The 106,357-nt window shown below is 46.8% G+C and overlaps 3 protein-coding genes across 3 annotated transcripts; 1 reads left to right on the forward strand and 2 right to left on the reverse strand.

Moving 5' to 3' along the window:
- Positions 1 to 26,632: 26,632 nt before the first annotated feature.
- Positions 26,633 to 80,566, reverse strand: ZZEF1 (zinc finger ZZ-type and EF-hand domain containing 1; the record flags this gene model as incomplete). The annotated part of the gene is made up of 55 exons (XM_084272850.1): positions 26,633 to 27,820; positions 28,295 to 28,366; positions 28,891 to 29,041; positions 30,458 to 30,623; positions 31,404 to 31,502; positions 33,236 to 33,404; positions 34,262 to 34,405; positions 36,157 to 36,516; positions 37,563 to 37,698; positions 38,194 to 38,294; positions 38,666 to 38,854; positions 39,352 to 39,471; positions 39,986 to 40,182; positions 40,726 to 40,858; positions 41,375 to 41,549; positions 42,562 to 42,839; positions 43,241 to 43,377; positions 43,924 to 44,071; positions 44,630 to 44,802; positions 45,812 to 46,074; positions 46,534 to 46,699; positions 46,910 to 47,048; positions 47,309 to 47,438; positions 48,058 to 48,219; positions 49,038 to 49,157; positions 49,908 to 50,072; positions 50,733 to 51,249; positions 51,800 to 51,890; positions 53,097 to 53,176; positions 53,814 to 54,054; positions 54,430 to 54,578; positions 55,376 to 55,577; positions 56,194 to 56,275; positions 56,883 to 57,049; positions 57,639 to 57,749; positions 57,836 to 57,957; positions 58,859 to 59,018; positions 59,574 to 59,688; positions 60,132 to 60,202; positions 60,500 to 60,633; positions 61,417 to 61,586; positions 61,929 to 62,029; positions 62,928 to 63,143; positions 64,377 to 64,488; positions 65,359 to 65,507; positions 66,955 to 67,046; positions 67,707 to 67,805; positions 68,675 to 68,853; positions 69,079 to 69,195; positions 70,538 to 70,748; positions 71,776 to 71,975; positions 73,044 to 73,215; positions 74,073 to 74,267; positions 75,366 to 75,510; positions 80,201 to 80,566. 55 exons carry the CDS (start codon positions 80,564 to 80,566, stop codon positions 27,746 to 27,748), a joined length of 8,934 nt encoding a protein of 2,977 aa, XP_084128976.1. The 3' UTR covers positions 26,633 to 27,745.
- A 316-nt stretch (positions 80,567 to 80,882) lies between these two features.
- CYB5D2 (cytochrome b5 domain containing 2) lies at positions 80,883 to 83,926 on the forward strand. Its single transcript, XM_084272986.1, has 4 exons — positions 80,883 to 81,144; positions 81,380 to 81,520; positions 82,135 to 82,321; positions 83,682 to 83,926. The coding sequence occupies exons 1-4, from the start codon at positions 80,898 to 80,900 to the stop codon at positions 83,893 to 83,895; spliced, it is 789 nt and encodes a 262-aa protein (XP_084129112.1). The 5' UTR covers positions 80,883 to 80,897; the 3' UTR covers positions 83,896 to 83,926.
- A 1,882-nt stretch (positions 83,927 to 85,808) lies between these two features.
- Positions 85,809 to 89,925, reverse strand: TIMM22 (translocase of inner mitochondrial membrane 22). Its single transcript, XM_084272900.1, has 4 exons — positions 89,681 to 89,925; positions 89,106 to 89,302; positions 87,741 to 87,813; positions 85,809 to 86,386 (listed from the first exon to the last, which is right to left on the reverse strand). The coding sequence occupies exons 1-4, from the start codon at positions 89,901 to 89,903 to the stop codon at positions 86,310 to 86,312; spliced, it is 570 nt and encodes a 189-aa protein (XP_084129026.1). The 5' UTR covers positions 89,904 to 89,925; the 3' UTR covers positions 85,809 to 86,309.
- Between the last annotated feature and the right edge of the window lie 16,432 nt (positions 89,926 to 106,357).

The raw sequence follows: 106,357 nt of genomic DNA on the forward strand, positions 1-106,357 counted from the left end.
CCCTGGGCTCTTCCCAGGAGAGGAGCTGCCAGCCCCAAAAAGAACAAATTCAGGCTTAACCACCCCAAACAGAGAGGCTAATGCCACAGGAGGAGGTGCTGATCTCTTTTGTCAACAGCTCTCCCCTTCATACAGCAACTCTGCATTATGCACAGCTGCCCCTGCCCTGCTCCAGCACACCACCCTGGCTCTGGGGCCATGGCACAAAGTGCCATTAATTAATTAAAGATGACAATGCCACTGTATTTGCCATTCTGCTCCCAGGCTTTCTCCCACTCCATCCCCTCAGTTCACGTGGAATGAATCCCCATCGCAGGGGAGAGTTGGGAACAGCTTTTCCTCTCAGCAGCAGCTTTGATATTTGCTTTTCCTATGGAGGAAAAAAAATATATTACTCCTTGAAATAACAGTTTGAGGCTCTTCTAAATGTTATACACTGGCTGACCTTTCGGAGCCAGGCTTAGGGGGTTATGTTTAATCCCCTAGCCAGGAGTCCCAGCAGCAGAGGGCCAGTCCTGCCCCCCAGGGCTGGATCCAAAGAGCACTGAAGCATCAGCCCTCACCCCACGATGCTCAGGGCTGGAGCTCCAGTATTTCCACCCGTGCTGGAAATATATACCCTGGGCTGTGTGGTGTGGGAGTGTAGTTCCCATTGGGATTTGGCTTCTCAGAGCACAACAGCAGCTGTTGGAGGTGGCAGGGAAGCACCAGCCTTGCCACGCATCCCATCAGGATGCAGGAGATGATGCAGGGTTGCAGCACTGGGCTGCAGTGGTCCTGCCTCTGCAGAGCCCACCTGGGGCAAGAGATGCAGAGAGCCAGAGACCCTGGCAGCACCTGGGCAGCACAGGAGGTTACACCTAGGAATATCCATATGGACAAGGCTTTTCTGAGGCAATGGATGCACAGGGCAGTCACCCTATTTCCCAGCTCCACCCCCATGGCTATGAGGAACAGAATTCCCAGCATCACTATATGCTTTACAGCTGCATATACCTTGAGATTGCCTTTCCCTTTATGGCTCTGTAATTAAGGTGGAAACGGGGCTTTCCTAAGTGGAATGCCCCAGCTGGGGCATTTCTGGAGCGAGCACCAGAGCTCTGCAGTCCAGATCCCACAGCACTTCCAAACTCCCTTGCATTTCCCTGCAGCCAGCATCAGCCCACTTAGGAGCCTCTGTTTATGAATGTGAACTTATACTGGGCAATTATTATTTCAAAAACTGTATTCCAATCCTTTTCAAAAGATGGAAAATACATTAATATGCATCCAAGGGGGAACACTGGGACACTGGCTCTGATGCTCAAATGGTTTTTTTCCTCTCTTGGAAAAAAAACCCTGTCTTTGTGGTGTGTCGTTCCCAGGGTTTTTGCTGGAGTTTTGGAAACAGTGAAAGCAAATAACACAACAGGAGACTCCAAGGCAGCACCGAGCAAGGCAGGAGCCCTACACATACCTGGGGCTGGGCTGATGTTTGAGCTAGTTCATCCAACCCTCTCTCCATGGGCAAGATGTCACTCCTCATTTCCCTCCAGCAAACACACAAGCCAAAAAGGTCTAAGTAGGGAGGAGGGATGATCCTAGCTCTCCATGGAGATGTCACATTCACCTAGGAGAGGTAAGGGCTGGCCAGTGTGCTTGGTGCTGAACCAGCATCAGTGGGGTTTTGCCTCTTCCTTTCACATCTAGAGCACCTTTCCTCCTCCTGCCAAGAACAAACTGCACCATACCCCATCACCAGAGCCAGCCCACTCCAGTGACACATCTCCCTCCACAGCAAACGCATCACACCAGCTTCCAAGCCAAAAATGCCCACAGGACGTGGCCCCTCCAGCTGGAGGGATGCAAATCAGCCGTGGTGCTGCCCAAAGGGATGTGCTCAGCCCTGCTGCACCCTAGCCCATGGAAGGGTGGGTGCTGTGGGGCTGGGGAGGAGGGTGCCCATCCCAGCATCCAGCAGCCTTTTTGGAAGTGAGGGGGTGATTCAGTGAGGTAGCTTGAGAGACAATCAATTAATAGATCTTTAACATAAGGAGAATTTGCATGTCTTGACAATAGAAAGTAGTTGCCTGTTTGGGATCTGAGTGGCTTCAGTGGCCATCAGCACCTGACGTGCTGCATGGGAGGAGTTGCTGGATTTTTACCATGCAATCTCTTTCTTTTTAAGGCTGATTCTCAGGTCTGGAGGGTGGAAATGGGGGGCCCAGGGGGTTTTGTGACTGCACCAAGTCCTTCCTACAGTTTGCTAGGAGGTGGGCTGGCTGTGCTGAGTGATGCTTAAGACAGGACCAGAGCTGGGCCCCTGCCTTGCACTGTCTCCAAAGCAAGACACTGAGGCCAGGCTGCTGAGCCCTGGGGCTGCCCTGATCCCAGGCTGTAGCTGAGCTGCACAGGGAAAAATAAAATGTAAAATAAAATATTAAAATTAAAGCATTTTAAAAATGATTGAAATAAAAATAATAAATGACAAGCACTTGGGGAGGGGGCAGGTCCCACACAGTGCTCAGCAGGATGCCCCCCTTGCAGTATGGAAGGGAGCCAGGATATGTCAGCTTCATCCCTTCAGCAATGGAGATCCCACCACAGCCCCCCCATCGTGACCCTGACACAGTTCACTAGGATGGGAAATAAACCCAACACACAGCCCTGAGGCGTGTGCTCCAGGGCAGCAAGCATCCCTCCTCCCTCCGGGCTCTTCCCTGCCTCCAAACCCTCCGAAATGTGCCAAAGCAGGACATTTGGTGGCACATTTTCAGCAGCAAGGCTCGAGGAAGTGACCTTTAGTGAGGACGGGAACCCCAGCCCAGCCAACCCTGCTATTTTTAACCCAGCATCAGGCCGAGCGATGGCAGGTTTCCTTCCTCTTTCTCTTTCGTGAGCACTGAACAAAGGGAAACCAGATGAACCTCCACAAACCCTGCACTATGAGGCAAGGAAGCCTAGGAGGAAAAAAAAAAAAGAGGTAACCCAGCACATTTCTGTCCAGGGCCAGGATGGATGGTTCAGGCTGAGAATTCCCCTGTGAGTCAGGAAAACTCTGCAGTGACTCTACTGAGGCTTTTTGAGAGAGGGGAAAAAAAGTGCTGCCAGGGGTAAGAGGGACTGGTTTGACTGGGGGAGCTGGAAGGAACAAGGGAAAATTAAAAAGCAGCAGGATTATTTTTTCCAAGAGTCCCAGGATCTTGTTCCAACATTTCCTCAACAACAACAACAAAAGGGTGTGGGGCTTTTTCCCCTTCAAGGTGACACAGAGATAGTTCAATTCAAGGAGGAATAAAACCCAGCAAAAGGGAAAGCTTTCATTTGTTGCAGCTCCCTTTCCCAAAGGTTTTCATTTTTGTCTTAAAATTAGCAGCCAAAGCCATCACCACCCCAATTTGATGTAAAACACCTCCTGAAAGTTTGCCATGTATTGCCAACACACAGCCACAGCTCTGGGAGAACTTGTTCTTCTCGGTGCATTGATACCCCAAAATGTGTGGTGCTCATCCCTGCCTGCAGGCTCGGCAAGGACCAAACCCCTTGGGCTCTCCAAGCACCAAACCCCTTGGGCTCTCCAAGCACCAAACCCCTTGGGCTCTCCAAGCACCAAACCCCTTGGGCTCTCCAAGCACCAAACCCCTTGGGCTCTCCAAGCACCAAACCCCTTGGGCCCTCCAAGCACCAAACCCCTTGGGCCCTCCAAGCACCAAACCCCTTGGGCCCTCCAAGCACCAAACCCCTTGGGCCCTCCAAGCACCAAACCCCTTGGGCCCTCCAAGCACCAAACCCCTTGGGCCCTCCAAGCACCAAACCCCTTGGGCCCTCCAAGCACCAAACCCCTTGGGCCCTCCAAGCACCAAACCCCCTGGGCTCTCCAAGGACCAAACCCTTTGGGCTCTCCAAGGACCAAACCCCTTGGGCTCTCCAAGGACCAAACCCCTTGGGCTCTCCAAGGACCAAACCCCTTGGGGTCTCCAAGGACCAAACCCCTTGGGCTCTCCAAGGACCAACCCCTTTGGCTTTCCTGGGAAAACACCAGAAATATTTTGCATCAAAAAAGCTGTAGAGAATTGTCTGTCAGTCGGCAGTGTAATGACTGTATTTACAGCTCCTGGTAGTGTTTTTCAGGTAGTCTGCATAAAAAGAAAGTGGAAACATTCTGTGGGGTGAGCTATATATGCATTTGGCTATATATAGCTCACAAATACATCGAGCTCTACCTACGCGCAGCATAAAAGGAATTGTTTGCCAAATACTTAATGTGCAGCTATCAGCTCCTCTGATTCTCCTCCCTGAGAAGAAAAATAAACCCTACATTAATCAGAGAGCAAATATATAGCATGGCAGGAACAGCTTTTGGCTCTGCAGAGGCAGAACATGTGCAATTGCTCAGTTTGTTTCGGTTTGGATGCCGAGCCCAGAAACGCTGAGGGCTGCTGGTGCTGAGGGCAGTGGCCTTTGCAGGAGATGTAAAGCTTTTTTCAACCATGTTTTTTGCTTGGGTTTTGGTTTTGTGGGATTTTTCCTCAGCTTGAGGAATTGCTGATGGTTTCCTGGCTCAGACATCACGCATGAGCATCCCTCCAAATAAGTTGCTTTAGTTGTTCTTACCTTCTCATTGGGCTAAGGAGGCAAAAGTGAAGAAAACAGCCCCAAACAACCCAAGTCTCTGAGATGAGTCCTCTTTGTGTGGCTCCAGGGACTGGGGCTTTGGGAGCAAACACCTTCCCAAGACATACAGCAACGTGAACAATGTCTCTGGCGTTGCCTTCGTACCCAAAGCCTGGCTGGGATGACCCAGAAGAGCTGGAGAGAACTTGCCAGCTTCCCACAACACAACCCATGCCTTGACTTTGTGGGTCCAGCCTGGGCCATCACTCCAGCAGCAGCTCAGGCTGGTCCTCCCCATCTCGCAGCATTCCTGCAGATCCCAAACCTCATGCAAAGCTACTCTGGCTTCACTGAGGGGACGTGGCCACATCACATCCTTCTTAAACTATGGGCCAACTCTGCCTCCTTTTATTTCTGTAGTATCTTTTGCCCAAGGCATGGCTTGCTTTGCATTCCTGTTGCTCACCTGGGCAGAGGCTGGTGCAGCTCCTCCATCCTCACAGGCTGCTTCCATCCCCAACCCTTCCCAAAAAGCAGCTCCCATTTGCACACCATTCCCTGCCCTGGCAGGTGGCTCCTGGGGCTGTGCACAGCAAGTGGGGAGCTGGCATCTGGAAGGAAAAGGTGCCCACATTGCCCTGGGCGATCAAGGGTCTGCAAGGCAAATAGGCTGTTGAGATGTCAAGGGGTCAGAGGAGACACGAAGATGCTCAGAGGTGGAGCAGCTCCCCTATGGAGAGAGGCTGAGGAAGCTGGGCTGGGTCAGCCTGGAGAAGAGAAGGCTGTGGGGGGACCTCACTGCACCTTCCAGTACCTGAAGGGACTCCAGGAACAGGAGGGGAATCAGCTTGTTAAAGGGCAGAGACTGGCAGGACAAGGGGGATGGAGTGAAGCTGGAGGAGGGAAGGGTTAGATTAGGTATTATGGGGAAGTTTTTTACAGAGAGAGTGGTGAGGGGCTGGAACAGGCTGCCCAGAGAGGGGGTGGGTGCCCCATCCCTGGGGGTGTTCAGGGCCAGGTTGGATGGGGCCCTGGGCACCCTTGTGTAGCTCCAGGCCTGGAGGTTGGTGTCCCTGCCTGTGGCAGGGGGTTGGAGCTCTGTGATCCTTGGGGTCCCTTCCAACCCAGACCAGGCTGTGATTCTATGTCCCACCAAGGAGACATAGAGGAGAGGAGGGGCTGTGGGATGGTGGTGGGATGGATCCAGGCTTCTCTTGTCACGCCGGCACCGGCGCGGCGTCGCTGCGGTTGGGATGTCAGGAAGAGCCCTGCCACAAAACCTGAAGCTGGGAATCCGAAAATAAAAATATCACACATGATTTCAGGCTTGCTGAAAGCATGACTGACTGGTTAATTCCCCACACACACACTCTCCTTTCCTCCCAAGCCCTGTGACTCAACCCTGGCATGGCCATGGAGCCTTGTCCCGACTCCCGCCCTGGGAAACGTACCCTCTCCTAAACGCTGGCAGTAATCAAGCCCAGGGCTTGTGGGGCCAATCAACTCCTGCCAATTAAAACAGAGCCAGTGGTGTTCTCCCACGCTCAGTCCAGGCGGCAGAAGTACCCGCTGCAGGGAAAACTCTGTCACCCCACGATGCTGCTGGTCCCGCTCAGCTCCACACCACAAGCTCCCTGGGGGTGCCTGGAGCGATGGTGAGGGGCTGAGGATGCTGAGCAGCTGAGGATGCTGAGCAGCTCCACTGCTGGGCATGGGCACGTGAGACACCAGCAGGACATGGTGGGGTGGGGAAGCCACAACTGACAAATGCCACCTGGCCAGAGTGCTGCTGCTGTGGGATGGCCTCTGCCTCCAGGGCTCCCTGTCAGCCCAGGTCTGTGCTGGGCTCAGCACCCTGCAGGACCAGGCACGTGGAGGAAAATAAGACCTAAAGCTTGGGGGAAAAAGATGAGACCTGTGGGATAAGCCATCTCCTGGAGCTGGTTCTCCCATTCCTCAGCAAGGACAATGTGGAAAGCATCAGTCCTGCACAGAGGGACTGGAAACGTGCAGTGAAAGGGACAGAGGCTCCCTTGGGGCTGGCTCGATGCAGGGCTGCCTGCTCGTGGGGCCAGCAGAGCTGGGAGGCTTTGGGTTTGATCATTTTTAGTATTTTTAAGTCTCCATAACTGACTAAGCAGAAGTAGCCCCATAAAGGTGGGGAGATGGCCTCACTGCTACCAAGCACAACCCCAGCAATTCAACAGAGCCAGCCCCATCCTCATCCTGCTGCTATTTCACTCCCAGCTCTGGTTTTGCCCCTTATTTCTGCTCCCTTAGAATCATAGAATCATAGAATGGTCCCTTGCTCATGCCAGGCTGCAGGGCAGAGGGATGCCCCCTGCCCACAGCCCCCCCTGCATTGCTCACCTTGGCAGCTCCATGCATCTCCCCCCGTGCTGTGGCTGGTGCCCTGGGCTGCTCCCCAGTTCTCCAGCAGCTCACCCAGCATTTTGGGGCTGGGCTGTGCCCCCTGCATGGGGGATGAGTGGTTTGGTACCCGTGGTGGTGTGCTGCACACTCCTGGAAGTCTCCAACACCAACCTTGGCTTTTGTGCTGTCTTTGCACTCCAAGTGTCTGGCTGTAAGTGTGCAGTGAGCACTCCCCAAATGCAGAACCCAGAATCCATGCATTTAGATTCCAGGATTTATTAAAAAACACACATTCATTACTCCAAGGTCCACACCTGAAGCTCTAGAGGGAGGACCACATAGGGCACCTCCTCCTGCGGTGGGATCTGGCTGGAGGATGTGGGTTCCTTGATTCCCCTGAAACAGCAGTGCCCAGCAGGAGCTCAGCTGTGCTGGAAGTTGCTGTGTGGTGCCTGCAGGGAACCTGACCTTGATCTCAGCTTCTCACAGTGGCAGCACAAAGCTGGGCTGGCAGAGACCCCGTGGTACAGTGGGGTTTTCCCTGAGGAGGTTTAATGCAGCAGGGAGCCCTTTGCTTGGCCCTGGCCAGACTTGGTGCTCTCCACAGGCATCCGTGGGCACATGATCCTGCACAGCAAAACACCCTCCAAAACTCAAAGGCAAAGTCCATGGCATTTCCTCTCTGCTTGTCTAGTTTCAAGCCTCCCTGCGAGTCCAGAAGTTCTCTCCCTGCTCTCACCCTGATCACACAAGATCACTGGTCCCCAAGTGCACTTCAAGTAGAACACCAAGAGCCAAATTCACATTTGAAATGGAAGTATCCCAAGGCACCTAAAGTCTAAGAGGCTTTGCAAGCCACCCAGCCTGCATCTCTCTGAAGACAGAGCAGAGCTGAGCCCTCGTCTCCCACATCAGAAGCAGCCTGGGATAAAAAGAAAAAGAAAAAAAGGGGAAAAAAAGAAAATCACAAGAACATTTGCTGCTGGAAGCTGCTCATGGGAAGGGTGTGATGTCTGGAAGGAGCCTGTGCACACAAGCTGTGCCAAGGAAGGGAACGCTGATGCGGTGTCGCTGCGTCCGTGCTCATGCAGGGAGCGTTCCCTAGTTTGGGGACACGCTGGGCTCCTGGGCAGACACCACAGTGCCCACCACGAGCAGCCCCACACTGGCCCTGGAAAAGCACAAACCAAAGGATCCAGTAAATTTAATTTTAACACAGTGAGGAGGCGGCTCTCTGCAGATGGCATCAGTGCCAGCTCCACTGCCAGCTCCACGGTGTGTCATCGGTTCTGCTCAGCCTTAAGTGATGCAAATATAGAAAACAATGTCATTGTTGCTAGGATTTTCAGGCTCTGGCTGCTTGGCCAGGCTGAGGACGCACGGCAAGGCTGGGGAAGGATGGCCACAAGCAATGGTGGTGTTCCAGATGAAGAGGAAGATGAGTAATTCTTCCAAAGGCTGAGTCCTTCCAGCGCACACAGGCGGTTTTTAAATAGCTCAGCTCTCAGTTATCAATAACACTTGCAGCTCCTGTGGGCCTCAAGGACAACGTGTGGATTGGCTGCAGGCTTTGGGACGCTGGTGAGAGCCACCCCAAGGGACCCAGTGTCCTGGGTTTGCTCAGCTCCAGCCCCAAGCTCTGAACTCACAGAAACATCTCAACATCAACGAGCAAAGCAACCAGGAACCTGGGATTTATAAGCCACCAGATGCCCCTATTTACCCCTGAAGCTCTCCCCCTGTGCCAGCCCAACCATGGCCCAAGCCAAGCACTGTGGTGACCCATCTGTGCTGCTCAGCAGCAGGGACACAGGCAGTGGCTTGGCCATTGCCTGCCCACACAGATGCCCCAGCCTCACCTCTGAGCTAGCCCCAAGCCTCCCTGGGGTGTCTGTGCAGGCGGGAGGGGGGAGAGGGTGGGATGTGTGTCTCACCCCTGCAGGCTGCCCACAAGCAAACGCACCAGCAGAGAAGGATTTTAACTATTCTACTCAAAAAAAGCCACTGTTTCCTCTGTTTTTCCAATGCAGACAGGCACAGCTGGCTGAAGAGCTCTGCTCTCCCACAGTGGGTACCAGCAGGCACTGCCCTGCCGGCAGCGATGCGGCAGGCAGCGTGTACCACCCATCCCCTGCAGCCCAGCGTGATGACATCCCCCACCCTGCAAAGCTGTTGCACAGCCCTGGGCTCCAGGCACAGCAAGGACCAGAGTTCTGGGGCTATTTAAACACCCATGAGCCCACCGTGCTCACGGGACACGCCACCTTGAAGCATCTAAAGCACCCATGTGGGACCTGCAGGAGGGCTGGGATTTTTTGGGGGGCTGAAACGAGACTCTTGCAGTCCCTGTTTTGCAGGGGGAGTTTTGGGTAACACCATCACTCCCCTCAAAACCGGGACTGCTCTTGTAAGAGCTCTGTGCCCGATGACTACCAGCTCTTGAAGCTGTCTGGGGATGGGGAGGGGGTCACACATCTGGAGGGGTGATGCACCCTGCTCACACACCCCACGCTGCCCATGGCAGAGCCCCAGTACAGGGCGATGCCAGCAAATCTAATTTCCACCTAATGAACTGATAATCCCCCCCGTGCAGCCCGGGAATAGCGGTCGGGAGCTGGGAGAGCATCGCGCTCCGTCCGTCCCGCGGCAGCAGGACGCGGGGCGGCCCTGGCGCGGCGCCGGGGGCCGGGAAGCGCCAGGGGAGCCGCTGCGCACAGGAAAACCTGCGAGCTCCAAACAGCTGACATCCAGCTCAACCCGCTCCCTGTCCACGAAAATACACAACCCTGACCTACTTCCAGGGAACTCGAGCGCCCGTTTAAACAAACCCCTGATAAATGAAGGCAAGAAACCATTTCCTCCCTGTTTCCTTCCATTAGAAACGAAACACTGCCATTAATCAGCAGGAAAGAAATAAAACCCCTCTGCCGGTGACTGCCCGAGTCAGGTCCCTCCCCTCCAGCTCTCCCAGACCTGATCCCAGCCGTGCTGAGCCCGACCATTGCTCTCTGCTACCTTAACTGCATCCCTGTGCCGCGGCGAGCTGATGCTCAGCCCTGGGTGCATCCCCTGCTTTATTACTCCAATTAATTTAGTTTTTCACTCCAGGCAATTCTTTTTCATTTTTTTCCCCCCTCTTCCCTCCAGGAAAATTCATTTGCAAAAAGCCCTTTTGGAAAATCCCACCCCACATCAAACACGAAGGTGTTTTAAGGAGAGCTGGTGCTTTGCAAGCCCTCATGCTGCCCCCAGCCTGCTCCCCATGGAAAGGAAATCCAACCAGGGGGATGGGACTGAGCAAACATCCAGCTGTGGCTAACGGCCTGGGGACACAGATGATCCCTGGGACACCCTGTCCTGGCCAAGGGATGCCAGGAGCAGCTTGCTGGTAGCAACTATCTCCAGCAAGGAGGAGGGAAGATGCTGTTTTGCAGAAGGTGCAGGATTTTTTCCTGCATTTGCAGACTTGGCTTGCAGAGAGAACTTTGAGGCAGTTTGCCTTTTTTCTCTCTTTTTTTTTTAAAGCCAGATTAGGATCTTTCTTGTGCATCACGTGTGGGGCTGTTTACTAAATGCTGTTGGCAAAACACAGCCCACCACAAACCTCAGCGGTGGCTGCACCAGACGCATGCAGCTCCTGGTGCCGCCTGCAAGAGAGGGTGCAATGCTTTGCTGTGCCATCAGCACCAGAGCCAGCTGGGGCAGAGGGGTCTTCTGCACCAGAGAAAGCACCAGGCGTTGGGAAATCACTCCAGCCCTGTGCAGAGAGCACAAAGCACACCCTTTCCCCAGGCAGTTGGGCTGTAGCAGCGATGCTGGGGGTGCTGAGCACACAGAGGTGTCTGTTTCCGTGTCTGGTCAAAGTGATGCCTGTGTTCTGCCATAAAGCAGGGTGACTCGTGTCACTGGGTGAGCACAGCACACACCTTGGGTGCAGAGTCACAGCCAGGGTGGTTCTGCAACCGCAGGATGGGGTTGTTGGCAGGTGCTCCCTGCCTCCTCCTGCTGCCTGCTCCAGTCCCACCATACCCATGCTGGGACTGTCCCCAAGAGGGGACCTTGCAGGAGAGAAGGAGGCAAAGCCCAGGGACATCCCATCACCACGTCCCACTGGCAAGGAGCTCGGGTGCTGCCCTTCAGCTCGCAGCCCCAGCTCCCTCTGTGCTGGGGAGCCAAAACTCGCTCTAAACCCAGTGTGGAGGGAGCTGCTTCCTGCTCCAGCCCTTATCTCCATGGCCAGGCAGCCTCGAGGAAGCCCAACACCCTTGTGCTGCTGCTCCATGGCTGCCAGCCAAGGGTGCACTTGTGTTTCACACAAACACAGGGGGGAGGCCAGTCGCTCCTGCACGGCATGTGGGGTTCAGCCAGCAGCATCCCCAGGCAGCAGCACACCCCAGTGTGCAGCACAGAAGACAGATAGTTCTGACCTGATCTCACTCTTAATGACGCAAATCCACATGGACACATCCTCACCGTGCACCGGGTGATCCCTGTGGATCCCGATGCTCCCCTGGGAAGAGCCTTTGGGGGACACGTTGCTTCAGGGCACGGGGGGTCCTTGTGGTTCTAATACCCAACCTGGGCCCAGACAGCTGCCTGGAACGTCAGCTTGGCCTTGCTCGAGCCCACAGCAGCCCTTGGCCACGACACTAAACTCACTCTGAAAGGAGGACAGACCCCCCACTGAAAACAGGTGAATCCACAGGGACTGGGGCCTGTCCCACAGCACTGGGTGACCCTGATTCCTCCAGATGCCAGCTGACCCCAGCACACGCTGCTGAGGTCTTTCCTCAGAGACATCCTTGAGGACAAGGCACCAGAGCAGCCATCCCTGCCTTTGCACCCACTGTGGGGCATCTTTGCCTCACTTCAGCACCTATTTTCTGCAGACATGCCAAGAGGCAGAGTGGGAAAGTCAGGAAGAGGTAAACCCCATGTGTGAAATGTGACATTTGAGGTTCCCCAGGTGTCCCCTGGGCAGTGGAGCAACGCAGGGATGTGCCCCAAGCTTCTGCAAAGCCTTCAGCCACCAGCCACCAGCAAGAAAACGAGCAGGAGCCGCTGGGCAAACCTCAGCTGACCACTCCTGAGCACAGCCAGCAGGGAATCTGCTACAGAGGTTTTGCTGGGAGTCACTTATCTGCATCAGAAGCTCCTGCACAGGAGGGTGCACCCTGGGGCACTGTCAGCACCCCGGCCCCTCTACCCCGAGGCATTGTGGAGGGTGCAGCCGCCCTGGGGACAGGACAACGTGCCAAGAGGATGCACAGCCCTGATAAGGCCACGGGTAGGAAACACAGATGAAATCCTTGAGCTGTGTGAGGGGGCTGACAATAGCCAGGAGAGCTGCCAACTTTCCTGTCATGCACCCAGCCACAAGAGCACTTGGAAACGCCGGGCTCTCCGCAAAGAGAGGGAGGTGTGGAGAGAAGAAGTCTTGCTGGAGGAAGAGGCTTTGGCATGACTGTCTGAATTCCATCTGGCTTTGAGGTGAGGAACATCCCCTCCAGTGTCACCAAGCCAGGGGCTGTCCCTCTTTGTCCCCAGCCCAGGATGGAGCAAAGGACAGAAGTGCCCTGAGACTGACGGGCAGAGGGGAGACCCCCAGTCTCTGCAAAAACATTTAGGCTTTGCTCTCTGCTGCAACATCTCCCATGGCTGCAGGGCACCTTTGCATTTCAAAGCTGGGATTTTCAATGCAAATGCTACTGAGCAGCCAAAACTGGGCTCTGCTGTGGTCCAGGGGACTTGAGGAGTACGGGCACCCTCAGCTCCGTGGCTGCCAGCCACAGGTTTTGCTCATGGGGAAATCCTGGGTCCCACATGGGCACCAGATGGAAGCCAAAAGCCTCCAAGGAATTTGCTTGGGCAAAGCCAATTCTTGCCCCTAAGGGAGATGGGAGCTGAGGGTTTGAGAGGTGATTGCACCACCCTGCCTGGGAAAAGGCAGCTTTTCAGTCAAGGGGTTTATCCAGCACCAGCAAGAGAAGCCCACTGGGAAGCCAAGCTCTGCAGGAGATTTGTTCCCTAATAGAGACCCAGCCCCAGAGCTTCAGCAAAGCATTCAGTGCCCTGGGATGATGCACCAGTCCCCAAATCCTCCCCAGACACCCCCATTAGAAGCTGGGGACCTGGCACAAACAGGATTTCAGGCAGAGGAATGGCCACAGAACCACACTGCTCGTTCCCCCAGCAGGCACAGGGTGCCATCCCACCCCTTCCCAGGGCACCACCAGCATCCCCAGCCCTGGCAATTAACATCTGCACGGGCTGCTGGGCTTGCAAAGTGTTTGGGATTTGCATTTGATTAAAATTAAGTGCTAGGAAAATACAGGCAGGCCATTTCCTTATTGCAGTGGGGCTGGGATGAGGTCTGGCCACGCAAGGGGAAGAGCAGGGATGGGGAGGACAAGAACCCTGAATTTCTTGTGAGCAGGGGTGGAGGAAGGGGCTAGAGCAGGGACAGGGACCTGGGGAGGCTGAGTGTCATCAGAGCAAGCACACCCAGCACCCTGAGCAACTCCCAGAGCTCCCTGGGCTTTGTCCTCCCCGCTTTGGCACAGAATTTGTATATGGAAAAAACATGCCAGGCCCAGGACGACAGACCTGCTCCATCTGGATAAATAGTTAACCAAGTAGTCAAAATAGCCAGTGCTACAAACCAGCTGCTGAGATGAGAGGCAGAGGCAGAGGAGAAGCATCACTGGAAAAACAGAGCGGGAGGAAGGAAGCGCTGGAGAGTGGGCACGTGCCAGAGGAGAGGGGAACACGCAGCAGCAGGTATCCCTGCAGCAGCCAAAACACCCCCCCACACCCCTCAGTCACCCCTGCTCACCAGCCTCCCCTGGGACCTGCTGAGACTCTTCCCCAGAGCATCCCAGGAAGGGGTGCTAGAGCTCCTGCTGCAGGGACAGCACGTGGGGCATCCCACAGCAACACAGGGTCACAGCAGAACCCCCTCTCGGCTCCCTGCCCCCCAGGAGCTCTGCACCCACAACCCCTGAGCCCACACCTGGAGACCTCAGACTGCAGCAGCAGCATCCCAAAAAGCAACAGGAAAGGACCAGAGGCCCAGAAAAACTGCTTACTAGGAAGTCTGGAAGCAGCAACACAGGGTGAGGAGATGATGCTGGACCCACTGGAAGCAGAAGAAAAAGCTCAGGTGAGCCTGTGCTGCACATTCCACCCTGGGCAGGACCCCACCAGGGCTGTGAGCTGCTGCAAAGAGCTTTTAAAGGGAAGGGAACAGCCCTTTCCCACCCCTGCTGATTAGGTGGGGTTTAGCCCTAACCCAAACACCTGAGCCAGCTGCCTACACCCCCAGCCTTGGAGTAACTTTCCCCACCTGGAGCACAAAGGGCACAGTTTTAGCACAGGGTAGGTGTTCCAGCCTAAGCTCACAGGCAGTGAGCTGCCTCTCCCCAAATCCTCTCCCTGGCCTCCACACAACCCCCTGACCCCAGGCTGGGGGTGTGGCAGGACCTGCTGAGGCCCCTGGGGGATCCTTTCCCTGTGGCTGGGGCACGGGGTGGTCTCACTGGCTGGAGTGGACACCAAGGAGCTTCCTCAGGGATGTGGGGCCACCACAGCCGTGACACCCAGCAGGGTACCCCGATGGGACCAGCACCCCCACAGCCTTTCTGAAGCACGTTCCCAGTGCCAGGAGGGTCTGTGGTGCTGAGAAGGGGCCAGAGCCTTGGCATCCTTCCCTGGAGACATTCAAACCCGCCTGGATGCGTTCCTGTGGGATTTAATCTGGGTGATCCTGCTCTGGCAGGGAGGTGGGACCAGGTGATCTTCTGAGGTCCCTTCCAACTCCTGACCTTCTGTGATTCTGTGATCAGCTCCCCCTTCTCCAAGACCTCCTTTGGGAACAGTCCTGAGGGTTTCAGCTAGGCAGGATGAGAGGGCTGGAGCCCCTCCTCGCTCACCAGAGCCTCACAAGACGCTCTGGCTGCTGCAGGGACGGTGCTGGGATCAGGGGGGTTGGGGTGGGCAAGAGCCAGGAGAGGTTTTGGGAAGGAATGGCAGGACATGCAGCGTGACCCTGGAGCTGCTGCCCAGGGCACAGGGCTGGCACCACAGATTTTGGGATGCAAAGCACAGCCCTGCTGTGACCCACAGAAGGGTCACAGGGACAGTCACTGCAGTGGACCCCAAACCCACCACTGACTGAAAACCCCGTGCCAAGGCATCAAACCATGTGGATGACCAAGAGCTGTTCCTGAGCCCACAGCCCACACCTCTCCCATCCCTCCCCACACCTCTCCCATACCTCTCCCATCCCTCCCCACACCTCTCCCATCCCTCCCCTCTCATCTGTCGCTCCATGTGAAAGGGGAAGCGTATTCCCATGGTGGGCAGGGACACAGCCACACAGCCCTGCCTGGCCCTGCTAGCTGTCATCCTCCTAATTACCCAAATCACTCCTGCACTCTCCAGTGCAGGGAACTACAGAGGTTCACACACCCCAAAGGACGTTACAGCATCCGCCAAGGGGGGAAATGCAGCCAGAGCTGGGTTTATAATAGGGAAAGATTTTGCTTTTCAAATGCTGTTTGGAAGACCTGCAGGTGCTACCTGCAGCTCTCGTTTACTGATGATCTCTAATTGATTTACTAAACCAGAGCAATGCCACCGATGGGAGCAGCAGATGCTCTGGGTGGGTTGGAGCACGGCAGGAGGAAGCATCACAGATGGCTCTGGTCCCAGGAACCAGGCGATGCAAATGCCTGATGGACGCTGAGGATTCATTACAACATTATTGAAAGATTTATTAACCCTTCAGGAATTATTATTCTATGATCCAGTTGGACAGACAGGGATGAGATCTCGCTCTGAACTTTCCAAGCTGGAAAAAGGCTCCAAAATGTCAACATTCCCAGGGAAAATTAGGAGGAAAAATAAAAAAGGAGAGAAAAAAAGTATCTCTGCTTTGGCCAGAACTCTGCAAACCCACTTTGTTTTGCTTTGTGATTTTTTTTCTAAGCGTGGTAACAGGGTGCAATATAAAACAAATGATTCCCAAACAAGAGTAACTTGAAAATGAATAAAATGTAAATATTTGTCCCCACGGAGTGAAAAGGGCTGCTCCAACATTGTCAAGATCTTCCCTCACCCCTGGTCCCCAGCCCAGAGTGTTTTGCTTGAGGTTTTTTGTGGGTTTTTTTTATGAGAAATCAACAGTTGGAAGAAGCTTTTGGATTTTCCAGTGGAAAAGAGCTGGAGGGATGCTTTCTCGACAAGTTCCGCCAATTAGCGCCTGGCTGCCCAGCCCGCAGCTGCTGTGAATTTTCCATTGCTGGAAAGCTTAAATATCAAAAGTGGATGTTTTCCCTAAAAGATGAACCCCAGCGTGGGGCAGGGCGGCAGCCACACTCCCTGCAGCCCCCCCGCAGCAGCTGAGCCCGACTCACTGCTCCTGAAACGCTGCTTTGCCACCCAAAGGCAGCTTGGTGGGGTTTGGCTGGTGATGGGAGAGCCAGAGCAACGCTGAACAACCCCAGCTGGTCCCCCTGTCTCTCCTGCTTACACCCCCCCCAGCGTTGCTCCATCCCTCCTGGAGCAGCTGCCCAGATGTGCCTTGCTCCAGATGTGCTACAAGCCCTCGCACGGGCTGCACGGAGCTGGCATCGTGGGGGGTGGCTCGGTTGATGGCCAGGGAAGCTGCTCCAGGTGCAATCCAGTGCTGGGGGTCGGCAGACACCCTGGGCCAGGGTAGTGTGAGACCCCAACGGTGTCACTAAACCCAGCCTCCTTTTACAAAGATCATTTAGGGCTTTTCCCCCCCTTTTTTTTCCCTTTCCACCACATTAAAGAGCAGCAAATAGAACGTTCAGGTGAATTGTCATGTCATTGCCAGCGTGTGGCCAAAGTAAAATCACATCCTGCTTGTGCTCAGCGCATCCTTGTCACTGGGACCATCCCACCTTCACGTCCATTCGGGGCTGTGTGTGTCCCAGGCTTCTCCCCTCTCCTTTTCAGCATCACTATGGGTGGCAGCGGAATGGGCTGGAGCTCAGGCACTGCGGGATGAAACCTCGCAGCCAGGGGGTTGGGTTTCTCTGCCTGGCTCCGGAGGTTCCTTGTGGATCAGCGCAGCGGTGAGTCAGCCAGGAGAGCGTGACTCAGCCCCGCCGAAGTTCGGGGCTGGAGCAGGGACAGTAAATACCAGCAGCAGCAGGGCTGTGCCGACCCGGCGGGTCCCAGGGCCCCAGCGCCAGGGACAACCCCGAGCTGCAGCTGGCAGGGGGAAGAAAGGAAACAGGAGGAGAGAAAAGCAGGATCCTTGTGGTCAGAGTGCCCCAGTAAAGATCGAGATAAGGTCTTTGCGCATGGAAATGGCTGCGAGACCCAGCAGGAGTGGCCATCCTGAATGAGATGCCTCCTGCAGAGGGAGGTTGGGAAATGAAGGGAAATTCCCCCAGATCATCTCCACGGCTGGTGTTTTGCTCTGGGCACACAGCAGCCACAGCTCACGAAGCTGGCACACACGTTGGGGGTTTTTTCATGTCCCTAAAGGGTGACACAACCCCCTGTGAAGGCTCTGGGTGCTGGGGACAGCCCAGGGACAGGGTGTTTGAGAGGGGGGAACAAACCCTCGCTCCATACCATGCTGCAGCCAGGGCACGTGGGGCTGCCTGAGCAGGTGTCGAAGGCACCCAAAGCACCAGTTCTTCAGGAGTTCAGACACAGGGGATGGAAAGGCATCCAGCAAGAGAACCCCAGGCTCTAGCTGCACAATCCCCTCTGTCAGGCTGTGGGGACATCACCATCCCCGTCCTTCCCAAGGCATCAGCTTCACCAGGGACTGTGCTGCAAACCCCACTGCTCCCAGCCCGGGCTCAGCGAACGGGTAAAAGGCTGAAACACGAGGCCATGCCAGGGGCCCTGGGAGCAAAGAGTTTCCTTAACTGGGAAGGGCTTCGGGGCCGCAGGACAGGGGCAGGGCTGCGCTCAGTAGTTTTGTTTCGGTGGCAGAGAAATCTGATGGCAACAGAAAGGAGCTGGAAAAACAAACAGGTGTGTCCGGCAGCAAAGGGGCCGTAGCTATAGCAATGGGACAAGCCCTGTTGACAAAAGGCTGCACAAAGGACCTTCTTTAGAGATTAGAAGCGGTTTATGAGCTGGCAGGGCTCCCTGGGAAGGTGCTGGGGCTGCCGCCGCAGCCGCAGGAAACGGCGGCTGGAAAAGCAGGACAGGGAACGCGTGGAGCGCAGACCTGCTGCCTCCAGCATCCCCGGGGCCTGAGCCGGGGTGGGACTCCGGGTGGTGGCCCTCGGGGCCGCCCCCGGCCCTGCAGCAGGCAGCCCCCCTCCCCCAGGGAATGGTTTATTCGGGGATCCCCTGCTCTGCTCACGCTGCTCTTCCAGCATCACCATTCGCAGCCTGGGGCTGATGCTTGCCGGGACCCAAAGTCTGGGTGGGGATTTTCAGCGCCCTGCCTGTGCCTTTGAGCTTTGGCTGGACGCTGCCCTCCAGTCTCCCCAGCCCCTGTCCCAGGCACCTGCAGTAGGGGAGGCAAAACGCTCCTGCTGGGTCCTGCTGCTCAGAACACCCCTAGAGCAGCACCCAAAGCCAAGCCACAAGCAACAGCCAGACACAGCTGAGCCCCTGTGCCTCCAGCCCTTGCAGAAGCGGGGCCCCAGCTCAGGCTCCTGTGCTGTGTGGATGTGGCAGGAGGGCAGCTGTGCCACCAGCAGAGATCCAAGGGCTGAGCGGCACAGAGGAGAGGGCAGAGCAGGATTTGGGGAGCCAGCAGCTTGCTGCTGGGGTGCAGGGGAGGGGCAGGCAGGGGAACACAAACCCCGGCCTTTGCCCAGAGATTCACACTCAGGTTGGGCTTTGTAACAGCTGAGGGCTCCTGAATACTGACCTGAACTGCTCACGGGCTGGTGCAGAGCTGCCGCTGTCTATTTTGACTTACCCAAGACCTACCAAAGGACTAGTTTGTGATTAAAGCCACTGAGAACTGCCTGACTCTGCATAAGGCCACTCAGCACCCCAAGCATGTGCCTGCAGCTCGTGGCAGCCCAGGGTAAGAGGAGCCCAGACTTTGCTGGCAAGCAGATTTCCTGTTTCCAGGCTAGCTTGGAGAGAGACCTTCCCCTGGGATCCAGAGGACTTCCCGGAGCACAGTGGCTCTTTGCACCAGGAGAAGATGCTACTTGGGCAACCACAGGAACGTGGTGGGAACAGAAAGGGAAACCACAGCCAGCTTAATGGGTGCAGCAGGGATCTGCATCCTTCCCCTGGGCATAAAAATCAGAAGCCAGAAGGTGACTTCAGACAGTCACCCACAGCTTACACCTGTGTGAGCAGAGGGACCACCCCCTCTGGTCTCCCTTAGCTCCAGCTGGGCTGAAGTCTCACTGCACACAGCGGAGCTGTGCTGCTTTCTGAAATCCCCAAAGGAGGAAAAGTTTTAAAGGTCAAAAAGCCAAAGGCTGCCTCAGGCAGACGACAGTTTGCGGGCATCCTCAGCCTGCCCTGTCCCTGTCTGCACGCCCTGGGGCAATAAAGCAGGTGGGCAGGCACTGAGAGCCACGGCCGAGGACGGGAACAAGCCCAACACGAGCCCAGGTAAGGCCAGCGCTGCCACACAGGGTGCAGCACCCCAGGGCACGGAGAGGAGAAGCGGGCTGATTTCTGGGGTTAATCAAGAGCAGGTCTTTCCCGCAGGGAAAGCAAAGTCCTCCTGCTCCGGAATAGAAGGCACCCGGCACAGGCAGCGCTGTCCCAGCAGCAGCAGCAGCAGCAGCACCGGTGTGGGCTGCAGCCGGGCAAAGCTGCGGAGCTGCTTTCAGCCACAGCCACAGCCACAGCCACCGGCGCGGCTCCAGCTGAGGAGCCCCGCTCGGAGCCCCGCAGCCCCGGCAGGGCTCTGGCTGCCCCGCGCCGGCAGCGCCCGCCGCAGCCTGGCGGAGCCGGCAGCCCGCGGGCCGCGCCGGGGCAGCCGCTGCGGGGGCGGCCGCCCGCCGGGGCCCGTATGTGGCGCCTGTCGCCGCTCCGGGAACAGGCGCTTCCCGCTCCCCGCCACGGGACGTGCTGTTCCCAGCCGCTGAGCCCCAGCGCTCGGGTGCCGGGCTGGGGATGCGCTTGAGGCGAGGAGCCGGCGAGCAGCCGTGTGAGTTTCTGCAGCGGGAACCCCCCTCCCAGCCGCAGCCGCTCAGCCCGGAGCCGGCGGCAGCCCCCGCAGCCCCCCTGCCCGCCCAGGGGCACGAACAGGCACTGCAGGGAAAACAACCCCCCAGGCACTGGAGGGATCTTTCTCCTGCCTTTCGAAAACCCCCTTTGGCTGGGAAACGACCCCCGGAGCTGTGTCTCCCCATTCCTGTTGGGTGCTCAACAAGCACCAGCAGCACCTGCTGAGCATCAGCTCACCCTCCTCGCCCCCTGATCCCACCTCACCTCTGTGCAGACTTAATTAAAGGAAAGCCGTGACCACTCAGCAGGAGGCACTGCTGGCTTTAAGCATTATTAGTGCAAGAATCCAGGAGGGATTTGCTTTACTCTTGCAGAGCACCTGAGCTTCTGGGAAATACAGCAGCCCGTTTCCAGCTGCCCCAGGCCCTGCCTCTGCAGGAGGTTCGCCTCCCTCCCCCGAAGGCAAAGCCAGAAGCCACAGCACTGAGCTGGCATTGGGGAAGGCAGTGAGGAATAAAGCACACCCTCCCAGCTGCCATCAGCTTTGAAGAAGCTGAGACATCTTTCTGCAGAAAAATGAGGTGCCAGAAGATCAAACGTGTTGGGGTGGGTGTTCTCTGAGACTGCAGAAGGAGCGGAGGGAAATGTCATTTTCCAGAGCAACACAAGAAGGACAATTAGTGAAGGCAAAGCAATGGTGTTTCAAATCCAGCAGCGTGCTCAAAAATCGACCCCAGAGGATGAAACACCCTTTTCTCTTTAAATATGAACACCCAGGAGTATGAAGGAACAAAAACATTCCAAAAAATTTACAAAGATACAATTGGAGGGGAGTAAAAAGCTCAATAAACCCAAGGGGGGTGTGGGGGATACCTATGAAACCATTGATACTTTTGATTAATGAGTTTCCTGGGGGTGGTGTATGTATAGGAGAAGGGAATGGCAGGCAGACATGACTTACTCTCAAGGAAGCCCACGAGATGAAAGGTCTCCTGACTCAACACTTCTCAACTCAGTAATTCATCTTTTTATCTCCAGGAAAGCTGGTGCCCAGGGCAGGGAGGGCCAGGCCCAGGGGAACAGCCTTCAGCTGCAGGAGGGGGATGGAGAGGGGCTGGGGGGCAGAAATCCTTCCTGAGGAGGGGGGAGGCCCTGGCACAAGGTGCCCAGAGAAGCTGGGGCTGCCCTGGGATCCCTGGCAGGTGTCAAGGCCGGGTTGGATGGGGTTTGGGGCACCCTGGGCTGGTGGGGAGGTGTCCCTGTTGATGGCAGGTGGGACTGGGGGGGCTCTGGGGTCCCATCCAGACTGGGGTTCTGTGATTTTCTGCCTTTGCAGATTTTGCTGGGTGCAGGAGTTTGTCAGAGTTTGTGAACTTCATATCAATGGTGGGGTCTGTCCAGGCTCCAAGGCAACAAAACCATTTCAAAGCCAACCTCTAAAAGCGTAACTAGAGGTACTTAAGGTTCCACCTCAGTGCCACATTTAATTTAAGATAAGCATGGTGATGAACTGGAGCCACGATGAATGTTTAGCCACAGACCTGAGTTGAAGTGTGACACCATAGGAGACACCTTACTGCAGGGAAGAACCACCTGCACGGGATGCCCTTCCTGACTAGAAAGTCTAAAGTCGTGAGGGGAAGCTTTTCCTGTGATTTCCTGGGCATTAACGTGGGATCTGTCACCCAGAAACACAGACTGAGCTCCACCAACCCACGGCAGTAACCACGCTACAACCTGTACCCCTACAGCCCCGCCACAGACACACGCAGCAGCTGCCCCTCAGCACAGAGACAACTGTCCTGTAGGCTGAGGGACTTACTGGGTCTGGCTAGAGACACAGGGGGTATGTAATTAAATAAACTAATTACCAAACCAGGCTGTGCATCACCTCTGGTCCCATCGTCTGGTGTTTGGCCACGGTCCCCATGAGGCAGCAGCGGCACTGGACGAGCAGAGCAGCAGCTCCTCGGGGTCCAATAAGGAGCATTGTTGGTTCCTGGAAATTACAGGTGGTTGAGGCTTCCAGGTGCCTGGAAGGCAGTGAGGTGGGAGCTGAGCTCCCCAGCCCAGCTCTGCAGAGGCTGTTAAAGGGAAGTGACTCATTACAAGGAGATAAAGGAATTCTGCATGTCAGACACTTGGCATGAAGGAGTAATACACTGTGGTGTTCAGCACCGACTTTACCAACACCCCCAAAGGAAGCAAACACCATCCAAGAACCACAGATGGTTCATAAGATCAGTAGGAGAAAGTCCCCAGCCAGCAGCCCTGCACTGTGGTTGAAAGACCCTGTTTCCAAGACAGGCTGGTCATCCTTTCTCCACTTCTTTTCCTGTGTTCCCAAACTCCAGACACTCTCAGCCTCTGTCTATGAAAAGAACAAATTCTAAATGCTGAAGACTGCTACAACACTGCCTGACACTGCCAGCTCTTCATCAGGAATGCTTGCTGATGTTTCAGGGGTTTGGAGGTCTTTTTCAGTAGTCCTCCTCACATCACAAACCCATTTATGAGTCCCACCACCACGCTGCAGCCTGGCTTTGAGCTGGGTACCAGCTTTTTATTGTTTCTGCTTTCTGAGGTATAACTCAGGAAAGGTTGTTGCAGAACAGACCTGATTAAATTAGACCTGACGGTCATGGAAAGAATGAGCTTTAATCTCACTTCCTTCACCTCTTACTCAATTCCTTCCCTATTCACAGTGGATTTCTCTCTTATTCACTTGTCTGGGAATGGAGTTCTTTAAATCCAGAGGTGGGCCAGACTGCTGGTTCCCTGGACAAAGCCTAGCACAGTTCCTGTTTTCCTGGGCCACTTTACCAAGGCACATTCTTCGTTCCAGCTATTATCCACTCTGACCTCCCACAGCTGCCCTGGCCAAGTGTTGAAAAGCACCCTCTTTACAGATATTAATCTGTTTTCCAACAGCCTCTGGCTTTCCCTACAGACCAGGTCAAGCTTTAGACAGGCTCCTGTGGTTGTGAGGGTTGTCCCCCATGAAAACAGGGTATGGTGCTTCTGCTGGTGGCTTCCCCAGCAGATGCCCAGGGCCACTCACTCCTGGCTGCAAGAAGTCCCGTTCATCGTTAGAAAGGGAAAGTTCCAGATCAGATTACTGGGCCTTGTACTGCTTCAGCAGGCCCAGGTTTCCTAGCAGGGCACAGGCAGAGATTTGGAGATGGTCACTCAGGCTTCACAGTGGTAGAAGAGGGTAGAAAAAGGGTAGAAAAGGGCAAGTCTTGCCCTAAGGTTTGCAAAGGTCCAAGAGCCCCTGAAGACCCTCAGCTGAGCTGGGCTGGGAAAAATCAGGACTTTGGGCAGGTCTGCTTCAGCCATAGCAGAGTCCTCTCCTACAAACAGGTTCAGAGCTCACTCACTGAGTTAGCTTCCAGCCTCACTGTGATCTCTTAGAAAGAAAATTAGTTTTAATTAGCATTAATTACGTTTGTGACTGTGACATTGCAGTGCCTGGGACCCCTGCTACACTGAACAGTGGATTAAACCAAACACCTTGAGGCTGAAACCACAGACCTGGCTGGCTCAGGGAACAGTCCCCACTCCCCCCCAACCTCCAAGTTCATGCTATTTGTTTGTATTTCATAAAATCACCCCTGAATACCATTCTCTGAGCACGTGGAACCAGTGGAAACCACTGCCAGCTTTGGGTAAATAGAGAAAGACATGGGCTGCCTCACACTTCACTGAGCACGCCTTTCCTCCTGCCAAAACAAAGGTAAAGCAGCTTCTGAGCTAGGTATAGGGATGAGGTAGGTACAAGCCCCTTCACTGATAAATCACTGCCAATTAGAAACAAGAGGTACAAAGGCAAAGCTCAGCTTTACATGAGACACCATGTGGGGCCCTTGCAGATGAACTGAAAGCAATGGGCATCCATGGGAAACCTGGGGTTAGGAAGGGAAGCAGCAGGGCTGGAATTTAAGAAATGAGCCCAGTAGAACATATATGGCCCAGTTTGGTAAAATATTAGACAAGTATCAGAGAAATACTGACCAGCCAAGGAAAAGCATGCTTACTGACAGGCACTGACAGTGAAGATAGGGAAGGAAAACCCTAGATCTTACTGTAAACCCAAGCATTGCACATTCAGTGAGGAGAAAAGGAAACAAAACCACAGAGACAGCCTTGTAGGTTTTTGTTTTTATAGAATTTTTACAATATATTTATCTTCATTTTGCATATTTTTACCCACAGCTGTAGCTTTCTTTTTACATGTTGAACTGAAGTGGAATAAATCTAAAGGTCTGATATAGTTTAAACAACTGATAAAAATTGCAGAGTAGTAAACCCGTAAGAAAAGAAATTAGAAAACTCTTTGAGTGTTTAATGAAAGGAAGTCAGATGTATCATTAGGAACAGTATGGTTTGTTTTAAACATAGGTGATTCAGGCAGGATAACTTGTGTGTGTGTGTGTTTAATATTAGGCACATTTTTATCAGCATACCTGCTTCCCAGACAGTTTTATATTATTCAATAGTATCATCTGCATCCACTTGGACCTGCTGCAGGACTTGCAAAACATGACTGATTATGAATATTCATTACTGGTATTATCTTCCTCTTTCCTTAAAACTACCAGAAGAAAAAAAATTATTAAAAATAATAAAATCAGCGTTTCTTGTCTCTTAAAAAATCTGTAATGAATGATTGAGTTGTAAGGCAGCAACAGATTCAGTGTCAGCTCAGGTCACAGCCCTTCAGTTCCATCTAGTGGGTGGAAATTACATTTAGTGGACGCTGCTCCCAGACAGTCCCCTCAGGGCAGGATGACTGAGGCCAGTTACTGCTGGTAGAGTAAGTTAAGCTAGTGAGGAACACTGGTCACTCCTATGTCATACTTGCATCCTCATAGAATCACAGAATCCCAGGGGTTGGAAGGGACCTGGAGAGCTCCTGGGGTCCAACCCCCTGCCAAAGCAGCTCCCCAGCTCATATTGCACAGGGCGGCGTCCAGACGGGGCTGGAATCTCTCCAGAGATGGAGACTCCACACCCCCTGGGCAGCCTGTCCCAGGGCTCCCTCACCCTCACTGGGGAAAAGTTCTTCCTCTGCTCCAACTTGCAGCCATTGCCCCTTGTCCTGTCCCCACAGACACTGAGAAGGGGCTGCCCATTCCCCCTGCATCCCATCCTTCAGATACTGATAAACATTAATCAGGTCCCCCCTTAGTCTTCTTCTCTCCAGGCTGAACAGCCCCAGCTCGCTCAGCCTTTCCTCACAGGGGAGATGCTCCAGGCATCATGTCTTCACACAGAAAGCAAAAGGACAACCCAACAGGGGGGGGAAAGTGACAGCTTCTATGAATGGTGTATTTACAGTCTTCATCCCTGAAGAAAGAAAGAAGCCTTCTTTGAGTGTACAAGGCAGCTCTCAGCAGCACGCTGCATATGCCTCCACATCAGCCTGTTGTGTATCCTCCACTGCTCAGCCATGACTTCACACTGAGGTGGTGAACAGAAAGTTCTGCTGCTCAAGAAGAGCAACTGTGAGATGCTCACCTGTCCCATGGACACGACTCCCTACAGAATGTCTGGGTTTGGTGGAGCAGCTCCCCATTCCCAGAACGTGTTCGTGCTGTTAGGAAGTGTGAAACAGTTGGTTCCTCAGGGATCTCTGAGACAGCCCTGCAGTGAGACTGTCAACCCAAGTATGCTGCTCTGATGTGGGAACAAACTGATCCAGGCATTACAGACATGCCACAACTTTGATAATTCCCTTCCCATCATGATCTCACTCTGGATGGAAGGAGGGCTTTAACCTTCACTCAAGGAGGGCTTTCAGAGCAGCATCTGCCTCCTCTCAGTCTCTGATAAACAGTATGCTTTCCCTGAATTCTGGCACTCTCATTTGCAAAGATGACCACTCCATTCCTCAGGCAATTGCTTCAGCATCCTGCTTCTTGGTCTTCAGTTGTCTTCCAGGCAGAATAATCACCTTCTGATTCAACCTCTTCCCCTGAAGAAGAATTCACTTTGCACTCACCTGGCTCAACAGAGGCCAAAACACCTTTAACTACAGCACCAGAGGCCATTCAAAAAAAAAAAAATAAAAAGGGGGGGATGTATTACTGTGTGTTCCCTCTCAGAGGTAGATTGGATCACCCTTAAAATTCCAGCCCCAGCCAAGAAGAACATCTATTCAGAGGCCATCCCCAAAGCAGTGGCCCCATGCACGCTGCTGCTCAGGCACCGCTCCACTTTTGGAGCTGCAAGGTGAATAAGCATGTTCCTTCTGCAGAGCCACTGCCTTTACACAACTTGCCTTTAGTTACTACTGAAGCTTTTGGTTGCCTTTTGTGTTTTGTTGAGGTGAGGAAGGGAAGGGAAGAGTATAGTTGGTAGAAAAAGTTCTCTGAATTCCTACTGGACAAGATCAGCTCCACAGACTGTATAGGTATATAAAACACACCCCTGAACCCTTCTACTTTCTTTTTAACTCTCTGGGAAGGGAATCACCAGTGTAGTTGAGCAGGAAGAACGCCAATTTATTTCAGCACAGAAGGTCTGCAATTCATTCCATGTTTACTAAGAGTAATGCAGTTATTGCTTTGTAAGGTAAGACTGGATTGATCGTTGACCCCCACCCTGAGTGCAGAGAGTCCGGGTTCCCAACATGGCCAAGAGTGATCTCCTCAGCCACTAGTGCTGAAATAATTAAAAGGAAGAAAAGCCTTGTGAATAATTTCCTATAAAGATGGGATCTTCAAGAAACGTGGAAGTTCCTTAGTTCCTCATAGAAACACTGCTTTGTGAATCATAGAATCAGAATCATAGGGGTCAGAAAGGACCTGGAGAGCTCATGGGGTCCAACCCCCCCCGCCACAGCAGCTCCCCAGCTCATATTGCACAGATAGAATGGAGGCCAGCCTTTGCTCTCTGCAATAGAATAGTGGATTATTTAGAATAACACATTGGACATAAATTAAGAGAAGAATAGATAACCCAGCTGACTGAATCAGAGAACAGGAGAAACATTAATCTCTTGCACAAGGATGCTCTGAAATTGGAATCCTTTAAATGCTATGCAGGTCACCCAGAATTTGTTTTACAACCTGTAGTTTAGTAAGAATTAAAGTTCTTTTCCTTGGGTAGCAGCCTTCAAAAGCAAAAGCAAACACAAGAGGATTCAAGCATGGACTGCTTCTGCATCAGCCCACCAGATTCTGGTTTTCCTATTTCACTTCAGTTACACAGATGCTGCTGACGGCATCACTCTGAGGTCAGTGATATTTTCAAAGCTGTCACATTCCATGAATCAAGTTTCCTTGGGAGCAGATGATACCAACATGGGACCTTCCATTCTCATACTTCAGCTACCTTCTTTCATTTACCTCCCCTGAATAAAAAAAACCATTGTTCTGTTTACTCTAACATGCTACAATATGTGCATAATAACTGTAGGCGACGCATGAGTTACTTCAAGATGTACTTTGTCATTGAAGTGGGCTTTTACTTTTACAAATTCTACATCAAGGTGGAAGGAAGGAAGGCAGGCTGCAGAGTGCTCATACACTGAAGCTGAAGGAACTTTTCCTGAATGGAATTAAGATGTTTGTTCCAAGGTTCCTATGGACAAACTACTCTATCCCATGCACTCCGGCCTGAGCCAGTATTAAACATTCCAGAAACTTGTTGATTTGTTGGGATAGTTAATGGCAAGACTGATAGCAGCAATGTTTTTCAGGGCCTAGAAGATAGAAAGAAAAATAAAGTCATGTCAGAGATTCTCCCCAGTCCAAAACTCTAAATAAATCCTTGTATGAAGTACAATAGGAATCAGTAACTAACCATCCTGTTTCTACTCCTGGCAGTGCAGCTATAATGGGGCACCCAGGTAATTTCAGCAAGACAACTGCTGAAAGATCAATTCCCTTCCCTGTTTCCATGTTTGGGGACTTGAGAGGTCAGCTCAGTGAAACAGATAGACCTGGTCACACCCAACAGCCAGCTTGTGGCACATCACCTGGCTGTTAAAGCAGAAGAGCATTTGTGCATAGCTCTCACAAACATCAGAGGCCTGTCACAGTGCTGTGAAGCCCACATACACCTGTATCTGCTTCATAAAACTTCCCTGGGCAATCAGAAATTACTTGTTATTACCCCTGTCTGCCCAAGAAATATCACAAGCACACACATCTCTGGGGTTGGGGAGTCTTGTTACCTGTGCTGTGCAGCGATGAAGATGATCTTCAGTATTTAAGGCAAGCAAATACTCCTGTAGAGATCCAAGCTCCTGCAGCCAGAAAGCACACAGTGAACACCAGTGATTCTACCAGAGATGCCATCCTACTAATTAACATTAAAGCACTGATCATTACAGCAGCCCCCAAGTACCAGAGGTACCAGAACTACAAACAGGACTCTGCTGGACACGGTTTGTGACCACAGAAATCAGTTTGTTATGAACAGTTCGTATGTAATGTTCAAAAATAACTCATGCAAAACCACATTCAGATACCTTCAAATTAATTATTAAATCAGCATTCCTCCAAGAATAAAGAGGCTTTAGGGCCTACTGCCTTAATTGCACAAGGAAGAGTCATGGCTATTACTTAAGGCCCCACAATGGCTGGAGCAACAGCATGCCCCTCCATTAGAATCTGCTACCAGCCTCCAAAAGAGAAGTTATCTTGTTATCCTTCTGAAGTGTTTAATGGTTCCAAAGCTCTGATGAGTTTTGCCAAGATAAAGGAAAATCACATTTAGTTTATCATTCCCACCACTGGGGAAGAGGATAAAAATACAGAAACTGCTTACAGTAACTCTGTTTTCTGTAACAAAGAAGAGTTCTGCAAGTGCACGGTGAAGAGGAAGGAGAATACTAGGCTTGGTCATGTCATGACATAAGTTGTTTTCCATATGGGTGAAAAGCTGCCAAAGTGGCTTCAGCAAGGTGAGGTCACAGTCCCTGAAAAAAACATTTAAATCAAGTAGTGAGAAACCACCATCTGATGCCTTTTTCCAGGAGAAAACAGCCAAAACCCTCAAGCAAACTTAAGAAAACAAAGCCATATAGTTTTGAGTTAGATGCAAAAAAGAAACACAAGAAGCTATTTCAAATCTAAACTCAGTCAGGTGTTTCAGCACAGAGAATTTCATTCTGAATCACTGGAGAAAACCTGGTACCCATCAATATGTCTAAATGATGCTTTTAAAATTGAGCAGCCTCCTGAAACAAGGAATTTAAGATGTATATAAATCACTTTGCTAAATGCTCTAAGCTCTGCTGCTTGGAATTCTACAATACAAACCTAGAGCACTGGGCAGCTGATGTCCTTGTTTTAGGCAGACAGACAAAGATGAATATATAGCTTTACATCTCCAAATCATCCTGCCTCCTTCCTACTCCTGAGTTACAGCTGGCTAACCCAAACACCTCTCATCATACAGATGAGATGACAAATATTGGTCAGTAGAGGATAAAGAGGGAAAGAATTTCAGAATCTATCATTGGATTAACAGAAGAAAAATGTAAATATCCTACACACCACAGAGATGTGATCTTTTAGCAATTCACTTTGTTGCCCATGTGACAAATCAGACACTTCCTGATTGAAAAAAACCAAAACAAACTAAGGGAACTTTAACAGATGAAGCATTAGTGATTGCAAGTAATGCCAAGCCTGGGGTTTCAGGCTTGGATGCAGATCAGTGTGCATAATATTTGCAGAGTGTCAAGCAATGGTTCTGTGGAATTGTCTATTTTAGTGCTATATAGGAACATACTTTTTGACTTATCTTCATCAAGATAAGCACTTATTTTCATGGTGCTGCTGGTCAGCACTTTTGTTGATGATGTGACTCTACAGAGTTGCACAACACTATAAAAACACAGCATTTGTTTCAAAATGTGTTTCTGTAAGAAATACCCATGCCATGCACACTTAGCATCAGCATACCTTTCCCTTCTGAAACTCAGTTCCAGGCTTTGCAGTGGTACAACTATAAATAGTAATTTTAAAAGAGTTTACTACATAAAAGAATCAGTTGATCATTTCACCAGTTTATTATTCAATCCTCACCTCAATTCTGAGGTACAGCTAATGCCAAGAGAATCCATTTCTAGAAAATTAATTGGCATCTAGTTTTTGTATGGGTGCAGGATGATATTTATTTAACAACCAAAAAGATAAAATCTTTTCCAAAAGATTTCCTTATACTAGCTTATAGCAACCTCTAACAACATTGCTATCAAGGGACTGTGAAATCCACCTGAAATGAAGAATGCCTACTTCCAGTAATGGCTTTCTGGCTTCAGAATCATCTCAGCCTGGACAGTTTCTTCTCCTGCCCTTTGCCCTTTAGTGTACACCACAGTGCTTACCTCTGAGTGCTGCACTGCACTATCTTCAAGAGCAAGTGGATTGCCTTCAAACGCTGGTGACCGGTCTGACGGCACGCTACCCCAACCTGCCATTCCCAAATCTTCTCCAGTGGGAGGTGAGGAACTACTCTTTCCTCAGACAGCATCTGCTTCAGAATTTCAAACCCTGAGGGGAAAATAATCATTAAAACTAATAATAACAGCAATATCATCATCATCCAGCTGTTACTTCTGTTGGGTCTCATTCTGTTCAGACATCCAGTCTGCTCTGCTCCATATGCCAAGCATTGCTCCAGTGAGCAAGAAATAGCAAAGAAAAATACCCCCAACAAAAAGCTGAGGAAATTCTAGATTATATCCTGACTTTCTGGGGCAAGACTTTGATAAAAATTAGACAGAATCCTATCTGAAATTAAAGTTTTCCCTGACAGAGAAACAAAACACAGATCCTCATGACTGTGTGATAGGCAGGAGAGTTTTGCTGACTGGAAACCCTCCAACAGCCTCAATTTCATAACAAATATTTAAACTCTAAAATAAACTAACAAAACCTATCATGCTATATCTAGAAATCAGGTGCAGAACCAGCCTATTTTAATGGATAAGTACTTTTTCTAAACACAATTATGATTATTTCTGTCTCCAATTACAGCACCTTGGAGCATGTACTAAATCCCATGTGTAATTACTGTCACATAATGAGACTCTGAACACAAATAACATTAGCATAACTGTAAATCTCCAGGGTTCTATGAAGTTTTGGCATTTCTAGCATGATGTCCCAGCAAATAAGAAACATTAGTCAAGTTTTAACTTGAACAAACTAACCACATTATTTCCAACATTGGTGAAAGCAAATTCTCAGTCAAGAGAGAGAGAGAGATAACCATAAGTCTGTCAAAGTAATTCCAGAATTCCTTTCAGATCCATCCTGAGCTCTGCTTACCTGTCTGGAACCTTCCAAGATGACCAGCTGTTACTGTAAACTTATAACCCCACTCTGTGTTACTCATGTCAGAAGTGAATCGGTAATAGAGTGTGTCTCCTGTGTACAAGGGAAGGAGAAAAGCCCACATCAGCTAAACCTTCTGAGTCAGTTTTGTTATCACAAATACAATCAAACACACAGGGAAGGGAAGGGACCCCAAGGATCACAGAGTTCCAACCCCCCTGCCACAGGCAGGGACACCAACCTCCAGGCCTGGAGCTACACAAGGGTGCCCAGGGCCCCATCCAACCTGGCCTTGAACACCCCCAGGGATGGGGCACCCACCCCCTCTCTGGGCAGCCTGTTCCAGCCCCTCACCACTCTCTCTGTAAAAACTTCCCCATAATACCTAATCTAACCCTTCCCTCCTTCAGCTTCACTCCAGCCCCCTTGTCCTGCCAGTCTCTGCCCTTTAACAAGCTGATTCCCCTCCTGTTCCTGGGGTCCCTTCAGGGACTGGAAGGCTGCAGTGAGGTCCCCCCACAGCCTTCTCTTCTCCAGGCTGACCCAGCCCAGCTCCCTCAGCCTCTCTCCGTAGGGGAGCTGCTCCAGCCCTCTGAGCATCCCCATGGCTCCTCTGAACTCTCTCCAACAGTCCCACATCTTTCTTGTATTAGGATCCCCAGCTCTGGACACAGGACTCCAGCTGGGGCCTCAGGAAGGCAGAGCAGAGAGGGACAATCCCCTCCCTGTCCCTGCTGCCACCCCTCTGCTGATGGAGCCCACTGCTGGCTCATGTGAAGTTTCTCATCACCACTCCTCATGAAAGAGTGCCATTGCTCTCTCCTACTCCTCAAAGGCTTGAGGAAGCCCTGACATCAAATGAAAAGCCCACCAGCCTTCAACTCCCTGGTTTTAGGTAAAGCCACCTGAGGGAAATCAAGTGCCTTCATCTGGACAACCTGGGCTAGAACTGGAGTTTCATGAGGTGAAACTCAAGTTTCACAGCCCAGGCTGCTCCAAAACAATGGGCCTCAAAGTTGAGTTTCTTGGGTGGCAAAGGAGAACACAAAGAAGTTCATAAAAACCCACAGTATTTCTACAAAGCATCCACTGATTTCTCTTTCGCCCTTGTAACCCAAGCTGCTTTGCTAAGAACAAGTTCCTAAATCTATTTACAGCCACTGAAGTCAAAAGCTTCCTGCAGTGCCACAGAGTTCAGAGGGTTAAAGCAACTTCCTAAGAAACATGAGACCACATGGTCCTTCAGCTCACTGACATTTAATACAACACTATAAAACCCTGATTAAAGAACACAGACTGAAGCTGTCCATCAAATGGCTTGATGTTTTTTCTTTCCAGCTCTGCAACAACTGGAGACAAGGCACTGGCACATGCTGTTTGCTCTGAGCACTAGCACAGCACACAGGCAAGAGATAAGCCTATCTTTGTTGGGTTTGTTTTGGTTGGTTTTGGCTTTTTTAAACGTGCTTCCTGTGGAAAGTAAGACAAGGCAGAAACAATGTAAGTGAGTATCGTGCAGAACAAGGACTGGGTTGGAACAGAATCAAGATCAAAATTTGTTTCCAGTAGCTTTGAGATGTGGAAAAAAAAAAAGAAACCCAGAAGAAAAAAAAAAAGGTCAAGTATCAGACCAGCAGATAAGCCTGCTTGTAAGAAACAAATGCAAGAGCAGCACGTCAGAGCAAACAGCTTAGGACACAACAAGGATTTCCCCCCTCCACCTCTCTCAGGAGCATTTAACTAGCATCTCCCAGCAGTGTCTCTCCAGAGTCGTGGGCATCAGCAATGCCCTAGACATTGGCACTGGGAAACACCACGTAACTCACCTGGAAGCTCAAAATCGTTCCATTTCTGTGGAGACCCACTGAAGCTGTGCCGATCCTGCTGGAAGTCACTGCTGCTGGACATGAGCAGCTCATCACAGCCTTCTTCTGTGTTACACTGAGAGTCAAATTTGACTGAGAGGTAGATAGCACCAGGAATGTGAACTTTATCCTGAGAAACAAAAACACATGATCTTGGTATACTCTACATTACCAAGAAGCCACTTCCACCACACACACAAGGGAGCTGGAACAAACCTTGCAGCATCTCCATGGGAAAAACACCACACAAAACTAGTTATTTTTATCAGGAGCTAATTTAACAAATGTAAAGCATGGTCTGTTGTTTGCATTAGCTGTTAAGAGTGTAAAAATTAACTGCTAACAATGGTTTGGGTTTTCTAAAAGCTGTAATCAGTGCTGTCATTGATCTCATTGAGAGAACTTAAAGGCTTGTGTGCATTTTAAGAATAAAACTCAGAAGAGTCAGAGCTGCAATAAAGTTAACAAGCCCAATACTGCCCAGAGGCAATAATTACTTAACTAACTAGTTTAAAAACAAGAAAAACCACCCAAGAAAAGAAAAATCAGGAACTGTGTCAGGAGAAGGTAGTCTGAGAAATACATGTCAAAAAACAACCCCACTCCACCTGTAGCTTTTGGCTAAGGGCACAAGGAAGTAACAGGCCAAGCAAAACTGATCTCTGGATGAAAGGGCAGAAACTCATTAAGGCCCTAAAACCAATTAAGTATATGATCAGCTTCAAACACACACACATACAGAGTAAAGCCATTTGTCATGTGATGGAATTAGGATGATATTCAAGTGCCTCAGTGAGCAGATTCCCTACAGGGCAAAGGCTCCTCAGTCATCTGGCCTCTTGGCCTCTTCAAAAGCAAGCCTGAAGAGGATGTTCTGAGGTGCTTCAGACACACCAATCCCACAGGAACATGCACAGAGCATTAATATTTTCCAATTGGCCTTCAAGTCATGGAAATCCAGAGCCCTGTAACACATGTAGAACTTACCTCAAAGTTAGTATTGTTGTTATAAGGATGTTTAGATTCACGCATCTGGACTGCCATTCCGGGTTCCTCCATGAACTGGCAAGCTGTCAGGGCCATTGTTCCAAGCATGCTCTCCTTGCAGCCATGTAGTACCTTCTGTAAAATCTGGGGAGAAGCAACACATCCTGTAAATAGTGTTTGCTATCAAAACCACCACCTCATATGCTGATTGACATGAGAGTCATTTCTAGCCACACATTTCAGAAGAGAGTGGCACTACTAGCAAGAACCAGGACAGATTCAGAAATGGTGTCTGCAGGTATCACTGCCATAAGTGCAGGAGATTTTACTCTGTCCTTGGTTTCAGATCTTTCAGAATTTGTCTGATAAAAGTAACAAGAACTATTACCTACACCTCTTTCCACAAACGCTGGAATCAAGGCTAATCTACAAAGTATTGAACAGAACATGTCATATGTTTCAGCCTTCAAAATGTACAACTCCATGTATACAAAGGAAGGATTAAGTATCAGTTAAGCAGCTGCAGTGTTTGAAAGCACTAGAGGCAAGAGTGGCATCTTTAAAAATACAAATGAATGCCATTTAATTTATCACAACACACTAAATGCTAATTCAGAACAACCTCTATCTCCACTTTCTCTGCCTGTTGTTTGCAGAAAAGTTTCTAATGAGGAATGCTGCTACTCAAGGCCATTTACAGGTCATTACAGCAACATATTACAGCTCTTCATCTGCAATTTTCTAATTCCTCCTATAAAACAGAATACAAACTCAGACCAAAGGGTTCATCTCCACATCCTCCAGAAATGGATTTTTGGGGGGAAGCAGTTTAAAAACAAAGGCAGTATGGAGCATAGTTCCCTGAATGCGTTCTTCACCTCCACACACTTTCAGAACAGCTTGAGACAAAGGCTGTGGCTTTGCATTTAAAATGCTTGAGCAGATCTTTATTACATCAGTTCATCCTGTCATTTTCTGCACCTATATAAACACCCTGCAGCAACAGTTTCCATGCCATACTGTGTCGAGAACCAGTTCTTTTGGTTTGTTTTGGACCTGCCACTTAACTACCTTAATGTGACACTCCTTTGTTTCCTTACTGGGAGGGCTGATGAATAATACCTGGTGTTTAACTTTTCTATGCTGCTTACTGTTTTAAAACTGCAGAAAAGGAGGAACAGATTGTTTCATTTTTCCTCCTCCTCCTCCCCTTTGTCCCCACAGGGCAAAGATCCGGGATGAAGGAAACTAGTTGGTTCCTCATGCTGATGCTATTCCATGGCTATAATAATTCCTGCCATTATTCTCCAGGCCTCTCCCAGTTGCACTGCCTCTTCTGTTTCTTTTTTGGTCTTTAAAGAGATGGGGGTGCCAGGTCACACGCTGCAGTCCAGATGAGAGCATACTGTTGGTTCAGTGGTATACCAGTGTCTTCTATTTTTAATTCCCTCCTTGAAGACACCCAGCACTTGGTTTGCTATGACTGCTGTGAAGCAGTGAGCTGACATTTTCATTACAACATTCTATTATAACCCCCACGGCAGTCAGCCCATCAGTGCAGTAGCAGGTATTACAACACACACACTGAAACTGAACAAAAAGCAGCTTTCAAAACGGACTGCCTATTTTCCTAATTTCTCTGTAAGATTTATTTTCCCACATAGCTCCTTTGTAACTGAAAGGCTTGTCTCCACAGAGCCAGTTTTTCCTTTTTCTGTTAACAGAATCAGTACATTAAGACACCAACAGATTCCAACTGCTTTTCCCAGGACTAATTTAAATTTCAGAGTCTCAATGTAGCTTTAAAAAAAGGAACTGCAAGTATTTTTGTTACTCAGAGCCTCACAGCACGTAGGCACAGGGCTTGCTCACATGCACAAGTGAAATCCACTTACTTTTTCCCATAGCTGCTTTTCCTCTAGCTGCATGAGCATGTCCAGTATGTATGTCATATGGGCTGGGCCACTGAGGTCTAGGATTTCCTCGTTTATTGCCACATCATCTGGCCACTCTGCTAACAGGGATGCCAGCACATGCCTGGCATAGAGAACAGCAGTTGCCTCGTTTACACGATACAGGTAATCCCTCACAGCTTTTTTACTTCTGGAGTCCAGCTCCTTGTGCAAGAGTATCGAGCTCTTTGTGCGACGTTGCTTGGCATAACTAAGCTGCAGGTCACTCTCTGTGTTGGTTATCAGTTTCTGGGCCACTGGATTGGTTTCTTCTGTTGCTTTATCACTGAGGGCAGGCTTGGACTGCAAAAATAAAACACAAGTTTGAGAACAGGCTCTCAAGGGTTTAGTTCATCCTTTGGTTATGTGATCAGGCCAGCAGACTGCAAGCTGAATTTACAAGTGAATGTGTCTTTTACATGCTGAAAGCCAGATGCACCCAAACACAGAAGTGTGACAGCTCTGCAGGGACAGAGTACCTCAAAACGACTGTTAATGTCAACAGACTCACTATACATCGATGCATTCATGACTATCAAAACCAGCAGCCACAATTCTAACCAGAGCATCAATCTATGATGATGTTCAGAGGTAAAGAAACCCAGCACCATGTGTTTATGACATGGAATGAGGCAAATAGGGAGGGACTTTTGGAGATAATTTGGTCCAAATCTGCCTTAAAGCTGAGCCATCTCCAAAATCAAGGCTTGTTCAGTTAAGTTTGGAGAATTTCCCAGGGGAGGGGGTGTGTGGGTAATAGTTCACAGCTTCTGTGTAAGCTGTTGTAAGGCCTGTTTCTTCTTTATGATAAAACTACTTCAGGAAGCCCTGATCCAGCTTAGGATACAACTGATGGGCCACTGTGCTGCTAATACCACATAGCCAGGAATCAGTACCAAAGAGAGAGCTGTGTGACCATGCCATTGAATGCAAAACCTCAAGCTTGCAAGTATAGTGTCTACTTTACAAGACAAATTCATTGCTTCCTTGTTCTGCTGAAATTACTGCAAGATAACAATAATATTGTAAAGCAGTAACACTCAAGCATAAGCTTATGGTGATTAAATACAATCTCTGGTAGAAGGAGAGGAAATTAGCACGCAATCACAGTTTGCTCTCCTGACCTGAGAATCAAGTTATCTTACTTCCTTAAGGAAAAAACATTACCAGGAATGAATACTTGCTTCTTGTAGTACCTGCTCACTCATTTTGACATAAAACATTAAGACCTGATTATTTCAGATGTTTAAAGAAAGCAAATAGTACCAAGGCTTGATGTTACTCAACAGAACTGTAGTTATTCAATGCCCAAATGACTTCACTGCTCCTCTTTGCTGAGACACACGTACCAAACAGGGTAAGATGATCATATCTGTATCTACTGCTTTTGAACTCTGCTCCTCCAACCTCAGCCGCTTGCTAGGCTGCCATTTCTGAGCCAGGGTCCGAATCCTCTCATCTGTTGTAATTACATCCCCATCAAACCTGAAAAGATGCAGAAGAGAAAAGAAAGACACCAAACACAAGTGTGTTTTGAAAGGGATGCAAATTGAATTAGTGCAACCACAATGCAAATTCATCTTCCAACCTCCTGCTTTAGAAAGGTGCATCACACTCCACCCATTTCAGCATTTCATGGTAACCAGCTTCCCTGCTGTAACAGCTCAGACATTTTACATGTGAGGACACAATGGCTCCACGATGTGTTTTGATTACCAGAAGCCACAGGTATGCTCTCCATTCTCAGGGTAATTTAGAGACAGAGATCTTCATATGGGAGTTAAGAGACATACAATGTGTTTCAGAAGATGGTGACATGTTTCCATAAATACAACTTAAGAGTTTTTTTTTCTTTACATTTTCACACAGGAAAACCAAATCATATCCTTGGAACAATTTCTATTTGGTACCTATTAGGTTTTAGGTTAGCACCCAGACCTAGGAACTATGTTTTTCTGCTGGACCCAATCTTTCACATACCTCTTCTGAACTTCCAGGAAAAAGGAATCTGTTCTTTTCATTTGCAACTCATACATGGCTCGAAGAATATGGAGAGGTGCATTGAGTGCATCATGTGTCATCTGAGCAAGGAGGGAAAAATAAAAGAATTAAGTAAAGAGAAAGATGATACTACAGGGGAAAGATGCCAGTGGTACTTCCTTCCTTTAGGGTTTACTAGGAATTATTTTCCCACTTATCATATAGGTAGAGAATTAATTAACTTAATAATCTGAATCGGTAAAAATTAAAAGTAATTTAGCAGAAAGCTTTATACTGATTTTGTAGCGTTCATTATTGTAGTCCTAGTAGGAAGTTTTATTTCTGTGATTTCCTTTAGGTACATTGAAATCAGACCCATATTCTGTAAATTTAGAAGAAAAACAGACATATAAACCACTAAATACTTTATGCAACTAGCAAATTCACAAGAGGCAAAAATAAGTTTAAGTACCAAGAAGCATATTTTGGTGGCTTCATCCAAACCCTCCAGAGGATCAGGTTTGCTCTGTTCTAAATCAACAGGACCAATAATGGGTTGTTCCACATCTTGATCTTGTTCCCGTTCTTCCAGGTCAGTATCCTCACGTTCAGCTAAGGAACTGATCTCTTTCTTTGAGGAATACAGCATTATTGACAAAATCTACACAGAAAAAAAGATAGCATATGGTATGACAGCTGTAAATGTTATTAGTGTACTGCCACCAGCGTTTTGTAAGAACATTGGAATGCTTGGACACTGCATAAGACATGCTATTCAAAATGAAGTAGCAGCTAAAAAAAGAAAAACCCCAGAAAACCAAACCATTTCTCACTTCTCAAAGGAATTACACCTTCAGAAAGAACATGCCCACATGTTCTGACCTCCCCATACTGCATTGTGGTAATACCTTTTAAAGTCAGTGAGTAGCATGAGTAAAGTTTTTCTTTGAGATTACTTACTACTTGAATTGAAGAATAGAATTTTCAAAAGCCTAAATAAAATTAATAAAAGAAATTGAGTAGGTGATTAATGCCTCACCTTTAAAATGTCTTTCAGATATGATCAGATTAATTAAAAGCAGGTCCTGCTTTAAAACAGTTTGTCTGTTATCTACACAAGTACAATGACTTGTTACAAAATGTAACTTATTTTCTTACCTCTAAGTCTCTGAGAAGCCAGGTCTTACTGAAGCCAGTTCCTTTGCTACATTTCTTCACTAGAAGCTTGAGTAAACCAGACTGAAGAAAGGCAGCTTGGATCTCCTTAAAACCATGAATCTACAGACACAGAGATGTCAATAAATAAACAAAAAGGGAATAACACATCCCAATTTATCATGTAAAAATCCTGCCCAAATGATCTATGGCAGGGAATGGTTATTGTTTTCCCCCTAAAAAATAAATCCAAAGTAAAGCTCTCTGCTTCAAATACCTTAGGAGAATCACCTGTGACAACTCACAGAACAGTAACACTCCATGAAAACACAGATCCCTTCCTCAATAACTTCAGGAGTAAGAAAAGAGGGAAGTGAGTTTCACTCTGTATCTAAGGAGAACACTTCGTATCTTCTTCAGCTTTCATGACCGGTCAGTCCCCCCAAAAGAAAAAGCAACTCAGACTCCCACATGTTATTTAAAGCCCAGCAACATTTTCAGTCCCTTCAGATGGAGCCAGCTGGGAGAGAAACCGACTTGTGTTAGTTCCCCTGGTCAATGCCCAAGTTCCTGTAGTGGAAGGTACAGTATGAACTGTTATTTATCTATTGTATTCTATGTGTCAGGCAAAAGATACCTTAAGTGTTCTGTAAAGCCCCTTTAGGGCGAGTGACAAGACCCAAGTTGCTTCCACAGCCTCAGCATAGCTGCTGTCCATGCTGGTTTGCAGAAGGTGTGTGGATATAAGGACAAAGTGCTGGAGGTACTGCCTCAGCTGGGTCTCAGAATCACTGCCTTCTTCTCCACACTTCTGAATCAACTGGTAGTCTTTCACTACAAGAGAGAAAACAGGTAATTCACTATCTTCATCTTAAAGTGCCACAAAAGCTCTTCCTGTCAGTAGATAGGAGTAGGCTGAGATATGAACATGAGCCATACCTGAAGCATATGCTAATAACCACGATCATATTAAAGAAACCATAGAACTTCCTCCCTGCTCTTATACTGAAATGCTCTCAGAGTCACTGAATAGTCAAGAAGTAAGCAAATCTTGAAAGAGAAACAACTGCTTAGTCAAGAGCCTATTTCTGAGACTTCTCAATTAATAAAAAGGTTTCAACAGCTTCTGAAATCTTTTTCTGAATAAAAGTAAGTATCAGATTTTTAAGAAGAGAATGAGTTTCTGTAATCTTTACTGCAGAAGCTTCCCGATCTGATTTAACCTACAGGCAGAAAATCAAGTGAGGTACTAAGAATGGAATGCAGACTCTGCAGACCTGCACCAAGTGGTCTAGTTAAGATACACTTTTTGGTATCTGTCAGAAACTGTAAGGAAATACTCTTTGATTCTTTGATAAAATAAAAATGTCACAGAACCTGTTTTTCTTTTTCGGGTTTTGATGTCTACTACAACTGCCCTGTTTTTCTCTGTGAAATGCTTCAGGATGATCACGTTATGAGGCTCATTAGCATTATCCATGTACACAGAACGAGTTCCCATACACAGCACCTGAAATTGCAGCAGAAGTTTCAGTTATGACTTCAAATACTTATTTGTAAATACACACTCATCTTTTAGATTGGTTCCCTTTGCTTATACTGGCTATTGTAGTTTTTAGGTGAACAGTCTGCTTGCTGCCAGGTATTTGCTGATCTTTAGAGAATACCAGTTCACTTTATAAAAACAACCTACAACTCAATGCTGCATAGGCATACCTCAGAGTTAAAACTATCCAGAGTGACACTGGATTGTTTTGTGTGCATACAAAGCCATTTTGGACACTCAAACATACTAAGCTGGTTTTCTTGTGATAGTTAAAAGTAGCACTTGGCAAAAACAGATATATTATTCTTCATCAGACAAACACTGATTGTTCTCAAGTGGGAAGATGTGAACTCTTGACATACACCATGTTTTGACAGTTCATAATCAATGTCCCCAATTGATGAACTCAGTAATATTTAGAAACAGAAGCCTAACAGCTCTAACCAATTTTGTTTCCTTTAGTATCAATAGGCCACTTACCTCAGGAAACCCAACCAGCACCAATAAAGTGAAGATATTGGTGTGCTTTAGCTGGAAGGGCAGCTGCTTAACGCAGTGGTCGGTGAAAGCAGCGATCACATCATGCCACTGCACAGAAGAGTTCAAAGATCGCAGAATATCCGCCATGGAGCTCGCCCAGTCCAGACCCACACGACTGGAAAGCAAGAGCAGCCTGAATTAGGAGAGAGCTGACTACAGACTTACCTGAAACCTTTTCCTCAAGACAGGGATCAGTGTGACTGTCATAGCTATAGCTTTCATATTATTATATAATGGTTCTTTCAAATAGCAGCAGCTTTCTTGTGAGCTGACAAATGTTTTGGTTTTCATCATTAGAGCATAACTACTACTGTGTTTCCTTAAGGGCTTGCAGTCCCAAATCTAAGGAAGCCTGAACACTGTCACCTTTAGTTCCTAATTTTAGTTTAGTTTTCATTTACACAACAATAAACACTTCATTTCCCATATATGTGACTACCTGCTTTCTTCATGTGGAGAACACGAATAATCTGACAAGACTCAGATTGCTTTCAAGATGGTCTTTGAGAATCTCCTTACATTTCAGATGCTCTTCTATCTGCTGATGGCCTTCCCTATAAAATGTAGCTACAATGAAAAATCCTGCTCTCAGATTTAACAAGCAGGACATTAATGCTGAGAGCTTTCTCAAGGTTTTCAAAACAGAACATCTGCCCTGCCCCTCCTTGCTGCTTCTAGTGCAGTTTTACTGCTTGAAGCCTCTCTCTCCCCAGTACTCTTACATAAACAGGCCAGATCCAGAACTCTGCACTGGTGATTGTTCTCACACTCTCCTCCTTTCCCAAGTTACACAGGAGATGGGTAACTCAACAGGAGAGAATCATACCAGGAAAAAAACCCCAGACTGCATTTTGGTTTTCTTCCAAGTTTCAAAGCCCTACTTCTTCCACCATAACATGATACATAGATAAGTGCAGGAAGTTAAGCCAACTCTTCAACAGCCAGCCTTCTTTGGAAGGAAATGAAGATATTCTTGCTGCAACAAGGGTTGCAGATGCCAAGCCCTTCACGTGATCAGGGTACAGGCTTAACTGACTTCCTATTAAAAAGTCCCTATGCATGAGGCAAACTTGCAAGAAAATTCGTTATAGTCAGAGAGCAACCAGTAGGTTTGAAATAAAAAGCACCTGTCCAAACACACAGCTCCCAGACTGAACAGAAGATGAATTGTCTTCCAGCCTTCTGGCATCGTCGAGCCATCTCCAGCAGCAAACAGATTATGTTTGGCTGAAAGGACTTTAGCCACTGCAGCATCCACTTCTGCAGGCATAAGCCTCAGGATTAACTGGCCCAGAAGTCCCAACGTTAAGTGGTAAGTTTCATTTAGGTGGCCAGCATTTGAGATTACAACCTGAAACATCAGTGGAAGTATCTGCTCCAGGTTCATCAGAGACATTGTGGAGCCCTATGGAAAAAGAAAAATCTCAGTGAGGCAGGGAAAAAAAGCAAGCTTTGTAGTCAAAGTCAGAGCATACACAAAAATCTTCTGTTCTAATGCTCCTCAGGACAAAGGTTCCTACTTCTGTTGTTGACCTGTTAAGCTGACCAGACACTGATGGTTTAAGCTCTGCAGATATTGAGCAATTAAGACTGCTTTACAGATAAATTAAATTTTCCTTTGCTCTCCTACAAACACAAGCAGCAGCCCTTACACCCCTTAGTAGTGTGAAATGTCTTAAGATACATACTATAAAATAGAAATCAGAGTAAGCAACAAGAGCCCATCTCCCACACTGAATTCACTAAGAGTTTTACTATTAGAGAGATCTAGAAAACTACACAGATTGAAAGTAAATAAGAACTAACTGATTTGAAAGGTGGTAACATAGCTGCCAGCAACCCCAGAATCCTCTTCTGAGAGCATTCAGCAAAAACTTGTTCCTGGCTAGGTATCAGAACCTTCTCTGCTTGCTTCTGGGCTGAATCCTCTGAGAGGCTGTCATCTGTTTCAAGGAAAAACAAAAGAAGAAAATTCAAAAGAAAACCATTTAAAACCCCCAAAAGTCATAGACTGCAATTCTAAAAATTAAACTAAGGATAAAAACCCTTTAAAGAAAACCAAGTCTTTGTAAATATGTGTAAAAGAAGGTGAAGAGATTTACACCACCTGCTCGGAAACATAAAGGACAATACTACAAACAGATCCATTTTACTAACATCATTCTAACAAAACCAGTCTGTAGTAGAATATGACACTTCTGGTTCCAAGTCTGTAAGAGTTTGCCAGCACTATGTTAGACTGCTCTATACACAGATACAACCAGTGGAATTCTACTCCCCTTTCTGGAATCCTTTAAGCTGATCGCAAGGAAGCACTTGTTCCAAGCACTAGACTTGGGAGGTTTTACAGAGCAGATAGCTCACTTGTATTAAAAGACATTCAGAAACACACAAAAATAGGTTAGGAACAAAAAAAAAAATATGCAGCTGCCTGCTTTGCATATGAATAGATATTTCTGTGACAGAGAAAATGAGAAATAATCTTTTACCTGCTAGAGAAACATTCTCATCCACAGACAAGTCTGACTCTTGTCTCAAAACAGCTTTCTTTGCAAAGCCAGCTTTGCTTTCACTTCCTTGTTTTCCTACTTTATCATCTCCAGGAGACTGAATTTCAGTGCAAGTATCTCCTTTCCCCTAAAAATAAAAAGAGTCACTACAAGATTAGAACAAAATTTAATACCTGCAGAGAAAGCCATTCATGTGCGTTTGGCAAACATCTTCCCTTGAATATCAAAACCTTTTACTGGTTAAGAACTTCAATGTATACGTGTTGTATGCTTCCAGATATTGACAATACATCTGTCTATTTCACTCATATCACTGTGTATAAAATTCTTACGCTGTAATAGTTTTACACACAGTATAAAAGTGTAGGGAACTTGTTAACAGTGCTACCAGCTAGGGGAAACAACCACCCCTTCAGAAAGACTGTCCTTTGCCCCTTCCCTCCACTGCCTTTGTGAATCAGTTGCCTGTGAGAACAGAAGGTGATGCCTTCATCTTTGATCAGCTGTATCTAATAAAAAAAATCATGAACCAACCTACAACTGTGCCCCTGCCCCCTGAGTTTTACCTACAAATGAAATTATGACCACCCATTATCTCAGCTAGGTATCCAGAAGAGGATGGTGAGGCTTCTGAAGAACACACACCTCACTGATACCAGGGGTTCTGTAAATAACAGGTACTTACATTATAATGAATAAAAGAGCCTGTGCCTGGTTTCTCATATCTTCTCTTCTCTGCTTTATCACCAGTATGACTTTCTGGAGCACCATCTGTAGGAGGAATGACTGAGACAGTGTCGTTCTCTGAGAAGGATTCACCTTCTGGTAACATGCAGAGGAGAGCTAAATTTTTCAGCCCTGCAAGCAGGAAGATATAAAAGCCATTTAGCTGTCGAGTGGCAAGATGGGCACAAAGCAGAACTGAAACGTTCTGAAAGAGAACTGCAGACTTCCCCTCACACACTTCTTTCAAATATCAACTCTATCAAAAGAAATCTGCCCATCATGTTCACTTAATTACATGGTTCCATTAAATAACACTGTGGGGAACAGGTGGTGACATTTTCCACCTCACAGAGACACCATCAGGGTAGAAATTTTAATTGAAGTGTTAGAAATGCCTCCTAACAGCAGAAATTAAGAAAGGTAAGTTATTTTTTTCTTAGCTTGTAATATTCTGATCACTTAAGTATCTACACAACAAAGCTACACATTAGAACCAAACAGGTTGCATAATGAATATACTTAAGTATTTGGTGGTGGTGGTATTTCAGCTGTGTGAGAGCTGCTCAGAAATACACCAGCTAATTTATTTGAATATGAGTCTAGAATCTGATACATTCAACTTCTGTCTATTGTATCACCCTATTTTCTGTCCTAGGTCTTAGTTCACAGAAATGCTCATTTCCAAATAAAGGGACAACAGCCACAGAAACTTCTCTCATACCACAAACAAGATAAAAAAAAAAAGCTTGCCAAGAGATGCAGAACAAACCCCATTTTCCACCAAGTTACTTGCTTTCCTTTAAGTCCTTCAGCTGTCAGTAACTTGGCACTAACAAGAACATGAAGCTACACTGATTGCTCCCTTTACAACATCTAAAATGAAAGAAAAGACCCACCCAATGGAAGAGTTGCCAAGCTGTCTACAATATTTATGTAAGAGTAAAATTAATTTCCTTGAGCACCTTATTTTCCAATGACCCTGACCAACACTTGTTCTACATTTGCTTTCTACATAAACAGTTATTCTCAATGAAGTACACAGTAGCTTCCCCTTTCCTTTGGAAACTTTAGAGTGAGTAATCACAGACTTTTCTGACACCTGCTAGAGACCATTGTTTTAGTGAAGGAGGAGCTGACTCACCTTTTCCGTGCTGTGCTTTCATCAAGCACTCTCCAATAAGCTGTATGCACTGATGTTGCAGAACTCTGGCATGACTGAGGACCTGTGAATCTAGTTTCTCTCCTTCCACTTCCTCCCCATTTGCCAGATCTGCACTGTAGAGAGTCAAAGCTGCAAACAACAGCCAGGAATAATTGTGGATATATGGCTGGATGAGCCTCTGCCGGTCACTGATTCGAATGGTCACCATCGGGTACACTGTGATGCTGTGCGTGGGCAAGTGACTGGAAGGAGAAGGTACAGAGTTTTGAAGTGCAGAGGCTTTTTTGCTAACTTATGTAGTTAATAATACATAAAATATTTATAGAAATCTACAAAAACACCCCAAAGCATCCCAGAATTTCAAACTCTAGACCTGTTTAACCACAGATTCTACATCTGTCTAAGCACAGCACCATTCATTTCTCCTTTCATTCAGGATGGACAACTATCCTTCTGCAACCTTTCTAGCCATGGCTAGAAAACAACTGCTATTAAGTTACTCCAGCAGTTGGGACAGGTTTCCAAACTGCAGAGATTTCTGCTGAACAGGTCTTGTACTTGCTGTGTTTCCTTGAAGGACACCCACTAGATGTGCTTATGTCAGATGCAACATCATAGGAAGCAATGTGAGATCAACTGTACTCAGTTGCCAATTATCACTCTTCTGCTAAGTGGAGAAACAAAAATGCCACATTTAATACCTGTCAGAGTACTTCTTTGCAGAATAGCACCCATAGCAAAGGTCAAAGTCATCACACACATTGCAGTTCATTCTCCGACCTATGATAACTCCTTGACAGTGATCACAGGCATACTCCATGTTAACCATCTCATGGTCATCCTCATGTCCTTCAGGTTTAACTCCACCTGTGAAGAAATATTTCAAGATGTCCAAGATTTATTCATAAATCCTTTTTGATAAAGGATGTTTCTTAATTTCATGTTCAGATGAGGACAAGAGAAGCTTAACACTTCTAGCACAGCCAGAAGGAAAAAAGTCTTTCATTGTATGTGTAATTTAGAACACACAATTTTGCCTTCAATATAGGGTTTTGAGGAGGATTTAAAGGTTCTTACCAAGAAAACAGGTTTTACAGAGATCCATGTCGTTGCACTGCAGACAGCGGTAGCGATGCCACGGTGCAATTTCATCACAGCCATCACAGGATATGTCCACGTTCAACAGGTCACAGTAACGAGCAACAAACATGTGCATCTAGAGCAAGAGATGGACACCATTTACTTGGGTATTATTTTCTGACTTTGAGAAAGCTCATTTTAGACAGAAAGCAGAAGCCTTCCCCTGCCAAAGAAGGACAGGGATTTTTTCATCGTTTTAGACTTTTGAAGGACTACAGGAAACCAGGGATCCAACTCATGAAAAAGCCATTTAAGCCAGATTCCTCCCTTTCCTTTAGGCTTTAAAAGTCTCCTACCCACCCCTTCTGCAGATAAGCAAGCAAATCATGAGGTCACCTTTCTCTGCTTCTTTGGGTCAGCTTGAGCTATCTTTTCATACCAGGTCTCAAACATCACGTCCTGACATTCATCCATCCACTCACAGTTTTGCTTGTAGTCTGCAATTTCATCTTCTTCACTCCACTGACTAAAAGAAAAGCAAGTTCAAAATGAAATTTGAATGCAACCAGGCTTCCCTCTACTGTAACTTGTGATACTTTGAAAACAAAACCCCCAAAGTGCTACAACATGCTAATAAATACAGAACTGTGAGAAGTCCAGTTCACTTGGTTAATACATGACCATACAGACATCCACCTCTTGTTTCTGTGACAAGTTCCGAAATACACATTTGGGACCACAAAAGCAAAATCAGCAAATCCAAACTGCTTTTGGTAAGATCAGATGAGACATTTTAAAAACTTTTTGGCCTTCACATTTGCTCAGTTGTAAAAAGTACAACTACTATATAACTGCAACATGCAGGTGTTAAAACATTTGATATTATGATAAGAACCAGCATTATCTACCTCCTGTCATGCTACTGAACAAGTGAAATGATCCAGCAGCAATCAGTTGAAGATAAAACCAATAGTTTTTGCACTAGCAATGCTGCAAGAACATTTCAAATCCTTCAGTTCAGCCCTTGGGTACAGTCCAAAGTTTTGCTTAACTTGTTAACAGCACCTTTACAAAGCAAAGACCTTCTGGGTAAACATGGTATCAGTAGTTCGTACCATATGAAAGCTGCACTCTTCCCAACTCACCAAATCACACTATCATGGATACTTATGTTTTCTTGTGATGTAGCCATAAGGAGTTGTGGCAACTGAATCTCAACAAAGAAGGAAAGATCACTCGGTTCCCAACTCATATCCAGAAGGTGGAGGAGAGTTGTCTGCACACATGATAAGGCAGGAAGCAATGATCTAAATAAAAACACAGGGCATGAAAACATGACAGCTGTAACCTAGTGTTGAAACAGCACACTTGGGGACAAGGGCAGACAATCACTGAACACTGATTTCCAGGCTTTACTCTGCATTAAGTATGTGGCAGAAACTGAAGTTTAGTAATGCATAAACTTACAGTATTTAGCAAGAAGCACAGCCAATATCATCAAAAGATGCTATCCTTTACAGATCTAGCTGAAACAAAGCTTATGCTACAGCCTGAGTATTAGCAAGAGGTGTCTCTCCTCTGCAGTTCATTTTCTTGATATTTACAGGAATCCATTTCTCTTTGAAAACTTTGCCCTGTTCAGCTGAAACTGGACAAAGGAATTTAAAGTTTTTAGCAGGGAAACAAACATTTTTGTCACAAAATTCTCATTTCCTTAGGATGCCTGGCTATAAATCCAACAACTATAACCAGCATGTTACCAAAACATGAGCTTTAACAAGAAAGCATGGTTGCAGAATTGTGTCATTTAGTGTAGTGTTACTCTGGCCAAATATTGCACAATAAATTTGCTACTTCTATTTTACTTACTAAGCTTTAGAAACAACTTGCAAAATTACAGCTACAAAATGCAGTAAGTCAGAGTTTTAATACTGATGACTCTATTGTAGTATTAATAAGAAGATAACTTGGCGTTTTCATCAGAAGATCAAGGTGCCTCTTATAGTTCTGTAAGTTATGCAAAGAATTAACACATTAAACAATAAATAACAAATGACAGGGGAAGAGGTGAAAAAGGGGGAAAAAATAGAGGTGTTACAAAAGTAATAGAAGCAGCATACCATACCTGTCATTGATAGTACTAAATCCCTTCACAGAATTCACCAGAAACAAAACAAGCTGATAGTAGGACTCTCGAATCTCTTTGTGTAGCTCAGCACCACAGCCTTCCAAGTTCCCAAAGTAGCTAGAAATCAGAGACTCAGTTTAGTAGTCCAGAATCACTGGAACATTTTAGATAGCAGACTTTGTGCAAACTTTACAAACAGGGAATTTTCTGAGCACTCCCTACAAGCAGAAGTACATTAGTTTTGATTAAAACACAATCTATGGACGAGCCAGGATCTCAGTGATGTCCAGTGACAGGACAAGGGGCAATGGGTGGAAGCTGGAGCACAGCAGGTCCCACGTGAACATAAGGAAAAACATTTTCACTGTGAGGGTGACAGAGCACTGAGACTGCCCAGAGACATTGTGGAGTCTCCTCTGTTGGCATTCCTGTGTGACCTACTCTACGTGATCCTGCTCTGACAGGGGGGTTGGACTAGATAATCTTTTGAAGTCCCTTCCAACCCCTAACATTCTGTGATTAGGCAGGAAGTTAAACTAAGGCAATAACCACAGTCTTTTGGAGTTAATTTGGTTCTGATTGGAACTGTAAAGATGTTTCAAGGTATCCATCCTGTGATTCAACTGTGTGATACCTACCAGCACCAACAGCTGTACAACTAAAGCTCATGTAAAAGATCTTTTTTAAAATTAAGCATGGAAAATATGCATAGCAGCTGAGAAACTAATCCTCACATCCTATTTTTATTATCCATATGGATCAAAACCCAGTAAGTCTCTACTATTTTCAATACACAGGAATGGGAGAACCCAAGAACTAAGATACATTAAATCACATGGCTGAAGAGTTGTCTATAGAATTACTTACTTTGTAAAATCTTTCTGACAGGCTAGAAGTTCTAACAGGAACAGTACACATGGTGGATGAAAGCAGTGTGGCTGCCCAAGTGAGTCTAAGCACTGGCGGATTGTCTTCAGCACTTCCATAATGCTTTGCCCTTGGGATTTTCTCAAAGCAAGGACCTTTAAAACGCTAAAAGCAGCAAAAAAAACATTTATGAGGACTTCCAAACATAGTGCTTAAAATAAACCAAATAAATCCCAGTTCAAGAAGTGCCTGACTGATTAGAGAAGAGATCGGTATCTAAACTTTCAGCTTGATCTCAGCAGTGGTATATTACAGTTGGAATGATGGATAAAGCCTCAAACAGAATACAGCACCTCCAGCAGCAGTCCAAGTTTTAGAGCCTAAAACGGACAAGTTGAGAATCAGAAATCTCTCTTTTGATTTACATTTTCAGAATGCCAGTTCATGTAGTGAGATGCAGCTATTCTGTATTTGGATTGAGGATTGTGAGTACTGATACACCATGTCTTTGCTGTAGATAAAAGGAAAATGCCACTGCAAACAGATGTCAGGAAGCAAGACATTAAGTCTTGTAGTGAAAAAACAAGTACTTGGTTTTTTGCATTCTGAAGCTCTACATGACAGAAGTGACTGAAAGGAAATAGCACTTTCTCTGAACCCCTGCATGGTTGGGAATAATCAAAGTTTGATACATGAATCTGACTAGTCACACACAAAACGTTTTTCAATCCTGTCTTGCAGCTAAAATACATTTTATTCCACCTGCAGAGGAACAGACCACATGTTCCTGTATTTTAGAATTGATAACCTTTTCAATTTGCTTACCTTTCATGAGAAAGTGATTGATCCTTAATAAAGTCTAGTATGATTTTCAATATAGGGTATTTCTCCTTCACAGTGGGCACAGCCCTTGGCTCTTCTGTCGATCTGAACGACAGCAGCCTTAGTCTTCCACGGCTGAACTGAGATTTCCGTGTAGGAGTGGAAGGAGATGATGATGATGTATCTTCTTGCTGTGAAGCTGTATTCTCAACAGGCTTACTATGAAATGCAGATGCTTCTTCTGTTTGGAGGGGGTCTGGAACTTGTTCAATCTTTCTATCAGACTGTGTCATTTGCCCCAGCTCTTTTGAAACAGGATGAGTTACTCCATTGGAAGACGAGTGTGCTGTCTGGAGATCTGTGTCCACAACAGAATCTTTTCTTTGGCATTTATCACTGACATACTGTTGGAGGTCATCAATGTCTAGGGCTTCCAAACTGCCTGAAGCAGGATCTTTCTGTTTCACTCTTGTTGGCAAAAAATTCAGAAGCAAAAGACTCTTCTGCATACAAAGTTTTGCTGCAGCATAAAAATGGGAAGTTAAAATCTTGACAACAGAACATCAAACTTGCTATCATCTTCTTAGGAAGAAAGTGATTTCTCTTATTCCTCTGAGTCAAGACAGCTAGGCAATACCTTTTTTTCTTATGTTAATCATGACACTGTCAGTTACTTAATTCTAGATTTCCAAATGCTGATTTTGAATAATCACACCAAAGTGTATGAAGCATACAGTAGTCAACAAGAACACACTTCATTCCAGTAACAAATCAGCTGCTATTCTAACATCAGTTCATTGTGTTAACGAGTATCTACAAAAATAGATGAACCTAAGTTCAGATCCAGGTGACCCAAGTGGCAGATCACTCCTGCACGGTTTTCTACAGAGAATAGCAGAACACAATCCCAAATATTTCATGTAATCTATACTTCTTTATCTCATAAGGTATGAAAAAGCACCCCAGTTGCTAACTTACCTCTTGAAACAAAAATAAATGTCTAAGACTTACAAGGCAGTGCTTTCCTGAACTGCCTGGCATGCTGATACATTTGGAAAGGCAACACTTACCCAGAGTTTCTGGGTTCACCTCACACGCGTCTGGGCTCTGCTTCTCCTCAGTATCATTTCCCCTCATTAGGGATTTCTGCTTCATTTCCAACTGTAGACAGGATGTTAAAAATAGTTAAAATATGACCCTCCTTGTATACACAACAAGGCAGTATGGAGACTGCATCTCATTACAGGAATTTCCTATCAAGAACAGGTGACAGTATATACTATTCCCTACTGCAGAACAGAACGCAGCAGTGTAAACAAGTAGTACCTAAGCTATCAGAGCAGATAACAGCCTCATACTGAGATGCTCAAGATTTGTAGGCTGAGACCCTTCCCCTGTCTTGTGACTGAATGTGCATCAGCCTTCCCTGAAAGAGGTGGCTTCCTCTTTAGTCCCACCACTCAGAAAGAAATATATATCCAGTCTTGAGGTCAGGTTCTCCAAAAGCATGATGTCATCTAACTAGTGAGTGCTGTCAGATGCAAACAGCACCTGACACCCAATGGGTACAATGCAATTACTCAACATGCATCTGCACTCACTTTATTTCTAGTGTATCAGGCTGCCAGGGATTCTTTCAGGCAGGAAAGAGGAGGGAGGGGGTCACAAGATACCAGGACAGTTAATTTGTCTGGCCCACATCCGATGGACTCAGGAGAGTAGCAAAAGAATGGGCCACAGAGCAAATTAGCTGTTCTGAAAGGCTGCAGAGCTGTTCACATTTACAATATCCTGCAGACTAGTGAAGTCTAAGTGCATTTTGGCTCTCTGCAGCCACAGGTGATGACACAGACATGTCTCACCAAGTTGTGAGCTGATGACACCAGCTGGTGACAGGAGGCTTACATTTCAAGGAAAGTTACATGCAAAAAACATACTCTGAGCTGAAGCCAGTTACTTGTTTGTCAAAGAAGCAGTTATTTCCTTCTCTGTTAGCAGGGCATTACTCTGAGAATGATGTTTAAGACAGATTTCTTTCTATGCTATACCTCAAAAGAACTCCAACTGCTACGTAAGAATCTTCCTAACTAACACCACACATTCCTGTTGAAAAAAATAACACAAATATAATCAATTTTGTGTCAAATTTAGTCCTGCATACTCATGACAACACATCTGGGGCTGAGGAAAGGAGTATAAGGCAGCATTTAAACGTTTAAGTTCAAAGTCTAGGAGTGACTGTATGCTCTCTAAGTGAAAACAGCTGACCTCGAATCACCCAAGGAAAACATGGTTCCCCCTTTCTTCTTGACATCCCATTGGAAAAAGGTAAATTACATGAATAAATATCCTCCTGAGTGGTCTTACCATCCATATTCTAATTGAATCAGCCAGGTAATATACTTGTGCAAACTCATCATTCAAAGGCACCTTGCCTCCACTGTTGACTGGAAATGAAAGAAAGAAGAGTCCTGTTTACTGACTGCTCCATTTTCACACAACTGGACTACTCAACTAAAGTTATACTAGAGCCTTCCCTTCATGTCATACTCAAAACTTGGAATTTTGCCTGTAAAGCAAATACAGTATAAAAACTGCCAATTTTCATACACCTTTTACTTAAAAAAAAAAAAAGAGAAAGCATTTTGAGGATACCAAGGTTAGTGTCTGGGAGGCAATTCACACCACCACCCTCAGTGTTTAAAAATGCATATAAGTTTATGCTGGCTTTTCAGAAGAGAAGAGTGGAAAATTATATAAAAACCTCTAATCACTGGGAGCCACAGTGATCTGAATGAAAACCCCACAGGACATCACTACCCACTGTGATTATATCCTTACAAGGCTTAGTAGCATGTTAATGGTTACTAATATTTAGACAGAGCTCTGAAGATAGAAGCATTTTATTAGTAAAAAATAAGCACTCTGGAGACAAGGCTAACCTAGTCTACCTAAATGATGACTTTTTAAGAGTTATCACACTAAACAGGCTTTCTAAAGTGTATAAACTGAACTAAAAGTGAGCATTCTGCAAACTTTAAGTCTTCATTATTAAGATATTATTAAGTCTAATATTAGAGTTACCGTAATTTTGAAGCTTCTCATATAACTCTGGAGTCAGATACACCATAGCAGCAAATGTTGAGTTCACAGCTTGATCAATAGTAGAACCAGCAACTGTATCTGTCTTTGTGGTCTGTTTTTTACATGCCTGTACAAGTCCTTGGAGAAGTTCAGATTTTTGCCCACTGAAGTCCTGGGCAGGATCTGATTTTGCAAAGTTGATAAGAAAGTTATGGCAGTCATCTTGGTGAGAGCTCCAAGCCTGGATTGAATGGAAGAAAACCTTTATTTTAATAATATCTGAAAAAACTGTGGCAGCTCTCTTCTACAATTAAGTCAACTTGCAGTACATCTGCTGCACTTGAGCAACCTGATCTAAGGAAAGATGTCCCTGCCCAAGAAGGGGGGTGTGAATTAGATGGTCTTTGAAGGTCCCTCCCAACCATTCTGTGAAAACAGGAATTAATAAAGGGCAAAGAATAACAGTTTCTTTCCTACTTAGTATTTAAATTAAGCAGCCCAAGTGATGACAACTTCAGCAGGACAGCATATGCTTAAGGACACGGCAAGTCTTTAAGCCTTGAGGAAACCACGTGGGATGTCAGCATTTCATGGCAGTGACACACAAGCAGTGTACCTCTTTTTTATCCCTGTGCAGTCCATGGCTTTGACTGGCTCCTGGGAGTGCCTCCACACACATCTGATGCCTGAAGACAGGTTTCCACAGAGGAGAATTAAGAACTGATGTCACTTTCAAAGGAGGCAAGTCTGGTTCACTACCTAGTTCTGCAAGAAATTCAGAACAGACACTTCTGTTACTAAATACTTCTGTTCATTTTTACAGATTAATGAAAATAATAACTGTTTAACAACCAGTTTAAAAGCTTTTTCTCCTACAAAAGATATAATTGCTATATGTAAGGAAGCTCATAATTGTAAAGGAGAAAAACATTCTGTGATAAGAACACTTTTAGTTCCTTAAATCCACAGGTAAGTACCTGCCTAGTTTTCCAAAGTAAGTACTGACCACCTGATTGCAGCAAGAACTCTGCAACTTCATTTTTCAGTGGTGAATGAATTCAGATTTAGGAAGCTAGCTAGAAGTATTCTTTTAATTTCAAAACCAGAACAAACAACTCAGTCTCTTTTTTCCTCTATGGCACCCACCTTGTAGGTTGTATTTTACTTATCCTCAGTGGGCCAAATCTTAAGTGTGCTTAGCTTCTGGAATTAGGTAAACTTAATTTGGGCCAGCTCTAATATTACTTCCTACTTCCTAAGTGTAATTCAAATGATGGCTTTCATGTATTCACCTCTTCCTAATACTGGCTTCTGACTAGGAAATCAATCAGTGATGCCTGGGATGTTTTAGTCCCACAGAACAGCATCAGACTTGCTGCACAGAGCCCACAAAAAACTCAAGCAACTAAACAGTGTCAAATAGCAACATAGCAAATCTCCCATCTTCAGTCAGAAAGGAAACACAGCAGGAGCTTCACTTTTTCCCTGGGGATTTGCAACATAAGGTCCTTTATCTTCTAATGATGGGGCACCCCACCTTCTGGAGCTGCAAGTGCACCCACCTCGTAGCGATTTCAGGGCCATACTTCGAGATGCCAAGCGCCCCATCAGCCGGGATACAAGCAGCTGTAAATCCAGGCCCCAGGACACGGCGACATCCGGGAGGCCGTAAGCAGTGACGGAAAACTTGTAGCCCCACTCATTATTACTGCTGTCAGAGTGAAAGAGAAACTGCAGCCGTGGGCCAGCCTTAAAGGTCACTTTCTACAGAGCAACAAAACAGTCATTTTGCCAAGTGTACATGACAGGAAGACGTTTCAGGGTAATGTATCCCCTTCACCAACTGTGGCTGTGCAGTACTAAGCAGATCTAGTGCCCCCCACTATCTGAATGGGAAGCCCCAAACACTAAGCAGGTAAAGTTTCTAGTCAATGGATTCAGGAGGTATTTCCTAGAGGACTGAGCTTTAGAAGTGGGAGCCATAAAACAACAGGGAGGCATCCCATCTGAGTGGGGGGAAGAAAGCGTAGCTGTGGGAAGCACTACGCCTGTCTCATGATGTCAAGCACTGTGAGGGCAGAGTGTCAGCAAGGGAGGGTCACCCATGTAGTTACTGGCACTTAAACATGACTATTCCTTTTCATTTTGACTGACTGCTGCTTTGGTAACAGCACCAAAGAGGGATTCTTCACCCACTGACTCCTTTTATTTGCCTCATTGCAGACATTCTTCCCCACCTCCTGCCCCCCACCTCTGAAAGGGAATAAACAAACACAAGCATGGAAGCACACATGCTTTTAAACAATAGTTTTTCCCCAAGAACCCAAGAGTTTCCTCAGACTATCTATACCACTTGGTTCAGAATTTTAAAGGTGCTCACCTTAGGCCACTTGTCAGTGCCAACCTTTGTATCGTAACGAGTTTTTGCACCTCTGGCATCAGTAAACTCCAGGTAATCATACCTGTGAAAATGGCAATTCATTACCTCCAAATTTACTTGTTAAGTTTCGGGGGAAAGTGTTTGCTTTTGGATTTTCACAAGTGCTGCACTGCAGAGTACCCTGTCACATCTTTCTGAACTACATCTGCATTGCTTCATGTGACTGTTAAGGACATTTTTTTCCTCACATCTCAGTGTAACAGCCCCAGCAAACACAGACCTGAGTTCCTACAGAACTTTCCCAACCCTTCAGAGTTGGTAATGGCTGCTAATTTTAACATCCAGCATATGCTTTACCCAAGCAGTAACTTGGTACGTTACCAAGAGAAACCAAGCCAATAGTTTTGCTTAAAGAGGGCAAAATAAATACCACAAGCCCAAACCGTGGTGGTCACAGCAATATTATAGAATAGATCAAGCCCAAAGGAAACAAAATTCATACCAACAGCATGTCTGTACATTTGCTTGCAGCACTAGAAGTCATTCAAAGTAGCACACTATATATTAAGCAGGACAATGAAGAAGCTGACAGGGCTTGCCTGAAGTGCAAGTATTCCTTACACACTGAAACACAAATCACCCCTCTGCAAACAGGTATCAGAATCTAACACAGTGCAAGGTTAGATTACCTCCTTTCAGTTTCACATTTTTCATCAAATTCCACCTCAAAGTAAGTTGCCCCATGACACAGGAAGACTGAGACCTCATGGCAATTGTTTTCATAGTTATGAGGCGATTCCATCGTCCACGTTCTCAATACCACAGGCTGTTCCTGCTGCCAGCTTTCCATTTCCACCTGTAGAACAAAAATACTCTTGAGACACAAATTTAAAACACATTTAAAAAGAGTCACCACACTAGATTTTTGTGTCTATCCTTTCCATTTGCCAGAGGTACATACAAAGTAACATTTAAGAAGCTATAGCATTTATTTACAACTAAACTAGTAATAAAGACACCCTTGGTAACCATGGCAAGGAAGCACTTCCAAAGCAAAACACAGCCAGTCTACCAGGGGAGGAGACAGTGTTGCCTCTAGAAGTGCCTTCAGGTCTCCAATCATCACAGAACAAGAGTCTGGATGATTAGCACAGATTTAAACATGGACATACAGGCTTTATTTACATTACCACAAGCAATGAAGCTAAAGACGTGAAGCACATTTTTATTTTCCTCTCCATACTCATAATCCAGCCTTCCCATCTGCCTTCTAGATGTCTTACTCCAGTTGCACCTTCTGACCACGCTGCTCATGTTCCATACCAGCACAGATGTATTTCTAGCTCTTCACTGACCATTTTGTTACACACCCCATGCTTTTAGAAGCCTTCCAGCTCCTTTCAAACAATTTTGCTGGACTTCACGGTGCCTGTATCTTTACTTACCTTATAAGGCTCACTACAAAGGCTTTTCAATGGTTCTATCAAAGTGCTGAATCCCTGTAGCAGTGCAGAGTATGGAATGTCTAAAGTGCAGAACTCCAACAAGAAGATGACCTAGGAGAAAGCACAGGTGCCATGAAGCAGCACGTCACCACAGCCATGCCACCCGGCAATAGTACAAAGCCCCAACAGTCACTTACCAGCTGACGAGTTGCCATAGCAAAGACAGAGTTACTTATTTTTTCTACTATTGTTTTGCCACTATATTGAGATAAAAGTGACTGCAAAATCGTTCTGATATTTGACAGGAACTGGCCCACATCTAAAGAGAAAAAAAATCCTTAATAACCACCTCAAGGATTTGCTACCACAACCTGCTTTATCAAACACTTAAGCGCGTGGTGATGTGCATAAGGCAGCAGGAAAGGCATCTGCTGCCCCAAGGCAGTGACACTCAAGAGTGAGAACAGCTCTGAGAAGATTTCTGTGACATTACTATTGTGGAAACAAGTCATGCTTATCAACAATATACTTTTTTAAAAATATGAGTGATGAGTAATTTAACCAAACACCCCAAGACTGTTCCAACAATCAGTATCCAGCAGGCTCCCATCACAACTAAGAAATGCAGCTCAAGGAACAAATGAGGCTGGGAATTTTTAGCTAGTTAAATATAAGACAGGAACACAACAAACTTATTTCTACACAAATAACATAAATATGAACTAATTTTAAATAAATATATATATATTCATTAAATATCTGGCCCAATTAGCTACTCAATACTGAGCTGCTGCATTAAAAATACCCAACCAACCACCGTAGCAAAACCCCTTCAGCTTCCTAAATTCCTTCTTTCTTCCTATCACAAACATCTAAGAAAATACCTATCACCACAGAGAGGCTTACCAAAATAAGGGCCATGTAAGGAAACCAAAGAGTTCAAGAAAGTTGGTAACTGTTTGTTGTCTAGATTGGTTGTTTTGGGTTTTCTCAGTATTTGACCCCAAATTCTCCCAACAAAGTTATCAGTATGGCTGAAAGTCTTAGTTGCTGAACATGCCTAAAAACTCCTTCCTAGAGAAATTAGCAATGCTACTGACAGTTACAAGTACCCCAAGGCAACCACTGGTGAACCTGTGTTACACTGCAATTAAAAAAAATCCCATTTTCAGCTCCTGTACTACACCAGACTTAATTCCATATTCAATCCCAGCACTTACAGTTTTTAAGTATTTCTACAGCGAGGTCCTTGGCTGAATTATCACTACCCTTAAGCTGCAGGTAGCACCATGACAGGAGGCTACCTTGAACAGACCAGAATAATGACGACAAGACCATGCCGCTCTCTTGCTGTGTGACATCCAGCATCATCATTTCACACTGAAAAACAGAGAATGTAACAAAAGGATACCCTCTGCTGCTGTAGAATGACACACAACAGGTACTAAACTGTAATGGGCATCATCATCCCACCCACCCCACAAAAAAGATGAACTGACAAGCAGCACATAACACCATGAGGCAACAATTTTGCTTTGATAAATTACAATTTTAACCAGGAATTGCTACATCAGCACATTTTTTTCTGCACATGTAAGTGACCCTCCTCCACTTACACCTCCTGTAGAGCCACTGATTCTAACTTCTCAATATGGGATGATTACTTCTGTGTCCTGTGTTGACAGGGTGCCATACAGTCTTGTAAACACTACAGAATTATACCTTACTTTACACATTACTTACTCTACTACTATGAGATGTTAATACTTAAAGGAAAATACTTCAATTGATTTGAAAACCTAACTCTACAGACTTGAATAGCCATTAATAGCTTTATCCAGAAGGACAGGAGAGACAATTCCTGGGCACACAGCTTGTGTTTGAATGCACAGAGAAGTCACAGCAAGGGAGCAGGAAGAGTGCAGAGGTAGTTACCTCTCTTGCTGCCACTAGCAGAAGAGTATCCATGACTGACAGCACTTCACTGATGTCCAAATCAGCCGACACTCCTTTCTCTGGTAATAACAAGAGTCCACCTGGATCTTGATCGCTACGAAGTAAGAAGATCTTTGCTAACCAAGAAATAGCACTGTTCCAAAAACACTGATTTAGTTATCCTCATGACAAATCTGTAGAGATCCTTCTGTATTACTGTGAAAATCTAAAGTTTGGGTTCCAAGGACTCCAGACTGATTAACTCAATACCAACATCACCATGGACAATCAATCACTTAAATTGGAAGTCAGCCTAGGAGAAACCTAAGAGCAATATACTGTGATTTCAGCACCAGCCTTAGACTTTTTTTTATATAGCTCTGCAGTTAACAAACATGTTTGGTAGTAGTATTCTCCTTCATAATAGGTAAAATCAGTTGATTATTTGGAGAATTATTTTCTGAGGGAATAACATTTCATAAAAGGATTAAATATGAACTTATTAACAGACAAAGGGTATCACACATTTATTTCCCATTACATTTCAGGGCCCCTTACCTGAAGTGGGTACACAAGGATCTGAAGGCAAGATGTACAGATTGCTTATGTTCTTGCTCTGTGATGTTTTTCTAGAAAAAGGAAAAAGATTTATTTTTATGATATGTTCTGTTTTCCTCCTCTATGAGAAAGAACTTTAATTTCTGCTCTCTACTACTCATTTTTGGTAAGAAAGGCAGGGTTAGCTCCTTCTTCTTGGGGTTAGCTGCAGAGAGAGAAAAGGGGGAGGGTAAAAAGAGGGAAAGAAAAAAGTTTTTACTTTATTTGGGCAAAGTATACACTATTTGACAGCAAGAGCTCAGATCTGTCCTCTTTTCTGCATAAAGAAAGCAGGTACTAAACAATCAATTTCTCATTTAGTGGTTTACCATCATGGTGAAGAGCTGGTGTCTCCTGGTCTGTCTATCTGGGAAAAAGACTGCTGCTCCAGTGAGTAAGGTGTTCTTAACTTCCTCTTTCAGCATTTTCATTGGCATCAAGTTACTGTCCCCCATATCCACCACTGCTCACAGAAAAAAGGAAACAAAATTAAAAGTTCAAATTAATACTCCACCTAACATGTTAGAGGCATAGCTAACTTAAACCTGTCATTTTACACAACTTCAAGCCCCTGCAATCCCATTCCCTACATATAGAAAATGAGGAGAAACTCTCTGACTTCCAGCAAGAAAGATTTTTTCTAAGAACATATGTATTAATTGAGTAAATTAATTCTAGGAAATTAAGACTTCAAAACCAAAGCTAATAAAGTTTCTAAGATGTGACAGATTCAAAACATACTGGTTTATATTGCATTCCAGGAGATGGTTAGGTAACAGAAAAGTTATACTTTAATAAAGAGGGTACCACACTCCTTCCAATTAAATCCAACATCCAATTCCCATTCTCCTCACTGGCTCCAGAATCTTCCCTGTGGTTCTATACACCTTACAGGCTCCTTCTAAGACCATTGACATTTATATCAAGTATCAGAAATAAACAAACCCCAGTAATGTTACAGAATGACATTCCCTGCTGTTCAAGCAGGTGACAGGTTCTAAAAGGTTTTTTTTATAGCAGGTGTTTCCAGACCACATGTTGTAGGGAAGCCTACAAAACCAGTTCACAGGGTCAAGGGAAGTTTCACTGTGACAGACGAATTACAACACACTGACCTGAAAGAGAAACAAAGGAACAGTAACTGACTTGGCCTCCAGGATTAAATATCTTTCCCCAAATTGTAACTATCATAACACACTTATAAACCAGAACAGAGAAAAGAGATAATATACTCATTATAAATCACCTTCACACAAGTGTCTATAAAGCTCTTCCGCTGCTTCTGTGTGGCCAGATGTTTTGCTCTGAGAAGTTTCTTGAGGTTTAGCAGTTTTATTGTTGCAAACAAGCACAGAGAAGCAGCTCTGAAGAAGCTGCAGTAGCAGTGTTTGAGCCAAGATGCATTCTTCCCTTGGGCTGTAAAAAAAAAGAAAAAGTCACAAAACACAGAGAAGCAGAAGCTAGAAAAGCAGTTCTTTTGCACCAAACAGCTAATGCTACTAAAGTCAAGTCTCAGATAAAAAACACTGAGTAGACAGCACATAAGCAAAAATGTATAGCTACCAGCTAAATTCATCTACATCTCAAGCTTCTACATAACTTTATAGTTAAAAACATTTATGACAGCGTTAAGACAATGTTATTTGTGTAGATGATGTAGTTTAGGAAGAAGAAACTGCTGTAACTAAACTAATCATACTTCATTTATACACACACAGAGAGATTAGTGCTTCATCACACAGTAAAGAAGTGACTTACTTTTGGTGAAGTTTATTGTAAAAATTCCAGAACAGCTGCAAATCAAGGCCTGTGAAATCTAAAAATGACTTGTATTTTAATCCACTCTCCTTCTGTTGAACCTTAAAAAGGCAAAGAAATGCAGGATTGGAAAGTCAGCCCTATACAGAATACACTGCTGAAAAGTAAATCCCTGAGCACTGAGCTTAAAGCAGCCCAGTTTCCTGACAATTTGCTGCTGACAAGAATTCCAATATAGGTTCTTTCATGGATATTCCAGTGCCTCAATGTGACAGCTTATGCTGAAATTTCCCCTCACAGAGCCACTACAGACTCGCTCTCCTCTTTGGCAGTGGAAGACAGATACAGAGGACTAGACATCTTGAAGCAACTTTACAACCTCTGCCTCTTGATCCAATTTGACTGAAGGTATGTGATGGCCAAAAAGAAAGAGACTGCCATGCCTCAGAACTAAAGCTGAAAAGGCACAGATACTCTGTGAACAACACATGGTTTTGACATGTATCCTCAGAATATCAGGACAACATGCTGACACGTATCAGCCCACACCAGCTGTATCTCAGAACTGCACACATCTCAAACAGGATGTTTACAGAGTTATTTCAGATTAAAAAAGAATATGATTTAATCTATACAACTTTTCCAGCTATCTCTTCAAGCACTTTCCCTGTGCTTGCTTCAGAAACAGCTCCATTACCTAACAGACAGTAGAGCATCCTTCTGGCGCAAGTACTTCACCCAACATTGTAACATGATGCTGAAAAACAGTTCCAAACTCTCTTCCAGACCCAAAGTGAGCACATTTCTCATCAACTTCAGTAAACACATGCTGAATGCTGGTTTTTTTCAGAAACCAGTGTTTTCCTGCACAGTGTGGTATTAGCAGTTACTAGCACTAGTAGCAGGACTTCTCTACCCCTTCACCATTACTGTTAGCATAGCCTCACTGCTTTTAGCATTCCAAATAGACGTTTAAAAAGAACCAAGCTGGAAAAGTACCAGGTCCTGTGCCAACTGCTGGATGAAGTGAAGTGTCTTGAGGAGAAGAGTCATGCCACAAACAGTGTCATCACTGGTTTTCCTGCACTGCAAACAGTTCATGCTCCTGTTGGGCTCGTCCCGCATGGGCCGCAGATAGCCGAGCACATGCAGCCCTTGGACTCCCAGACGCTCGGCCGTGTCTTGTCTTGTGCACAAGAACTTTATCATCAAGTACTACAAAGACACAAACACATCACAGGGTTTTGTTTTAGAAGTTAGCACAGATTTGGCTTTTAAAAGACACAAATGTACGTATGTGAAGAGACTGCAGGAGCGGGGAAGCCTTATTCTCTGTCAACCCCACTCAAATTTGATGTCCATAGTCTGAGATTCAGGCAAAGCTTGAACTGTCCCCATGCCCAAAAAAGTCACAGTGATGGTTCTGTGAGCTCTGCAAGCATCTGTTAAGTTTGTTAATTCATTACCAGCCTCATTCACCCTGCAGATTCTGTTCTATAGTTACAGTTCTGTAGTTACAGCTTTTTTTGCAGGTTAAAACCAAAACTATTCACTGCATTTAAAAGTAAGCAGAGGACCAACATGTAGCATTAAAAACATACACTTATACAACCTGTCCAGAGTGAAGTAGAAAACACAGAGCTGAGGAGTACAGCAAGTTCTGCCACCCAAATGTACCAAGTAACTGCACACTAAGGGACTAGGGGTTACCAACAGCAGCAGAGCAGCTCAGCGAGCAGCAGCGCTTTTACAAAATCTCCCAGTTGAGTTGTAACTGTACCACCACTTCTGTTAATTCCCAAAGCACATAAAAGGGCTGGGGAACTACACAACAGCTGATTCCAGAAACAAGATAAACGCAGGGTCTGAAAAGCAGTGTTGCCTACTTAAGCACTATAAAGGAAACCCCATGTTCTGCCTCTCCCAAAACAGAGAAGTCCCACATTCCTCAAGGAAATCAACCTGACCCATGCAACTGCTTAGTAAATTGCTGTCCCTCAAAAAGGGGGTTGAAGCACCTGGCTCTGAAAAAGTGCTATAACTATGCAGTAGTCAATTTATCTAAATACTAGAATACAGCAACAATCATAGACCGGTCTGGGTTGGAAGGGACCCCAAGGATCACAGAGCTCATATGATGCTTTCTAGAAATACTTCTTTGTGACAAAACCAGTAGTCTGAGCATTACCAGGTCATTTTGCTTCAAATTCTATCCTGAAGCACCATATCACTATAGCTATCTATCTGTGTACATACACAGAAAAAGAATAAAACTCAAAAGAAGAAAAAAAAGTCTTCCACTTACTAGAAACCCACTGACTTTTACCTGTAACTGGGAAAATTCTGGCACACACAAACAAAATTGTTCTGGGTATGTCAGCTGGCAATACCACAGACACCAGCCTCTACTCACTCTGACTGGAACAATGGATTGTCATTGTTTCTTACCTGGGAAATTCTGCATTGCTGCATTTTGACATCAACTTCATCCCATTCTTCTTCCACTTCAAACCAGCCAATAGGATCATCATCTCCCAAGTCATCACTCGAAGAACTGTTTCTGTGTAGAGAAGAATGTCACAAGCTTTGTAAAGAAAGAGTTTAAAGCAACTTCAAAAGCTGATGGTCTCCTACTAAAATCATCCAGATGTCATCCAGAGGGACCTGGACAAGCTGGAGAAGTGGGCCCATGTGAACCTCATGAGCTTCAACAAGGATAAGTGCAAGGTCCTGCACCTTGGTTGGGTCAATACAGGCTGGGAGATGAAGTGAGAGAGAGCAGCCCTGCAGAGAAGGGCTTGGGGGTGATGGTGGAGGAAAAGTTTGACCTGAGCTGACAATGTGTCTAGCAGTCTGGTCTAGTGAGAGGTGCACCTGCCCATGGCCAGGAGGGTTGGGACTTGATGATCTTTAGAGGTCCCTTCCACCCCTAACTAGTCTAAGTCTATTCTATGATTCTATTAAATACCTGATTTGCATATTACAGCTCATGAGAGAGACAACAAATCCTTTCACACAGCCAAACTCTGTCACACACAAGGTAAGGAAATGAAAAGATGTCCTTTAGTCGTGGTCCTTCACCTCCCCTCACTCCCAAGCAGCAGTTTTGAGAAAGTAATTTAATAAAGGCTAATTAACATATGATCTTCCTACAAATTGTTTCTGTTATCAGCAATCATCACCTCAAGTAGAAAGTTGGTTGTATCCTTTTTTAAACAGAGCTTTAAACCAAGAGGCTGAAGACAACAGTGATACACATATTTCCTCAAGCACAACACACTGAGGCTTATTAAAATCAAACAAGTAACAATTAAGTGATGCATATTTGAGTCATTTGGAATAATCCTCAGTAGTTCAAATGGCATTGCAAAAACATCTCACATAACATTCATTTTCCATGTGTTAATTACAAAACAAATTCCAACAATACCTGTTTTTTAAAAATTGTTTGAATTCCTGCAGCTTCCACTTGTCATAGCTTTCAAATCTTTTGAAGTGTTCCTCTGCATGGAACTTTTCTGAGGGACTATTATAAGCAAAGACCAGTCCACACTGAGCCCCAATGGCACCTCTTCGGACCTAAAAGAACAAATCCAGAGCCATGTATGAAAAAGTTGACCATAAAAGAAGGTGTTGCTTTCCCAAATTCAAAAGCAACTAATTACTGACAATCCCAATCTCTGGATGGGACAGAGAAGTGAAACACATTTCAACAAGTGTTATGAAAACTTTAATCCACTGAACCAAGAGCATGGACACAGTTGCTGTTTGCTGCATTTATCATCCCACTAGCTCCCTAACATGAACTAGAACTCCACATAATCATTCTAATTTTGTATACTTTTTTTATTTTTAAGAAATCAACAGAACTGAAGTTCCACAACCCAGTGTCACTACACTGCAAAGAGCTCAGCTGCCTCTGGAGCTCCAGTTAGAATTTACGTGTTGGGAGTTCATCCATTGACTCTCTGACACTGAAATAAGCAGGAATTAAACTACAGTTTGCTTGAATACATTTGACTGCAGAAATGTCACCAAAGTTTTGACCTGGCTGTAACATTTAATCACAAGAACTCACTTTTAATCCAGACAAAAATCACTAAAATTCCTTAAAAGCATTTGAAAGATCCTACATCACTAAGGTTGGAAAAGGCTGCCAAGATCACCTAGTCCAGCTGTCCCTCTACCACCTACAGTACCTACTAAATAATCATAGAATCACAGCCTGGTCTGGGTTGGAAGGGACCCCAAGGGTCACAGAGCTCCAACCCCCTGCCACAGGCAGAAACACCAACCTCCAGGCCTGGAGCTACACAAAGTTTCACAGGGCCACATCCAACCTGCCCTTGAATACCCCCAGGGATGGGGCATCCACCCCCTCTCTGGGCAGCCTGTTCCAGGCCCTCACCACTCTCTCTGCAAAGAACTTCCCCCTAATATCCAATCTAACCCTTCCTTCCTTTAGCTTCAACCCATTCCCCCTTGTCCTTCCAGTCTCTGCCCTTTAACAAGCTGATTCCCCTCCTGTTCCTCTGCTCCCTTCAGGGACTGGGAGGCTGCAATGAGGTCCCCCCACAGCCTTCTCTTCTCCAGTCTGAACAAGCCCAGCTCCCCCAGCCTCTCTCTGTAGGGGAGCTGCTCCAACCCTCTGAGCATCTCCGTGGCTCCTCTGACCCCTCTCCAACAGTCCCACATCTTTCTTGTGTTGGGCCCCAGCTCTGGACACAAAACTCCAGCTGGGCCCTCATGAGGACAGAGCAGAGAGGGACAATCCCCTCCCTGTCCCTGCTGCCACCCCTCTGCTGATGGAGCCCAGGATAAATTTACAGGTTGGGATAGTCACCACTATACTAACTGTGACTTAAATTTAAGTAAAACCTCAAGACTATGACATGACTAATCCAAACTTCCAGTTCTCAGAAAGAAAAAAACCCAAGCCAAAAAAACCCACCCTATAATCTCACAACTCTACCATTTGGGAAAAACCCCAAGCCTTCTACTTGAAAAGCACAGAGGAACTACATACCTTTATTCTGACTTGTGTCACTTGAAATGAAGATTCAGTTCCAGCAGAAAGAATGATACTTGCTCTGGTCTTCCCAGTTTCAGTAAGAAAACCTAAAGCAGGAGTGGGAATGGAATGAGGCTGGAAGGGCTGCTACTGCAAGCTGTTTGCAAGAGACTATTAAGACTGTGGACTAGAGGGGGTGAAACAGAAGCATGATGCTTTTATAGTGAGACAGTCATTAGAAAGTGTGTCCAAATAAGAGAAACAAGTGAAGAAAAAATATTGTTGCATTGTTACATGGTCCCAGAGAGGACATACAGATGTGTCCAGCCAGTGTCCCTCCAGGGAATGCAATTTCTGAAGCTATTTTAAGAGGGTTTTCCCTGCTGAAGAGTACTAGTAACTCCCCAATACCCCTCTGGCCTGTGGCTCTGTTGCCATCGGTATTTGGGAAACTAGCAGTGAATGCTTCCTGACTTCAGCCCATAAAATACACTCTTAATTTTCTTTATGACAGCTTATTGCTCACTTCCACACAGAACATAAATATTTCTCCCCAAACTCCAATCTTTTGTTTGTTTGACAACGAGCTGGCTCTGGAGAAAGTCACCTCGTAAAGTAGAGTTTTAATGCTGGTTTGGTTTCAATCAAAGTCTTCCATACCATAAAACTCTGGAGTAGTACCAGGTCCATACGCTACAGGCACTGTGACCCTATTAAGAGCCTTGGTGCCTGGTTGAATAGTCTGGATTTTAAGCCCAGTTTCTTACCATCCCCAGTCCACGGCTCTGCGAGGAGGTTTTCAGGCCCCGATTTATCTTCTTTCCCCTTCACATCACACGCCTGCAAAGTTAGTCGCAGTGGGTTTCCTAGGGAAGAGAAACAACAGGTTTATCAGCCACAGACAATGGAAAGCCTGGTTTAAGTTCTTCACACTGAAAACAAATGAAAACCCCACCATGAGATTTTTACCCTTGTTAGACAAAAAAAAGTGGGAAAGAAACTGGAGTATGAGAGACACATTAACCTAAAGGTATAGATACAGACAGAAGGACAATGAAAACCATAACTAGTGTTCCACCAACTGTTTGCATACTCTGGAATCCACAAAACATGAAATCCCACTCGTGTCTTGCACAAGGCAGCAGCTATTCTGCTGGGAAAATACACAGGAATTTTGAAAACATTTGAAACTAAATACTGACACCATAATTATAAAATAATTAATGAACTCATTGGCATAAGCCAAGGAGTCCTGACAAAAACCATACTGAAAGGCAAAGGGAAAAAATTCTTTGTGGCTCTATGCTTGTGCCACACTCAGAATAATTTATAAACATGAAAAGAAAAGGACTGTCACTAGATGCTAATGACATTATATATTAATGACATCTTCAGTCTGTGCACATCTTGCAAAAGAGATTGGTTACTGAGGCTAAGCATACATACAAGTGTATTACTGGAAGCATAAAAATACTTGATGTAATTTGCTTTTATACACACAAACACTATCAACATCCTGATATAGGGGCCCAAAGGTCACATTTTCTCCTTTAAGGTGATGCTACTTGGTTTAATTCTTAGACCACAGAAAAGCTGATCTAATCACCAACTTCCAGGGCAGTATTGATTTCAAAGTCTAATATAATTTTAAACCCCAGCAGAACAAGTGAAACAACTCAAAGCTGCCTACTGTCTCAAGTCTATATATTAAAGGACACAACAATTACTCATTTACCGTATTTGTACAGCAGGTTCTGTCTGACTGTTGCCATAGAAGTGATAAGGGAGGAAGCCTTGTATGGAGTGTCCAGATGATCAGTGATCGTACAAAGAGAATTTATCACTTTAGCAACACTCCCCCTGGCTAAGGCAAAGGCCAAGAGTGTAAGTTCAACCTCTGGAGTAGTACAACAACTGGGGAGGGAAAAAAAAAACCAAACACAAAGAACAGTATAAACATCAAACTCAGCAAATGATTTTTGTTAAAGTCAAAAACTCCTCAAAGGTGCCTGTTTCTTAATGTCTTGGAATTTTTCAAGATACTAAAAAACAGCAGGTGAGTACAACTAAGATCCATTTGCTATACAAAGTCTTCTAAACCATTCTGCACTACATGAGAATACATCACCACCATCTCACCTTGTTATTCTTATAAGGAAGCTATCGACTTCTTCCAAAACATTTGGAGACAAGAAGCTTGAAAAGTCTGTAGAGCCGGGTGTTAGGGAGAGAGGTGGCATGTGTTGCAGTGCTTTCCTAGAAAAAGAGCAAAACATCAGAAAAATTTGAGCCTTCATGGTTTTTATGAGTAGGCCTCTGCAAATAGATTCAGAAATAGATGCAGAAAACCTGTTCAAAAGATAAAACCAATATTGTGTTCTAGGTGTGGCACATTAGGATTAGGTAATCCTGAATCTCAGTCTCATTATCTCAGATTTAATGAGACAAAGAAATCAAGGGGGTTTGAATTAAATCTTGGAGAGCACTGGAAATAGCTTAGTGTCCATTCTGAATAGTTTTAGAATTGAGCAAGAGCCCATTAATAAGGGTGAAATTGGCTGTTAAATTCTTTTAGAACAATTACAGATTTCCTAAGATAACGTAATAAGAATTCCCACTTTGGAGGTTAAGTGGTGTCAAAGTCATTCTATCCAATACTAAAGTTTGAGCTTTCACTTTATAATCCCAAACACTGAATTTCTAATTCCTGAAAGTGTATAATTTTTAGGCAAGATTTCCCCACTACCACTTGTTTAGGCTTTATTAGCTGAGTAGTCACATTTTATTTCAAAAAACCATCCGAACTGTAGCAAAACAGTACACAACAGCTTCAGTAAAGCTTGGAATTACAAACCTTCCTTGGACACCAACATGTATACAGTTATGTAAACCTTAAAGATGTTTCACAGATGATACAAATTAGAAGGCTTAATGGACTTCAGCCCAGAGTATTTCTTAGCCTAACAACAGCAGTGCTATTAAGCACGGTGGCATCATACTAAGCTCTAAGAGCTGAGACATGGGTGTGTACCAACATTATTAGGATTCCAATCCTTCATGTCATCAAGCAGAAGCATTTGGCACTGAAACAAGGGAAAGTCCCCCAGAAAACAGCCCATCACCCCAAACAGACACCTGTACAGACACAGCATCTACACGACCCATGTGATGCATGGCAAAGCCTTACACAAGCAGAAGTTGGCTGAAAATTAAGCTAAGCTAGGAACCAGTCTTAAGTGGAAGGTGTCCAATATTTATAATCAATAAAATTAATGATGAAAATGAATTAATTTTACTTTTTTGACATTATTGCAAGTCAAAGGATAAGTAAAAGCCATGTTTTTCAGGGACCCTTCAGTCACAGCTTAACAACTAGAGTACATACAACAGGTAGGAAAGTTACACTTGTTCTGGTATGTGCAAATGGATAAAAGAGAAATAACAGAATTTAAACAGCATGGCAGCTAAAAAGATGTTTAAACACTTTAAAGGAGGGAGTGGAAACTAGTTACACAAGTTGGATCAGGTTACTACCACAGAAGTATTTAACAAAAAGAGAAATTAAAAACCCCAGAGCCCAGGGAAGTTTGGTACTTACTGAGTGTTCTGTAAGATGGTGTGAACGAATGCAGGGTTTGTTTCCATGGAAGCTGTTACAAGAGAGGTCAGCAGAGACCAGTACCAGATAGCTGAAGCATCACACACAGAGACGCCCACCTTCTTAACTCTTTGATAACCAACAGCCCTGAGTCCGTGGATTCTAGTGTCACATCCGTCACTAAGGCAACGCTTGATGTTTATCTGTACATCTGTCAAAACAGAAAACAGGTTTTTCTTTTTCCTCCCCCATTTCTTCTGCTGGATTAGATCTAGAAAAATCCAGATATTTGAAAAAAATAATCCTTGCAAAAGCTCTCAGAAAAATAGCAGCAGATATGTAGCAGTTCTCCCACGTATAGACAACTATACATGTTTCTTCACTGCACGCCGTATCATTTGGAAAATTTAGCCTGGGATCCATTACATGGATAGAAATTAGGAGAAAAGTACTAAAAGACCAACAAAGAAGAAAATACAGAATATTTCACCAGTATATTTTTACCTGCATATGTAAGAAGTATCTTGAGAGTGGTAGCAGAAAAGATATGGAAAAAGAGTAAAGCCTAAAAGCACATTTTTAAGTTAGATAAAAATATCCCCCTAAGTTCTTTACCATTTTGCATAGCTAACAGTGCCCTAGTTACTTCTGAGGAACACCATCCCTGCTGCTCACATCTGTGGCAGCAAGAGCCTGGCTTAGTGAAAAGCACCTATGTGACCTGAAGGGACAAAATTTCTCAAGCTGCAGAAAACCATCTTCAGGAGGAGCAGCTTTCCCCCAGCTGATTCCAATATAGCACCCACAGACCTCCCAGACTTAAAAATAACCCTTAGCATAAAACCTGCTTTTCAAAAAATCATCTGACCAACTTCAGGAGTTTGCTATCACAAAAAAGTTGCTCAGATTTTTTGCTCAGTACTATTACCCAACATATGCTTCCACTCTGCAAGCAAAGATGCTTTCTGATCACCCAGTGCCCTCAAACTGAAAGGCTAAAACTGCATCTTCAGTCATTCCAGCTCTTCAACCTTTAGCCCAAGTTAGATGCCATGAGAAAGACTCAGACTCCAATGGGCTAGAAATCATAATTAAACAATTTCTATGACCCAAGGAGGAGGTTAAAAGTTTCTGCTGTAATGATTAAAATTTAACACATTGTTCTATGGTCTATCCCAACCTTCCACCTTCCAAAAAGCAATAGCACAACACACCAATGGTGTCTTGGTTTGACTCACATATCTGACTGATGTTGGCATTTTCCAGCAGTGTTACATAGCCAGTGATGTTGCTTGGGATGTGAACATCTCTGATCTCCAGAAGGCTGCTGGCATTCCTCCCCACTGCCACCGTCACTTGCTGGGGCATGTAACTCTGGTCACTGGCTGCCACCGCAATGGAGAGATGTCTCAAAACAACATCTGGTTTCATCTTTAAACTGCAAAGCAGAGAAAAGAAAACAGTTCTTACAAAGAGAAGTCCAGCACTTCAGTTCCAGCTAGGTTTCACTCAGTTTCCCCTTCCACAAACACAAATAGATCCACTGGAAATCAGCTAGTGCTTCAACCCTGTCCCACGTTTTGTAATCGACTTCAGGCAGTCACCTCAGAGAGGGACTCTGCAAGTCTCTGTTGTTCGCATTTCAGCTGGGAACTCATTGCTCAGGAAAGTGTCAGTAATGATCAGAATGAGTTTAAGTACACATTCTTAGATCTACTACTGAAAAAACCACTGAACACTTCTGTTTCACCAAGCAGTGACTTCCTAGACTCTGGCAGAGTGCTTCTACCCAGGTACTAACCACTGCAGCTGCCACTTCACTTGGGAAAGCTTGGCTACAGAACTACAGCATGCATCAGCATGGAAGATGCACCTGTTTTACAGGTTAATACTTCTATGTGGTGATTAGGTCTTGAAGCTAATGACCTCTGCTTTCAACTATAGTCACAGGTCACTCATTAATTCCACTGTTTTTTTAATTGCACCCCACTGACCATGAAGGTGGCCACAAAGATGATTAGAGGGCTGGAGCAGCTCCCCTACAAAAAGAGGCTGGGAAAGCTGGGCTGGTTCAGCCTGGAGAAGAGAAGGCTGTGGGGGGACCTCATTGCAGCCTCCCAGTCCCTGAAGGGAGCAGAGACACAGGAGGGGAATCAACTTTATAAAAGGGTAGATAATGGCAGGACAAGGGGGGTGGAGTGAAGCTCAAGGAAGGAAGGGTTAGACTGGGTATTAGGGGGAAGTTTTTTTACAGAAAGAGAGGTGAGAGGCTGGAACAGGCTGCCCAGAGGGGGGGTGGGTGCCCCATCCCTGGGGGTGTTCAAGGCCAGGTTGGATGGGGCCCTGGGCAACCTTGTGTAGCTCCAGGCCTGGAGGTTGGTGTCCCTGCCTGTGGCAGGGGGTTGGAGCTCTGTGATCCTTGGGGTCCCTTCCAACCCAGACCAGTCTGGGACTCTATGACTGTAAAAGCTACAGACCAACTTCAGCCTGCTGCTGGGCTGCTCACCGTATCCAGTGTGAGCGAGCACTCCCATCCGACTGCCAGAAGGACGTGGTTTCTCCATTTGTCATCTTGTCAATATCAGCAGAATTAGAGGAGGTTTCTATGTGAGTGTAGCACTTGGTGACAGGCTTCAGTCTGTCTGACTCCTGATTGCCATTCAAGTCACCAGGGTATTCTGCAAAGAAGAGAAATCAACTTGTAATGTTCTTTTGCTTGTTTGGAGAATTGTTATACCTTTGTAATAACTATCTCTCAAAGTATCTTCTTGGCACAGCAGACAGCTCCTGAAGAAGTGTTTCTGCCAGAAGGTAGAAGACAGCAAAGCCCCATTTCAGATGAAATCACAATACTCTCAGTGTACCACTTGCAGTACGAAACCAGCTGCTTTGTCTGGAGTTCAGTTGCCTTTATCTCCCCCTTTCATTACTGGCCTCATCAGTGCATGACTATTATTATGCCAAAATACAAACAAATGACAAGAGGAAGAAAAAAACCCAAAACTCCTCAATTCAGCTACTCTAGGCCTAGAGGGGACAAAGCAGACTGTTTCCCCAAGCAACTCAATCTGTTTCAACAGAAGTGCAGAGACCTCAAAATATCCAGTCAAACTGTGAAGAAAAGGAGCCCTCCCCCTAGAAAGACCACCAGGAGAGTCCCATCTGAGATACAGAAGATTCACTACCTCCACTCCAAAATAACACATTATTTTTAATACTGATCATTCTACTTCAGACAACATCCACCTTCACGTGGAAATTATGTTCCCAGCAACTGAGCAGTGAATACTGCAAATCAGTAATTATTACTCTGAAAGAGGTCAGGAGAAAGATGAAAAACATCCCGGTGCATTACTGGGGTTGCCAGGCAATTAGGAAATCAATTTACATGCCTGGAAAAACTTATAAACATGCAGATCAACTTCCTAAAGAGTCATGTCTGTTTAGTCTTGAACAGGAGATAAAGGTTTGTGTTTTATTTTCAAGCTGTGGTTACACTACCATCCTGGGAAAAGAATATATAGACATGCCATACCTCTCTCTTTTAGGAGGAGACGGTCTAGAGAATCCTTCAGCACGGAAGAGCGCATGGTACAGGTGTTGTTGAAGTACTCCAGCACTGGGTAAGGGATGGCAGTACTGGAAATCCGATTCCTGTGCAGGAACCTCAGTATCATTGAGGCGTGGAGACCCAGGCGCTCTTTCGATTCGGAAAATATATCAATAAAACCTGGAAAGAGACACGATGTCAGTCTCTGTTGCAGTATCTGACTGGGCCAAGTCATCACTGCACCTCTTACTGCTAGGCAATTCCAAGCTGAGCACAGGAATGAGTATTGGAACTACAGCCCAAGTAGCTCAAGTTCACAACCTTCACAGGGCTGCAAGAGGTGCAGCCAAATAGTTTTCCCAGTTACTTGGAATACCTGAAGATCTCCAGAGGAATTACCAAAAATCTTAGTTCTGAGGTTTATTTTGCTCTTCCAAAGGTTCCAAACTCTGGCTCTGGGTATCTCAGTGAGACATGCCACATGGCTAACGAGCTGATGACTCCCATCACTCACCTCCAGCTACACTAAGCATCTCGCTTCGGCACTGCAGGTATTCCCAAGGAGGTGCCTAATGCTTTCCACCAACTTGATAAGAAATTTCAGCTCCCAACAGTGGTACTCTGAGCCACAGCACACGTAGATGCACAGAATACTACCCATAAGTAATCTCCTCTGACTTACCTATCAGCCAGTTCTCACACTTCTTGTCTGATCCTCTAAGGCAAATCCCCCTTAGCCACTTATCCTCCAAAGCTTAGCAGCAAAGCCAGTAACTGATACTTATGCCAGAAATCAAGTTCTGGAAGCTGACACTTGCCAAGCTACTCACTGTAAAACATGAATGATGTTTTAGCAGGATTCCAAATGCTAAACAACAAGATAACACCACCACAATACCTGACTCACTGCCTGAGACAGACCCAGTGGAGGATTGCTTCCTCCAGTGACCAAGTACAAGACCACATTAGGCACTCACTGAAATTCTGCAAGGGACTGTTTTCTCTCAGTGTGATAAACCAAATGAGGAAAACAAGCTCCCAAGTCACACTGAGAAGAAAATGTTGGGTTATTTATGGAAGTACCTCTTCTGGATGTAATTATGGAAGATTTTTAGTTTCCAACAACTTTGCTTGTTTGATACTAGAGAAGCAGGAATGACTTGGACTGTGGCTTTGAGAAGACCAGGACAATCACTATTAAAACACTTCATTGAATCAGCACTCCTCCTATAGGGGAGCACTTGGGAAACCATTAGTGTTGTGACTCTCTTCTCATACCTGGAACTAACGAACAAGCTTGCAGCTGCCTGATGACATGGCTGAGCTCCCCTTGAAGATTAGCTCCACTAGAATTCTTGAGAGCATCCAGCATATTCTCCACGTCGACGGTGCCATCTCCTTCTGCATCAAACTGTGCAAAGGCCTGAAAAGGAACAAAAAGAAGAACATTTATTGCAGTGTATTTCCTTCAAGCAGAATTTCAAGGTATTTCATAGAAGTTGTAGCAGGGAACATTCTAATACCGCTAAATAAAAACCAAAAGAATCTGTTTTCTGTAGCACTGAATTTGTGACAGCAGGAAACAGCCTGGCTGGAAAACTGCAGTCTTTAGGAAGTTTGAAGGCATGTGCACTGCCTTCCCATAAAAACTGATGGTAGCTACTCTTAGGTGGAAACCTAACCCCCTACATGAGTGAATCTGCAGTACACATCCACCCACATCTGGGGCTATGAAGAACAGGGTCACAAGAGAGCATGGAAAAGCTCTTCCACTAAAGGGTGAGTTGGTTCTAAAGTCCATGCCAGCCATGACTCACTACTGCTGCATCCATCCAAACCCCTTCAGGTCTGAAATATTTATTTACAGAAGTGCCCTTGGAACCAGAACACTTGTCATGTGTGTAGCTCCTTTCACATGCTGTCCCCTACACGAGATACAGGTGTAGCATGGCTGGCCATGAGAACAATGGAGACAGTTTCACAAGGCCAAGCATAGAGTCCTGCACATGGGACACAACAACCCCACACAGCACTACAGGCTTGGGGGAGACTGGCTGGAGAAGGACCTGGGGGTGTTGGTTGACTGCTGACTGAATATGAGTCAGCAGTGTGACTAAGTGGCCAGGAAGGCCAATGGCATCCTGGCTTGTGTCAGGCACATTGTGGCCAGTAGGTCTGAGGAGGGGATTGTGCCCCTGTACTGGGCATTGGTGAGGCTGCACCTCCAGTGCTGGGTCCAGTTCTGGGCTCCTCAGCATCAGAAGGACATTGAGGTCCTGGGGTGAGTCCAGAGAAGGGCAACCAGGCTGGGGAAGGGGCTGGAGGGCAAATCCTCTGAGGAGCAGCTGAGGGAGCTGGGGGTGTTCAGCCTGGAGAAGAGGAGGCTGAGGGGAGCCCTTCTCCCCACCTCCCCTGCCCTGCCAGGAGGGTGCAGAGAGGTGGGTGATGGTCTCTTCAGCCAGGGGACAGGAGATGGGACAAGGGGCAACGGCCTCAAGTTGCCCCAGGGCAGGGTCAGAGCAGATGGGAGGGAAAAGTTCTTCCCTGGCAGAGTTGTCAGGGCCTGGAACAGGCTGCCCAGGGAGGGGCTGAGTCACCTTCCCTGGGTGTGTTTAACAGAGGGGAGATGAGGTGCTCAGGGAGATGGTTTAGCACAGGACAGGAACGGTTGGACTTGATGATCTTAAAGGTCTTTTCCATCCTTGTGATTCTGTGAAGCATGGCCAGCTAGATTATTTTTGACCTTAATATAATTTTTTATTAGAAAAAGTTGTGTGGACACGTGTGGAAAGTAACTCACAGAGCCATGTACTTCACAGCTTTGTACTAACAAAAGCACAAGGTAATTTTATTCAGCTAAGCCTATAAACCAGGACCAAGCTCATAAAAGTGAATGTCTTTAACTAGCCACTTCAGAGACCTCATGATCCAGGGACACACTATTAAAATCCCCCCAAACCTAACTATACTGTCACAATCATCTTCAGTTTTGAAACAAACTTCTGTTTAATTGATTAAAAAAAATAATCAGAATGTACCTTCAAAAGAAATGCAGAATTCCTTCCTTTTTTCACATGAATTGGGAATGCACTTACAAAAGGTATTTCTCTACAAGTAATACTTCAGTCTCCCAGCCCTGAACCTGGTGTTTCATGTTCAGACATGTAGCCAAGGGAACACAGCCCGTAAGAACAGACCATCTCACACGTGTCTGAGAGGCAAGAGATCACTGCTGCTCAGGAGGAAGCCAGTGCTCAAAGCTCCTGGCTTGCTATTACACTTGATATGCCATTAAAAGTACTATTCTAGAGAGAAGCAAGCTGCAATTACTAGATCAAAATAACCTGCCAATTAATCATGACATCATTACACTGCCTAAATGAGCGCAAAGTCCTCCGAAGACAGCAGAGTGGAAGTGCCATATCTCAGCCAGCTGAAGCTCCAGCCACACCTCCCCGAGGCAGAGCTGAACTTTAGCTCAGCAGCTTTATAAACTCCTGATAAAGGTAGAGCTGAACCCATGCTAACAGAAACCATCCTGAGCCTCAAAGAGAACCAGTGCTGGGCACCCAGAAGGTACCACAGCCCCCAGAGATGGGTGATGCAGGCAGGAGGTCGGTAGCCAAGCCAAATGCAAGACTTCTGCTTGGGGACAACAACGCAAAGGGAACTGATTTTAAACTCAGTTACCCAAACAGCTCATTGCACAGTTTCACCCTTCCTGCCATTAAATGCAGTTATTACATGGTGAAGTGAACAAGTTTTCTAAAGCAACTAGTGAAAACAAACCAGCCACATGACAACAAGGCTAGATCTTCTGCTGGCTACTTTAACCCCTGACACTCCCATGGAAGGGGAGTGCCACAGGTATGCTTTTCTTGGCATCCTAAAGCAGCACTTGGAAGTTTGATTTCTAAACTATGATCTCAGGAGGTTGCACTGACCCTAGAACTCTACACTGAGTTTTTGACTGTTCAGTAGAACTTAAACTCTGACACACAACCTCCACAACTGCCACTGCTCAGACAAGCTGCCCCGAGCTGTGTTCATGACCAGGATAAGGCACAAACCCAGGAGCAGGTTTACCACAACCCAACTGCATTCTGCTCCCTCATAAAAGCATCCAGCCTGCACACTCCCTACCCAGACCAACCCTGAACATGGAGAAGCAGGAAAGAAACATCTAGGTGATGGCTGAGGGGCTTGCTACAAGACACAGTCCACAGATACATCACCCCCATGTCTCAGAGTCCGCTCAGGAGTTGGACAGCTCAACTGTGAGGTAGGGAAAGTCTGTATTTCATCCTTTGCAGCATTAACAGCTCAAGAGAAAGCTGGGTATGCTACATGCCAGCTGCTGAAGCACTACTGAACAAAAATAGGATTCAGAGGTTCAGTTTATCTAGGAAGTGGATTTTGTGTTTAAACAGAGGTTCACTTTGTCCATAAAGCTTTCCAAGTACGTGGCTCATGAGCCCCAGACTCAGAACGGGATAATTTAATGGCAAATCAAAGCTGAAGTCTGTGTCACTCAGGATTTTGTAAAATTAGCAAGTGGAACCTACTGACCTGCCACCCACAAACTGACTTCTCATCAGTGCAAAACCCATCCTGGACATCTAAAATACTATGGGCTAGTGCCAGCCACAGAACCAACAGCATCCAGGTTTTCCACACAGCTCCCAACACCTCAATGTCACAGGACAGATGTGACAACACATCCATTCCACCACAAATCCTTTGACAAGTTTTTCCCCCGCTCCCAAAAGTGAGGGGGGAACCCTAAACCTGATATTCCTCATGCAGAGGACGTGCAATGCAGGCAACCCTCAAAATATTCCTGCAGCCTGCAAAGCTGTGACGTGTGTATCAACAGAAAGGGCCCCAATGTACTGATTTCACTCTTAGTTGTTACAAATGAAGAAGTGTTCTTCACTGGCTTGAGTAAAGGAACTGGAAGAGGAGGCAGCATTTTAGCAAGCTACTTACAGCAACAGTTCTACACCTACTGGCTCAGCAAGACTAATCTCTTCCCAGCTTCCCACAGCTTTGTTAATATTTCAAGGAGTGTACATGTGATTTAACAGTCTACAGAGTTATTCTACTACTCAGGAGCAATGGAAAGGCAGGAGGAAGTCACTTGTGACACTCAGGAACTGCATGTAGCAGGCAAGCCAGACACAGCCACTTTCTCAACAGACTGTGACGCTCCCAGCAGGGAACTGTGTTTCAAGTGCTTGCTAAAGCTACAGCTTCAACTTTCTAGATGTTCAGTTCTCCATATCCCATCCCACAGCAGAAGCAAAAACAACTCTCTCCCACCCTTAAAACCTCCCCTTAAAGCCCTCTGCCTGCAGAGGGGGAACTGTTACACCACTTAAAAGTTACAAACTCCTACTTTACAATACATAACGGGACCTCAGTGAGATACTTGGCAATTTTACTGCTGATTTTGAAAAGCATCAACAAAAAAAAAGCCTGGTAAGCTCAGACTTGCTGCCACCATCAAGAAACACCTCGGAGGAACCGCTCACACAGAGTTTCCTACCTGTGGTACCCCCACCTGCGCTGCCAGCAGCGGCTCACGAGCGGCTGCTGAGCACGGGCACGGCAAACAGGCATATACATGAGCAAAAAGAACGCAGACAGGATGGAGGTACCCGTGTGTCGCCAGCCCCTTTCACAACCCTCCCCCCGGCCGGGCTGCAGCTCCTGGGACGGGGTGACCGGGGTCCCCGCACCCCCCCGCGCCACGGCCCCGCTGAAGAGCCCGGGAAGACACCCCCCACACACACCCCCCAGCCCAGGGAGACCCACCCCCCGAGGTGCCCACCGCCTCCCCCCGGCCCAGGCAGACCCACCCCCGGGGTGCCCACCGCCTCCCCCCGGCCCAGGCAGACCCATCCCCGGGGTGCCCACCGCCTGCTCCCAGCCCAGGCGGACCCACCCCCCGCGGCACCCCGGGGTGTCCACCGCCTCCTGCCCGCCCTGGCCCCTCCTCCCCCCGATGGCGCAGGAAGGAGCGGCTTCTGCCCGCCCGCCGCCCCGGCTCAGCCCCCCCTCACCCTCTCCCGGCCCGTCCGGAGGCCCGAGCCCGCCGGCCGCCCCCTCACCTCCTCGCTCTCGCCGCGGGAACCGGCTGCCAGGCGGGAGACGCTCTCCAGCACCTCGCAGAACTGCTCCAGGCTGACGGCCTCGTCGCCGCGGCTGAGGCGCTCCTCCAGCCAGCGCACCAGCGCGCTGTGGTGCCGCGACACCAGCGACTCGGGCAGCGCCGCCTCCCGCAGCCGCGCCGTGGCCTCCCGCAGCCGGGCCTGGTCCAGCAGCACCTCGGCCGGGGGTAACGGCGGCGCCGGACCGGCGGCGGCGGCGCCGGGCGGGAAGGGAGCGCCGGGCTGAGGCGCGACGGCCGCCCCCTCCATGCCTTCCTCGGCGCCTTCCTCCTCCTCCTCGCTGCTGCGACTCGCCGCCGTCCCCATCAGCTCCTCACAGGCGCTGCAACCCGGCTCTCGGCGGAGCCGCTTCTCCCTTCTGCTCTGCTCTGCTCTGCGCCCCGGCCGCCGCCGCCCCAAGCGCGGCTCCGCCCGGCCCGGCTTAATCAGCAACTTCCCGGCCAGCCGCACCTGTCAGCTCCCGGCCGGCGGCGGCCGCGCCACACTGCCGCCAAGCGACACCCGGCGCCGCAAAGACCCGCCCCGCAACGCCACGGCGCGGCCGCGACGCTCGCCGTAAAGCGAGACCCGCGAAAGAGGCGGACACGTGACTCCACCCCCCCCACCCCACCCCGCCCCGGGAGGGTGGCGCGGCCCCATGCGGCGGGGCGCGGCGGTGGCGGCGCTGCTGTGCCTGGGGGCCGCCTGCCTGCTGGGCCGCGGGTTCGATCCCCGGCCCTGGCTGCTGCCGTCCCGCGGCCGCCTGATGAGCGCCTCCGAGCTGGCCCGGTACCGCGGGGCTGCGGGAGAACCCGGCCTCTACCTCGCCGTGCTGGGCCGCGTGTTCGACGTGGAGCGCGGCCGCAGGCACTACGGCCCCGGCGGCCCCTACAGCGGCTTCGCAGGTACCTCCAGCGGGGCGGGAGGTCTCAGGGGTCGCTGAGGCGCTGGCAAGGGAGTAGCGGGGTGCTGCGGGGCCTGCCTGGGGCTGGGGGGCTGGCGGGGCCTCCCCGGGGCTGGGGGCAGGGGGGCTGGGAGCTGTCGGGGCCTGCTTGGGAGGCTGGCAGGGCCTGCCCCGGGGCTGGGGGCTTGGGGGGGCTGGCGGGGCCTGCCCGGGGCTCAGGGCCTGCCTGCCCGCAGGCAGAGATGCCACCAGAGCGTTCGCCACCGGTGACTTCACGCAGGCGGGGCTGGTGGATGACGTCTCAGCGCTGTCGCCGGGCGAGATGCTGGCCATCCAGAGCTGGTTCACCTTCTACTGCGACAACTACCATCCCGTGGGTAGGTGGTTCTGGCCAGGGTGACCACACGTGTCTAGAGGAGAGCAGGTGGGTGAGGGTCCAGTCAGCCTCCAGCACGGCCGTGGGATGCAGGTACCGTCTGTATCCACCGTGGTGAGGGTTGTCTGGGGACTGCCAGAGACCAGCACACTGAAACCTGGGCTGGAGCTGCTGCTGAAGCAGAGCTCAGTTTGCTTTCCTCCAAGGTGAAATTTCATCGTTCCCCCTGAGCTGTCAGCTGGAGCTCTCTGCCCTGCTCCTGTTGAGCAGAAGGCCTGAGTCGTCCCTGGGCGCCCTGAGGTCAGGAGAGCTCAGAGGGCTGCAGGAGCAGGGAAGCTGTTTAGGGGGGTGAGGTGCATGGGTGGGAAAAAAGACTTTCTGGTCTTTAATGAGTTGGTGCCTGAGCTTATTCTGCTTGTTAACATGGGTAAATTGCCATGATCCAGAGATGGAAGGGATGTAAGCTCAGTTTGGTTTTAAAAGAGGACTATGGCAAGATTCTCTTTTTTTTGGGGGGGTGTGTCTTTAAATAACCAATAATATTTTTTTAAAAAAGCCCAAACCTCTTCATTTTCCTTGCCTGGAAACACTGTGCTCTTAATTCTTCTCTCTCAGGGAAGCTAGTGGGCAGATTCTATGATGACAACGGGGCACCGACAGAAGCCTTAAGGCAGGCTGAGGCTGCCATGGAGGAAGCTCTCAAGTTCAAAGCTCAAAGCGAGCAGAGGAAGCAACAGTTTCCACCCTGCAACTCTGAATGGAGCTCAGCTAAGGGCAGCCGATTCTGGTGCTCCAGACAGAGGTAAAGTCAGCCTTCTTGCTGTCATGAATAGACCCTTTGGAGCAGAGCATCTCTGTCCCCTATTTTTTTGCATGTCCCAAGCTTTGCCATTGCCTCTCCTATCATAGCAGGAAAGGGTTCTGCTGCCACCATGCTCTGTAGTCTGGAGGTGAGGTGCAGGGCATTGGGCATGGTCATTGTCCTGCCTGCATTCTTCAAGCTGCACTGCCAGGCAGAACCAGAGCCAACTGGCACAGAGCAGCCATGCTGTCCTCTCCCTGCCAGGTTGGGCCACCACTGCTGCTGTGTGAATCAGAGTCCCTGGATGTTTCTCTTCCAGCTAGTGCAGAGTAGCACAGAGGTGTAGGTTGGGCTAGTGAAGATGTTCTCCAGCATAAGGTAGCAGAGGAAAACTGGTAGGCTGGTAACAGAAAGATAAAGTTTCATCCAATCACTAATAATTTTAGGAATTTTATTTCTGAGGCAGAAACTCACACTGAAATCAGAATCAGGGCTCAGAATTTCCCCTATCTTCACATGGCCCTCCTGCTCTCAGAAAAAGAGGTCAGCAGTCCTACTAGGACTGTCTGCTGCAATGGAAACAGATTTTCTCCCCTGTCAGGAATGCAGGGATTCATTTGTGGTTTTCAGACAGTTTCACAGCCCGTCTCATAGGCTACTGCCCCAACAGTTTTCTCTTAAAACCACATAAAAATGAGGCTGGGCTTTGAATAGTCATTTCCTAGTTGGCCTGTTTAGTTGTATTCTCCTCTGGGTTTAGGGGCTGTTTTGGTTGGAGATGAAATCATTTCACAGGCTGCACTGCAAAATGCTCCTGCAGCCCAGCAGTGGCACTGTGATCTGCTGCTACCTGTGAGTGAGCCTGGGTGTCGTGAGGCAGTCACTGTGCAAGGGTTTGCAGGCTTAAAAGATGCAGTAGCTGGGGCACAGGCAGGATGTGGCCCATAAAGAGACACTATGGAGCAGTTGCAGAAGTATTTGAGGGTTTTTTCCCCCTTTTAATTCTCAGTATCCCTGAGAGCACAGAAGGCGGCCTGTGGTTACCAGTGAGCAATCAGCTACCCTCAAAAAGGCTGGCAGACACACTAAAAAGGCTGTGATTCCTTCTCCAGCAGTAGAAACATGGCAAGCAGAAGTGGGTTGCCCCCAGAGGGCTGAGAGATCATGTAGCAGCACTGACAAAACCAGGTTCAGGCCCCAGGTTTCTGAGCCACAGCCCCAGACAGGTGTTGAAAGCTGTGGGAGCGCAGCCTGGCCCAGTGCACGTGCTGTTCTGCCTCTCCCTGCTTGTCCTGTGTTTATTACCCAACGGTTCTGAGTGTGCTGGAGTTGTAATTTGCTTCACATCTTCCCTCCTTAGCGGGGGAGTGAGCAGAGACTGGGCTGGGGTCCCCCGCCAGCTGTACCAGCCCGGTGCCGGGGGCAGTCGCTGCGTGTGTGTCCGGACCACCGGCCCCCCCTGGGACCAGCTGGGCTCCTCCCAGCACAGCAACAGAGGCGACCTGGATGCCCCTCACCTGGAAGAGTATGAGGGCTGCCACCCCCTGGCCCCACAGTGTGTGGTACCTGGGTGAGTCCCCGTGCTGGGGCCCTACAGCAACGCTTCGGGGGGGCAGCTGCAGCTCCAGCTGGGGGGCTGCTTTTGGAGCTGCAGCTGCCCCCCAAAGGAACCAAAGCTCCTGCTCACTAATCCTGGGGGACCTGGGAAGGGACAGATCTCCAGTTCACTACTTCCAAGGGACCCTTTATTTTGGCCACGGGATGGGGTGGGGAGAACTGGAGTTCTGGCTCAGTAGTTCTGGGGGGGACCTCCAGTCTCCTGCTGGGAACCCAAGTGCTGTCTTACTAGGGACAGCCTTTCTTTTGGTCATTAATAGTTCCCTGTGTGCTTTTCTCAGCTCTACACACACTCAATCACAGACATGCAGTAGCTCCCAAGGCAAAGGAGCCAGGACTGACAGACATACCAGGCCTGAAACCTCCCCAGGCAGCCCACAAGCAGCCCCTCTGACCCTGGGGCTCAGGGCTTTCCTTTCCAAGGGAACCCTCCTAATGCCCTGTGTCATTTCTCTACTCTACCTGCATTCAGTTTTCCCCCTCTGAAGGGCTCACACTCCAGACCCTGCCCCTCCTGACTGCCAGTTGCAGAGAACAGAAACAGCATTGCAGGAAAGAACCAGGTGTCTGTCTTGGCCCTGGACTCAGGAAGGAAGCTGAGTTTCAGATCCCACTGCACAATGGATCCCTGTGTGTCTGATTTGCTACATGTGTTCAAGTCTTTGTCCATGACAGATCCTGTCATTCCAGGTGGAGACTCTGTACAGCCAAATCCCTCCCTGCATGACAGTGGCTGGCAGCCCAGCTGTCCCTGTGACTGGCTTCTGCTTGTCCCTGCAGGAAGGAAAAGAGGAGGTGGGGGGTGGACTCTTGCAGCTACAGGTAGAATAGAACTGTTAATTAATATTTGACTTACAAAAGTTGTTAAGGATCTATTTTTGTTTGTGTTCTGTTTCATTTTCTGTAGAATATAAAGCCAAATGGCTGTAAACCATGTGAGGAGAGAAAAAAAGTGTTAATAAAAATGCAAAGCTCCAACATTTGCACAAAAGGAGCCCTGTGGTGTTGCTGTTTGCACTAACTGATCACCTTGGCAGCTCAGCTTCTTCCTTTTCTGTTGTGGAAATCTTGCTAGTTGTACTTTGAGCCAGTGGTATAAGCACAGGTATTGGGCCAGGCAATCTTTAAAAGCAGTCTTATGGTTTGGGCTACCTCCTTGCATTTCAGTACATTCTGGAGGGGAAAAAAACCTGGACTGTCTGGAGTCAGCCTGTTTAATCAGCCCAGAATCGCTTGAGCTTAAATTTCAGCTGACAGCTGTCCCTGTTCTGGTGTGTCAAACCGTGGATGCAAAGGGGAAGTGAGTGGGAGAACCCCCATCAGGCACTGAATCTGAAATCCCACTGCCTCAGAAAGATGAGGGTGGTGGGTGTTGGCCCTTGGGGAGCAGCTCAGGGAAGGTTAAAATCACTCTGAACTATCCTGAGTATGAAAGTTACCTCAACCTAGTGAGATGTTTTGTGTTAGTGCCAGTGCTGTGCAGAGATAATGCTTCCCATTCCCCAGGGCAACGTGGGCACTCAGAGGTGGCACAGACTGGGTGCAGGTGAGTGCCCAGTTACCTAACAGTGGTTTATTCTCACCATCACACTGCTGGGACTCATGGTGTGAGCCTGTGGCAGTTAAAGTAGGAGCAAGACTACTTCTACACCCACAGCAAGGATAAATCAGGCTAGCCAAGCAGCTACAGAGAATGACACTTCTGCAACAACCTCTTTCCCTCCCCTTACACTGTTTTGTTCATCTGCCACCAACCACACAGTTCTAAGGCCAAGGATTCCTTTTTGCCTTTCCTTTCAAGACACAGTAAAGAAATCTGGCTCCATTTCTGGACTTGAAATCAGACAAGTTGTACAGATGGTGGTTTGTCTTCAGCTGGTATTTTAAGAAAAGCCTGGAACAAACTATTTCTCCACAGGATCTTACCTCTCCCCAACAGAGTAGCAAGCTGCAAACTGGTAACTGTTAAACACTTGCAGCACCTTCAAGTACACAGCAAATCACTACATTTCTTCTTCTGAAGATTGTCCTCCTGCCTCTTTTGGTGCTAGCAACAGACCAAATCAAAATCAGACCCAAAGGATGTTAAATGCTCTGAGTCCAGGCTGGTTTCTTGGAAACTCACAGTCAGCTGAGCTGTGCTGGAGACACTGCTCATCACGCCTGGCTCCATCCTCACAGACTCCTGAAGCAGCACACCAGGGCTCAGGGCCAGATTCTTGTTAGTCCTCCAGGAGAAGCAGCCAGCACTGTCCAGCTTGCACTGACCAAGACTCCAAAGGCAGTGAAAGGTAAGCCTGATGGTTCCTCTGCTGTGATGCAGCAGCAGCAGCAGCACTGGAACCAGGGGGACACTTGCTCCATCCCACTGTTACCGCAGGTAGTAATCAATGGCAGCAGAGAAAGCAGCAAATCCACCACAGCCAATAACTCCTGCCTGCAAACCAGCTGCAAGGCAAAGAACAGGGGGGAAAATGAGAAAACAGGACAGGTATTTTTCTTCCCAGTAACTAGTTTACGTTGTGCTGGTGTGAAGAGCTTAGAGCTGCAGAAACGCAGTGGCCTGATGCCAGGGTCACACTGGCCTTGCCACTGCCCAGGGTGAGGGAACCTGGCTGGCCTGGGTTTGCCCCAGCTGAGAGCCCAGCACCAGGGAGCTGCTTGTTCTTTAAAAAGGGTGAGGGGGAAGTTGAGGGAAAGAGAAAAAACCCAAACCACTGTCCTGGCTGGGTCCCCTCCTTTCTCCTTAGCAGGGAAACAGGAACAACTGCAAAGTCTTTGATTGCTGGGCAACAGCTGGAAACATCAGGGTGTTACCAGCACTGCTCCCATCCCAACTCCATCCTCTGTTAGGCAAGAAATTAACCCCATCCTGGCCAAAAGCAGGACACTGGCCCACACCTGATTTAGAACTGCCACCAACCAGCAAGGCACATGGGGTGGGTGCTGTGTTGCTGAGTCTTCCCCCAGGTGACAGAAAACACCAGTGGCTATTGCTGATCTCAGTGCACTCTGATCTGAGCACTGCAAGGGGCTTTGCTACAGGAGAATAGGAAGAGCAGCTCTGAAAAGCTCTAAAAGGATTGGGGCCAGGGCTGATACGACTTCACAAGCTCACTTAGAAGCACTTTCAAGGGCACTTATTTTCTTTCATGCTCTGTGGACAGGTTTTTTTTAATCTTAAGGAGAGGTGAGAGAAGTTTGGTATGTCTGATGAGCAGAGGAGGTCTCTTCCTACTTGGGGATTTTCTCCAGATGCTCAAGGCTTCCCAAAGTTCCCACTAGTGCCCACTGAACTGAAATCCCAGTGCTCCTGATCTTTGTACTGAAATAGAATTGTCTGTTTGAATTCATAGAGGAGAAAGGAGGAAAGCAATTCACACACTGTGCAAATTAACAGAGTTACTGCCAGTGAGATGTGTAAGGAGAGCTCTGTCAGCACAAGAACTGTAGCTTCACAAAATTGCTCAGTATGAGTTTTTGGCTCCGTCCCCACGACCCCACAGTGAGTGTGGGCTGCTAACACTGTTTCCTGATTTTTCTTTCAAGTCAATTCTGCTGTTTTTCCTCCAGTCTCACTGTCCTGTCCATCCAAACCACCCCTACCCACAAACACCTTCCAAAGTGACAGGAAAGCTGTCGAGAGCGCCGTTCTGCCAGTCTGGAGTACATCTTCATGTTGACATCACCAGAACCCCCTGCAGAGAGGTTTTTGGGGGTTGTTCAGTTAAAAAACCACTGCATGCTGCCTACCCAGACTGGAGTCTTAGCACAGGAAGAGCCTGCAGCATGCCCTACTGACCTCTGAAGCCGATCGCTCCCCCGGTGATGCAGCCGCTAATGACGCTGTTCTTCCAGTCGGACTTTCCACGGTACTGTGGGATTGGGAACCAGAGTTAGCAGCTAAACAGGGAAGACACACTCAGTATCCTTACTAACACCAAGAAAGATTCAATGACCTTGCAGGCCTTTCTGAGCTGGGGGTGTTTTTCCCTCTGTTCGCAGCAGGTGGCTCCCTGCACTCTCAAACATGAGACGTGCAGGGCCAGGAGAAGAGGAACAGGTCACCAGGAGAGAGAAGGCAAAGCCATGTGGTGCAATGCAGTGCTACAGCAGTCTCAGGTGAGCCAGTCCAGCCCCCAGAAGGCAGGGACTTTAGAGGCACTACAGCTATACAAGTGCTGCACAGGACCTGGCCACACAGCCTGGTTCTCAGCACAGGTGAGCACTACAGCAGCCAGCTGTTTCCCTATCCTATTTCCACAGTCAGAGCTCACTAGCTTCTCACCAGTGCAGAGATCTCTCTGTTCTGTTCCATTGGGCAAACAGATCCACTTTTCTTTGAGATGAGTTAAGAAATAATTGTTTAAAAAGCATCACTCCAATTCTTCTAATTTCCCTATTCAAGAAAGTGGATGATTTACCACTGAGCTGCACAAGGTCATTTTGTGCTGTTGGGGCAAGAATCTGCTGTTACTTAAGAGCTTTCATCAAGGGATCCCTTTTGGCATGTGGAATTTTTAAAGGCTCAAATTACCACATTGCAACTCACAGTTTGATGTTATGAAGTAACAGGTACTTGTAGTTAGGGTTTTAAAAAGTAATGCCTGTACTTGCCAATACAATCAGGGCTTGAACTGCAAAGGACTTCGCTATGGCATGCTCTGCTGTTCATTCTGTCAGAGAACAGCAGTTCTGAAGACAAGGCTCAAAAGCCAAAAGGCTTTGGTGGCCAAGATACTGAACAAACTAGCCTACACCCCTGCCCTATTACAAAGACAACATGCATGCTTATCACAGAATCACAAGGTTGGAAAAGACCTTTGAAGGTCATCAAGTCCAACCATTCCCATCCTAAGCTAAACCATATCCTTAAGTACCTCATCAAGCCTTTTTTTGAATACACCCAGGGAAGGTGACTCAACCCCCTCCCTGGGCAGCCTGTGCCAGCCCTGACAACTTTTTAAGTAAAAAATTTTTTTCTAATATCCAATCTAAACCTGCCCTGGGGCAGCTTGAGGCCATTTCCCCTTGTCCCATCTCCTGTCCCCTGGCTGGAGAAACCATCACCCACCTCTCCACACATCTCCACCTCTTATCTGGACCTAGTGAAAGTGATTCAGTGGGCAAGAAAACAGTTCTTAAGGCTGAAGAAGTTGCTACTCACAGATTCCACCAGACACTCGGTGCAAGAGAACATGGCGCCCACAATGGCGAAGTTCTTGGCGTAGGATATGCCCCGCTGCCCCATGTCCTTCAGGACCTCCCTGGCAGTCGGCGTGCGATACGGGTCCTTGGGATCAAACCCCACGTTGGTGTCGATGCCAGCAGTGAAGACACCAAAGGCACCGCCCAGAACGAAACCTGTGGAAGACACAGAGTTAGTACGGGACCTGGGCTGGGTCCGAGCAGCAGCTCTGCTCCCACCCCCTGTCCACCCCGCAGCGTGGAAGGGGCAGGGCAAGAGCACACGCGGCCTGGCTGGATGCTGCAGGCACTGGGAAGGGCTGGGAGCGCCTCTTCCTTGGCGAGACAGGCAGAGATCCGTCCCTGGGACCCGCGACAGACGCCTGAGGAGGCTTCGAGGGGGGGAAACTAAACACGGGGACCCCTGGGGTGCTGCCTGCTCCCCACCTGCCCCTTTCCCGGTGCCACGGGACGCGCCCAAGCCGCCCCCACTGCTGCCTGCCCCGACCCCCGCTCCCCCTCACCGCCCGGTCCCTGCAGCCTCCCCCGCCGCACCTCCCAGGCAGGCCAGCGCCGCCTTGAAGGGGCAGCTCTCCATGGCGCGCTCCACCAGCTTCTGCTCCTCGCTCTTGGGCGGGCTGGGGATGCCGCCGAAGGCAGCGGGGTCCCAGGCGCGGGGCCGCCGCTCCTCGCCCACCAGGTGCTTCAGCAGGAGGCTGTACTGCAGCGGGGGCGGCTCCGGGCCGCCCGGAGCGGAGGACGGCGGCCCAGCCGCCATGACCGGCCTAGGACACCCGCCACCGGCTGGGTACGGTATCCCAGGCTCCCGGCGGCGCCGGTAAAGTAGCTCTCGGGAGCCGCGGGGGCTGATGGGAGCAGTAGTTCCGCTGATGTGAGGCGCCGGCCGCGCTTCCACGCCGTATGGCCGTCAAGGGAACTACAAGTCCCGGCAGGCTCCGCGGCGCGGCCCACGCAGGTGGGTGTGTCGCGTGGCGTCTCACGGGATTGGCCCTCGGGGCGCAGCGGGACTACATTACCCGGCGTGCTGCGCGCCAGCCCCCTGGCGGCAGCTGGGACGGCTGCAGGTGAGGTGAGGGCTCCGGCGCGAGCATCCCCGCGAGCGGCGGCGGCAGCAGGTGAGCGCGGCGGCGGCGGCGGCTGCGGGGGGGGGCTGGGGGCCTCGCCCGGGGCGGCCCCAGGCTGGGGGAAGGCTGAGGTGCCGCAGTGCGGGACCGAGTCCCTCTGCCCCCGCTGAGGTGCGGGGAGGGGGCGGGAAGCTCTGAGGCGTCGCGTTGCCCCCACACTGTCCCCTCACCGGCCCCTCGTCCCCCCTTCCCGCCGTGTCCCCCCGGTTGGCTTCTGCGGGCGGGCGGGGGGGCAACAGGTCCCGCGGCGGGGCGGGTGTCGCAGCCTTTCCCCGCGCCGACCGGGACGGCGGCACCTCTCGGGCGAGGGTCGCGGTGAGCGGGGTGGGCGCTGAGCCCGGGTGCCGCTGCCGGTGCCCAGAGCCGCTCCCGCCGGAGCCCTGGCCCTGCGGAGGGGCGGGTCGGTGCTGTGCCGCCCCTGAGGCGCTGCCGGCTGTGCGGGTGCGGGTGTTGGATCCCGGGGCAGCCCAAGGTTTGCCCCAAGAGCCTTTAAACATCGTCTGAGGAGAGAGATGAGGAGCCCCAGGGCACCTCAGCGGGTGTGCACCAAGCCCTGAGCTCAGAAAAGCCACCTCCACTTGTCCATGTCTTCCCCGGGCTGCCTGACAGCCCTGGAGCATCAGCCCCCTTCTGTAACCTTTCGGGGGGAACCCTGGCTGCCCCCGTTGTGAGGCACCAATCTCGCTCCAGAGGGCTCAGAGAATAACCAACCCCCATCTTTCTGGGGCAAAACTCAAGCTTAGCTCACGTCAAACCCTCCTGAAGCTGTGTCTCCTGGGAGCCTGGTGTGTTTGGTGATGAGGGAGGGTCGTGGCGTGTCACCCTGGGTGAAGGAGGCTGCTGTGTGAGCACAGAGCCATCTCCACCTCTCCTTGTGCTGCGCGTGGCTCTGTCTGTTCCACGGCCTCTCCTGGATGAGAACTGGCTTTCTGTTCGGCCTGGCCCAGCTGGAGCTGGGTATGCCTTAGGAAGGGCTTTCTTGACTTCTTTTATGATATTTTTTTACTATTTTAACTCCAAAAGTTGCCCCCAGGTGTGTTACACCCCTGAGAAACAGCAGCTGTAGCTTCCCTGGGATGCTTCCAATGGCTGTATTTCAATCAGAGAAAATTCTTCAAGTGATTTAGTGATTGTTTTTCCCCTACGTGGTTTGGTTGGTGATACAGGCAGTAGGGAGATGGTTGGACGAGATGATCTTGGGCACCTTTTCCAACTGTAATGACTCCGTGAAGCTTAAACCCTTCTTGATACCCTGAAACACAAACTCACCTGAGATCCTGAAGCAAGAGATTTTCTTGGTTTATTATTATTTTCTTAATCCTTTACGATTTTTCTTGCTAATGTCTTAGTCTAGGACAGGACAGGTAGGTTCATATAATTTAAATCGATGGTTTTACCACTTCCAATATTTAATTATACGAAGTTTTGTTTCCAGCAACTTTCCTCTTAAATCCCAGTGCCCTCTACTGGCTGCACCGGCGGGGTCTGCCTGCCCCTTCCCTCTCCACTCTTATTTTAACCATTTTCTTTCTTTCTTTGTTACTTTTCTTTCTTTTTTCTTTTTCCTTTTTTTTTTTAAGGTCAGAAGCTATTGCAGAGTGTGCTGTTTAAATCCTACTACACCAGTATCTTGACAAGGTGGAGAAGGATGCTGGCAGGATGGTCTCCCTAAGGAGCACTGAACTTTAGATTTTCAATCTTCTCCTTGATCCAAAATAACCTAGTTGGGCTGATCTTGAAGTCACACTGCAAAGCCTATTTTCCAAAAGCATAAAAGGGAAAGGAAAAAAAAAATAAAAGATACATTGGATTTGGACCCTGAGCACTGCGAGTTCATGTGTGTAGCTGGAATTATTTTTACTTTTTCTCTGTTCCAATGTTTTGCAGAAAGTGCTGGGTTACTATTTGTAAATAAAATAGTGTTGGGAATAAATATTTAGTAAATATATTTTTAGAAAATGCTGATATTTATATGTAAATGTTTCTATATAAATACAAATATTTATTTATATAAAAATATTCTGGTTTTATATATATATAATGAAATTATTATGATTTTATATATAAAATAATAAAAAATGCTAACCAATTTACTATTTAAGAAAACAGCAGATTGGGAAAAAAAAGCCCAGTCAACTAAACTTGTCTAGTTCAGAAAAAATAAAGGCTGAAAATAACTTTCAGCTTGCAGCTAGCCCTTACTTTGTTTCCTAATAGATGCAAACACAGAACAAATTAAATACAGCAGTCTCAACTTTAGGTGTAGTGTGGCTTAAAAAACTGCATTAAATTCCTATATAAATTCCATATATACAAATACATATCTATTTGTATATATGTGTATATTTATATGCAAATATTATATTTTATTTATATTTATATTTTAATATAAAATATATGTGTGTATTTACATATGCATTTAAAAAATTTATTTATATTTATTTGTATATAAATATGTTTGTGTTACTTCCCCCTTCTTAGCTATTCAAATATGTTTCTCCTCTTGCCCACTCATGCTGTTCTGTGAACAAATGGGTGTGCTTGAGTCTTGGAAGAATCTCAGCTGCCTGAATGGATTCTTCATGAGAGTGAAATCAGATGGAGGATGAAGGCTTGGAGTGAGGGTCTGAGAGTTCAAGGCACCTTTGGTAAATAAGTTGTTCAATTGGAACTCTCAGCTGTTTTTTTTCTTACAAACCTGTGAAGCATCTTCCCTGCAGACGTGTGTAGCCAAAGCATTTGGTCCTCTTCCTTCACCAAGGATGCTGTGCCTGAAATCAGACTTCCATCTCGGAGCTGTGAAGTCCAGTCTAAGAGCTCAAGGTTGTTTTTAACCTGGCCTGGTCCCAGATGAAACATTTCTGGTCCATGTGAGCATCACTCCTTCCTGTGTGATGAAAGCATTAGGTGCAGGGTGTCATCAGTTGTTCTACAGCCTGTGCATCCAGCATGCTCAGTGTCTTGTTTCAGCAGAGGGCAGCATGTGGGGATAATAAATAATTGCTTTTCACTTGGCCTTTATGGTGACTCAGTCTTTTTCCCCCATGTCAATAGACAGGATAAACCTTGGGGGGTTTTTTTTGTGTGTGTGAAATCCTGGTTTTCCATATGTCTCTTAGTTACAGAGCTCCCAGGTTTTGAATGGGCTTTGGTTTTCATATTGCTGTGTTTTACTCTGTGAAACTGCCAGTCCCAGAGCCCTGCCTGCAGTTATCTAACTGGCCAGGAAGTGGCTGAAGGTGGAAGTCCATAATAGATTAAATCCACTTTTCATCACTACCTCTCTGCACCTTTTTCCCTTTCCAGAGCTGATGATCTAGGGGGATGAGAGGAAGAGGGGGTCAGTCAGTGGCTATTTTAATTAGAAAAAAGAGCAGCTTTCTGTCACAGCACAGGCAGGAGGGAGGATGGCTGCTTTGCAGCTGGGCACACCACGCTCTCACTTTGTGTCTTGCATAGCTGGGGTTTCTAGTAGCCACAAAAGGAAGTGTGCTGGGGCCTGCTGGGCTCTGATTCTGGCAGCCACACTTAATAACACTTAACGTTTCAATTCTGTAGTCATCTGTGTAATGTCTGATGCTTTTCTACTTCTCATCTAGGTTGTGAATGTGTTTGGGTTTTTTAGAGAGGTTTTAGGTTTGAAAGGCCATTGGAGGCTTTGTGATCTATACCTACATTCAGTGAAGGAAAGTGGCTTTAACTTTTGTCCTTCCCTTAGCTTATGTGAGTTTAGTCTGTCTATTTGTTTGAGTGCAGTGGGGCTTTTTTTCATCTGAGGTAGCCAGGCTTTCCATGTTGGAAAATGCTGTTGCTCCCATGGCAAAGAGCTGAAGTACTGCAAAAAGCTTAGATTAGACACCAGCTTGGCAGGTATATGGGAGTTAAAACTAAAAAGCCAGCCTCACTCACTGATTTTTTTTTTAATATATTTTTCTCTTTAGGCCAATATAAGATGAGCTGCAGGGAGAGGTGTTTCAGTGAAAATCTCCTTTTAGGATCAGCAGCTTGTTCCTTGTGACTCGTTTCTGTAACTCGGAGAGAAGCAGGATGTGGGTTTTCAAGATGATTGTTTGATCCTGTCTGCTGTCTTTAACGTTTTATATCTCCAAGTGCACATCCTCTTTGAAAGCAAGGTGGCTCTTTTCATGTTTGTCCCACTTCAGAAAGTTACTCCTTCCCCTCTTCACGGTTCCCATAATATTACACATCCTTTTCACCTATGGAATTCAAAATGTACTTGCAGCTCACAGTCTAAAAAAAGACCTGTGTAAAGTTTCAGGCATCAGCATCATCTCTCAGGGATTTGAGCTGTTGCTATAGAAGTCTAAAGTCTCTTTTGAGAGACCTTTCCAGTATAAAGAAGTTGATACTGGAGGAAAGTTGTCATGGAAATGTGTGGCAAAAAAAGAGAAAGAAAACCTCAATTTGACTGTTACGTAGGCTCAGCCAACTTGAAGTGGCTCCCTATCTAGAGATCTGATTCTGCAGATTCTTTGTTATGTTCCAGTGGACTGGAACACTCCAGACTAGAGCTAAAAAATAATGTTATTTATATCACCAGAGACACCTCTTCAACTCACTAAGCTTCGTGCTTATCCAGATTCAAGCTTCCTGGCTGCTTAATAACATGTAAAATGGGGTATGGTGGTATTCCTTTGGGTACCCAGCCCTCCAGATGTGGAGGTGAGCTCCTTTTCCAGCTGTGTGGCTGTGTTGTGGGGTTGGGGCTGGTTCCCTGCTGCCAGGTCGTTGGGGTTGGTGCAGAAAGCCACCTCTGAGCTCGTTGGAAGGACCCCCAGCTGACGTGGGCAGGCAGGGAATTTCCAGCAGCCCCTGGTTCTACCAGAGCAGTAGCACAGCTTTTTATAGTACCTCGTACAATGACCTCTCTGAAAGGATTTATAGAGCTACCACTATTGGGATGAGGCTTTCAGAAGTGATTTTTTTAAGTAACTAAAAATAGTTTGTTCTGCAAGCTTCAGTGCCATTGCAGATCTGAGCAGAAGGAGTCCTTTGTGTCCAGCTAAACCATGGTACAAGCAGACCTCTCACCATGAATTTCTCATCCACTTACACCATCACCAAGCCTGGTTGGCTCCCTGGTTTCGAGCTTTCTGTGTCTCTCTTACTAAAGCCTCCTGATATCTAATAGATGTGATTATGAGTGAGCTGCCTTTAAATATCTATTAGCAGTGTCACCATGGTAACTGCTCCAAGAGTTGCTTGCTGGTAGAAGGTTTCCAGCTCTGAGATACAACAGGGTAAGAGGCTTTGGCTGTTGTTTCATGGGTTGGATGAGATCACCTGCAGTAACAGGAAAAAAATAAGAGATTTATTATTTTTAATTGCAGTGCATGTTAATGGCACTGAAAGGTGTAAGATCAATTCTGGAGCCTGTCCTCAGATCAGAGAATAGAGGACAGCTGCATGGGCAGGGGCAGACCAAGCTTTCCCTGGAGAGCATCCCTTCACCAGCAAGCTGCTGCAGGAGTAGGGAAGTGGTGCTCTCCTTGACTGAGCCAACACCTGGCTTTGCTTTTGATACTGCCAACAAGTGAACTAATTAATCCTAATGAAGGATGCCCAATTGTGATTATTCCACTTGCCACAGGAGCAGGCAGAGTTGCTGACTGATTTAGTCTGAAGCAGAAAAAAATTGAGCTTGCTGGTGTTGGCTCTTGGTTCCTCTGTACTCCTCAACTGCTGCTTCTTTCCTTTTTAGCTCTGGGCCTTCAGCTGTCATGTAGCAGGCTAGCAGCCTTGTTGGGCAATATCCAGACTGATACTGGGCTGCTGTGCTGGACTTGCTAATCTCTTCCCCCTTCCTTCTCTCACATCTGCTTTCTTCCCAAGTTCCTGTTGCTTGGCCAATCAGTCCTCTCTTGCTCTGTCATGGTGGCTGTTTCTGTAGGCATCTTCCCATGACTGGATGGCTAATGTGACCCAAGCTGAGTGGTGTGGGTGACACAATAGAAGGGAAGGAGCCATCCAGGGGGATGTTGACAGGCTGGAAAGGTGGGGCTGGGTGAACCTGAAGAGGTTCAACACTGCAAAATATGAAGTCTTGTACTTGGGCTGGAGGAATCCCAGACACATTTACAGACTGGGAGAAGAGCCCCTGGGGAGCAGCCCTGCTGAGAAGGACCTGGGGCTCATGGTGGATGAGAAACTTCCCATGAGCCAGCAGTGCCTCTTGCAGCTCGTGAGGGCGATGGGATCCTGGGCTCCATCAGCAGAGGGGTGGCAGCAGGGACAGGGAGGGGATTGTCCCTCTCTGCTCTGCCCTCCTGAGGCCCCAGCTGGAGTCCTGTGTCCAGAGCTGGGGATCCTAATACAAGAAAGATGTGGGACTGTTGGAGAGGGGTCAGAGGAGCCACAGAGATGCTCAGAGGGCTGGAGCAGCTCCCCTATGGAGAGAGGCTGAGGGAGCTGGGCTGGGTCAGCCTGGAGAAGAGAAGGCTGTGGGGAGACCTCATTGCAGAGTGGTGAGGGGCTGCCCAGACAGGGGGTGGATGCTCCATCCCTGGGGGTGTTCAAGGCCAGGTTGGATGTGGCCCTGGGCAACCTTGTGTAGCTCCAGGCCTAGAGGTTGGTGTCCCTGCCTGTGGCAGGGGGTTGGAGCTCTGTGACCCTTGGGGTCCCTCCCAACCCAGACCAGGCTGGGATTCTGTGTCCCTAATGGTAACTCTGTCACCTCAGGGGGTTGTTTGCTTTTGTTTATTTATGGTAAAACAATCAAAACCTCCATAGAATACTTCTTCCTTTCCATGCAATCTGTTATCTTGCTTCATTACCCTCCTATCTTGGTGTCTGCTGGAGATCTTAAATCATCAGTTGCTCTTATAGAAACTTGGGAAGCTGAGAACCTATTTCTGCTGCTCTCCCACTTCCCATGCTGGGCCTGCTGGTTTTGGCATTGAGGCCTTTTATCTTTTGCTAAGGGACACAGGCACTGGCTAAACAGGCTGTTCAGTGTAGCTACAAGAAGGTGTGAGGCTGAGCTCACAGCCTTTGAGGAGAGGTGCGCTTTGCAGTCCCTTTCCCTGTCTGTGTGTGGGGACAGCTGCCATGGCAGAGCCAGAGCGAGGGGTACTGTGCACCTCTGGGGGAGGAGTTCCTGCTGCTGATGTGCTGATCTTTGTCCTTAGCTGCCTCCTAGGTAACACCATCCACATACTAAGATTATTCTTTTTCTGAGTTTAAAAACACTCATAATTGATTTTAGCTCTGTTTATTGTGTGCCAAATCTGGACTGCTTAAAGTCTGAAGTAATTATGATTTCTAAGCAAGTCCTTTTCATAAGAAACCTTGAAAGCAGAACCAGGATCTCAGAATACAATTTGCATGCATTGTCCCACTGTATATTTCTCAGTAGTTATTCTGTGGCAGGGTGGGTAATGCTGGGATGTTCTCAGTGTTTGGGTCCTTCAAATTCCAGCTGCGTGGTCAGATTTCTCAAGCATGTGAGCTTGATGTAAGAGTTTAAGCAGCAGCCAACATGTTCATTCATACAAGTTGTCTGGCAGAGATTGCTTAACTTGAATTTAGATTCTCCTTCTTTTTCTGGATTTGATTAGCTCACCAAAGCCAAATCTTTATGCCCTAGTAAGAGGTACCTGTGTATAACAATACAAAGCTGCTCACGTATTACATGGGAGCTGAAATAAATAGGCACTGTAGATCCTTACTAGTTTGTGATTTTTTTTTCAGTAATTTAGGTGCCTGTGTTCCTTTTCCTGTAACAGAGATGAGTTATGAAGCTACTGCAATGCTTAGCTGGTTCTGTTCAAGTAATCTGTAGAAGATGCAGAGGGTAAGAACAAGATGGGAACTCTCAGACATTGCTGTGTGGGAACTCAAACCTTACCAAGAGCTTTTTTTTTTCTTTTTTTTTTTTCCCCTCCTGAGATTCTGCTCTACATTAGAGGGCTTGTTTGTCTCCTGGGACTTGAACTCCTTGTGCTTCATCAGTTTTCCCTGTTAATTTGTCCTAGTTTTTGTTGCTGCTGGGCTCCCTGCAATGCACTCTGTGTGCATCTAGGAGTACCCTGTGGTTCTGCTTCCATTCAGGAGCTCTCAGTGGTTCCAGTGCAAGTCCCTCTGAAACAAAGACTCGGGTCTTTCATTTGCACCACCCTGACACGCACCAAGAAGTTGAAAGCAGTGGGGCATTCCTACACCATCCCATTGGGGCTTTTGAATTCTAAGGCAGCCTCCAGCATGTATCTTCTCCAGTCCTTAATTTTCCTGCACAGCTTTCCATTGTCAGTGATAAAGGAAAATGGAACGAAAGGGGTTTCTGTTCAAGGCCCCTTGGTGTTTCTAATGGGTACCTGTTGTCATTCCTCTCCCGTTAGGTGATGAAATGCATGTGATCCCTCCCAGGCCATATGCAAAGGGAGCAAGTAGGGCTGTGCAGGGTTTTGCCTGTGTAAGCAGGAAGAACTCGCTGTTCTAGTTGAATATGATAATTCTCTATGAATTGTTAATGAATGCCACGTTATAACCTATAGATCAGAAAATGAGCAGTGAGGAATAATGGAGAATGGAGATAATCCCTTTCCTCTAAGTCTTTCATGTAGTCATTGAAATAAATTGCAGTTAAGTAAAAAAAAAAACCCTCAACCCACTGGAAGTCTTATCTTGTGCTTTCAGGGAAGAGCTCTGAGTGTTGCTTTTTTCACATATTTAATCTGCATTTTTAATAGAAGGGTGTCCTTGGTTTGTTGCTGTTTCTGATGCCTCAGACAGCACAGGTGTTGGAAAACTGCAGAGAAAAACAAACTTTGGGTAAATATGTGCAAAACAGAACAGGCATTTTTATTTTAAATTTTTGAAATACAATTAATGTTCCTTCACCACATAGGTTTCCTTCCTCTTTTTGTGCTTTTTTTTTTTGGTGGACTAGCTTTCTTTGGGTAGATGGGTATCTGTTAACTCTTCAGTGTTCTGCTCAGAAATGCTGGAAGCTCTTCCAGCATCTTCAGAAATAGGCAGTTTCCTTATTCTATTTTTGCCTTAGTGGCTGTTCCCTTGGAAATTTTTAAGTTGTTGTCTGGTCTTTTCCAGTTTTGGCACTAGACACCAGAGGAAGCTGTTTTTCTTGTCTCCTTTAGACTCCATGCTCCATAAAACGTATCTGACTTCTTTCCAAATGTCATGATTCTAGTCTCTTCCAGCTACAAATATTTCTCCCTCCTTGCAGGTCAAAGCTGGTGTAGATGTGCCTCAGGCTGAACCCCTCCACTATATGAGTGGGAAGGTGAAACCACGTTAACAGCCTCTTAAGAACAGGGTGGAGGGGGGGAAATAATAAAACTCTGACTTCTCCAAGGCAGCACACACAGTTTTCTTGTAATGCTGTTTTGGCAAGGGTTGCAGGAGTTGGCTCTTGCTATCCACCCATTTCATCAGCATCCTCTTGCAGACTGAAGAGCCGTTGTTTGTGTCCAGCTGAGCTGTGGTGCCCCATGATTCATTCTGCACATGGCCACGAGCTGCTTGAGCTTCCTGGCATCTGTAGTGGAACTGAGAAAGTCAAGAAATTTCTATCAGCTATGTAGAAAAAAAAGAAGGAAGTGTGGAGTAGCTGCTGTCCCAAAGCTGTGGCCTGACTCCACTAATACCCACTGTCTGATCCAGGCTTTCCTTTGTAATTACTTTTGGTTTTATGACTCCAGACAGTAACGTTCCAAGCCTTACAACTGAATTAGAGACTTGCTTTAAGAAGACATTGTTATTGACATAATAGCCTTGTTTATGGAACTTCTCTCCTTTGTAATTAAGATGGTTGCATGCACAAAAAGCAGTTAAATGTGGTATAAATATCTATAAATGCAGATATTTTAAATCTTCTTCCTTATGTGATCCTTCTTTTCCATACTCTTTCTGTGCATTTGCTTCTCAAATGAGCTGTGCCACTAGAAACTGTCATTGCCATGAAGTTGTGTCTCATCCATGTGCGGTCTTGTGCAATACAGGTTGCACCATAAAGCATGTAAATCTCTCAAATGTGGGATTTTAAAGATGTAGGGATTACAGTGGGGTTTGGCCTTGCTCTCACACCTCGTTGCAGAGTCGTGGGAGCTGGTGGATTGAGCAGCATGCAAGCAATATGCTCACTGTTATTTTGTCTGACAACCAAATTTACCAGCTGGGTGAGAACCTGGCAGGTTGAAGTTTATATCCCTCCTTGAAATTGTTTTTTCATCCTGGCTGTGTGAAAGTAATTATGTTAAGGGCCTGGACAGGCCACAGGTTTTCGTTATGAGCACGGCCAGCTCATTTCAGCTGTCTGTTCCTGGGCTCTTTGTTCATTCAACAGAAAGGCAATTTTTCAATTCAGAAGGTTTTTCTGCTGATTAATTCGTTGGTCTAAGTAAAGAGATCAGATAATTATAGCAATAAGCACTACCAGAAAACCTCTAAACAAATGTACTGGCTGGTCTTGCTGGGTTTGGGGAAATGGTGTGCCTCTGGCCCAGCCCATCTCCCAAAGCCTGCTGTCCCCTCACGTCCAAGCACTTTCATTTTCAGGCTTTGGTCAAGTTATATTTATCAAAGCTAAAAATATCTTTGCGGATGAAATATAGTAGCTCATCTCCTCTCCTCACGCCCCTCATTTCAGTTCTTTATTTCTCTTGAATGAAGGGTAGGAAAACCTATTGAGCTGACAACACTGCTGTCCCACTGAGCCCACCCAAACTCACCAGCCATGGCAGAGAGGCAGCGTGTTGCAGTCCAAAAAGTGCATTTGTTATCTTCAGACAAAGAAGCTTTTCAGCATGAAACCAATGTGTTTTAAATGGTGTTTTAAAATCTAAAGGCAAGTGTTCCCCACTCTTAAGAGTGGAACAAGAAAATGGGATCCAGAATCCATAATCTTCAGAAGAGATTCAGCTTGGACTGAACCATCTGTGTCTTAAGGTTTGGTCACTTGCAATAACAGTAGTGGTGCCAACACTGAATTGAAGCATAGATTCATCCTTGGTTTAACATTGGCTTCCTTTAAGTCCTTTTGATGCCTAGAGTAAGGAGTTCTAGAGAAGGCACTAAGGTTGACCAACTCAAATACAGCAACTCTTTTGAGGGTCCTATTGGAAATCTTCCTCTGTTTCTGTAAGACTACTACTGTAGTATCAGTATTGCTTATATATGAGGTCCATGCTGCTGGGAAAGGATCTCTCTGCAGTTTGGGAGAGCATTCCTGATCTGTAGTTACAGTCCAGATGTCTTGGGTCAGAGACACCAGGGAGTGAACAGCCCTTCTTCTGGACTCAATTCCAGCTCAGAAACTGAAGGTGTGAAATGTAGATTAGGGTTTGATTTCTCATTGCATCATTTAGTTTCCTCCAACTTGATGCTATCACTGCCTGTTTTAACTAAGACCTCTGTCCCTTTCCTTCCTGTTTTCAGACATTAAATTATCTTCAGAAATCTTCAAGAGGAACGTTCTTGAGCCTTATTTGCTCTTCTCTAAACGAAGAACAGACTGGTGCAAGAGCTGTTATTCAGGACTGATTCTAGTTACTTAGAATCATAAAAGCAGACCTTTAAGATCATCAAGTCCAACTTGTTTTACACTTATGTAAAAGCCCCACTCTGTCTTCCCCTCTTCTCCACATGGACACACACACTTTTCCACTGTTTTGAAGCAGTGATGGAGACAAGGGAAATGTCCTAAGGTGTCCTGGCTGAGATTGCTGGTGCTCTCAGGAGAGGTTATTACAATCATAGAATCACAGCCTGGTCTGGGTTGGAAGGGACCCCAAGGATCACAGAGCTCCAACCCCCCTGTCACAGGACACCAACCTCCAGGCCTGGAGCTACACAAGATTGCCCAGGGCCCCATCCAACCTAGCCTTGAACACCCCCAGGGATGGGGCATCCACTTCTGGAAGCTGTCACTATTTGCTCTGAAAAATGCCTTCTTTCTACAGCCACCTCCTTGCCCTTGCTACAGAGCCTGTACCCCATGTTTTAACAGGCTAACTGGGGTTTGCTCTTTCTGCCCAGTGACCACTTGCACTGTTGGGGATGAGAGGACACCGAATCTCTTCATCTGCTTGACAGATTGAAGCATCCCAAGGCTTTGGAGGTGGGATAAAAATGCCTTTCTTGCATAAATCCTCCTTGCTTTGATGAAAATACACAGTTTCTCATTGCCCTGAGTAAGCAAGTGTGCATCTGAGTGTGCGTGTGTGCTGAATGCCAGAGCGCTGGTGGAGCCAGCTTGCTTCCGTATGTGAATCATTTCTCAAGCAGCTCTCTGTGTCTCGCTGCAATGTGGTTTTCCTCTCAGGAAAGCACTCAAAGCCCTGAATTTTCAGTCTGGCTTACACATGCTGTCAGAAGCTAGTGGGAGGCAGTTTTCTCTCTAATGCAGAGAAGAGGACAAGATTTTACTGTAAGTATTTAAATATCTTTTATGTTTTTTTTTAAGGTGGGACCTGTATTATCTCTAGAAGGGTTCTAGGGTCAGTGATGTGTTCTTAGAGTGAATGGATCTGCTTTGCCCAACAATCTTTTTTTGGAAGCATCTCACTCTAAACAGTATGAAACAAAAAATACACAGTGCAAACAATTCTGTGCTGGCTGAAAATGGGCTGAAGGTGGTCTGAAAGCTGTTATAACAAAAAAAGTCCCACCATATGAGTCTGTGAGAGCTGGCTACTGTTGTTCTACTGTTGGGCTATGTAGGATTTTAGTGACAGAAGGGTTGAAGCTGTTTCTGCTCCTGTTTCTGCTTTTCTCTGGCAATGTAAGGTTGTTTCTAAACAGTTAAATGAAGCAAGAGCACAAGCAGACTTTGCTCTGCTACTGCATGTTCACATAGTCCAGTCAAGAAAGGGCAGAAAGGAAGAAGCTGCTAAGCAAATAGGTTTGGCAGCTAGCATCTCTGTGGGGGAGCAGTGAAAGCCTCAGGGAGCATGCCAGATGGGTGCTCTCTTACAAGAGATTCTCAGCAGGACCCTTGAGCTGTCGCAGTTTAACAACTGTCCCCAAAATTGTACTGTGGACTGAAGCTTGATGGTAATAACAATAGTCATAATAATAGTGTTTATATGGCATGTAATACTGTGAAGTCGTGGAGTTGTCAAGTCATGTATGTGTAGCAGCAAAGGACTACTGGTAGAACTGGTTTGAAAGCAGGGTTTCTCTACCCCTTTCTCATGTAGGCAGTCTAAGTTGTTCTAGGTGTCCCCTACTAATCCCTCCAAAAGGGATTGTTTTGTGTGTTCCTCTTCTACCCTTTCTAAATTAGAACATGCTCTCTGCCCCTGTAACCTCATCAGGAGAGGGTAATTAATCTGCTGAAATAGTGTTCTTTGTCTGCAGAGTTTAAGGGGTAACTAGCATGGGAATACCTCATCCTGACACGGATAGGTGTGTGTACTACCCCTTCCCTTTCTAGTTCAGCTGTAAAAGGATTTAATTTCATTATGTAGCCCACCAAGATGTGTCTTACAGTCCCTCAGTGGTCCCCTAAGCAACAGTTGTAGACAGTTGACACTGTTGCCTCAATCTGTTCTTCCTGTTGGTGTGAATATTTGTAAAATGCAGAAGTCCTCTAGTTTCTCCTGCAGTTTTTGAGTTATGTCTTTGTCTTTGCAACTAACCCTTTCTGTTAGAAGTTCACACTGTCACTCATAAATATTCAGAAGTTGCCAGTTTATTAACTTTAAGTGGTCTATTCTGCACTTTAATGGAGGATAAATATCTCCTTGAGGGATAGCTTCCAGATCTCAATTATTTCTCTGCATTGTGATAGATGGAAAACGGGAGTCAGAGAAACATCCCAGCATGTGGCAATCTGTGAGGCTGCTCGTTTGTGTGCTGTGTGACAGATGTTGATTTATCTCATTTTTACTCTTTCTTTTTCCTCTGGGGTTCCTTCCCAAGGCATGTGAAGGAGCTGAGCTTCATGAAGGTGCTATTTAGTGAACAATCCTGATCCCATTTTCATAAGTGGAAGATTACAGGACTGAGGTAGTTGGATAACTCTCTGCTGGAGCTGAGGATAGAATTGTGTGGAATCCCAGGCTGGTGCATTGACTGTGAGATCATCCCTCCATGCTTTGAGGGGACAGGGAACTGCCAGTCTGTGTGTGTGTACCAGTCAGGATCGCTGTGTAGCTGTGTGCTCTGCATCTGTCTGCCATCCCAAAAAACATGCTTTTCCCTTCTTGTAGATGTATCTACCCTCTATACTACAGAAAAATGTAATGACAGGTAATTATCAGGCAAACCACTTGTAATTATTCTTAATTTCTTTAGCAATTACATAGCTCTTGCTCTATCTAAAATGAAACCTTCTTTTCTTCCTTCTTGCGGGTTGGCAAAACATGAAGTGTTAACTGTATGTGTCACTTGCTTTGTGCTGTATTCACCAGGACAGCAGTTCAAAGAACCTGGATTAATGAGCAGTAGCTACCTTGAAATGGTTCTAAAACATTTTGTTCTCAACCTGCAATATACTGAACAGGAGTTAAGCCCATCTATTCAGGGCAGAGTCATGTTGGGGAAAGACCCGAGTGACCTAATTCTCTGTGATCATAACATGGCTGTAACTTCAGAAAGGAGGTTTGGAATCAGTGCATCATTTTTACCTTCCTGAGTCTTTCCTTTGCCTGATGTCTCCAAAGGGCAGACATTAGCACTATGTAAACTGTTTTACTTTCCCTGCTGTCACACATTGAAATAACGAGGGAACTACAACTTATAAAAATGAGCTCTCCAAACTCTATGGTGTGGAGCTGCTTCTGAGATGCAGCTTTGATGTGACTTGATAAAATTTGGAGTTTATTGCATAACCTGTGTGTGCTTTGCCACCACCTGCTTTCATGTGTGCTCACCCAGCATGAGAACACATTCCCTTGCCTATCTCACTACAAATGTATGTTGCCACCCTACCTTTCTGATTAAGATTAGCATGCATCCATCAGCAGTGTGGTGAACATGATTCAGAATTGCCACATTTAAATATACATCTCTTTCCTGGAGCTACTGAAAGATCACAGCAGTCTTCTGTCCTCTCAGCCTTACCTACAATGCACCTACTTAAACCAGAGAGTTCTGGTGGACTGTTCACTGACAGCCACAATACAGCTGGGCTTTGTAACTTCTTTGGGTATCCAGCTGGTAGTTGCCACTGCTCTTCTGGAGGGCAGAAATATTCCAGATAGGTTGGGATTTTTGTTTCCTTATCCCCATGTTGTTTGCAAGATATGGGGTTGCAGGGAGGTAGCATAGTTTCTCTTCAGAGATGTGCAGTGGTGACTGGTTAGATAATCAGTGTGAGGAAGGAGGAGGAGATGGAGTGTCCATGTACAAACAGTGTAATTTAAATTGCAGGAGCAGTGTGTTCCCAGACATATTAAAGTACAGCTTTGGCTTGATTTTTAAGTATCAGTCACTGTGCTGGATGACAGTTCTGGGTATGTTAGCTAAAGAAATAGCCAAGCTATCTGTTTTTTCCTGCATTTTTAGTGGCCAGTAATAGGGAACAAGGACAAAAATACAGCTGAAGGAATTCTTTGTTCATATGCACTCATGAAGATTTTTTTTGTAACCTCTACATTTTTATTTTTTTAATGTTCTCTGACTAAGAATCTGAGATTGACAAACCAAAAACTCCAGGGAGAACTTCTGTGGAGGAGGGTGAGCAGAAGGCTTTGCGTGCTCTCATCTGTCCATGCCTGGAAAAGTCATCAATGACCCTAATGGTTGCTGTGGGAGAGGATTTTGTTTTGAGCGATGTTGTGACATGGAATGTTACAGTTGCTGACCTGGACTCTGGAAGTCTTGTTGGGATGGCCTGGGAAGCTGAGGGGATGGCCAGGAACCGGTTGCTTGTAGCTGGCTGGAACTTCCTCACCTAGCCCATTTCTGATGCAGTTTACACATCTGTGTAACTGTGCAATTGACTTAGGTGCTGGTTAATAAATATCCATTCTAGAGGATTCCAGAAAACACACTAAGGAAATAAGCAAGAAACTACACCAAAAAGTGAGATTGTCTTACCAGGGTAACCACACTTGAAGTAACTTTGTCTTTGGGAGGTGCAAGGGAGTTTCCATTGACCACA

Source organism: Gallinula chloropus, assembly GCF_964237585.1.
Source record: "Gallinula chloropus genome assembly, chromosome: 19".
Lineage (NCBI taxonomy): Eukaryota > Metazoa > Chordata > Aves > Gruiformes > Rallidae > Gallinula > Gallinula chloropus.

What these genes read in the sequence shown, in the direction of transcription:
- TIMM22 (XM_084272900.1), bottom strand. Translation starts at nt 89,903, where the DNA reads ATGGCGGCTGGGCCGCCGTCCTCCGCTCCGGGCGGCCCGGAGCCGCCC. An exon ending in CCGAGTGTCTGGTGGAATCT is followed by an intron (nt 87,814 to 89,105) that starts GTGAGTAGCAAC and finishes CCAATCCCACAG; the next exon opens with TACCGTGGAAAGTCCGACTG. An exon ending in GGGAGCGATCGGCTTCAGAG is followed by an intron (nt 86,387 to 87,740) that starts GTCAGTAGGGCA and finishes TTTGCCTTGCAG; the next exon opens with CTGGTTTGCAGGCAGGAGTT.
- CYB5D2 (XM_084272986.1), top strand. Translation starts at nt 80,898, where the DNA reads ATGCGGCGGGGCGCGGCGGTGGCGGCGCTGCTGTGCCTGGGGGCCGCC. An exon ending in CCCCTACAGCGGCTTCGCAG is followed by an intron (nt 81,145 to 81,379) that starts GTACCTCCAGCG and finishes GCCTGCCCGCAG; the next exon opens with GCAGAGATGCCACCAGAGCG. An exon ending in TTCTGGTGCTCCAGACAGAG is followed by an intron (nt 82,322 to 83,681) that starts GTAAAGTCAGCC and finishes TTCCCTCCTTAG; the next exon opens with CGGGGGAGTGAGCAGAGACT.